Source organism: Lagenorhynchus albirostris, chromosome 15 (assembly GCF_949774975.1).
Source record: "Lagenorhynchus albirostris chromosome 15, mLagAlb1.1, whole genome shotgun sequence".
NCBI lineage: Eukaryota > Metazoa > Chordata > Mammalia > Artiodactyla > Delphinidae > Lagenorhynchus > Lagenorhynchus albirostris.
The window spans coordinates 84,403,001-84,507,617 of record NC_083109.1 but is presented as its reverse complement, the minus strand read 5'-3'; the positions used below and the strand labels follow the sequence as shown (position 1 = coordinate 84,507,617).

General features: G+C 55.2%; 3 protein-coding genes and 1 non-coding gene across 10 annotated transcripts; 1 reads left to right on the top strand and 3 right to left on the bottom strand.

The window, feature by feature from the left end:
* Positions 1 to 1,754: 1,754 nt before the first annotated feature.
* AP5Z1 (adaptor related protein complex 5 subunit zeta 1) lies at positions 1,755 to 21,078 on the top strand. Of its 2 annotated transcripts, XM_060122826.1 has the most exons (17): positions 1,755 to 1,858; positions 13,978 to 14,211; positions 14,300 to 14,486; positions 14,758 to 14,899; positions 15,038 to 15,150; positions 15,537 to 15,705; positions 16,012 to 16,152; positions 16,341 to 16,378; positions 16,457 to 16,619; positions 17,078 to 17,256; positions 18,023 to 18,165; positions 18,535 to 18,675; positions 19,189 to 19,300; positions 19,550 to 19,647; positions 20,067 to 20,190; positions 20,271 to 20,485; positions 20,741 to 21,078. In XM_060122826.1, the coding sequence occupies exons 1-17, from the start codon at positions 1,818 to 1,820 to the stop codon at positions 21,009 to 21,011; spliced, it is 2,511 nt and encodes an 836-aa protein (XP_059978809.1). In that variant the 5' UTR covers positions 1,755 to 1,817; the 3' UTR covers positions 21,012 to 21,078. The 2 variants fall into 2 exon arrangements, with proteins under 2 accessions (XP_059978809.1, XP_059978808.1); XM_060122825.1 differs by having other exon boundaries at positions 19,189 to 19,647.
* On the bottom strand, positions 1,822 to 86,820 carry RADIL (Rap associating with DIL domain). 6 transcript variants are annotated; one of them, XM_060122820.1, is made up of 17 exons: positions 84,628 to 84,727; positions 79,966 to 80,564; positions 48,279 to 48,526; positions 46,640 to 47,272; positions 44,678 to 44,715; positions 38,492 to 38,652; positions 34,901 to 35,013; positions 34,016 to 34,253; positions 33,154 to 33,326; positions 28,284 to 28,434; positions 27,105 to 27,295; positions 26,639 to 26,990; positions 25,519 to 25,658; positions 25,020 to 25,159; positions 23,522 to 24,636; positions 22,673 to 23,012; positions 1,822 to 2,793 (listed from the first exon to the last, which is right to left on the bottom strand). In XM_060122820.1, the coding sequence occupies exons 2-15, from the start codon at positions 80,498 to 80,500 to the stop codon at positions 24,531 to 24,533; spliced, it is 3,219 nt and encodes a 1,072-aa protein (XP_059978803.1). In that variant the 5' UTR covers positions 80,501 to 80,564; positions 84,628 to 84,727; the 3' UTR covers positions 1,822 to 2,793; positions 22,673 to 23,012; positions 23,522 to 24,530. The 6 variants fall into 6 exon arrangements, with proteins under 6 accessions (XP_059978803.1, XP_059978805.1, XP_059978804.1 ...); XM_060122822.1 differs by having other exon boundaries at positions 22,863 to 23,012; XM_060122821.1 differs by lacking the exons at positions 1,822 to 2,793; positions 84,628 to 84,727 and adding exons at positions 12,579 to 16,296; positions 86,711 to 86,820.
* On the bottom strand, positions 52,142 to 52,247 carry LOC132506589 (U6 spliceosomal RNA). The gene has a single exon (XR_009535907.1). It is a non-coding gene; the product is annotated as a U6 spliceosomal RNA (small nuclear RNA).
* Positions 66,841 to 71,061, bottom strand: PAPOLB (poly(A) polymerase beta). The gene is given in 2 exon segments (XM_060122892.1): positions 66,841 to 69,101; positions 69,103 to 71,061. Coding segments are annotated over 2 exon segments (1,905 nt in total). The 5' UTR covers positions 70,969 to 71,061; the 3' UTR covers positions 66,841 to 69,062.
* Positions 86,821 to 104,617: the final 17,797 nt, after the last annotated feature.

The window sequence follows — 104,617 nt, the reverse complement described above, 5'->3', positions numbered from 1 at the left end:
CCCGCCTCGCTCCATGCGCTCTCGGGCGTTCTCACCGCCTCACCCGCCGCCACTGGCTCCTGGCTTTTCACCCTCAGCTCCAGTCACCCGCAACGTCTCCACTTGGGCGCTGTAAGAGCATCTCACCACCCCGCCCCCGCCCCTCCCCTCCCCTCCCCTCCATTCTGGGTCTTCCCCACTGCTCACCCCTCCAAGGCCTCCCTGACCCTCCCTACCCCAAGAACATCCAACTTTCCCTCAACCCTCTTCTCTTACTCGGCTATATGGCCCCTTCAGAGCATTTCACCACTAGGCTCACGTGTGTGATTGTATATTTGATAATGGTCGTTTTTGTTGGCTGTAAACTCCATGAGGGCAGGGACTTGGCCTCTCGCGGTCCCCATTCCCCAGAACCTAAAACACTACGAGCACAGCACAGGGACTCAGTCGTTGCGTGTTCCTTGAATGAATGACTCCACAAACCTCCTCATCCTCCTGCCCCGAGGTCGAGTGAATGGCGCCACCCCATAAGCAGAAACCTGCTATTGCCCTTGGTTTTTCCGTTCTTCCTCTCACCCAAGTCCATGTTACCAGGTGCTACAAATTCCCCCTGAACGGTTACTGAATCAGCCTACGACTCCATTCACGTGGCCCTTACCTAGCTCAGGGAGCCTCCCTCCCTCTCCGGGACCAGCCCCTTCTCTCCACCCACCCACCCCACGGCCCCCCAGTCCATTCTCTACTCTGCTGCCCAGCAGCAGGTTTCCCCTGAGGTGCATGTAAGCCACAGGAAGCAGGCCTTCGTGCTCCCTTCAGGAGCTCCGCCCAGGCCATCCCCTCCCACCCCTTGGTCTGACACCCTCTGGGCTCATCTTAGGCACCTGTCCTTCCCTAAGTATTCCTCCTGTTTTAGGCTGTAACAGCATTTACCACGCTGGATTGTCACTGCCCAGAGGACCGCCCTGTGTCCCCGCGCAGTCTGCAGGGTGGAAATACTGTGGCCAACACACCTCTCAGAATTACTAGAAATTGACCTTCCCTCTCTGAGCATGTTGCCTTATCTGTAAAACGAGATACTGATAGTCTGTGATTATGGTGGGGATTGAATAAGATTTTTTAAAGCAGCAGGTACTGCCTACGTTGGGTGCAAAATGAAATGGGAGCTTTAAAAAAGAACTTCTGACAGCTGCAGCTGTTCCTTGCAAACTGCAGGACACGGACCCAGCCCACGACCGCAGTCTGTGTAGTATATTCAGGCCGCACTGAACACGGGACCTGCAGGCGGCGGAGCGGACTGTGTTCATGGAACAGAACCTAGAACTGGGGCGATGAGCTGAGGCCCAGCGGTGACAGGCCGCTCCTAACAGCTCCCGGACACCCAGCGCCCGGAGCTGCACCGGGGTGCCGGGTGCCATGGTTCCGGGGTGCGGAGGTTCCGGGGTCTCGAGGTCCCGGAATCCCGCGGTCCAAAGTGCCGGAACGCGACCCAAACCCAGCCCCGACCGGCAGCCCTCGCGCTGACGGCCCCGCCCCCGGCTGAGACGCTCCGTCAAAGCCCATTGGTCGACGGCCTGTGCGCCCCTGCTCACGTGATGCACCACGGGACGCTGCACGGGACGCGACCCGGAAGCCGGCGTTGCTGCGGGCTTTTCTCCCGGAGTCGCCAGCGTGCGGAGCGCCAGGGCTGCTCTCCGGGCGGCGGCGGCGGCGGCGGCGGCGGCGGCGGCGGCGGCGGCGGCGGCGGCGGCGGCGGCGGCGGCGGCGGCGGCGGCGGCGGCGGCGGCGGCGGCGGCGGCGGCGGCGGCGGCGGCGGCGGCGGCGGCGGCGGCGGCGGCGGGATGTTCACCACGGGGGCGGAGAGTCTGCTCCGCCAGGCCAGGTGCGTCCGAGCTTTTCCCTTCGGGCACTTGGTGGTGGGTCTCAGAGCCGGGCCTGCGCGCGGCGACTCGAAAGAGTCCCCTTTGAACCCACTTTAGAGACTCAGGTCGGGGAGGCCACGCGGGCCAGGCACGGCGTGAGGAGGTCCGGGGAGGGTCGAGCTGGTCCCCGGAGGAGGTGGCTCCTGAGAGCGCTCTGAAGGATGAGTGGAAATGAAGTGGGGTGGGCCCCCGCTGATGGATTGGCCAAAGGCTTGTCGGCTGCGGACCCCCACGTCTGGCAGGAAGTGGGGTCCAGAGCTGTCAGTTGCTTCAGGGTCAAGAAAGCTAGAAAGACGCTGGAGAGCCTGCTGGATTGAGCCATGGCGAGCCCTGTGCAAAGCCCATGAGTTCGATACCTTGCGAGGGCTTTGGGGAGCCATGGAGGATTCTGTTATATAGAAAGATCCGCTCTCTTGTGGATGCATTGAATGTATTGAGAAATTACCCAGCGTCTTAGGACCCCGAGCTGGCTCTGGACTCTCACTAAGTCGGTAGCCCCTTCCTCACCAACTAGCCACTCATGGGAGAAAGCAGATGTAAGCTCGGACTAAAACCCCATGACTTGATGCTACTTTAAGAGAAGAAAATGTGGCCAGAACCATGGTTTAGGAAAAAAAAAACAAAACTGGATTCGGAGCTGGACCAGTTGCTGGGAAGGATTAGGCTGGTTGAGGCTCCTCTGATCTTAGGGAAGCAAGATCTTGAATGCATATTAGTTTCAAAAGGCTGTAAACAGGGTAGACGTTTGATATGGTCAGAATAACCCCTGAAAGTGTGTTAAGCAAGTGTTTTGAGGATTTGTAGCACCGTCTCCCCACCAAGTCCAAAGAAGTCTGTATTTCTTTCAATCCTGGACAGATATTCCAATATTCAAGTTCACTTGAATTTAGGAGAGCTGTATTAAAGAAAAATAGATACCTTTTTTCAAAAATTGAAGTATAGTTTATTTACAATATTAGTTTCAGGTGTACAACATAGTGATTCAATATTTTTATAGATTATACTCTATTTAAAATTATTCTAAAATATTGGCTATATTCCTTGTGCTATTCAATATATCTATAGCTTGTTTAATACATAGTTTGTACCTTTTAACCCCCTACACCTATCTTGCCCCTCCCCAATTCCCACTCTCCACTGATAACCACTAGTATGTGCTCTATAAGTCTGTTTCTGTTTTGTTGTATTCATTAGTTGCATTTTTTAGATTCTGCATTGTAAATGATAACATACAGTATTTGTCTTTCACTGTCTGACTCATCTCACTATGCATAATATCATCCAGGTTCATCCATGCTGTTGCAAATGGTAGAATTTCACTTTTTTATGGCTGAGTAATATTTCATTGTGTATATATATCTATATATAATCACATCTTCTTTATCCATTCATCTGTTGATGGACACTTAGGTTGCTTCCCTATCTTGGCTGTTGTAAATAATGCTATGAACATTGGGGTGTATGTACCTTTTCAAATTAGTGTTTTTGTTTTCTTAGGATATATACCCAGGAATGGAGTTGCTGGATGGTAGGTAGTTCAGTTTTTAGTTTTTTGAGGAACTTCCACAGTTTTCCATAGTGACTGCACCAATTTACATTCACACCAACAGTGAACTAGGGTTGTCTTTTCTCCACATTCTCACCAACATTTGTTATTGTAGTCTTTTTGATGATGGCCATTCTGACAGGTGTGAGGTGTTATCTCATTGTGGTTTTGATTTGTATTTCTCTGACAGTTAGCTGTGTTGAGCATCTCTTAATGTGCCTATTGGCCATCTGTATGTCTTCTCTGGAAAAATGTCTATTCACGTCTTATGCCCATTTTTTAATTGAGTTTTTATCTATATTGAGTTGTATGAGCTGTTTATATATTTTGGATATTAATCCCTTATCAGTCATATCACTTGAAAAAATTTTCTCCCATTCGGGAGAAAATTCCTTTGCTGTGCAAAAGCTTTTAAGTTTAATTAGGTCCTATTTGTTTATATTTGCTTTTGCTTCCTTTGCCTTAGGAGATAGATCCAAAAAAAATATTGCCATGATTTATGTCAAAGAGTGTTCTGCCTGTGTTTTCTTCTAGGAGTTTTATGGTTTCCGATCTTACATCTAGGTCTTTAATCCATTTTGAGTTTACTTTTGTATATGATGTTAGAGTATGTTCCAATTTCTTTCTTTTACATGTAGCTGTCCAGTTTTACCAGCACCACTCATTGAAGAGACTGTCTTTTCCTCATTGTTTGTGTGTGTGTGTGTGTGTGTGTGTGTGTATTCTTGCCTCCTTTGTCGTAGATTAATTGACTGTAAGTGTGTGGGTTTATTTCTGGGCCCTCTTTTTTCTGTCCCATTGATCTATGTGTGTGTTTTTGTGCCAGTGCCATACTGTTTTGATTAGTTTTGTAGTAGAGTATAGTCTGAAATCAGGGAGCATGATACCTCTCTCCAGCTTTGTCCTTTTTTCTCAAGATTGCTTTGGCTATTCATGGTCTTTTGTAGTTCCATATAAATTTTAGGATTATTTGTTCTAGTTCTGTGAAAAATGTCATGGGTGTTTTGATAGGGATTGCATTAAATCTGTAGATTGCTTTGGGTAGTATGGACATTTTAACAATATTAATTCTTCCAATTCATGGACATAGGATATCTTTCCATTTCTTTGTAGTATCTTCAGTTTCCTCTGTCAGTGTTTTACAGCTTTCAGAGTATAGGTCTTTCACCTCTTTCGTTAAGTTTATTCCTAGGTATTTTATTCTTTTTGACATGATTTTAACAGGATTGTTTTCTTGCTTTTTCTTTCTAATAGTTCTTTACTAACGTATAGAAAAACAACAAATTTCTGAATATTAATCTTTTTTTAATTTATTCATTTATTTATTTTTGGCTGTGTTGGGTCTTCGTTTCTGTGTGAGGGCTTTCTCTAGTTGTGGCAAGCAGGGGCCACTCTTCATCGTGGTGCGCGGGCCTCTCACTGTCGCGGCCTCTCTTGCTGCGGAGCACAGGCTCCAGACGCAGAGAGCTCAGTGTTTGTGGCTCACAGGCCCAGTTGCTCCGTGGCACGTGGGATCTTCCCAGACCAGGGCTCGAACCCATGTCCCCTGCATTGGCAGGCAGACTCTCAACCACTGTGCCACCAGGGAAGCCCTGAATATTAATCTTGTATCCTGCAACTTTACTGAATTTATTTATTCTAATAGTTTTCTGGTGGAAAATTTAGGCTTTTCTATATATGGTATTATGTCATCTGCAAATAGTGACAATTTTACTTCCCTTCCAAGTTTTATGCCTTTATTTTTCTAGTCTGATTGCTGTGGCTGGGACTTCCAATAGTGTGTTAAATAGACGTGATGAGAGTGAGCATCCTTGTCTTGTTCCTGATATTAGAGGAAAAGCTTTTAGCTTTTCACTGTTGAGTATGATGTTAGCTGTGGGTTTGTCATAAATGGCCTTTATTATGTTGAGAGATGGTCCCTCTGAGAAATGTTCCCTCTGAGAGATGTTTTTTTTGTTTTTGTTTTTGTTTTTGTTTTGTGGTACGCGGGCCTCTCACTGTTGTGGCCTCTCTCGTTGCGGAGCACAGGCTCCGGATGCACAGGCTCAGCGGCCATGGCTCATGGGCCCAGCCGCTCCGTGGCATGTGGCATCTTCCCGGACCGGGGCACGAACCTGTGTCCCCTGCATCGGCAGGCGGACTCTCAACCACTGTGCTACCAGGGAAGCCCTCTGAGAGATGTTTGATGAGAGTTTTTATCATGAATGGATGTTGAACTTCGTCAAATGCTTTTTCTGCATATATTGAGATGATCATGTGAATTTTATTCTTTCTTTTGTTAGTGTGGTGTATTACACTGATTGATTCGCAGATATTGAACCATGCTTGTGACCCTGGAATAAATCCCACTTGATCGTGGTGTATGATTTTTTTGTGTGTGTGGCTGTGCTGAACAGCTTGCAGGATCTTAGTTCCCTGACCAGGGATTGAGCCCTCGCCCTCAGCAGTGAAAGTGCAGAGTGCTAACCACTGGACATCCAGGGAATTCCCTATGATCTTTTTTTATTGTTGAATTTGGTTTGCTAATGTTCTGTTGAGAATTTTTGCGTCTATATTCATCAAATATATTGGCCTGTAATTTTCTTTTTTTGTAGTGTCTTTGTCTTGTTTTGGTATCAAGGTAATTGTGGCCTCACAGAATGAATTTGGGAGTGTTCCATCCTCTTCAGTTATTTGGAACAGTTTGAGAAGGATGGGTATTATCTCTTCTTTATATGTCTGGCAGAATTCCCTCATGAAGCTGTCTGGTCCTGGACTTTTGTTCACTGGGAGTTTTGTTTTTTTGTTTTTTTTATAAATGTATTTATTCTATTTATTTGTGGTTGAGTTGGGTCTTCATTGCTGTGCACGGGCTCTTTCTAGCTGCGGTGAGCAGGGGCTACTCTTCGTTGTGGTGTGTGGGCTTCTCATTGTGGTGGCTTCTCTTGCTGCAGGGCACAGGCTCTAGGCACGCGGGCTTCAGTTGTTGTGACTCTCAGGCTCCAGAGTGCAGGCTCAGCAGTTGTGGCACACAGGCTTAGTTGCTCCGCGGCATGTGGTATCTTCCTGGACCAGGGCTTGAACCCATGTCCCCTGCATTGGCAGGCGGATTCTTAACCACTGCGCCACCAGGGAAGCCCAGGGAGTTTTTTAAATTACTAATTCAATTTCACTACTAGTGATAGGTCTGTTCAGATTGTCTATTTCTTCTTGATTCAGTCTTGGACTTGTATGCTTCTAGAAATGTAGCAGTTTCTTCTGGATTGTCAAATTCGTTGGCATATAACTGTTGGTAGTATTTTCTTATGGTTGTTTGTATCTCTGCGATATCATTTTTCATTTCTCCTCTTTCTTATTTTATTTGGATCCTCTCTTTTTTTTTTAATTGATCAGCCTGACTAAAGGCTTACCAATTTTATATTTTTAAAAAACAGCTCTTAGGGCTTCCCTTATGGCGCAGTGGTTGAGAGTCCGCTTGCCGATGCAGGGGACACGGGTTCGTGCCCCGGTCCGGGAAGATCCCACATGCCGCGGAGTGGTTGGGCCTGTGAGCCATGGCCGCTGAGCCTGCACGTCCAGAGCCTGTGCTCCGCAACGGGAGAGGCCACAACAGTGACAGGCCCGCGTACCGCAAAAAAAAAAAAAAACAAAAACAGCTCTTGGTTTTATTGGTCTTTTTTATTGGGTTTTTTTTTTTTTGGTAGTTAGGATGTTTGAGATTTTTCTTGTTTCTTGAGGTACGCCTGTATTGCTATAAACTTCCCTCTTAGAATTTCTTTTGCTGCATCCCATAGATTTGGGAATGTGTTTTTATTTTCATTTGTCTTGAGGTATTTTTTATTTCCTTTTTGATTTCTTTTATGTACCTATTGGTTTTTTAGTACCACGTTGTTGAGTGTCTACATGTTAGTGTTTACCCCATTTTTCTTCCTGTAATTGACTTCTCGTTTTATACAGTTGTGGTCAGAAAAAATGCTGGATATAATTTCTGTCCTCTTAAATTTGTTGAGACTTGTTTTGTGGTCTAGCATGTAATCTATCCTGGAGAACATTCCATGTGCACTTAAAAAGAATGTGTATTCTGCTGTTTTTGGATGAAATGTCCTGTAGATATTGATGCCCAGTTGAATTAAGTCCAACTGGTCTAATGTGTCATTTAAGACTACTGTTTCCTTACTGACTTTATGTCTGGGTGGTCTGTCCATTGATGTAAGTGGGGTGTTAAAGTCCCCTACTATCTTTATCATTACATAATGCCCTTCTTTGGCTTTTGTTACAGACTTTGTTTTAAAGTCTACTTTGTCTAATATGAGTATTGCTGCCCCAGCTTTGTTGTTTCTATTTACATGAAATGTCTTTTTCCATCCCCTTGCTTTCAGTCTGTGTGTGTCTTTAGTTCTGAAGTGAGTCTCTTTCAAGCAGCATATAGATAGGTCTTGTTTCATTATCCAGTCACCTTATGTCTTTTGATTGGAGTGTTTAGTCCATTGATATTTAAGGTTACTATTGATGGGTATGTGCTTATTGCCATGTTGTTGCTTGTTTTCTAGTCGTTTTTTATAGTTCTTCTCCGTTCTTGTCTTTCTTACCTTGAGAGTTTTTTTGTTTTTTGTTTTGTTTTCTTCACATGTTTATTGGAGTATAATTGCTTCACAGTGTTGTGTCTGTGTACAACAAAGTGAATCAGCCATGTGTATACATATATCCCCATATCCCCTCCCTCTTGAGCCTCCCTCCCACCCTCCCTATCCCACCCCTCTAGGTGGTCACAAAGCATCGAGTTGATCTCCCTGTGCTATTCAGCAGCTTCCCACTAGCCATTCATTTTACATTTGGTAGTGTATATATGTCAGTGTTACTCTCTCACTTCATCCCAGTTTCCCCTTCCCCACCATGTCATCAAGTCCATTCCCTACATCTGTGTTTTTATTCCTGCCCTGCCACTAGGTTCATCAGTACTGCTTTTTTAGATTCCATATATATGCGTTAGCATACAGTATTTGTTTTTCTCTTTCTGACTTACTTCTCTGTGTATGACAGACTCTAGGTCCATCCACCTCACTACAAATAACTCAATTTCATTTCTTTTTGTGGCTGAGTAATATTCCATTGTATGTATGTGCCACATCTTCTTTATCCACTCATCTGTCGATGGACACCTAGGTTGCTTCCATGTCCTGGCTATTGTAAATAGTGCTGCAGTGAACATTGTGGTACATGACTCCTTTTGAATTATGGTTTTCTCAGGGCATATGCCCAGTAGTGGGATTGCTGGGTCATATGGTAGTTCTGATTTAGTTTTGGGGTTTTTTTGTTGTTTTTTTTTGCAATACGCTGGCCTCTCACTGTTATGGCCTCTCCCGTTGCAGATCACAGGCTCCAGACGCGCAGACTCAGTGGCCATGGCTCATGGGCCTAGCTCCTCTGCAGCATGTGGGATCTTCCCGGACCGGGGCACGAACCCATGTCCCCTGCATCAGCAGGCGGACTCTCAACCACTGCGCCGCCACCAGGGAAGCCCTGATTTAGTTTATTTAAGGAATCTCCATACTGTTCTCCATAGTGTCTGTATCAATTTACATTCCCACCAACAGTGCAGGAGGGTTCCCTTTTCTCCACACCCTCTCCAGCACTTATTGTTTCTAGATTTTTGATCATGGCCATTCTGACCAGTGTGAGGTGATACCTCATTGTGGTTTTGATTTGCATTTCTCTAATGATTAGTGATGTTGAGCATCCTTTTATGTCTTTGTTGGCCATCTGTATGTCTTCTTCGGAAAAATGTCTATTTAGGTCTTCTGCCCATTTTTGGATTGGGTTGTTTGTTTTTTTTATATTGAGCTGCATGAGCTGCTTGTATATTTTGGAGATTAATCCTTTGTCCTTCATTTGCAAATATTTTCTCCCATTCTGAGGGTTGTCTTTTTGTTTTGTTTATGGTTTCCTTTGCTGTGCAAAAGCTTTTAAGTTTCATTAGGTCCCATTTGTTTATTTTTATTTCCATTTCTCTAGGAGGTGGGTCAAAAGGATCTTGCTGTGATTTATGTCATAGGGTGTTCTGCCTATGTTTTCCTCTGAGAGTTTTATAGTGTCTGGCCTTACGTTTAGGTCTTTAATCCATTTTGAGTTTATTTTTGTGTATGGTGTTAGGGAGTGTTCTAATTTCATTCTTTTACATATAGCTGTCCAGTTTTCCCAGCACCACTTATTGAAGAGGCTGTCTTTTCTCCATTGTATATTCTTGCCTCCCTTGTCAAAGATAAGGTGACCATATGTGCGTGGGTTTATCTCTGGGCTTTCTATCCTGTTCCACTGATCTGTATTTCTGTTTTTGTGCCAGTACCATACTGTCTTGATTACTGTAGCTTTGTAGTGTAGTCTGAAGTCAGCGAGTCTGATTCCTCCAGCTCCGCTTTTCTTTCTCAAGATTGCTTTGGCTATTTGGGGTCTTTTGTGTTTCCATACAAATTGTAAAATTTCTTGTTCTAGTTCTGTGAAAAATCCCATTGGTGACTTGATAGGGATTGCGTTGAACCTGTAGATTGCTTTGGGTAGTATAGTCATTTTCATGATATCGATTTTGATTTGTGGTTACCATGGGGTTCATATATGGTGACCTTTGTACTAGCTTATTTAATTAGTTGACCCACAGCCTTTACTATATATTTGCTTTTACTGGTGGGACTTTTTCCTTTTCTGTAAATTCTTGTTCTAGCCTTTTCCACATAGAGGAGATCCTTTAACTCTTACGGTCAGTGTAGTATTGATGAACTCTTTTAGTTTTTGCTTGTCTGAGAAGTTCTTTATCTCTCCTTTAATTCTGAATGATAACATTGCTGGGTAGAGTATCCTAGATTGTAGGTTTTTCCTTTCAGCACTTTAAATATATCTTATGACACTTGTTTCTCGTCTGAAAAGTTTCTGCAGAAAAATCAACTGATAGCCTTATGGGGGTTCCCTTGTATGTGATTGCTTTGCTGCCTTTAGAATTCTCTTTTTAACTTTTGCCATCTTTTAATTATGGTATGTCTTGGTGTGGGTCTCTTTGGGTTCATCTTGTTTGGGGCTCTCTTTGCTTCCTGTACCTGGATATCTGTTTCCTTCTTTAGGCACAGGAAGTTTTCAGTCATAATTTCATCAGATACATTTTTGACTCTCTTCTTCTCCTGCTGGGACCCTTATATGTGAATGTTAGTACACTTAACAATGTTCCAGAGATGTCTTAAACTGTCCTCATTTTTTTTAATGTGTTTTTCTTTTTTTTTAAATTAATTTTTTATTTATTTATTTTTGGCTGTGTTGGGTCTTCGTTGCTGCGCGCGGGCTTTCTCTAGTTGCAGCGAGCGGGGTCTACTCTTCGTTGTGGTGCGTGGGCTTCTCATTGCGGTGGCTTCTCTTGTTGCAGAGCACCGGCTCTAGGCACGCGGGCTTCAGTGGTTGTGGCACGTGGGCTCAGTAGTTGTGGCACACGGGCTCAGTAGTTGTGGCACGCGGGCTCAGTAGTTGTGGCTCGGGCTCTATAATGCAGGCTCAGTAGTTGTGGCGCATGGGCTTAGTTGCTCTGTGGCATGTGGAATATTCCTGGACCAGGGCTCGAACCCGTGTCCCCTGCACTGGCAGGCGGATTCTTAACCACTGGGCTACCAGGAATGTCCCATGTTTATCTATTCTTTTTCCTAGTTCAAGTAGCGTTCTTATTACTAATGCTTTCAACTCTTTATCTGGTAAATTATTTACCTCTGTTCCATTGGTGGTTGTTTTTTTTTCATTTTTTTTTTCTTGTTCTTTCATTTGAAACAAATTCCCCTGTCTTCTCATTTTGCTTGGCTTTTTCTGTCTCTGTGAAATTAGGTGAAGCAGTTACCTATCCCAGTTTTTAAGGCATGTCCTTGTGTGGGAGCGTCCCTGTACGGTCTGCATGTGCCCGTTGGCTTTGCTGGGAGAGCTGGAGCTGAAGTGAGGAAGAGTCTTCCCCCAGGCTGTGCTGGCAGCTGTCGCCTTGGTAGGGGGTGTGGCTGGAGATGTAAAGGGGCTGGAGCCAGAGCCAGGTGTGAGCTGGAGCTTCTCGTCTGTTCAGTGGCCATGACTGCCCTGTCAGGGCGGGTCCCAGTTTGCTGGAGCAGCTGTCCTGAGGGTCGGGTCCAAGCCGGTTCTGTTCCAAGTGTGCGCTCTCCCCGCTCCCAGCAGCGGCATCTTTGTCCCCAAAGGGGAAGCAGTGCTGGAGCAAGAGGGGCCGGAGCAGGTGCTCAGCTCGGGCGGGGGCGGGGGCTGGGCCGTGTGCTAGCGCGGGGGCTGGGCCGTGTGCTGGGGGGGGGAGGGGGCAGGGGCTGCAGCGTGTGCTGGGGCGGGGCTGGGGCTGGGGCGTGTGCTAGGGCGGGGCTGGGGCGATCCCGGGCAAGCCCCCAGAGCCCCGGGCAGGCTTCATCTGCTTCCTCCGCCTTATTCCAGGAGTAAGCAAGCCGGCGCCCACGCCTCACGAGTGGAGTCTAGGCTTCTTACAGCCCTGCCGTTAGTCCCACTGGTTTTCAAACCAGCCATGGTGACTCGTTCTCTCGGTGTGGATCCTCAAGGCTGGGATGCCCCAATATGTGGTCTGAACCACTCACTCCCCAGGGAGGAACTCCAAGCCCATGCAATCCCCCTCCTCCTCTGTGTCGCCTCCCAGGGGCACGAGCCCCGATGTGATCGCTTTTCTTCCCTTCCTTCCCAAGTCCGTTCGCATCTTTCTCACAGCCTTGGTTGCACAGGAGTCTCTGCCAGTCTCCAGTTTGCTTTCAGCGTGGATGTATTTTTTATGTGTTCGTGGTGGGACGTGAGCTCTGTGTCCTACTCTGCCACCTTGCTCTTCTCTCCCTGAAAACAGATTATCTTTAAGTGCTAGCATCTCACTCAGCATGCGACATGCTTATTAGCCTAGAGGTCTTGCCAGGGGACGAGTAAGAACTGAGACCCACTCAGAACATCCAGCTCATCTTCTGTTCAAGGTCAGAAATGTATAGGCTGAAAGGCAGAAGGAACAGCCCTCACTATTTAATTCTTATTTCTCTGTCTTTCTGTCTCGGGTGGGTGGGAATTCCTCTCTGTTGGGATTTAAGGAAAGTTAATAACTATCAGTTGAGTCTTACTAGTTTTCACTATTTTTCTTTAATTACGCCGGTGATTCTTGGTGGAACTTTACTGAAGTTTGGGAGTTAGGATTCGGAGTAAATTTTAGTTTCTCTCTGTATTTTTCAGAGATGGAAAGCAAGGCTGGGGAAAGTTATCAGAAGCATGACTTGTGAACTGCAGAACAAGTGAGGAGAGTGGGACTTGGGTTGGGGTGGGGGGGAGCAGCAAGGCCAGGGGAGGTTTCCTGAAGGACAAGACAACTAAACAGAAGCTCAGAGTGCGTCAGCCAGCGAGGGAAGCAGTCGGGAGCGTTTCAGGCAGAGGGTCCATGCCAGGGGCGGAAGCAGGAGAAACAGGAGGAGCCGGCCTTGTGAGCTGCGCTAGCACCTGGGGGTTGGGTCTGAAAGCAGTGGAGAGCTACTGACCGGTGAAGGCAGACTGCCTTTTAGAAAGAATCCGGTGACTTGGAGAATACATTGGAAGGGACTAATCTGGGGTACGGGCGAGGGGCACCACCGTTCTGGGAAGGAGCCTCAGTTATGACTGACTGCGGGACGCGTGGCAGCTTCTCCCTCGGCCGTCGCCGCGGCGAGCAGCAGACCTGGACCCGGCCTCTCAACTCAGTCTCCTCCCTCCTCGTCCACACGCGCCTTTGCTTGTGTTTGTAGGTGGCTGAATCCCACTCTGGCCGGATTAAGTGAAAAAATAGAAACGGGGGTGGGAGGCGAGGCGTGGTGGGGAAGCCATTGGGATTTGTCTGCCAGCCTTCAGGTGAGAACGGGAAACCCAAGCCGCCGCCCGGGACCCCCAGCCCACGGGGTTCTCGGACATTCTCCTCAGCCCCACAGCCTGGGGGTGCGCCATCTCAGGTCAGAATCGCAGACCCCGAGCTCGAGCAGAGTGGACTTGGTGGTCTTCGGGGACCCGCGGCGGGGGCCCAGCTGTGTAAGGGCCCTGCCAAGAGCCCCCCAGCAGCTCCCAGCGCGGTGGCTTGGGGCCACGTTGCTTTTTCTTGCCTCTGGGGCTGGAGTAAGCCTGAACCAGGCTTCGTTTTGAGGCTTGCTTCAGCATCTTACCTGTTATAAATGCTCAATAGATAGATTTTTCAATTAAGTATTAGAGTAATGTGTCATAACATTTGACCTTTCATTTTTAATTCTTGTTCCCAGAAGTTAAAGGCTCACTGAAGGAATCTTTTGAAAAGCAACTGGTTTCAGACTAAACCCCCCTTACTTTTGACTCGTAAACCGATCAGTTTGTGCTTCTGGTCCTGGAACAACAATCCGAACGCGTGGTTTGCCGTAGTAACTGCTGGAGCGAGGGTCCCCCGCCTGGTGGGGGGCGAGGGCCCAGGCCGGGTACCCAGCCAGCGGGTTCGTCACGAGAGGCCCGGTGGTGCTGGGACCACCTTCCTCCGCGACACCTGGCTTGTTCTCTGCTCAGCAGGGCCGGTCCCCAGCCCGAGAGCCGTCCTGTCACAGCTCAGGGCGGCGTTTCCGGGTCCCTCGTCGCCGGGTTGCCGACGCCGTCGTCTTTGTTTAGGGAGCTCCGGGACGAGGAGCTGGCGAGGCTCTGTGCCCGGGTCTGTGCGCTACTGCGAGAGGAGGACTGGGGTCCCGACGCCCCGGACGCCCTGCGGAGGCTCTTCCTCATCGTCTCGGCCACGAAATACAACAGGAGGTGAGCGCACGTGTCCCTGGGGCATGGCGGGGGGTGGGGGGCGCCGCCTGGCCCGGCCCCGGGGGGGTGACACGCCCCCTCCCCCCAGGCTGGAGAGGCCTTGCCTGGCACTGCTGCAGACCACCCTCTGCTCGCCTACCTGCCCCGAGCAGCTCCAGCTGCTCTGCGCCGCTGTCCTGAGAGAGATGTCACCCTGCGACAGCCTGAGCCTGTCCTGCGACCACATCCAGAACACGCGGCAGCTGGGCCTCGTGGCCTCTGTGCTCTTGGCCCAGGTAACGTGACTGCCGCCGCCCTGCCCTTGGTGGCCCTGGGGCCTCGGTGAACCAGCAGGCCACGTGCTCCCCGTGGGGCGGGCAGGCTCGGCTGGGCCCTTGTCACCCAGCAGCCCTCCCCCCCTCCGCCCCCGTTCCGGGTCGGGGGATGAGCCAGGGCTGTGAGGCTGATTCAGGCTGCAGGGCTGGGGCTGCCCTCGTGACGTTCCAGACGCCCGAACCAGGTGGCATTCGTGACGCGCAGGAACACGTTCCGCTGTGGGGTTTGCAGGGTGACCAACAGCAGGTCAGGAGCTTGGCCCAGCGCGTCCTCAAGGTCCTGGAGAGCCGGCAGCCCGAGGGGCCCAGCCTGAGGCACCTCCTCCCTGTCGTGTCCAAGGTCACCAGCCTGGCCCCAGACGCCCTCCATGAAGGTCTGCACACACCCCGCCACCGGGGGCGAGGGGCCGCCGGGGCTGCTGCCGGTTCCTAGGAAGACCTGCGGCAGCCCAGGCAGCGCGAGCCTGCGGGACTTAACTCGGTTCCTGCGGTGTCACCCCCGCCCTGCACAGAGCAGACCAGGGCGCTCAGCAAGCGGCTGGGGGACTGGCTCCGCTACGCCAGCGTCCAGCAAGCGGTCGCCCACTCCTCCGGGGGCTTCTTCTCCACGCCTAGAGCCCGGCAGGTGAGGCTGGGGCACTCGGAGCTCCGTGTCCCCAGGCCGCCTCAGCCGGCCTGGCCTGCAGGCCGCCACCCACTCCTCCTTCCTGGTTCCAGAACGAGCACGCTCTCCTCGCTCCACTCGGGCGTGCGGGGGTGCCTTGGTCACAGCCCCCGAGCCTGTGGCGCGCTCTGTGGGTTGAGGCCCGGAACACGCGGGCAGGGACCGTATTTGACCGAGGGCTGCGTTTTCAGCTCAAGTGCCTGCGCTCACGCACCCTGGGTGGGGGCGGGGTGCCCGTGGTCCCGGAGGAGCGTGGACGGCCAGGGCGGTGGCTCGCGCCCCATGCCGCCTGTTCTTGGCCCTTCCTGGGCCCTGCAGCGCCGGCTGACCTTCCTTGCCTCCTGCAGCTGGGCCCTGTCACCGAGGTGGACGGGGCAGTGGCCACGGACTTCTTCACGGTGCTGTCCACGGGCCAGCGCTTCACGGAGGACCAGTGGCTGAACGTGCAGGCCTTCTCCATGCTGCGGGCCTGGCTGCTGGACAGCGGCCCTGGGGGCTCCAGCGCCCCGGACGCAGGTAGGACGCAGGCAGGACGTGCTGGGCCCCTGGGCGACATGGGCCGAGCCTCGTGGTCTCCAGAAGGCCTTTCCCAGACGTGCTGAGAAGCCAGATGTCGACAGGACCGTTCAGACAGCTTCTCCAAACTCTTCCTCCTCTGCGAGCCCACTAGCAGTCATAGACGGTCTGGGCTCATCTACACCACCGTGTCCAGTGGGGTGGCAGCGGGCGGGACAGGGCGCAGGCCTTGGCAGGCGGCGACGGCAGCCCTCCTCGCACCCTGCGGAGTCCTTCTCTGTCCTGAGCCCTCGTTCTCTCTTCCAGACGACAAGTCGGAGCTGGAAGGCTCCACCCTGTCTGTGCTCTCGGCCACCTCCACCGCCGGACACCTGCTGCCGCCCCAGCAATGGCTGCGGGAGAAGGCTTTCGAGTACTGCCAGCGCCTGCTGGAGCAGAGTAACCGGCGTGAGTCCCGGGGCCACCCTTCCCGTCCGCGGCCCGTGGCGCTCGGTCCCCACCTCGCGTCTGCGCCGCGGTCGCTCCCAGCTGTGGGCTCCCCGGCCTCTCCTCCAGCTTCCAGAACACGGGGCACCTTCTTGTTCGGCTGTTCTGATGGGGACACAGAGACCAGGTGGCTTTCTTCCCTCCCCCAGGAGCCCTGAAGAAGGCCGACTCAGACCTGCAGAAAGCAGTGAGTGCCGGGCGGGCGGGCGGGCGGGCGGGCGCTCCCTCCCAGCTCTGTCTGAGCGGCCTCCTCGGGTCCCCGCAGTGTCTGGTGGAGGCTGTGCTGGTGCTGGACGTGCTCTGCCAGCAGGACCCCTCCTTCCTGTACCGCACCCTCTCCTGCCTGAAGCCCCTGCACACGCGCCTGCGCGGGGACCCAGCCTGGGTGCGGGCGCTGCTGCCCGTCGCCCAGTTCTTCCTGCACCACGGTGAGCCTCCGCCCTCCCGTGGGAGCAGACCCGCTCGCGGGGAGGGCGGCTTTCCCCTGCACGCTGCCCCCTTCCTTCGTCTGTAGAGCAGCACTGATCTGATGAGCCGTTAGCACTTCGACGGTGGGAACTTTTAGATGGATTTAAGTAGCAAATTAAAACGTTACTGTGTTGATCTTGAACTCTCTTTGCCACGAGAGTTTCCTGGAAGGTGCTGTGAAACCAGCCCCTTCCAAGGAACGATCCCCGTAGCGTAACCAGAGGGTGGGTCTGTGGCCAGAGACACCTGGGAAGACCCGGATCCGGCTCAGCTGGCTCTTCCCGTGCTTGCGAAGGGCGGACATGTCTGCCTTTGGTGTCCCGCAGACACGTGTGGCCCTGGAGGCTTGGCCCAAGGTTCGGGGGGCCCCCGGCAGCACCCGAGGCCTTCTGCCCTGACGGAGCCCACTGCCTTTCAGGGGAGGCCGCCGCAGTGGATGCGGAAGCCGTCTACCAGCACCTCTTCACCAGGATCCCCGCTGAACATTTCCACAGTTCGATGCTGGCCTTCGAGTTCGTCCAGTTCTGCAGGGACAGCCTGCCTCTGTTCGGCAGAAACCTTGGCATTCTCAGGACAAGCTTCCCCAACCTCTTCAAGGCATGCTTGGTCATCCATGAACCAGAGCAAGGGGCTTGGGGGCCTGGGGTGTGCAGGGCCCCTGGGGCAGTGTCCTGGCATGGGCTGGGGGCGCCCGTGCCCTCAGGAAGGCGAGGTCGGGCCTGGCTTGGTGGCTGGGCTCGCAGAGTTGGTTCAGGTTAGCATCTCTTCGCTGGGGAGCGTTGCCAGGTGTGTTCAGCTGTTTGGCACCTTTGTCTTCGATGGGTTTCTTTGGGGTTTTTTTTCCTGTATTTGGCTGCATTGGGTCTTCGTTGCTGCGCGCGGGCTTTCTCTGGTTGTGGCGAGCAGGGGCTATTCTTTGTTGCGGTGCGCGGGCTTCTCATTGTGGTGGCTTCTCATTGTGGAGCACGGCTCTAGGCGTGTAGGCTCAGTAGTTGTGGCACACGGGCTTAGGTCCTCTGCGGCATGTGGCATCTTCCCGGACCAGGGCTTGAACCCGTGTCCCCTGCACTGGCAGGTGGATTCTCAACCACTGTGCCACCAGGGAAGTCCTGATGTGTCTTTTGTGATTGGCGTGTCACTGCGTGGCCTTTCCAAAATCAGAGACTGAGTTCTATAAACGATGATAAATGGAAAGTGATTTAGATGGTTGGTACAAAAGTGAGTGCAGAAGCAAAAAGAATGAGGGGGAAGAAAGTTGAAGGGCATATTTTCCAACTCCTGGGTCACAGTGAAACATGAGGAGGTGGCAGGGCTGGCCATGCCCTCTGGGCTCCCACTGGAGCTGCGCTGCTTGTCCCCACAGTTCCTGGCCTGGAACAGCCCGCCCCTCACCTCTGACTTTGTGGCGCTGCTCCCATCGCTGGTTGACGCAGGGACGGCCGTGGAGATGCTCCACCTGCTGCTGGACCTGCCCTGTCTGACCGCAGCCTTGGACCTGCAGCTCAGGTGAGCCCCTGCCCGGCCCCGCTGCTCACTGTTCTGACCGTGTCTGCCCTGTCCCTGTCCCTCCTTGCCCCCGGCCGCTCCTGCTGTCTCCCAAGCAGAGTGTCTCTGCACCTCTTCGCCGCCCCGACGGCAGCCCCGGAGCCCAGCCTTTCACTCAGCCGCGCAGCCTCCCAGGGGCCCGGCCCCCAGGCCTTTTTGGGTCATCCTGCAGCTCCTGGCTGGGTCAGGGCACAGTGATGTTACGGTGACGTCCACTCTAGTCTCTCCCTGGCCAGTGGGTACCGCGAGGGCAGGGGCCGAGTCCAGCCTCTTCTGGCCTGGGCCAGAGCCCACATGCGAGCCCGGCCTCAGGAGTCTCTCTGCTCGCAGGTCGCTGCAGGCTGCATCTGAGAGGCCGCCCTGGGACGTCTCCATCAGGGCCCCCGGCTGCCTGGAGGCCCTCCGGGACTCGCAGGTCCAGGGTCTTTTCCAGCACCTGCTGCGTGCCCACGCCAGCGGGACCGTGGAGAGGTAGGGCTCGCTGCCGGGCGTCCCAGGCCCCACGTGGGACACGAGAGCTCCCTGAGGCCTTGAGGCTGGGCCCTGGCATCCGCCCCAGACCTGGTGCCTTCTGACCTGGAGAGACAGCTCTGGTGACCCCCACCCAACGGGCGCCGGCCACGTGGCCAAGCGCTTCCTGGGCACTGGCTTGTGGTCTGCTCGTTCAGTTTCCTGATCCCGTCCTTGCCGTCCTTGTTGCCCTGTGGGGTAGGCACTGTGCTGACTCCTTGCCACAGGTGGGGAAAGGGAGGCTTAGCACATCCTAGGGGTGGGAGGGCCAGGACTGGACCACGGCCTCCTGCCCCAGCCGCATTCCAGCCCTCCCGTGTGCCACGGGAGCAGGGCGGCCGCAGAGGGAGCAGGCCGTGCATTAGGAGATGCGCAGGGTGGCCTCTGATGAGGGCAGAGCAGGCGCTCCCAGAGCCGGGTCCCCAGGCGGACAGGGAACAGGCGTGTGCTCAGGGCTGGGCCATGTGTCCCCAGGTTGACGCCGCTCTACCGGCTGCTGCAGCCCCTGGCCGGCTGCGCCCGGGTGGTCCAGTGCGCTGAGGCCGTGCCCACCCTGCTCCGGGCGTTCTTCTCGGCGGTGACACAGGTGAGCCCGCTTCCCGGGGCCTCTGTCCCTGCAGCAGAGGGCCGGCTAGAGCTAGGACCCACAGGGCCCCAGCTTCCTCAGTGGCCAAGGGGCCAGTCCATCACAGCAGACAGGGCAGCTCACACCAGCCCCAGCCTGGCTCCTGTCCCTCCCAGAACTGGGGCCGAGAGAAGCCCCCAGGGCAGCAGCCAGCCAGGTCCGGAGCAGAGGTGTTCCCTGGGGGTGGGACGCAGTCTCTCTCTCTCCCAGTTTGCTGACGGGGCCCTGGCCAGCCAGCTGGTACTGCTGCTCCTGGAACGAAGCGACTCGCTTTACCAGGTCCCAGGGTACGAAGCCGGTGTGCACAGGTGGGTCCCTCCTGGCGGGCTTCGCCCCTCCTGCGGCTCCGTGGCCCAGCCCTGGACGGGTTCACTGACCCCGCGCTCTCTGCTCCTCACGGCAGCGGTTCCCCAGCTGCCACCGACCCCAGCCCAGCCGCGGCACTTTCTCGGCCACTGTACGCACCCTTCCCTGCCCACCCAAGCCCCTCTTCCACGGAGCCTTCCAGAACGTGTGTCCCCCTTGCTGAAGGCCCAGTTTATGCGGGCTCCTCCCCGCTCCAGTCCAGCCTCCTCCCTGGTGGGGCAAGAGGTTCCTGGCGGGGCCGGGACTATCTTTACCTCCACCTGGTGCTCAGGGGCTTCCCGCCACCGCCCAGCTCTTCTCGGGACGGGCCGCGGGGCTGGGGTCTGTGGGGCAAGCACAGCCCACGGGTCCTCTCTCGCAGGGTGCTGAGCTCCCAGTTCCCGGCCCTGTGCAAGCTGCATCCTCCACTGGTGGTCGAGCAGGCGAAGGAGCTGCTGGAGTTCGTGGGCGGCCCCCGCAGCGGCGGGCACATGCTCACATCTGTGGTAAGGCAGCCGCTGCCCCGCCCCAGCCTGCACCTGACGTGCGGGCCTGTCACAGGGCTGAAGTGCTGTCCCCCACCCAGGTGTGGGCGATCGGCGAGTACCTGTCGGTGTCCTGGGACCGGCGCTGCACCGTGGAGCAGATCAACAACTTCTTCGAAGCCCTGGAGGCCCTGCTCTTTGAGGTCACCCAGTCGCGGCCCTCCACCACCCTCCCCAAGTGTCCTCCGCAGGTCATCACTGTGCTCATGACCACACTGACCAAGCTGGCCTCTCGGAGCCAAGACCTGATTCCCAGGTACCAGTTCCCGGTGGGCAGAGGGAAAGCTACAGGCTTCCCGTTGGGAAAGGGAACGGCTTTGGAGGCTGTCCTGTCCCCCAAAGCCCTTCTGGTTGGACGCAGGTGGCGTGGGCTGTGTCAGCACTGCCGCCTCATCTCTCCCAGCCAAGACCACGCTAGCTGGGTGCTCCTGGCAGCTGGTCCCTCCACGACACCCCTGCCCGCGTGAGGGGTGCGCCTGCAGCTGACGGGCTGGGACTCCCTCGTCCCCAGGGTCTCCCTGCTCCTGTCAAAGATGAGGACCTTGGCCCAGAGCCCAGCCACGGGCTCCACGCCTGGTGAGGAGGGCGTGGGAGCCATCCACACGCGGGCCACCGAGCTGCTGAACCTGCTGAAGATGCCCAGCGTGGCCCAGTTCGTGTTCACGCCCAGTGTGGAGGTGTCCGAGCCCCGCTATCACCGTGACACCAACACGGCCCTGCCCCTGGTCCTGCGTACGGTCAGCCGGCTGGTGGAGAGGGAGGCAGGCCTCCTGCCAGGGTGAAGGGACCAGGTGGATGCCGGGCAGGCCTGCAGGTTGAGAGCCTGGTATTACCAGCCATGGCTTCAGTGGTCAGTCTCAGCCTTTGGCCTCTGTGTGTCTTCTTCTCTCAACCCCCTCTCTCGTGGCCACGCTGGCAGTGTAGTGACACAGCACTGATTCTCGGCTTTAGCTCCTCTTGGGGCTGGGTGGAAGCTGCCTGGCCTGTGCCCTGCGGTCCTTGTTTGTTTGTTTGGGGGCACGAAGAGACACGGCGAAAATAAATCTTTACACAACGGCTGCGTGAACAAGACGGGGTCTGTCCTTTTTCCCTCCACCCAGGAAGCAGGGAGCCCCACGGGCAGCCACGCAGCTGCTGCAGAGTCCAGGGGACGCAGTGCTGCTGGGCTGGGAGAGCTGGCCGTGGGGCTGGGCGGGGCCTTCACCTGGTGCTCTGCCTTCTCACCTAATCCCCATGTGTCAGGGCCGAGCCCCATTCAGCCCATGTCCCACATGGTACAGAAACCACAGGTCACTAACACACACATGCGGTCAGTCAGAAAGGAAGCCGCGTCGACCGCCCCGAGGCGGCAGCTGCCACTGGGGACGTGGGTTTGGTCAGTGACACTTTTTAGACCTTCTCCTGCTCCTAAGTTGAAGACGGTAAGGCTGGGGCTCTGGGGCTCCTGCTGGGTGGGCTGGAGGTGCTGTCACCTTTGCAGACCTGCAGCCTCCTACGAGCAGGGGGAAGGGCAGGGCACCCAGCAAAGTGTTCCCAGTGACCACCATACCTGCCGCCAGAAGCCTTACTGGGAGCAAGTCCGGGTGCGCTTTGCTCTTACACCAAGTGGGGGAGACACCCCCTCCTCTAAAGCGCTTTCTACCACTGTTCCGTTCAAGTCAGGCCCCGCCCCGCTTGCAAACCAACCCCTAAGGCTGCGCCCCAGCTCCCCGGGCGCCTGGCGGGGCTCGGCCACCAGGTGGTGCTGCTGCTTCGAAAGTCCCAGCCCACCCGCTCCGCCGCGCCCAACATCCAGGCCTACTCCTGGCCACGCCCCCAGGCTCCGGCCCTGCGCCTCGCGGGCTCCGCCACGCCCCAACTCCGGCCACGCTCCTGGCCACGCCCCCAGGCTCCGGCCAGCTCCTGCCTCCGCCCCCGGCCGGTTTTGGCCCCCAGACGCCCTAAGAAACACCCGCCGCCGAGGAAGCTGATGGGGGCCGGGCGGATGCCGCAGGGGCGGACGCCTCTGGCTGGCGTCCCGGCCCCAGGATGCTTTCCGAGAAGCAACAGGTGGTGCGCGGAGCAGAGCCGTGGGGCACTGGTGCGGGGCGTGCCAAAGGACACCTGACCCTCCCAGGATGGGACCAACCCAGCCCTGCGAGCCCCGGCGACACCCTTTGCCCGCCCGGGCTGCCCGGCCCGGCCCACCCGGCCCTGCCTGGCCCTCCGGACTTGGGTCCAGGGAGGCCAGGGTTGAGGATGTGACACCTAGAGAAAATGCTTTTTTTCAATTTGCCAAGATGCCAATTAATGCTCAGCTTTCAGTTTTTTCACGTCGTTCGTTCAGATGTTGCAAGTTTGGGTCTCAAACGTGCCTACGAACCAGTTTGAGACAACGGATTTTGAGGGGACTTTTTTCCCTGCTTCACACGGAGCCAAGGCCACTCTAGAAACGTTCCCTTACCATTGTCTTTGCAGGGTAGACTTCTGTGGTGGCTGGGAGTCCAGTCCAACGACGCGAGTGCAAATCCGGCGGGGCTGGGCTGTCCCAGGCGTGTCAGCCGCAGCGGCAGAGCCGCCGGGGGCCTCGGAGGCCGTGAGGACACGGGCTGGGCTGCGGCCCGGAGGATGGCGCGCGAGCAGGGCGCACTCACCTGGGCCGGGCGCCCACTGCAGCCGCGCCGAGGGCGGACCAGGGTGGCTGCTTCCAGAGGTTGGGTTCTGTCGGGTTGTCCTCACAGCACTTACAGCGCTGGCCGACTGATGTAGAAAATGACAGTCCCATCGTGCTCCACTTTCCTCGTCTGCAAATGGGGATAATCACAGTGCTGACCTCAAAGAACATCCCGGGAATGAAGTGTGTCCTTCCCTGCAGAGGGCTCGGAGGGCTCTCAGCACCCGCTCCCTGCCAGCGAGAAGCGGAGCTCGGAGGTCTTCCCCCTTCCCTGGGGCCCCAGCCCTCCCAGGGGCCCCAGCCCTTCCCTGCCCGAACTCTGCAGTATGCAAGGGGTTCCCCCCCCCACTCCATGCAGCTCCACGGGGGGCGGGGTGGGGTGGTGCTCGGCAGGCCTTGGGTCAGCTGCCAGCCTTCCTGAACTTGTGCCCTTGTTCCCGTTTAGGGCTTTCAGAATTTTGGGGGGTTCAATTGCCCATTTTAACTGACTTTTTAAAGTACATTTCATCCAGCGTTTTGGGAACTGCTTCAGGTCAGGTGGAATCCGGACACCTGGTACTGAGCACCCGCAGGCCCGGGCCCCCACCTGCACTCTCTTCTGCGCCCACAGCTGCCCGAGGCCCAGTGCCTGGGACACACCTTCCGGCCGCTGGTCCCTCCACGAGACCCCTTTCCACGTAAGGGGTGTGTCTGCAGCTGCCTGGCCGGGACCCTCTCGTCCCCAGAGTCTCTGTTCCTGTCGAAGAGGAGGACCCCAGCCCAGAGCCCAGGGAGGGGCACGCTGCCGAACCTGCCGAAGACACCCAGCCGGGAGGTGCCCGCGCCCGCTGCCACTGTGACACCAACACGGCCCTGCACGTGGTCAGCGGCCGTGCAGGAGGCGGGCCCCCCCACCGGGGTGAAGCAACGGCCACCAGGTGGACACCAGCTGGGCCGCAGACTGAGAGCCTGGCACCGGCCAGCCTGGTATTAGGGCCCAGCCATGGCTTTAGCGACCAGAGAGGACATCAGGAGGGGTGTGAGTCTGAGGGAGGAAGCCTGGATACCCACAGTGGGTCAAGACTCTCACTTTATAACCTTCTGGGGGGTTCCAGACCCCTTCTTTGGGACCGTGCTGAGTGTGGCATCACCGAGGGTGCAGCCCCCTCTGATGGGGGTGGCTCTGGCCCTTTCCCTTGGCGGCCGGGGGCTGTCTGCACCTCCCCCGCTGCTCCTTGTTCGCAGGCAGGGTGGAGGGCAGGCGAGGAGCGAGTTAGAGCCATCCCGGCACCCCAGCGAGCCCCGTGTCCCCCCGGGGTCTCTCCCGCGCTGGCAGGGAGGGAGCAGTTCCTCGGAGGGCACCGCCCCACCTCCAGCAACCCTTCTAGGGGGCCAGCACGGTGCCCACCCAGACTCCACGCCCTGCCACCCTCTACAATACGAAAGATAGTTTATTGAATCTATACTTTAACACTCAAATCTTCAAACGCGAAGGCTCTGTGACAAGCATCACAACTTAGTGTTACGTGTCATACCAATAAAACAAAATGTACACTAGGGACTGCGGCTAGCGTCCCGTGGGTGATGCAGCCACACCGAACAGCCTGGCAGAAGGGGCCGTAACCTGGGAGCCGCAGGCGTAGGTGCTCAGGCCGCCCCTGCACGGCGCCTAGGGAGGGGGCGTGCGGAAGCGGATCTTCTTGGCCGTTTCCACGTCTGACTTGGCAACCAGAAACCGCACCTTCTTTCCCCCGTGTCGGATCAGATCCACGGCTCTGAAAGCAGAGAAGGGGTGGGGACAGTGTAGAAGAGCCCTCCGGGTGAGGACTCGCTGCCGGTCCGGCGGGCAGAGCCTCCTGGAGGCGCTGGGGGGCGACCCAACCCCCCACCCCCCAGCTGTCACCCCAAGTGGACAGTTACAGTCAGCAACCCTGAGCCCCCCGTGCTGTGACAGAGCTTCGGGATCACGGAGCCCGCCCCACCCCAAGGTGCCTGAGCCCCTGCGGGGACCGCTGTGTCATCGGAGGGCCGGTGCGGGGGAAGGGCGGGGGGTGGCCCTTGGGAGCCGGGCCCGACGGCTGTGCCTCCATTTACTCAGCTCCGACGTCCCAAGAGTGGGCGTGGCCTCCCACAGGCTGGGGGGGGCGAGGCGCGGTACCTCTGGTAGCTGACGCCCACCAGGCTGCTGCCGTTCACCTCCAGGATGCGGTCTCCCAGCGACAGCCGCCCGTCGGACGCTGCGGGGCTCCCCGGGAGCAGGGTCTGGATGTAGAGCCCTGGGGCGCCCAGGGGTGTGTGCTGGGAGAGAAGCGGAAGCCTCAGCGCTCCGTGGGCCCCTCGCACACAGGGGTCTCCAGGCAGGGCCACCTCCGCCCCTCCCCCGGCCTGGCCCAGTGGGGCTCCCTGTATGGTCATCAGTGTGTCTTCAAGGACAGCGCTGGACACCATCAGAGTCCCCGCAGGCCCAGGACAGACGCCATGAGGCCTGAGGGTGCAGGCGGCGGAAGCAGCTTTTGAGGCACCCCCACCAGCCCCTGGTCCCCAGGGCCGTGGGCCTCCGCCCGCCGCCTGCCTGTGACCACCCCAGCTGTGGGCCCGTCTCTGGGAAAGAGGAGGAGACTGGGGGCCTGCAGGAAGTGGCGGGGCCGCTCACTCACCATCCCGTCGACCAGGCCCATGCCCAGCCCGGAGGGGCCTCGCTCTAGCTCCACCACGAACATGTAGCAGAAGTCGTCCGTGCTGGAGCTGTGGCTGGAGGGGGCTGGAGGGGGCTCGGCCGCCGGGGCCGCACAGTCTCCTGGGCGGGCGAGAAAAATGCAGCGGGGTTAGGTAAGGTCAGGGGCCGGCGGCTCAGTCCTCTGTCCAGACTCTGCCCCGGGGGCCTGCGCCTGCCCAGGAGTCCGGACCCAGGGACATCCTGGCTTAGCTGCTCCAAAGAGACACGTGCTCACAGAGGTCCAGAAAGATGCCCGTCTGGCCAGAAAGGAAAAGCCAGACCTGGACCACCATCAGGGTGACGGGGGTCAGGCCACCCTGTGCTGCCCCAGGACACCGGCCCCTCTCAGAGGCCGGGTGCTTCCGGAAGGTTGAGAAGGGGGCTCTGCTTTCCCTCCCCCTGCCCTCTCCCACCGCACTTCTCAGCGGTGACCCCACGTCTGTCCCTCCGGAGCTGGGGCTCTTTTCAGCTGGGCCTTGCTGCTCCCCACGCTGAGGGTCCTGCACCCTCTCTCTCCCCACGAGGTCAGTCGTGGTGCCCTGCCAGGGCACCGCCCAGGTCGCTGAGAGGTGTCCTGCCTCAGGCCCAGCTCAGTCCCAGTGACCCCTGCCCTCAGGGCACCCTCTAAGCTTGGCGCGAGCACTGAGGACTCACCGGGGGCCGGGCGGGGCTGGGGGATGCTTGCCCTTCGTTGCCCTCCAGCCCGGCCAGCCCAGTGTCCACACGCCCAGGGCTCCAGCTCCCCCGCCCCACCCCGCCCCCCCACCGATCCCGCTGGCCTCGCATCGGCTCTAGGGCTCAACACACGTCATGGGGCCATCCTTCCTCTCCCCCGGGCAGAGTGACTCCCCGAGTCCCCAGCTGCCCGGGCCTGAGCCACGCGGTGCCCTCCCCAGCTGCCCCAGGAGCCTGTCCAGGGTCCAGGGCAACAGGCGTTCGTGGGCAACTCTGACAGCCCGGGCCAGACGCGACACCAGGGCCCCGCAGGGGAAGGACCCCGAGGCAGTTGCCCAGGCGCCAGCAGGGCCAGGACTGGGGTGCGGGCCTGGCTCGGGGCTCACCTTGCGGGGCTGCGCACCCCGGGCCGCTCGGCCCGTTCCTCCTCCCTTCCAGAAGCACTTCCCCACAGGCACTGCTGGCTTCTGGCCAGTCGGGGACAGCGGGCTCCAGGCTGAGCGGGGTGCCGGGAGGCGTGAGCAGGCACGAGGGGTCCCCGTGTGGGTCCCCGGCCTGGGCCCCCCCACGGCTCACGCGGCCTGGCGGCCTTCCCAGAGGGCCCTGTGCCTGGGGGTCCCCCACGGAAGGAGGCGTGCGCTCCAAGCCGGCCTCACGGGCTCCCCTGCCGGGGTCCCTGGAAGCCAGGGGGCGGCTCTGGTCCTCAGGGTGGCCTTCGGGGCTGGTGTGTTGCGGGCCCTGGGGAGGGGGAAAGAACTCAGTACCAGGAAGCCCGATGTGCTGGGAGGACAGAGGGGCCCCCCAAGCCTCCGCGGCCTCGGGAGCCCCCCGCTCCTGCGTCCACACCGGTACCTGGGGACACTCTGGCCGCGCGGGCCTGCCACCGGGGCTGGGCTTGCTCCGCAGGCTCCACAGGAAGTGGCGGATGTAGAGGAGGTGCTGGTGGAGGCTGTCGTCCAGGCAGTCGGCCTCCAGATCCACCTGGAAGCCCTCGCTCGGCAAAACGATGGGTGGGGGGTTTTCATAGGACTCCAGGACGTCCTCTGCAGGGGCGAGGGCGGCGTGACCCCCCCGGCCAGGAGGCAGCTGCCCGGCCACCCCTGCCTGACGCCGTGGGACCCCGGGGACACGGGAGGGGCCGCACAAGCCCATACGGCGCTCTTACGCCTCCTGAGTCCCAGCGAGCACCCGGGATGAAGCCCCGGCGCCACCATTTGGCACTTGGGCCCCACGCCACGACCCCTGCCTGCGGCCCCCGGCTCCCCCGGGCCCACCGCACACCCCAGCCTGAAGCCCAGCTCACCCGGCCCAGACACCAGCACCTCAGGCCGCCACCTGCTCCTGCCAGGCCCCCGCGGCCACGCCGCCTGCACCGCGCACGTGTCACCGGGCTGAGCACAGCCTGCCTAAGTGCTGGCCTCCGCACGAGGACACACGCGCCTTCCAGACGGAGGGAAGACGGCAGCCCCCGCCTTGCTCCCGGCGCCCAGCACAGAGCCCCCTCCCTCCCTCCGCGGAAGGCCTTGGACGTGAACCAGTAAACGGGGCGGGGGACGGCGCCCAGGGCCCAAGCCCCAGGTGACCAGGTGTCGGAAGCCCTACTTCTATCTGGATCTTCCCCCGTCCTTTACTTTCCGTTTTTGCTTGTGTTATAATGTACCTACAGCTAATGAGGAGATACAAAACTAACTCATAAAAATATACACACACGTATGTACGTCTGTCTCCACACGTAATACACCCAGGGCAAGACGGCTCAGCACCGTTTCCCGACAGGTTGTGCCGTGGCAGCCGGTGTGGAGACCCTGCTCTCCTCCTGGTGGCCGTGCACCCAGCGAGGCCCCATGAGGGGCAGTGGGGACCTCTGACCTGAGCCGAGAGCCTGGGGGCAAAGGCGAGCCTCCGCCCTGGGCCGTCTTCCTCCTCGGGTGTCCTGCCCTGTCCCCCCACCTGGGGACCCAGGGACCTGGGGGTCAAGGAGCCCCCGGGCCACACCCGGGTTCTGAGCTCCCGCCGGAGGAGAGGCCTCACCTGACTTGAAGGCTGCGGGGCTGTCCTGGGCACCCGGCTCCCAGGCGCTCATGGGGCCCATGGCCGAGGCCAGCTGGTACTGGGTCAGCAGGCGGTGCAGCTGCGCGGGGCTCAGGGCAGGGAACGCGGCCCGCAGGTTCGCCCAGCTCATCTGCTGACGAGAAGGAGCTCCTGGTCAAAGGCCGGGGGCCCAGCCCGCCCCCAGGGAGGGCCTGCCTTCTGGGAGCTCCGGCGGCAGGGGCCCAGGGCTCCCCACGCCAGCACCCGCTCCACCCTGGGGCGTCCGTGCAGGACAGCGAGGTCAGCAAGGCGGAGGTCAAGGCCGGTGCAGAGGGCAGCTCACCCCATGCCTGTGGGCGTCCAGGGCGAGAGCCGGGTCAGGTGGCGGGCGGGGGGGGGCGTTCCCCGGAGAGGCCAGCAGGCACCGCGCCAAGTGCCCTGCCCACCGAACAAGCCCTGTCACACCACCTCGGGGGCTGAGAAACGGGGCAAGACCACTGGGAGGTTAGGGGGCCGTGAAGTAGGACCCCCGCCTCGTACCGTGTGAAGGGAGTCAAGCAGGTCAAAGACCTGCACGAAGGCACGACGGTAGCATTAGGTGCCGCACGAGACTGCGAGGGCAGCCGGGGGCAGGGAAGGCGCCCTGGCAGAAGACAAACGGCAGGTCGCTGAGTTACCGTCTCCGTCCGTCTTGCTTCCTGGAACCCCGTCCTTCTGCTCTCGAGGAGCTTCCCAGGGAGGCCTGTGCTAGGGGGACGCTGGGGGCCTGGCGTGGGAGAGCGTCCTCAGGCCACTGTCCCCGCCATCAGGCATCAGGACTCCAGGCTCGAGTTGGCCTCGGAGGGAATATGGGAGGCAGCTCCTGCATTCGCTCCTGAGAAGTCGGAAACCATCCTGACCGCTGACCCCCAGACCCGAGCTGCTCTCCTTCGCTGGAAGCTCAGCGGCGTCTCTGCAAGCCTGTGAGCGCGTCTTGGTGCAGGTCTGTTTCAGCCACTGTGCTTTTCACCCACCGGCTGCACCTGCAGTCCGGACACTCGGGTCGAGCGGGCTGGGCAACTGTCGGTTTGTCTTCACTCCCTGTCGGCCCTGCCGTCTCTGGCCTCACGCTGCTCGGATGCGGGGCCTCACTTGACCGGTCCCTTAATTTCCTTCTTTCTTCCTTCCTCTCTGTTTCGCCCACGTTTGATTTTACTGCCCACATCAAGAGGCCTGGGCGGTGGTTGCCGAGTATCGACACTGAAGGGACAGACAACATCCTAAGCTACGTGGGGAAGCGGGGAGAGCGGCCTCTTCCTGACACCTCCACCCCAAACACATGACAGCGCAGGACGGCCTCGTCTGCCCGGAGGTGGTTTTGACTTTCATCCTAGAAGCCACGCTTCGCCACGCCTGTGCTTCTCCGAGGCTGGCGTCGGCGGGCGCCCCGACGGCGCTGAGCCGTCCCCCAGCAGGAGCGAGCGCCTCTTCCACCTCGCTGGCTCTGCTTCCGGGCGATCTCCTGGACTTTATCTTGCAGCTCTGCTACTGAACTCTGCACCTCTGCTGTCGTAGTTGTAACTTCCAAGAATTCTTTTTGTTCTCTTATTTATAGCATCCTGTTATGTAATGGTTACTGTATCTTCCCTTATCTTTATGACGATACAAATGGCTTTTTAAGTAAGTTTCTCCTCCCTGAATAGTCCGTTTTGAGGGTGGCAAACTACGGCCTGAGGCCTCTTTGCCTCACTCCCTGCCTCTCTCTCCCTCTCCTGGCTGGCTGGCTGTGGAGGCCCAGGTGTCAGCATCCTCCGTCCTGCCCTGGGCTGTCGCTGACCGCCAGCCCTGCCAAGTTGGCCGCCCCCTGCTTGGAGGGCGCAGGCCCGGGCCTGGTGGGCGAGAGTGCGGCGCTCCAGCAATGGGGGCTCTGCCACCGGGGTGCTCCCTCCTTCAGGGTGAGATCCCGTGTCCCAACCTGGAGACCCTCGGTCTTAAATGCTCTAGAAATAGACCCCAGTCTTCTGCCAGAGGAAGGAGCGGGCAGCTCCCAGCTGTGCAGGGAGAGGCGCAGCTGAGCGGCTAATGCACCGCTGCTCCTTCCTTGCTGTACATTTTGTACTGAAGTACAAACACCACGAAAACCACAGAAAACCACGCGAACCTGAAGCACCCAGCTCGGTAACTCAGCGGTCCCCAACGGGTTTGGCACCAGGGACCGGTTTCGTGGAAGACAATTTTTCCACGGACTGGGCGCCAGTGGGGGATGGTGTGGGGATGATTCAAGCGCATTACATCTATTGTGCACTTTATTTCTATTATTATTACACTGTAATGTGTAATGAAATAATTATACAACTCACCACAATGCAGACTCAGTGGGAGCCCTGAGCTAATTGTCACTTGCCGCTCACTGATAGGGTTTTGATATGAGTCTGCAAGCAACTGATTTATTATGGTCTCTGGGCAGTCAAACCTCTGTGCTAAGGATCTGCATTTGCGGCCCCTCCCCAGCGCCAGCGCCCCCACCTGGGATCACCAGGCATTAGATTCTCGGAAGGAGCGTGCCACCTAGATCCCTCGCACGCGCGGTTCACAGTAGGGTTCGCGCTCCTGTGAGAACCTGACGCCGCCGCTGGTCCGACAGGAGGCGGAGCTCAGGCGGTGACGCGAGCCATGGGGAGCGGCCGTACATACAGCTGGAGCTTCACCCGCTCAGCCACCGCTCACCTCCTGCCGTGCGGCCCGGTTCCTATCAGGCCACGGACTGGTACTGGTCCGTGGCCTGGGGGTTGGGGACCCCTGTGGTAACTGTTCGCCAGGGCACACGCCTGTGTGCCAGGCCCAGGGCAAGAGCAGTGTGCACAGCAGCGCCCCAGGGGGACCCCATCTCGTCTTCCCCTCTGCAGGCGGGTACTCTGCCCAAGTCTGAGCTCCACACAGTGGCTCGCGGCTGCCCGTGGTGGCCGTGGCTGTGGACGCCGTCACTGCCATGTGGGGCTTCCTGGCTACGCTCACGTCAGCTGGGACTTCACGGGGGTGGACGGGGCAGCCGGTCCCCTATGTGGTTCAAACACGGAGCAGCTCCCCAGGGCGTGGGAAGCGGAGTCCATGGGGCCGCCCTGCAAACACGCTGGCCATCCCCTGGGTGGGTTCCATGTCGCTGCCCGGCAGGAAAGGGCCTGGGTGGCTTGGTCTCGCTGATTACCTGTGACGACCATGTCGCACAGCAGGTGAGGAGGCAGGTGAGCTGGTGTCTGTTTCCTGCTGCTATTCTAACAAACGACCACGAAGGTGGCAGTGAGATCACTGTGAGCGCAGTCTTACAGTTCTGGGGGTCGGACGTCCAGCACAGGTCGCACGGGCTAGAATCCAGAGTTGCAGGGCTGTGCTCCTTCTGGCAGCTCCAGGGCAGGATCCGTTTGCCTGTGGTTGTAGGACTGAGGTCCCGTTCCTGTGCTGGCCTCCAGCCGAGGGCCATTCCCAGCTCCTGGAGGCTGCTGTACCCTTGCCCCGTGGCCTCGTCCTCCACCTTCAGAGCCAGCCCTTTCCTGTCTCTCTGACCCACTCTTCTGCTTCCCTCTTTCTTCTTTTGTTCAAGTATAGTTGATTTGCAACGTTCTGTTAGTTACTGGTCTACAGCAAAGTGATGTTATATATATACAATCCTGCTTCGGATTCCTTTCCATTATGGTTTATCATGGGATACTGAATATAGTTCCCTGTGCTGTACAGTAGGACCTTGCTGTTTACCTGTTTTATGTATAGTAGTTTGTATCTGTTAATCCCAAATTCCTAATTTATCTCTCCCCCCGCCCGCTTTCCCCTCTGGTAACCATAGGTTTGTTTTCTATGCCTGTGAGTCTGTTTCTGTTTTGTAAATAAATTCATTTGTATCATATTTTTAGATTTCACACAGAAGTCATAATCATAGGGTATTTGTCTTTCTCCTTCTCTTTCTGACTTACTTCGCTTAGTATGACAATCTCTAGGTCCATCCGTATTGCTGCAAATGGCATCATTTCATTCTTTTTTATGGCTGAGTAGTACTCCATCGCATACGTGTACCACATCTCCTAAGCCAGTTGTCTGTTGATGGACATTTAGGTGGCTTCCGTGTCTTGACTATTGAAAATAGTGCTGCTATGAACACTGCGGCGCATATGTCTTTTCGAATTAGAGTTTTCCCTGGGTATGTGCCCAGGAGTGGGATTGCTGGGTCATATGGTAGCTCTATCTTTAGTTTTCTGAGGAAACTCCATACCGTTCTCCACAGTGGCTGCACAGTTTACATCCCCACCAACAGTGCAAGAGGCTCCCTTCTGTCCACGCCCTCTCCAGCATTTGTTATTTGTAGGCTTTTGAATGATGGCCATTCCAACCGGTGTGAGGTGATACCTCACTGTAGTTTCAACTTGCATTTCTCTGATAACCAGCAATGCTGAGCGTCTTTTCATGTGCCTTTTGGCCATCTGTATATATTCTTTGGAGAAATGTCTGTTTAGGTCTTTTGCCCGTTTTTTTATTGTGTTGTTTTTTGATATCGAGCTGTATGACTTGTTTGTAGATTTTGGAAATTAAGCCCGTGTTGGTCTCATCGTTTGCAAATATTTTCCCAGTTTTAAGGACTCGTGTGCTTAGACAGGGCCACCAGGTGCCCCGGGGTGACCTCCCCACATCAGCAGGGCCCCCTGTGGCCACCTGCGGGTCAGAGACTAGACACAGACATCCTGGGGCCGTTATCCCGCCTGCAGGTGGGAACAGCTGTGGACTAAGCCACTGCAAGCCCATTGAGCCCCTCCTGGTCTGCAAGCTGCTGACCCCAGGGCGACCGTGCAGGGTGCCGCCCCATCCTCGCTGCGCCCGCTGCCCCCACCCTCCGTACCCCTCCCACCTGCACGAGCTGGGCACTGGGCGTGGCCAGCAGGCTGAGTGTGCAGGAAAGCTTCCGGAAGAAGCGCTCTCCAGCCTCGCCAAAGCCGGCATTCCGTGTCCACTCCAGGAGCTGCTGCAGGCGGGCACAGGCCTGGACGCCTCTGGGCCAGTGGAAGCAACTCAGAGAGGGCCCTGGGAACGGAGGGAGGGAACGAGGGTGATGCCGGGCAGCCCTCGCAGGGCAGGCATGCTGCCCGCCACCCGCCACCCCGAGGGAGCCAGGCCCGGCTGGGCCCTAGCCCTGTCCTCCTCCCGCGCCCCCCCCCCCCAACCAGGCCTCTGGACAGTCGGAAGACCTTACGTCAGTTTCTAAGACAACTACCTGCTTCCAGACCCCTCTCTGGGCATGGGTGGGTGGGTATGGAGGTGGGAGGTGAAGGTGGCAGGGCAGGGAGGGGCGGTGACAGCCACGCGACCCCAAGTGCAGAGGGCTGTGGTCCAGGCTTCGCACGTGCTGTGGGCTGGCCCCGCTCTCCCTGCCCCGCACCCCAGCACTGCCTCGGCCCTGAGCGCTGGGCAGGGCGATGGAGGAGATCTGGGTGGCAGTGAGGCAGGGTCAAAGGCCACGTCACTTCCCTGAGCCTGCTGCCTCCTCGCTCACAGGGGCCCCAGGCCACGCGGGGATAAAATAAACCAGGAAAGGCCGGCGGGGCCCTGTGCAGACACGGACGGGCGGCTCCCGCTCCCACGGGGACAGGCTCTGCAGCACGTCCTCCCCCCGCGGCACCCGCCCAGACACCACGGAGCGGGACGGCTCAGCCCGCTGGTCTCCGGAAGGACACGCTCAGTGGCCCTGCGGGCTGTCCGCCCCGGACCCTCACCCTTGTCCAGGAGCTGGTTGAAGAGCAGCGTGCCGGAGAAGAAGAAGAGGTAGGCCAGCACCTGGGCGGCGATCTCGGGGTGCACCTGCAGCGGCCGCAGGAGGTCCAGGGTGGCCTGGTAGATGGACACGACGCGGTGCAGCTCCTCGGGCAGCTGAGGGGCCGAGCACCAGCTCTCGCGGCACTCCAGCTGGAACGGGGGGCACTCCAGCAGGGCCGGGAGGCACACGTACAGGGACTGGGGGCGAGAGGAAAACACCGGCTGCTGTGGACGGGGGCCCCGGGCCCGACCCATCCCGCTCACGCCTCGGCCAGACCACGTGTGTCAGCGACCCACGTGTGAGCGCCGGGCTCAGCCAGTGGGAGCCGCGGCGGGGAGGGGGGTCGGTAAAGCTCCCAGCGAAGGCGCAGATGACACGGGCTGCAGGGGCTCCGGCAAAGGGGCCGGACGGCACCCAGAGGACCCTGAGGGCAGGGGGCTTCACCCTCTTCTTATTTTATCAGAAGGGTTTTACTGGACGGAGTGGGGGCGAGTGAGCCCCACTGACCCAAGGACACGGCAGAGCCCCGGGGTCCCCCGCTCGGCTCTGAGTCCCGAGACATGGCCGCACGGCTGCCCCCACCAGCGTTAGGGACGGCGCGGGCAGGGGAGCCGGGGCCACGGCAGCCGGAACCACCGCACAGCTGACCCGCCGTCCGAGACGCCTCCCCGGAGCAGCTGGCCCCGTCTCTCTCGCTCGCTGGCCCCGCCTGGGGCAGAGGACTCGCTCGACGAGAGCAACAGCAGGTGAGGGGGCCAGGGGCCCGAGGCCGGGGTCCGGGCGGGCAGAGGCGGCCGGGCCGGCATGCAGGTCCCCCGGGAGAACGCGCACGCAGAGGCCGTACCTTGGAGACGTAGTACACGCACTGCTGGAAGGCGTACAGGATGACCTCCTCCAGCACTGCCATGGCCTCCTCACTGGCCGTGAGCGTGCAGGAGAACAGGGACTCCTTCGAGCCTGCGGGGGAATGTGGCGCTGTCACTGCAAGGCCAGGGGAGGGGGGACTCGGGCAGGAACCTTCTGGAACTGCCGCGAGTTCAAACCCCCACCCGACGCCTCCTGAGGCCTCCGCCCAGCACCCTCCTCTTGGGTTTGGAAAATGTGACAAACCAAAGCCACGGGGCCCCTGGGACCCCGGGCCCCGAGCTTCCAAGCCTATGGACACCAACTCGATACCAAGCGCAGCGGACGCTCGCGCGCTAGCAGCTTCCGGATACGGGGTCGGGACCAAGTGCCCAGCGCTGGCAGATCCTGGCCCGCAGGTCACTTCTCACTAGGGATACAGGTCAAAGGACACCTGGCCAGAGGTCCTAAGGAGGCCGTCACGACACTTTCCCGAGAAGCCCAGATGGCCCTCGTGCCCCGTCCCCCCCACTAGCGCCCCCCAGGGAAGACACTGCCGTGTCGCAGGCACAGAGCGGAGACGCTGGGCGCTCAGCACCTCGGGGGACGGGCCTCCCAGGCCGGGCAGCGGCCGGGGGGCTGCAGCTGTGGCTGGGACTGGGGGGTGTGAGCCACGCCAGCTGACTCCCTCCCCCGGGTGGGGCTCCTGTACGGCCAAGAGGCCAGGCTGGCCACGGGGTCCCCAAGACCAGGGGCCCAACAGGGAGGGGCCGTCCCGAGGGGCCGTCCCGAAGTCGGGAGGCATGAGGCGCCTGGTGCCAGTGGCCCCAGTGGCACTTGGGGAGGGACCGGACGGGACGCCCGCCTCCGTCCTCCGCCCGCTCGGCCCCTCGCTTCTCCTGACGAGGACGGAAGGCCGGCGGCAAGGCTTTCCTGCACTGCCCGTCCCGTGCGGCCTCTTGCTTAATGCACAGAGTGGGCCCCACGTCTGGGAACCTCCTTTCAGGGAGGGAGGGAGGCCGGGAATAGCCCTGAGCGCTAAGCTGGGCCTCCCAGGAGCACAGGGACAGGGCCGCCCGGCTACTGGGCCAACGGAAACGGTGTGCGCGTCCGTCAGAGACCCGCCCTGCAGACGCCAGCATGGCCCATCGAGGGCTCGGGGCTCCCTGACCCCCCCAGGGCTCACACCCCAGAACCCTCCCGACCAGGAAGCCGGAGGCCTGCGGGGCCTCCCCAGGGCCCTTCCCGGAGCCCGGCAGGGTCTGGCTGCTCCCTGCAGCCCCCCTGGGCTTTGGGGGAGAAGCCAATTGGGTGACTGTAGGGGCCGCAGGCTCTGACGGCGCCAGCTTGTCTGAGAAGGAGACCTACGCCCCTCATGTGGGCCCGGGGGCTCTGGAGAGAGGGAGGAGGGGACGGACAGAGGGAGGAGGCTGGGGTCCACAGAGCACAACCCCAGGCGGCTCCCAGCAGACGCCGCAGAAACACCCTGAAACCCTCCTAGCGGGCTCTGCTGGGGTTTCCGACTCAGCTGACGCCCGCACGCGCCTGTCAGAGGACCCGGGCCTCGTCCCCCCTCCCTCCCGAGGCCCCGGGGCTGAGGACCGCCCCCTGGGACCCCACAGTCCGCAGGCGCTGAGGCAGAGCCTCAAAGCCTTACAGGAGAACTTTAAATGAATTAAATAAACGTCCCCCCGATGGGCTAATCTTTTATCTTCCCCTGTGAACGGGCTTCCTGGATAAGAGCTTCAGACAGAAAAGGTTGTTTGGGGAAGAAAAAGCTCTTTTTCCAGTTTTCAGGACATGACACATCTCTGTTTTTAGAATTCTTCCCACAGATATTTCCTGCTAAAGGTCAGGAGGCCAAACACGCCAACTCTGACCTTCCCTCCGCCCCCTGGTTGATGGTTTTTTCCTCTGAGCTCTCCGGAGCCTGCACCGCCCCGGACGTTGTTTCCGGGACGCTCAGGCCCTGCTGTGGTTTCCCCAGCCCTTGTGGTCCCCGGGGCGGGCAGAGGTGGGACCCCAGCCGTCCACGTGCTCACTCTCCCAACGTCGACTGGCCTACACGACATCTGGGCCTTGGACCAAGAATATCTTCCTAAGAACAGAGCCCCCAGCAGCTTTTTTCATGAAAATCAGCCTGGCTCAGGGTCCCTGTGAAGGATACGCTAACCCCAGGCCTGCAGCCTCTCAACACAGTGGCTGGAGGCCACCCCCCCAAAAGAGCTCAGCAGGGTCTGGGGAGAGAGGTGACAGGAAGCCTCTGCAGACGCTGGATTCCAGCAGCACCAGGCCCGGGGTGGGCCCGGGCTGCTGCGCAGAGCGAGGCGCGCTGGCGACGGAGACTCGGGAGGTGTGGTCCTCGCGTCACGTTCGGGGCAAAGGTGGGTGACAGTCTGTGTCCAACCCAGGCCCGGTGGACAGACAGCAGCTGCCCCATCCTGGGGGTCTACTGGACGGTGTTCACAATGTCCGTCCAAGGGAGGGAGCGACAGGCCAGCGGGCCTGCAACGAATGACCGACCACTGGGGCACGGAGGAGACACTGCTTCTGCCACATATCCACGGAGGCCCTGGGAGCCCAAGACAGTCCCCACTGCCCCTTCCCTGCGAAGTCGGGGGCAGAAAAGACTCAGAAACCACAACTGACGAGAGGAAGGTAGGCGGACCCCATCTCCCCGGGCCTGGCCGGGACGCCCCAGGGCCTCGGCCCTGCCACCCCGTCTCCGAAGCCGGTGGCCAACTGAGCGCAGAGTGGGACAGCCCGCCCCTGGGCAGACCAGCCCCCTCGCCGGAGGCCGCCACGAGCCCCTCCCCTAGGAACCTAGCCGGTCGGCATCAGGGGAACCAGCAGGGCCCAGGGCCTCAGGCCGACTGTGAGCCTGTGTCCCGGGAGACACGGCCGCGCCCGTCCTGCCGAGTGGCCTCCCCACCGCTCCCCGAGGCAGGCAGGCCCCCGGCTCTGTCCTCGCAGGGCAGAGCGAGGCCGCACGGGACGAAACCGAGCCTCTGGTCCCCGGCTGCCACACCCGGTCCTGCTGCATGCAGCCCCGCTGCTCCGTCCCGGCTCAGTGCCAGGACACGCTGCAGCCCCATCAGACACACGCCAGCTGACATCTCACACCCCCTCAGGGCCTGGCCGAACGCCACCTTCTCCACGAAGCCCTCCTAGACCGCCCCAGTCAGAGTCACTCTCTCACTGAGCGTTTTCAGCGCTTTACGCTGCGTTGCATCAGCTCTAGGAGGCACGTTTTCCTACGTTTTAGCCTCTGAAGTCAACACGTGTCGCACAGTCTCGTAACTCTCACGAGCAACGCGCCTCCTTTCTGAGACTGCGGTGCGTTCTGGAGGGGCTGGTGACCAAGGGCTGACAGAATGCAGTGAGTGACCTGTGTCTCCCGGGCCTCCCCCAGTGGGGCTGCGTGAAATGACGGGGACAGAGAACGCCGACGCGTCACAGACGAGAGGCACCGGGTTATAGCCCGACCGGCAGGTCACCTCCCTCTTTGGGGACGCCCCCGACACACACCCGTCTCTGCTCTGGGGGCCACCTCTCCCCTGCTCACCACCTGGGAGCAGCAGCACGGCCATACCTGTGACATCCAGGTCCTCCTCCAGGCTCTGCATGTAGAGTGGGCACTTCTGCTGGATAAAGTACAAAAGCTCAACCGAGTTGGACATCCAGAAGAGGATGTGCTGCAGGTCCGGAACCAGGCCCGCCATGGTGAAGCTGGCCGTGGAGAGGGGCTCCTGGCTGCCAAGACAGAGACCAAGAGTCACGCCGAACCCGCCGCTCTCTGTGCGTGAGAACAGCGGACGCTCAAAACACCCACCGCGATCTGTCAGCCTGCCAGCGTCAGGCCGGGAACTGGATTCAGATCCATAACCTGTGAGAGGCACATCGCCTACAAACCCTCACAGGAAGGACCGCCCGAGGCCACGCTGGAAAAGGACTCTGGTAAACGGCTTCTTTTCACATCTTGTCTTTGAGAATCAGAGAACAGAGCGGCTGTGACCGTTCGGACGAGCAACAGGAATTGCCCCTCGTACTCGAGAGCAAGAGAGACGAGGGCGGGTGTCTTAAGTGAAGAACGTAACTAACAGAGGAAGCAAGCAGAGGCGCATCTCTTGGGGCGGTGATCGGACAAGCGCAGCTAAGTGCCGCCGCGTCCCGGCAGGAGGCGGAAGAGCGCAGCTAAGTGCCGCCGCGTCCCGGCAGGAGGCGGAAGACGACGGCTAAGGCAGCGCCAGGAGGCAGGGATCGCGAGCGCTACTGGAAGACTCAGAGATACCGTTAGGAAACCCACAAACGACCCCACTCACGGGGGCTGCCTGGCCGTGTCTGGGGCCGGGCGGCGGGCAGAGGAGAGGGGCGGGAGGGGCTCCCAGGCGGCGGCATGGAGCTAGGCCCTTCCCGGCCCTCCAACCCCATCCCACCCTGGGGGACGGCCGCCTGGGGTAGAGGGCCCGTGGCACTCCCTTTCCAGGGGACACTGGGCACGTGAGGGCCGCCTGCCTCCCTCGATGGGAGCCTGCGAGGTCAGCTCCGCCCATCTCAAGCCCCTCCTCCCGCGTCTCCCGGGCCCCAGCCACCAGCATGCAGGACCTGGTGTCCCAGTCGCCTGCAATGTGACAGAAGCACCGCGCTGTCCTCACCAGCCTCCTGGGGAGGCCGAGGGGCGGGTGCGGCGAGCAGAGCTCCGGGCGATTCCTCCCTCTAAATGCCAGTCGGTGTCTCGCCGGCACGGTTCCTCATCCCGACAGCAAGCCCGTCGGTGGGCCGTGCATTCTGAGAGCATCCTCACACCGGAGGGTCCCTGACCACACCTGCCAGGTGCTCTGACAGGTGAGCAGAGATCCATTGACAAGCAAATCAAACCACTCAGAGGTAACTGGGTCTGTCTGGGGGTGACGCTGGGCTGTGCCTCTTACTGGCGGATTCCGGGGGGCAAGGCGGGCGTCTGCGGGCATCGCGCGAGGACGGCGCTGTCCCTAGGCTCTTCATCCTGCCTGGAGGGCTTGCCGGCGCCCGGAGCAGCTCAGGGACTCCGGCTGTTGCAGTGACCGTCGTGCCGGGGGTCCTGGAGATCAGGCCCACGGGAAAAGCCGACGGGCCATATCAGCGGCAGGGTTGGTGCGGAAGTGTCGGGCGGGCTGCAGCCTCGGCCTCCTCCGCGCCCCACGGGCCTCGGGCTCCCTTCCCCACGTTCTCCTTGTGCCTGCACTTTGCTGCTCTCTCTGACGTAACTTCACTTTTGTCCACAGACAGCATGACCCCCCTCTGTCCTGCTCCTGGGGAGGGACAGGCTTCAGACGCGTCTCCTTGTTTCCACTGCTTATCTTGCTCCTCTCGTCCGTTCTCCTCGCTGGTTGAATTACACACACACGTGCATGCACGAAGAGCTTTATGTCGTCAAAAAAGGATGAATCTGCTCGTCAGAGCCTAGCTCCATTTTGTTTTCAACATTTATTGCCCTTCTCCATTCCGCCCAGAACTCAACGGGACAGACAGGCAGGCCTGCACGGAAAAACAGTCCACCAGCTACTGCCAAGCGGAGGTCAGCGCTGAGGACGCGCCACCGGCCAGCCCTGCCGTACCGTGGGGCACAAACAAGGCACAGCGGCCTGGCCCACCCGTCCGGGCAAGCACCGAGTAGGCACGACGATTTCAGGGACATGACACCAAAGGCGCAGGCAATAAAAACACAAATAGACAAGCGGCGTTACGTCAAACGAAAAGGCTTCTGTGCAGCAAAGGAAACCATTAACAGAATAAGAAGGCAACCCACGGAATGGGAGAAAACATTTGCAAACCACATATCAGATAAGGGGTGAATTTCCCAATACACATAAGGAATTCCTACAACTCAAAAGCAAACAAAACAAAACAAAACAAACCACTAATAACCCTACTAAAAATGCGCTGAAGACTTGAATAGATATGTCTCCAAAGTAGACAGCCAGCAGAGGAGCATGAAAAGGTTCTCAACATGCATAATCATCAGGGAAATGCAAGTCAAAACTCAGGCAGCTGCCACCCCACGCCTGCCATGGTTTCATGAAAAAGACCAGAGTCAACAAGTATTGGTGACGATGTGGGAAAATCAGAACCCTTGTGCACTGCTGGCAGGAATGCAAACTGGTGCAGCCACTGTGTAAAACAGTACGGAGGTTCCTCAAAAAACTATAAGTAGAACTACCTTATGATCCAGCAATTCCACTTCTTGGTGTTTATCCAAAAGAATTGAAATCAGGATCTCCAAGAAATATTAGCACCCTGGTGTTCACTGCAGCACTACTCATAGTATCCGAGACGTGGAATCAAACGCAAGGTCTACTGACGAATGAATGAATAAAGAAAATCTGGTTTATAACACAATGGAACATTATCCATTAAATAAAGAAGGAGGGCTTCCCTGGTGGCGCAGTGGTTGACAGTCCGCCTGCCAATGCAGGGCACACGGGTTTGTGCCCCAGTCCAGGAGGATCCCACATGCCGCGGAGCGGCTGGGCCCATGAGCCATGGCCGCTCAGCCTGCGTGTCCGGAGCCTGTGCTCCGCAACGGGAGAGGCCACAACAGTGAGAGGCCCACGTACCGCAAAACAAAATTAAAAATGAAGGAAATCCTGCAATATGCAACAACACAGATGAACCCTGAAGACATGATGCTCAGTGAAATAAGCCAATCACAGCAGGACACGTACTATGTGACTCCACTTACATGAGGGACCCAAAACAGTCAAACTCACAGAATCAGCGAGCAGAGGGGCGGTTACCAGGGGTGGGGGCAGGAGGGCAGACAAGAGAAACTGCTCATCAATGAGCATAAAGTCTCAATTACGCAGGATGAGCGAGTTCTAGAGACCTGCTGTACGACAGTGCACCTACAGTTAACGATACTGTACTGCACGCTTAAAAGTTTAAGAGCATAGCTTTCATGTTAAATGTTCTCACCACAGTAAAATAAATAAAAATAAACCAAATCAAATCAATGACGTTCTGATATAAATTTAAAAAGAAATCATCTGGGGGACTTCCCTGGTGGTCCAGCGGTTAAGACTGCGCTTCCACGGCAGGGGGCGCGGATTCGATCCCTGGTCGGGGAACTGATCCCTCATGACGCATGATGCGGCCATAACATTTTTTAAAATAAAAATAAAGATCATCTGGGACACCTGTACAAGAGAAATTATTGCTCTTCTATATTAATTATTATTAATAATATATTATTGATTACTGAAAATAAAATTTAAAACATTTTTGTTAGTAAATAAAAAAATGAAAAAATTTCAAAAAACTTTCTAAACAATTCATGAGTCAAAGAAGAAATTAAAACAGAAATTATGCAAGGATAAGGAAATAATAAAGAGGTAAATGGAATAGAAATCAATGAAAAGGTAAACAGAAACAACAAAATTGGTTCTTTTAAACATGATAACAGACAAATGCCTGGGAAGATAAATCAAAGGGGGTGGGGAGAGAAAAAATAGGAACACAACAGGAATTAAATAAGGCGATATCACTACAAACATATTAGAGATGAAAGAAGTCCTACAAGAATATAATGAACAATTTTATTCCAATAACTTTGAAAACACAGGCAATAGATAATTTCCTAGGAAAGCAAAACTTACCAAAATCAACACAAGAAGAAACAGAAAACTAAACAAACCATAAACATTAAAGAAATGGAATCAGCAAACACAGGCGCCGCCCAGACGCTTTTCTGGGCCGCTTCCAGGAAACCTCCGCGGCCCAGAGTCCTCACCCTCCGACAAATCGACTCAGAGAACTGAAAGCAGAGAAGGCTGCCCAATTCATTTCTGAGAACCTTGCCATTAAAATCAGACAAGGACAATACAAAACAATAAATGAATTCACAGGCCGATTCTACTTATGAATTCAGATGGGAAAATCCTGAAGTATCAACAAACCGCATCTCGCCTTGCTAACGACAAAATCAATAGTTATGAGAGGTGCGATCCCGGGAATCCAATCACGGTTCAGAAAACCTCCTGATGTAGGACCCACACTCAGATTCAAGGGGAAAATGTGTGACGATCACAGACGCGGAAAAAGCATTCAGAAAGAGTTAACGGCCACTTACAATTTTAAAAGAAGCACACAAGAAAGACCTGAAGCTAATGGGGCAAAACGTGAATCATGTGAAATTCAGGTGTGGGTTCAGGGGTAACTGATACGCTCTGTACTCTCCTGTATTTTGAAAGTGATTCATAATTTTTTAAAAAAAAGCACTTGCTGGGATGGAGCCAGGGCTGTTTTTAGGCCCTAATGACACAAGGAGCTGCTGAAGGAGGGGCTGTTTCCTCCTGTCTAAGGGCCAAGGCCCCAGCGGACAGGCACCAGTGGGAGGATGCGCTGGAGGGAGAGGGCAGGGTTCTCCCGAGGACTCCTCCCTCCAGGCTCGCCTCACCCTGGGGACAGGACAGAGCCGCAGGTGAGGCTAGCTCCCTCGCGGACTTCCCCTCCCGTTCGGAACCTGAAGGATGCAGGGCTTCTCCGAGCTGCCTGGGCCTCAGCTGGTCCCTCCATGCCGGGCAAGCTGTAGGCTGTCTTCCGTGGGGCCCCCCGCCCGGGGCCTGGCCTGTAACAGCACCCCGCTACCCGCTACCCACTACCCTCGAGCAGGGCGGCAGCCAACAGAGCACATTCGTGAGCGACAGGGATTCTGCTCCACTCAGCCCGGCGGGAGCTTCGCTGCTCAGACCCCGGCTTCCCGTCTCTGAGCCTCTAGTTCCCGGCTTCGGAAGGAGGGGATAATGATGCTTCCTCCCGACTCCCTTGCAGCAGAGGTCCCCCCCACCCCGCAGCCCCGGGCCGCACAGCAGGAGGTGAGCGGCGGGCGAGTGAGCGAAGCTTCATCTGCCGCTCCCCGTCGCTCTCATCACCACCTGAACCATCTCCCACTCCCCGCCCCGTCCGTGGAGAAACTGTCTGCCATGAAACCAGTCCCTGGTGCCAAAAAGATTGGGGACCGCTGGCTTACAGGACCACGGGCGGACGGTACCCCACAAGCACGGACAGCAACCATGTGCTTTATAAACGGAGTATCTTCTTCACGTGTCATCCTCACATAAACAGAAATGAGGCAAACCCCGTGGACCGCAGCATGACTTAAGGCCCCGCGAGCCCTTCGTCCACGACGGGCAGTGACCACAGGCAACCTCTGCTCGGGCTGTCACCACATGTGCGTGTTCCTTCAAGGGGACGGACAGCTGTGGCCTTCAAGCCTTCACCGTGGCTAGGGGTCCACAGCACAAACACAGGTGCCGCCGCCACCTTCTGCGAAGGCGGTTCTCAGTGGTGTCCGCTCAAGGGCAGGCGGGGGGGTGTCCCAGGATACGCACGTCTTTACCGTTAATGCCAAATGGTTTCCTCAAGTCCCCCCAGCGGCGCGTAAAAGTAGAACCCGTACTTTCTATGAAAACCGACGTTGGACAGCGGAGACCCCCTGCCCCACCTCTACACCGGGAGGCGTCCACTTCCCCAAAGCAGCAGGTTCGCATTAACACAGCAACTACGGGAGGGCGAGGAGAAGGCTTCCCGGAGGGTCGTGCCCACTCGTCTCACAGATGCTCTGGAGAGACCTCCCCGACACAGAGCTGCCCAGGGTGGTGACTACAGACATGGAAACAGCCACCCTGAGACAGAAAGACACAGAGCTGACCCCAGAGGTTGCAGGGTGAGGGCTGCTGGGACTTGGCTCCTGGGGAACCAGTGGCCTGCTGGGCGGGTACGAAGACGGGGCCGTACTTACAGGTGCGCCTGCTTCTCGGCGAGTTCTTTGGTTTTCTCCTACAATTATAAAGGGAAAAAAAGCAAAGATGAGACAAGCAGGACACCACTGACACAGCCTCCCATCTACATGAAACACGGCATCACTGCTCCGGGCATCGCTCCAAGCTACACTGGGAAGAGTGTTTTCCATTTGATCTGACCTCCTGGCATTCCGTTACTGCGTACGAACCACGCGTTTCCTACAAGGGCACCGTTTCACAGCCATCTCTCTTACGTAACAGCCGGCCACTTAGGGAGCAGTAAAGATGGGTCAAACGTATGACAAATGTCAGAACGAACGTTCTAGCAACACTCTTACGGTCAAGCTTCACAGATGCACTTTTAAAAGTCAGCCCCAGTCACGCGGAGCAGATGCACGTGCGCCTGAGTACACACAAGTATGTTTAAACGTCCCCAAAGGGACTCAGGTCTAGCCAACATTTTCTGTCCCCTTTAATCAAGGACTCATTCTTGCTTTAGTGCCGTTATCCGGCTTAGCGTGGTCCTAACCGCGCCTCCCTCACACGTTCTCTCAGAGGCTCACATCGGCCTGAGTTGACGAGACACGTGAGCACTGGGGGACGCAGGGGAGCTGCCGATGCCCAAGAAACAGACACACAAATGAAACTCAAGGCTCTGGACAGACTTCTCACACCCCAGAGGGGAAGCCGTACGGGGGACACCCGGGCCCGGGACCTGGGGTGGGGGGTCCCACCTCCACGAGCCCGTTTCCAAGCCTGCACGGGGGCAGGGGAGGGGGTTCGCAGGGCTGATCCCACGTGCATGGCGGGGGAGCCAGGGACGACGCTCGGGCTCGGGGGCATCCAGTTCTCTGCCCGGAGTCACCAGCACCCTCCTTTGCCCCGGCGTTCTCAGCTGTGACGTGGGACACAGCACCTACGCCGTCAGGGTGGTTGTGGGAATTAAGTCCAACAGCGTCTGATTACTAGTAAGTGTCTGGCACCAAGCAGACTCGGAAAAGGACGGTGATTCGTGTGAAATTCAGAGCTTCTAAGCGTCAGGCCCCTCGGTCCACACTCTGCACGGACTTCAGATGCACAGAGGGGAAGCGACCACACACCCCAAATGCCACTCGGGACTCTGGGGGACGCGGCTCAGATACGCACGAGGCACAGATCGCTTGCACAAACCTTTGGATGTGGCAGGCCAGCATGGCTTTTGCTTTTAAAAAGTTTCAAACGTTTTAAATGCAGATTTTAATCTGAGGAATCTATCCAGTGTCTACACGGCCAACTGGTTTCCTTTTCCCACGTCTGCCTCAGGGTGAGCACGGCTGAGACTAAGGGGGTCTCTCTGAAGGACTGCGTGTAACTACCAGCCATCCTTCGGCTCCCCAGGGAGTCCAGCCCCTGGAGGGGCAGGAGATGCCCGCCGGGTGCTCTGGTCCCAGGGGACGTCTGGCAGTGCCTGAAGCCGCTTCCGTGAGGGGGGAGGGGAGGCGTGCTGCCAGCCGCGGGGGGGAGGGGGGAGGCCTGCGGTGCAGGGGTCAGCCCCCCAGCAAGGAATTCTACCCGGACGTGCGTGGTGCCGCGGTCCAGAGACCATCCTGGGTGAAGTTTCAATGGACAGCATCGACCGGTCCTGTGCCCCCCCTCCCCCCTACCCGACAAGGGCTCTGCAGTGGGGTGTCGGCAGGGTCTCGACCTGCTCCCGGCAGAAAGCGCGGGGCTCCCAGGCCGCCTGGGCGCCGGCAGGGCTGGGCCGTGAGGAGGGACACAGGACCGGAGCTCACGAAGCCGAACCCTCGGCGGCTACCCCAGCTCCCCCGGCATCCCTGCCTATCCTGCTCGCCCGACAGCGACGAGGGCTGGTCTCGGGCAAGGGGGAGCTCGCGCCCTCCACCCAGGCGGCCGCGGCTCCCACCCGCTCCTCTCCCGGCCGAGGCCGCCGGCAGCGAACCGCCCCCCGCCCCGCCACTGACCCAGACCGTCTCTCGGATCATCTTGGCCATCTTGAGCAGGAGCTGCCCGAAGGAGCCCGGCTCGAGGCGGGTGGCCGAGTGCTGAATGCAGAGGCAGAGGAGGAAGGCGGGGGTCAGCTTGTGGTCGTTGCCGCCCGGCTCGACCAGCGTCATGATCCGCTGCAGCAGCGCGTCCTCCATGTCGGGCTCGAACTCCAGGTGCAGCGGCCGCGCCCGGGGGGGTCCGGGCCTCGCGGAGACCGAGGCGCCCCGGGCCCGGAGCGGGGCGCCGCACATCCTACAGCTCTCCGGCACGGCCCGGAGGCGGGCCAGGGCCTGGGCGGGCAGGGGCTGGGCCTGCGCTGGGTCCTTCAGCAGCAGCAGGTAGTACAGGCCCAGGGAGAGCAGGTCCCCGTGGCGCAGCGCCACGGCGCGGCCCCCCACCTCCGAGAAGTTGACCGAGACGGACGCCCCGGGGATGGGCTCCAGGACCAGCTGTGACCCCGCCTGAGCTCGGCCCAACGGCCGGCGCCTGCGGATGGTGCAGTGCAGGGGCAGGATGTCGGGGGCCGAGAGGCTGATGCTGGGCTTGCTGGAGGGGGTCCTCTGGCCCACCGTGTGCCGCTCCCGGTTGAGCACGTAGACCAGGCTGTCCTGAAACGCAGACACCAGACCTCAGGGGCAGGACGCCACTCGGGCAGTTCCACCCCTGGTACCTAAGCCGCCCTGGGCGGCACCCCCCCCCGCCCCCCGGAGCCCTTCCTGCCCCGCTGCCTGCCCACACTGGGCGCCCACCCCATCTCCCAGAGCAGCCTCGGTGGTACACCAGACGCCCGGGGTGCGGTGGGGGGGAGGCCCCAGCTTCGAGACGTGAGAGGCCAGCCAAGGGCAGACCTGAACGTGGACACTGGTCTACAGACACGCCAGGCCCGCCCGCTCCGCCAGGTGACAAGCTGGGGAGGCGCCCCTCCTTTGTGCGCCGGCTCCGGGAGGGAAGATGCCTCCCAGGACCTGAGCTGCAGAGCCCTGACAAGGTCACACAGCGTGCGGGCAAGGTGGAGCAGGAAAGGGAGCGGGGGACACGCGGGTGAGCGAGAGGCCGGGAGAACAGCAGACCTCCCCGGGGTGGCAGCACGGGCAGGGTCGGCGGGGTCGCCAAGGGCGAGCCCCTTCAGGCCAAGAGGCCTCCGACAAAAGTGGTATGAAATGCGGGCGCGGGGCGGGGGCCTGCGGGACTCCTCAGGGGAAGCCGCCCCGCACACGCTCGAGGCCGCGGGAGGCCTGCGCCCCAGCCCACGGGGGCCATTCCCCAGGGGCCCGCCAGGCCGGGCAGGAAGGGGGCCCAGTACCAGGTAAGACCCACGCTGGGATCAGTGAGTGAGGAGCTGGGGGGACCCCCTCCCAAGGCCCTGCTGCCGCCCACTGCAGCCTGGACGAAAGAATGTTCTGGAAGCAGAGAACGGGGACGCCGCCACCCTCCTCCAGCGTCTAGGGCGGACCCAATGGGGTGCTCCCCCGCAGCCCATTTCTCCGGCCCCCGAGCCCCCCGCTGACGTGGTCAGTAAGGAGCAGAGGGGCGGGGGCGCCAAGCCGAGAGCCTCCCACGCCCTGCTCGCCGCCGCCCCTCCCACCGCCTCGGGCCCAGGAGAGGGGCGCTCACGTGCTGCTGGCTGTAGCCCTGCAGGAGCAGCAGGTGGGGCGACTCGTAGAGGGAGCAGCGCATGGCGTCCTGGCCGGGCTCCTCGGGGCCCCGGGCAGTGGACGGCGGGGCAATGGCCGAGCCCAGGCTGGTCTCGCTGACCGTGCGGCGCAGGCGGGGTGGAGGGGGGCTCCAGGTGCCCCCCGCGGCCGGGGCTGTGGTTCCCTTGGCGCGGCTCCGCTGCAGTCTCCGGGCCTGGGCGTTTATCCCTGCGGCAGAAGCAGCGCGGGGTGAACAGATGGCTCGAGGCCGCTCCTAACACGGGTCGCGGCTCCGTCAAGCAGGCCTGCAGGCGGCCGCGGGACTCTGCCCACAGACCGCATCCTCGGAAGGCCGTGGCTCCTCCGGGGCTCGCCCCGAGAGCCAGGCAGCCCGGCCGTCGGAGGCCCCAGACGCCCCACAGGAGCCCGTGGCGCATCCCAGCCCCGAGACCAGCCAGCACCACGGCCTCCCCGCGGGATGCCAAGCCCACCACAGCCTCGACCCCCGCAGAGTCAGCGTGCTGGGGGCTTCGTGGGTACCACGCCGACCCCAAAACCTGCCCATCCCCTGTCCCGTCCTGGCAGCCCGTGTGTGCGTGCGTGAGCTCATTAGGTGACGACTGTTCATCATCCCCCCCCCCCCCCCCCCCCCCCCCGTTTACAAGGAGGAAGCAGTCAACTCGCCACGTCACTCCAGCCCACAGGGCCGGCTGGTCTCCATCCAGAACACGGCTGCTCCGTCCCGGGGCACCTCCAACACGGCCAGGCACACACATGCACACGCGCACACCCGTGCACACCCCACAAAAGCCTTACCCTTCTACACGTAGGAAGCGCTCTTTTAAACTAATGTCGCGTGAAAGCTGAGAAGCCACACGGAACTCGAGGGCCAGTCTCCTGTCACCGTCGCCTTCCCCGGCTGACCCAGGCCTTCCTCTCTGAGCCCCCTGCCGAGGGCCCTCCACACAGCCTCTGTCTGCAGCATCCCTTCCTATAACCGTTCCAAACAAAACCAGACAAAGCCAGGGCAAGTGAGGTGGGCAAGCGGGGGCCGAGGGCGCCCGGGAACACCGACCTGCCTTCCAGAAGGAGAAGGGAGCCCGGTCCCCGGCAGCCCACAGGGAGCCGGGGCTGCAGGAGGGAGGCCGCTCAGCCGCAGTGCGAGCCGTTTGCCGGGCGCCCGCTGCTCCCCGCCTGCTGCAGAGCCGGGCCAGCGACCGTCAGGCAGGGCAGCGGGCGGGGGGAGGGGTGGGGGGAAGAGGGGCGGGTCAGGGGAAGGAGGAGGCCGAGGGCAGGAGGCAGGGATGGAGGAACAGAGGTGGGGGCAGGCGGGGAGGCAGCCCCCAGCCTCACCAGTCCCACCCCCCGCTCTCACGGCTGGGGCATCACGGCACAAGCGGGGGCCCTGCCTGGAAGAAGACATTTAAAAACCAGTCCAAAACGACGCTCTAGCCCAGGCTTTTCCTCCCCCTAGGACGGGGCTGCAGGAGAGGATGCACCTCAGAACCACCTTGCACAAGTGCTGGGGCTCCCGGGCAGCAGCAGAGCCCATAAGGTCACCCTTTCCTCTTCGATTCCTGGGGGCCCGCAGAGGCCCTGGACGAGGCCCGAGCGACCAGGGCCAGCGTCCCTGGGACTGCAGCAGACGGGCATGGGCGCACACTCTCGGCCGACTGGACACCACTCCTCCAGCTGGGGTCCCGCGTCCCCTCGCAGCTGACCCCCTCCCAGGCTAAAGCAGGGGCTCTCACCCCGCACGCGCTCAGGGCCGCCTGGGGAGTTTGGAACAGCGTCCAGGGCTCATCCACGGGCCCTCAGGGTTGAAGGGCCAGGGCTGTCGGGAGGGAGGTAGCGGCAGCTCAAGGCCGGGGCCGCTGGGCCGCCAACGCCAGCACGGCCAACGTGTAGAGCAACCCACAAGGTCCAGCCGACAGATCCGTGCACACCCTGCGGGCAGCACAGCCACGAGGACCCTCACACGTGTGGACACCTGAGCAAGGAAGGCCCCTGAACCCCACGCAACCCTCCACGGGGACTATCCTCGCACAGGGCAGAGATGCTGCAGGGAAAGCTGGGCCCAGCCTGTACCCAGTGGCGGGTGGAAAGGCAGATGGGGAGCAATGGGTAGGGTGTGGGACCTCTGTTTACATGCTGAAAAGAGCACACGAAACCCCGCGGCATGCTGCTCACGGTGTGCGTACATGTGCACGTAAAGCTGTTTTCAAAAACGGACAGAAAAGGCACAGAGCAAGTTCAAGAAATGGCCGCCTGACAGGTGGGGGTCTGAGCCCGGGGAGGTACGTTACATACCGTATTGGAGCTGCTAGATAGAACACGTGTGATATCACATACTGCACGTGATAGGACATACTTTATGGATAACTCTGTGTGATGTTTTACTCGTTTTATTTTTTAAAACTCTAAATAAATGTGATTAAAAATGTTTATGTCAACTCTGGAAGGCAAGTACTCAGGTGTAAAGTAAAAATCATAAACACTCTGAGGTCCTCGCACGTGTGTAGGACTCTGCGGCTGCCCCGAGGTGGGCTGGGGGCCTGGCGGCGGGGGCGCCTGATGAGGCCGCTGGAGACCGACCGTTCGGCCAGGCGTCCTGAGGAGGGTCGTGGCTTCGGGTGCCGATGAGGGTGCCGCGCCGCGTCTGATCCCACTTCAGCTTCGCCACCACAATCCACGCATCCCAACGGCGCGCAAACCCAGGGCGTGTCTGCCTGGCTCTGAGCAGAGCCTCCTCCCTAAGCCTGGGATGGAGGCTGGGCGGCGACAGGAGGGACGTGTGGGCAGCGTCACCCACAAGCCAGCGGCCTGCGGGGCGCGGCCTGGGGTTCTCAGCCTGGTCCAGGCAGACCCGCAGCCTCGTGGTCCAGGCTCTGCGCACTGGATCTGGGGCGTCACGGTGGAGCCCGCGTCCCGAGCAAGGTCGTCCCCGTGGCCCCTCCACCGCCACCGTGATGGGGATTCGGCAACAGACACACCACGGAGAAGCCCTGGCCCACAGGGGAGCGGCGCTGGCGGGATAACGTGACGAGAGCGGCCAGGCCTTGTACGGCGGTGATCTCACGTGCCAAGTCACTCATCTTAGAGGAAAACGCCAACCTTGCCACTGGGTGAAGAAGACGTGCTCCATTTCTGGATCACGCCTCCCCGTGAGCTGGGCTGGACGGCCCAGCCCTGCACATTTCTCGCTACGCTAGGGGTGACCGAGTTAGCGAGGTCAGAGGTTTATCTGGTCCTGCAGGTCTGAGGAACACCCGGGAATCTGCATTCTTGTAAAAGCTCCCCAGAAGGTTCTGGAACTCAGCTAGGATAGGAACCGCTGCCAGGGCACTCCCCTCCCCCAGTGCCCTGTCTACAGAAAGCCCACAGGGGGAGCAAGGGAAACCCATGGGGCGCTCGGAAAACATACTCGAGCACCTACCGTTTTCATTGGCGTTTTGGATTTCTAACTCTTTTCTCTAGATTAAAACGTTTGTCAGTTCCCAGGAAGGTGGCAGATACGAGGCTCTGCTCTTCCCTCTTATATGAGGCACACCTCGTCTTACCGCGCTTCACGGACACGGTGGGCTACAAACTGAGGGTCTGCGGCAACCCCGGCTGAGCAAGTCTATTGGCACATTTCTTCCAACAGCGTTTGCTCACTTTGTGTCTCTGCGCCACACTGTGGTAATTCTCGCAATATTTCAGACCTTGTCGTTACTGTTATATTTGTTATGGTGACCTGTGATCAATGATCTTTGATGTTACTCTTGTAATTGTTTTGACATTTTTTTTAGTAATAAAGTATTTTATTTTTTTATTTATTTATTTTTTAAACGCCTTTATTGGAAAAATATGGAACGCTCACGAATTTGCGAGTCATCCTTGCACAGGGGCCACGCTAATCTTCTCCGCATCGTTCCAATTCTAGTATACGTGCTGCTGAAGCGGGCACAGTTACAAAGTATTTTGAAAGTAAGGTATGTACGTTGTTTTTCTAGACATAATGCTATCGCACCCTTAACAGACCTCAGGAGAGCGTAAACATCACTTTTCTAGGCACTGGGAAGCCAAAAAGTTCCTGTGACTCTCCTTACCGACGTGCCGCCTTCACTGCAGTGGTCTGGGCCTGAACCCGCCACATCTCAGAGCTGGGCCTGTATCTGTTCCCTGGTGAACAGGCAGAAACACACCCAGCAGAGGAATAAAAGGAGGTAAACAGAACCTGGAGAGGCCTCTGTGTCCCCCGCACCCAGGACACACATGGGACCACCTTACCGCCCAACACTGGGCCCCAGACCCAGAAGCACAATGACCACCTTCCCACGTCTTAGGCGGATAACACAGCCAGGAGAGATTCTGAAACAACCCTTGCTGCCCCTGGACAGGCTCACAGTTAGGCCACAGGCCCCGACTTGGATGTTCAGGGCCGATCCTGCCCGCTCCTGGACTGTGCGTCTCTCCCACGGGAACTGGGGAAGGGGCCCTAACCTGCAGGAGGTGTAACCGTGACACAGACGATGGCGGCGGCCTGCACAACGGACGCGGTTAAAGAAAGGAGCTCGGAGCTTCCCTCTCCCGGCAGCTGCTCCAGCTCCCACCACCGGAATCAAGGCTGCGAGCGGCTGACTCTGCAGGGCAGGGATCTGCGGTCCCTCATCCCCTCCATCAGACGCTCCTGGGCCAGGCAGCCGTCGGGCAGGGGGGAAGAGGTGGAGGGATGACACCCAGGCCACACGGTGTTTTACGTGTCGGTGCCGGCACCCCCTCTGCGGGGAGAGAGGAAAGGACCCTGGATACCGGGGCGGGGGGTGGTGGTGGTTGGACATTAATTCTGGAAGCAGCTGGCAGCTGTCATCAGAGCTCCCGTCATGGGCTCCAGCATAGCACTGGAAAGAACAACACAGCTCTCTTCCTGAACGTCAGTAAGTTCAGGACAATAAATTCAAGCTGTAGGTTTTACCCCCGGGCCCTGTTTGCTCTTCTCTCCCAGGATCGGAGGGTTTGAAACAGTGTCTCCAACTCGGAGACGTCCCTGTTGCTCACAGCCACTACCAGGGCTGCAGGAGAACTCAGGGATGTGGTTTTCATCGGGGACGGATGAGGCAAATGTTCCTGCATTCGGGAATTTTGCTGAAATTGGGGGAGTTGAGACTATTTCGGTGATCCCTAATAACAGCTGGAGAGGCGCTGCTGACACAAACTCTGCAGTAGCCGCTGCAAAACTCGGAGGTCAGACCTGCCTTAAACAAGCCCTTTTAAACTAGAATGCCCTTTTCTGGGTCAGCAAAAGATGCAGAACGCAGCCCTAAGTTAATCAAGCAATCCTTGACGTTAATTTGAAGTTTTTTGCATTTGAAATGTACAACAACGACGACAAACTACCTAAGGACCATCTGGGGACGCAGCATCTATCTGCTACATGGCCAGCTTTATTCTGAGTGTTTTGCATTCAATTCCATTGCATTCTCACAATAAACCCTTCAAAGGGACTGCAGTGACGTGGGAATATGTTACCTAGCTTTTTAGGATCGATCCTACCATTGGCAAATAAAATTCTAAAAAAAGATGTATATCGTACCCCCCCCCCCCCAGTTAGGGACACAACACGGATGCCTGCTGACCACTTCTGGTCAACATCGTCCTGGAGGTCCTGGAGGTCCCAGCCAGTACGATAAGGTAAGAAAAACGAATGGAAAGGTAGGATTGAAAAGAAAGAAAGAAATTTATGATGATTTTCAAGACGATGTGATTGTGTATACAGAAAATGCAAAAGAATCTACGGACACATTATGAGAATTAACAAATGAGTTTAGCAAGGGGACTAGATATGGTGAGTACGCAAATTCAATACTATTTTAAAATACTAGAAACAAAGAGAAAAGGGTATGTTTAAAAAGAAAGATACCATTTATAATAATGTCAAGAAACATGAAACTAAGGAGTAAATCTTCCAAAAGATGTGCAAGACCGTGTCACTGAAAACTACAAAGCACCACTGACGGAAGTCAAGGACGCTTAAGAGAAAAAGACGGACAGGCCGAGTGTGAGAGAGGAAGTGGGACAGTTAGAGCCCTTGCACACTGCTGGGGGAGGGGGGTGTCAGCTGGCATGAGCGGCCTGGAAGGCACCGTGTGCTGGTGTCTCCTACCACTGAACCGTCAAGTCCACTCCTCAGTGTACACACGATAGGAACACACGTGGGACCACGGGACGTGCACAGGAACACGGCCACGGTGGCATCACTCCTAATGGGCCCAAACTGGAAACACCACGTGTCTACCAACAACAGGATGACCAGATCAACTGTGGCCCATTCACATAATGGAATCCTGCACAGCAGTAGTAATGAATGGACTCTTCTAAAAGCAAGAATAAGCCCAAAAAAACCCAAAAAACAAAAAGCCAGACACAAAAAGGTGCCCATAATACGATTCCATTTATAGGAAATTTACTTAGAGCCAAAACTGAACTATGGTTTTAGAAGTCAGAGAGGTTGGCTCAATGGCCAAGGACCAGAAGGGGGTGTGAGGGAGGCTGCAGGTGTCCTGATAATGTTCTAGTTCTTGCCACACAGGTGCACTCGTCTTCTGAAAACTCGTTGAGCTGTACCCTCACAATGTGGGCACGCTTCTGTCTGTACACTATTTTTCAATGAAAATTTTCCTTTTAAAGAAGAGGACATCAGATGTTAAGATTACCATACACAAACTATAAGATCATGCTTACACTGTTTAAAGAGATAAAACATGCCTTGAAATATATGTAGAGAACAGGAAATCATAAACAATAACATCAGCTTTGAAAAATAACCAATTAGAACTTCTAGAAACGAAACAATACAGTAACGGAAACTACGCAGCATATCAGACACAACGGAAAAGAGAATCAGTGAACTAAAAGGCAAGTCTAAAATGTCTAGGATGTGGTATAAAGTGACCAAAAAAGGAAGAACAAAGGAGACACGAAAGACATTAGGAGACAGGGAAGAGAGGGCGAGAGGCCTCACACACGTTGAAGACAGCTCTGGGGGGCTCCCTGGCAGGCCAGCGGTCAGGTCTCAGGGCTTTTACTGCTGAGGGCCCGGGTTCAAGCCCCGGTTGGGGACTTAAGATCCCACAAGCCATGCAGCACGGCCAGGAAAAAAAAAAAAAGACGGCTCTGGGAGGAAAGAGGGCAAAGGCAATATCTGAAAAGAAAATACGTGAGCATTTTTCAGAACTGACTGAAAAAACCAATTGGCAGCCTCATGAAGTCCAATAAAAGAAAGAAGAGAGACATCACAAGAAAACTACTGACCAATATCCCTTATGTATAGAGACGTAAAAGTCTCCAAGATAGTAGCAAACCATGTTCAAGTGGGATTTATCCCAGGAATGCAAGAGTGATCTAACATACAACAGTCAATCACTGTAACATACTGTATTGATACAATAAAAGACCAACATGACATGGCCAGGTACTAAATGCTACTGGATTATACACTTTAAAATTGTTAATTTTATGTGAATTTTATTTCCATTTTAAAAGTCAGGCTTTAGGGCTTCCCTGGTGGCGCAGTGGTTGGGAGTCCGCCTGCCGATGCAGGGGACGCGGGTTCGTGCCCCGGTCCGGGAGGATCCCACGTGCCGCGGAGCGGCTGGGCCCGTGAGCCATAGCCGCTGAGCCTGCGCGTCCAGAGCCTGTGCTCCGTGATGGGAGAGGCCACAGCAGTGAGAGGCCCGTGTACCGCAAAAAAAAAAAAAAAAAAAAAAAAAAAGTCAGGCTTTAAAGACCCTAATGTGAAAGGCAAAACTATCAAGCTTTCATAAGAGAACGCAGGGACTATCTCTACAACCTCAGAGGCAGGGACGGATCTCTTATACGAGACAAAACCAAAACAGAATCAAAAGCATTGACCATAAAGAAGAGAATCGACGTCAACTATATGAACAATTTTATTCATCAAAAGACACGATAAGTAGAGTTTAGAAAATCAACTCACAGACTGGGAGGAAATCATTATCATTACAACACGTATTACTGATAAAAGACTAGAATCTAGGGACTTCCCTGGTGGTCCAGTGGGTAAGACTCCACGCTCCCAATGCAAGGGGCCCAGGTTCGATCCCTGGTAGGGGAACAAGATCCCGCATGCGTGCCGCAACTAAGAGTTTGCATGCCACAACTAAGAAGTCCGAATGCCGCGACTAAGAAGCCCGAATGCCGCAACTAAGACCGGCACAGCCTAAATAAATAAATATTTTAAAAAATATATTTTTAAAAAAGACTAGAATCTAGAATAAAGAATGCCCACAAATCATTAAGAAAAAGACCAAACAATAGAAAATGCAACAGAGCAGACCAGGCACTTGACGCTTCCAGTGGAATGGTAAACTAGGAAACTCTTTGACCCCATCAGGTGAAGTAGAAATATGCACACTCAGTGTCCAGCAATATCCCTACCAGGTGTGCGCCCCTGAGGGACTTGTTCGCTTAGGGACCAGGATGCTCTGAGCTGCACGATTCCCAGACCCGTTTGCAGAGCTGCTCAGCATCACTGCACCCACGTGGCAGCACACGGCTCCAAGCAGCACGGGCGTGAGCCCCACGAGCACGACACAAAGGAGACGTAAATCCACCCGCGTAACTCAAAACAGGCAAAGGGAAACTCGTAGGCAAAAATGCACAGGTGATAACACTAAAAGGAAACTGAGAAAACAGTCATTACGAAGTCAGGATGGTGGTTCCTTCCGAGGGGGAGGGGGAGGGAGAGGGTGGAGCTCAGGGTGACCCCGCGGGGACAGCGAGGCTGTGGTCGGCGGCTTGCTCGGTAATGACCTACCGACCCAAGCAGGCGGGTCTTCTGCCCTTTCCTGCACACGGTCCCTTCTACAGTTACATACCCGTCCACAGCCTCACGACCCGCCGCCACACCTGTCCAGGGGGAGGGCGCCCTGAGGACACGCCGGGTGGGGACCGGAGCCCCCTGCCCATCCCGCCGAGGGCTCTGCCGCCTGGAAGTGGCCACAGGCTGTTGTGGCCCCTGAGTTCCGACCAGCAATAAGGACACTGCCTACACCAGCCGCTCCGAAAGTTGGATGCTGCCGGGAGGAGGCGCCCCGAGTGGCCGCTGCCCGCTGCCAGCTCTGCAGCTCCATTTCCACCCGGCCCTGTCCCCCCAGCACAAATCCTTGTCCGCCACCCACGGAGCTGCCCGACGTCCGCCTTCCCGCCAGCGGCCCAGGGGTTCAAGTCCCGGGCAAAATGCAGATGTCCTAGGCTTCCCAAGCCTCCTCTGCACGGGCCTGGAAGAGAGCCACGAACACCTCCAAGGGGACCGCGTCCCCTCCGCACCCTCCGTACTCCGCCCGTGACATCTTATTTCTGAAGCTGGGTCACGGGTGCGCAAACAGTTCATTACACTACGCTGCGTCTATTTCTTGTGTGCCCTGCGGTATTTCAAAATAAAGATCAGGGAAGCAATGAGAGGCAGGCAGATGACCAACAGATGTCGTGAGCATTCCAAAATCTGCTCCACCTCACAAGTGCTACAGGAAACGCAAGCTAAGTAACGAGGTACGCTCTCCCTTCAAATCAGCAAAGATTCTTTGGTGACGGAATCACACGACGGCGAGGATAAGGAGAGACGGCGCACTCAGAAACTGCCATGGGAATGTGAACTGGCGCTGGGCCACCCCAGTTCAGAAACAGCCAGCGGGGGGCTTCCCTGGGGGCGCAGTGGTCGAGAGTCCGCCTGCCGATGCAGGGGACGCGGGGTCGTGCCCCGGTCCGGGAAGATCCCACATGCCGCGGAGCGGCTGGGCCCGTGAGCCATGGCCGCTGAGCCTGCGCGTCCGGAGCCTGTGCTCCGCAACGGGAGAGGCCACAGCGGTGAGAGGCCCGCGTACCGCTCCCCCCCAAAAAAAAAAGAATATATAACTATGTACACAGGTTGATTTAAATTATGTAAGAAAAGTAATGCAACAGTAAGAAAAGAATGAAAGGCACCAAAATGTTGAAAGCAATTCTCTCTAGGCGGTGACTTTACAGGTGATTTTTACTCTCTACCTAATACTTACCCTTATTTTCCAAATTTCCAATAATGAATATGTCTTATTTTCTTAAGTGGGGGGAAGTCACATTTTCAAGTACCGAGGAGCATTATTTCCGTGGTAAAACTTGGACCTTCCCCTGCCAAGTAGGGCCCTAATCAGGGAAGAGCAGCCGTCTCTAGAAGGAACTAATAAGCTAATTAAGATAATGGGTAACTGAGGAGATCAAACGCTCAGACCATTTGTTAGCCAGTCACAGATGGAAACAGAGCCTTCCAGAACCATGCCAACGAGAGAGCAGTGTGGCAGAAGCAGGAATTTTCTTTAGCTGAAACCAAAGGCCCCGTGTGACTCCCCAGAGAAGCCTCGAGCCCTCCCTGGGAGAGGATCCTGGTAAACTGAGCGACACCAGCCCACCCGGCGCCCCTGCTCACAGACCCACACGGGAGGGGCCGCCGACGCCCCTTCCCGAGTCCACCTGGAGGACCAGCTTTGTCGCGAAGGTCAGCACCCCGTCTCTCGCCCAGAGTGAGGAGCCTCCCTGCCCAGGAGGCTGCATCCCGAGGATGCCCGACGCCCCACTGCCCTGCAGCGAAATCCCTACGCTCGTGCAGGCTGGAAGAGACAGCCATGGAAACCGCTTTGAAAATTGGGCAAGAAGACAAGAGAAACTAGGAGAGAAAAGACCCGGAAAACACGTCAGTCCAGGAGACGCAGAACCTGGATAACAGACGAACCAGAAGGAACGATCCAAGGAGGGATGTGATTTTTCAGAACTGAAGAACATGCGTTTTTAGCTGAAAAGTCTGACACACAGTAGAGGTTAAAAAGGCATAAGGGGGGACTTCCCTGGTGGCACAGTGGTTAAGAATCCGCCTGCCAATGCAGGAGACACGGGTTCGAGCCCTGGTCCGGGAAGATCCCACATGCCGCGGAGCAACTAAGCCCGCGCACCACAACTACTGAGCCCGCGTGCCACAACTACTGAAGCCTGCGTGCCTAGAGCCCACGCTCCACAACGAGAAGCCAAACCGCAATGAGAAGCCCCGCGCACTGCAACAAAGACCGAACATGGCCAAAAATTTAAAAACGCATAAGGGGTCAAAATACGCAAACAGCAAATTTTAATAACCTTAATACGTTAAGAGAATATGGTCGTTATAAACAAATACGGTAACAGACACAACCATCACTTTTTACATAAAAAAACAAAAGTCTAGCAGAAAGGGTGCAAACACACCCCAAGCAGGACACACACTGTGAGTCTGCAGAATGAGGCAGCGTGAAGAAATTACCTGCGTCTCCAGAGGGAAGAGAGAGAGATTAAGTCCAAAGGAGTGAGAGTCCCAACACGCCCCAGCCTCTCCCGGAGGCACTGGGAGCTGAAAGGAATGGACTGAGGCCTCCAAAATTCTAGGAGAGAAAAGTATTTTCATCTAAAGCTCTACGCCCAGCTAAGCTATTAATCGAGCATTAAGGTGGAGCAAAGGTTTTTCAAGCAACTTCACCTCTCGTGGACACTTTCCCAGGAGGCCACGGGAGGAGCTGGTCCACGTAAACCAGGTGTAAAGCGAGAACCAGGGAAAAGGGAGCAGAGACGGGGGGTCTCCTCTGCAGAGACACCAGGGTGAGGACGGCTGAGAGTGGGCTCGAGAGCAACCGGCCCGACCTGAGCAGGCAGAAGGCGCCCAAACTGGATAAAACCAGCCACACACCTGAGCATCTTGAAAAGAGATACTGGCAGAGGATGGAGGAATGCTGAATTCGTGAAAAGTACCAAGAAAAAGGGCAAATAATACCAATAATTAATTCCAAAGAGACTGGAAGCTGGACTAGAAGGAAAGGTAATCTTTGTGTACACCAGGCCTCAGCTGTAAAAAGCTGTCTCTGGTCCTAAAAATGTAAACACTGATTACTAATCTAAACAAATTTACAACTGTCCTGAGAGGACAGGGCGAGGGAAGCTGATGTTTTCAAAGAGGGATGGTGAACAGAGCTGAATTCTCATCTTCATGGAAGGAGTCACTAGATCAGGCTCAAAATGTAAAAGCCAAGCAGTAGTGGGATAAATGTGTTACTTTAAGCTGTGGAATTAAATGCCAAATAAGGAACAGTTCACAACTGAAACTGGCTCCCTCTGGGCAGGGCAAATCGGGAAGAGGGAAGGCTAGTGCAGGGACCGGCTGCTTCAGCATTTTTGCTTCGTTTTGTTATTTCTAATCAGCAATGAGAAAGTATCGCTTGTAACTGCGCACGTATATATAACTGGTGAAAGTAAGTTTTTAAACGTACATACTTTTCAACCTCCTAAACGAATGAATGAATGCACGCACTTATGGTATGTATTTCATCAATTCCTAGACACACTTTTTTGCACATTTTAACATCTCTGAACGCATCCTGCGTTCTTGTGGAGTGTCCCAGGCAGCAGCTGTCATGTGAGAACTTGGCTATTGTTCCTGGGGGGCGAGATTCTTCAATATTTCAGCCATTTAAGGGCCATTTGAAGAATGAATGAGCTCTGGTTGTCATGTGCAAACTTGCAGAATTTGGGGCCAACAGCTTGAGAGAAAATCCCAGGGATAACAGTGGAGCACTTTCAAGAAATGCGGCATCAGCAATATTCTTGAGGGCGCAAAGAAGGGCACCGTGTGGAAATGTGCACAGTGACAGCTCGAGTCGAAAAGAAGACTTTGAATTTATTTCACTCCTAGTTATCTTTTTGTGTGTGCATGTGCACAGAACCACTACAGATTAAAGTCCGTGTTTAAATAAATCTTCAGGTTTATTAGAGCTCTTTACGTAAGTACAAAACTAGGAACCCCAAGTAATAATAGTAAGACATTGTGTCCTCGTTTAACTTGTACGATTTTTTATGTTAGTGGTAAGTAGGTATGGTGATCTTACAATCAATAACATCTTTATGTGGTGAAATACGGTATATACAGGAATATGTATTGCAAAATTGTTCTTAATGACCCCCAAATATACACAGTGCTCTGACCACACCATGGAATATTCCATAAGCCCTAGAATGAATGAATCAGAATGATAACAGATGATGTGCGGAGATTTTCAAAAGGAGTTTGTTAAGAAAAGATACAGAAAACTAAGTATGTGATCCCACTTTAAAATAATAATAACTGGGACTTCCCTGGTCACGCTGGGGTTAAGAATCCGCCTGCCGATGCAGGGGACGCAGGTTCGATCCCTGGTCCGGGAAGATCCCACATGTCACGAGGCAACTAAGCCCGTGGGCCACAACTACTGAGCCTGCACTCTAGAGCCTCCCCACTGCAACTACTGAGCCCATACACCACAACTACTGAAGCCCCTGCGCCTAGAGCCCGTGCCCCACAGCAAGAGAAGCCACCACAATGAGAAGCATGTGCACCACAACAAAGAGTAGCCCCCGCTCACCGCAACTAGAGAAAGCCCGCGCGCAGCAACGAAGACCCAACACAGCCAAAGATAAAATGAAATTTAAAAAAAAATAATTAAAACAAAACTGACTAAAAGTTTGCATGTGTACATGTTTACACAGATCTGTACAGGAGCATCTGAGCACAGAAAAACTATGGAAGGTCACGGTGGGAGCAGAATTCTAAGGTGACCCCATGATCTCTGCCCCTACGGTTACTCCCATGATTAAGTACATGGGCAAGAGAGATTCTGCCAGTATAATTAAGGTAACTGAGCAGTTGATCTTAAGATACAGAGATTATCCAGTGGGCCCAACCTAATCATGTGAGTGACTTCAAAGCAGAGAGTGTTCTCCAGCTGGTCACAGAAGAAAAGGGTCTGAACAAGGGGCTCCCCCTGCTCCGATGGGCGGGGCTACAGGAAAAGGAGCTGAGAGTGGGCTCTGGTCCACAGCTGGCAAGAAAAAGAAAGGAAACAAAACATGGAGATTTCGTTCCTACAGCCCCAAAGAACTGAATTCTGCCTTGTCAGCCAAACTTTGTGGGAAAGTTGTCTACACACAGGCTTCCTCTCTTTTCTCCTATTCACCCTTCTGTATAAGTAGGAAACATTTCAGGCACCCAGAAGGGTATGAAGAACAAAATAATGCACCCGCTGCAGCCTGAAGAAATGAAGCACATCCTAGATATGGCTGAGCCTTCTCTCTCCTACCCAGAAATAACAGCTACGCCGATTTGGGGTCATAACTCCCATGTGCAGATTTATTTTTTTTCCATGTATTAAGTATGGCCAAGATATTATATACATACATAGTAAATATCTCTGAAAAATATATTTAATTTGCAATTTTTTAAAAAACTGATGAAATGGTATCATACAATATGAACACACCCACTTGCTATGTGTGTCCCCAGCTCATTCGTTTTCAGTGCTGTATGGTATTCCATTGCAATATATTAAAATGGACCCATTTTTCCTGTTGGTCAATGAGCAAGTCAGTCTCCAAGATGGCCCCTAGTGACCTCCTGCTTTTCGAGCCCTTTTGTAGTCTCCTGCCACCGTGAATAGGGCCTGTTTAATCACAAAGACATGGCGGAAGTGGCAGTGTGACTTCCATGGTCAGGTCATGTAAGACACTGCGGCTTGTGCCTGGCTCTCTCAGATCACGTGCTGGGGTTAAGTCGGCCGCCATGCTGTGAGGACACTCGGTCAGCCCTATGGAGAGCTGAGGCCTCCTGCCAACAACCAGCATCGACATGCCAGCCGACATCTCACATGTTAAATCATCTCGGCATTCCAGAGATTCATCAAACTTGGTCATGATGGTTTTCATATACATTTCTGGTTTGGTTTTAGTTTTCAAAATCAATATTCATAAGTGAATTTGGCTCATAACTTTTCTTTATCATGTTTCCTTTCTCTGGTTTATGTGAAGGTGAGATTTGTTATAAAAAATGTTTCTTCTTTTTCCGTTTTCTGGAATAGTCTGATGTAAAATATTGGAATAATCTTGTCACTGAATATCAGTAAGAATTGGCCTGTACAACCTTCTAGGTTTTATGTTTTTGTGAATTTACTTTGGTTTTGGTGGGGACATTTTCAAACTACTCATGCCATTTCTTTCAAGGTTATAAGTCCATTCAGGTTTTCTATCCTTCAGTGAGTCTGGGTAGGTTAACTTTTTCTACGAGATTGTCCATTTCGTCTAAGTTTTCAAATTTACTGCCATAAAGCTATCTATAAGATCCTTTAAATGAAAATAAAAAAAAAAAACCTACCGTATTTGTAGCTATATCCCCTTTTAAATTCCTAAGATCGCTTGTGTACCATCTTTAGTCTTCCTCGACAATCTTCCTGGTTTTGACTATTTTATTAGTCTTTTCAAAGAACCTACTCTTCACTTTGTTGGTCCTCCGCACCGCACGTTTATTTTGTCTTTATTTTCTGCTCTGTATTATTTCCTTTCTTCTCTCACTGAATGTATATCCTTTCTAACCTAGCTCTGTAGGCACACAGCTCATCAACTGCCAGCCTTTACTCTTTTCTAGGGTAAGCATTTAAAGCCATAACCCTCCCCTTCTAAATACCACATTAGCTGCATCCCACAAGTTGCATTTTCATTACTGTTCAGTTCTAATTCACATTAAAGTGTCTTTTTTGATCCTGACTTATTGGGGAGCATTTGAATGTGTAAACGCATGAGTTCTGTGTAATTCGCTCTACCACTGCCTTCCAACACCCATCCTCTCCTTCTCCCATCGCATAATGGTGGGGAACGGTGGTCGTGTAACCAGCTGATACAAACTACAACTTCCGGTCTCCCTCACAGGTAGGCAGGGCCTTGTGACTAAGTTCCAGTCAGTGAAAGACGAGGCAATGTCATCTTCTAGGGACTTCCAGGAAAGCTCCATAGGAGGAGGACACAGTCTGCAGGGACACCTTTGGCCTTGCCCCCTTCCTTCTTTCTTCCTGCCTTAAATGAAGATATGATGGCTATGATGGCAGCAGTCCCGCCACCATCCTGCACCTTGAGGTGACCTTGAGGATGGAAGGCATGGACTACAATGGTGGGGCTGAAAGTGCAGAAGCCTGGGTCCCTGGGGACCAGGAAAGCTCCCCCATCAGCCCTGAACTTACTCCCTCTGTAATGTGAGAGAAAAGCACCCTGTATGGAGTTCAGTAATTGTTATCTGGACAAATGCAATTCCTAACCCATAAAGAGGTCTTTAAGATATCACTTTGATGTTGGTTTCTTGATTACAAAATACTTCACACACACACACACACACACACACACACGAAAGCAAGCATTTACAACTGAGACTAATAATAAAATGAACACCATTTCCTCCACCACCCAACCTGCAAAAAGTAGAACATTTCCAGTCTGCTTTCTTGCAGCTGCACCTCCCCTGCTTCTCCCCACCTCTCGCCCTTGCTATTCTGAATTTTATTTCACATTCCCTTGTTTTTCCTTTATAGTTATACCTCACATTTTTGTCACCCTAAATTATACTGCCCTATTTTGCTTTTCTGTAAACCTTCTGTAGATTGTGCCGCACTGTGTAGTTTTCTGTGATTGTCTCTTTCCCCTCAACACTATGAGACACACCTACCCCGATGCATGAAGCTTTGGTCCATCTAATCTCACAGCTTTACGCTGTCTGCTGCGTGAATACACTCTCTCCACTCCCCGTTTAGGGGTATGTGGGTCATCTCGAGCTTCAGGCTATTACAAAATGCTGCCGCAAACACTCCCTACTCGTCTCCTGGTGACCCGTGAGACGGTCTTTCTAGGAAAGTGCTTCCTGACTTTTCTGATACCATGGCATGTGAGGGAAACGATGACATCCCCATGGCACGCTGGAGGTAAACTAGAGGGTTGTAGGGTTCTGGACACGGCTGCAGCGGTGGCCCACAAACTCTGGCCACCTCAAGGGATAAAGAGACTGGTAAGGTTAAACTCACCAGTGCCCCACAGTGTGGGAGTGGAGCCCCCAGGGCAGAAGGAATGGAGCACAGGGTGCGGGCACGTCGGCCACACTAGACAACAGCCACCTTCTCCTGAAGGGACCAGACAGCGTGTAATCCCCCTGCCTCCTCGCCAAACCTGAATATTGTTAGGCTTCATTTTTGTAAAAGAAAAATAGCTCTGTGGTCTTAAATCCTATTTTCCTCACTAACAAGATCGAGCACCTTTCCATGTCTATTGTCCATTCTTAGTTCCTCTTCTGTGAAATACCTACGCATCTCTTTTGCCAGTTTATTGGGTTGTTTCATCTTTTCAAATAGACTTTTTGCTTCATCCTTAATATGGCCTGGATAGTAATCATTTGTTTTACGTATTATGAAATCTCCCTGCTTACAGCCTGTTTTTCAATTTTCACTGTTCATTACTCAATACGATTAAGAGATTCTGTTCATCAGTCTCCACGGTGTGAGCTTTCTCGTGTCTTCTTTAGGAAATTCTTCTCTATGCTGTGTGTCATTGTTCCTAACTTACTGTTCTGCAGTCAGAGAACACGTTCTATGAATCAGGTAACTTGAACTATGTTGAGTCTTACTTTCTGGATCTAGCATGAGGTTATTTTTTTTTTTTACATGTCCAAGTGCTTGAGAATAACATGCATTTTCTAATTGTTGAGTGGAAGTTTCTATAACAAATGCCCAATAGATCAGGGACGACAAATGCCAGCGGGGGGGAATGGGTGACAAATCCAGCCCTGGCCATCTGTTCACATATTGTCCAGGGCTGCTTTCACTCTACAAAGGCAGAGTTTGTATAGCCTCACAAAGCTGAAAATATTTCCTATCTGGCCCTTTACAGGAAAAGTCTGCCAAGCACTGTTGTTGTGTTCAAAACTGTTTCCCTTCTACTTGTCGTCTGCTTAGTATCAATTAATGAAAAGAGTCGTTTAACAATCTTCTGTGACAATGACGCTTTTGGCAATTTCCGTTAATCTTTGCTTTATGTTGAGGTTATTTTACTAGGTGCAAAAGAAATTAAATTGGTCCCCTTTCCTGCTGCACTATTTCTTCTCTCATTAATTCAGTGGTCCCTTTTGTCCCTAGTAATTATTTCTGCTTTGAAATGTTTGGATAACACTGTTACTGTAACAGCTTTCCATTGGCCTTTTTTCCATTCTTTATGTCTTACGTTTTGGGTGTGTCTCTCATAAATAAAGAGCATACAGCTGGGCTTAGTTTTTCCATGGACTCTTGACAATCTCCAAATTTTACTCAGGAAGCTCAGTCCATTTATTATGTATATAGTGACAGATATATTTCGTTTCATTTCCACCACCTTAGATTGTATTTTCTTTCTACACCATTTTCTCTATGCTTCCCACCTCCCCCCCCACCTCTTTCCTGCCTTCTTTTGGATTAAGATTTTTTAACTCCATTTTTTTTGTACCACTAGTGATATGAAGTTTTAACCTTTTCATGTTTTTTCCCTATTATAACATGAATTCTAGACTTCAAGTAAGTCGAAACGTTCATTGGTGACTTTACCCACCAGAACAACAGTATGAACATCTGAACTGTTATCATCAGATTTAAACCCCTCTGCTCGCTTCTTTCTTGCTTACTTTTATTGTGTTTTTTAATGGAGAAATACATCATCTGTTTTCAAAATAGTGCTTGAAAAATACAAGGAGTACAGATACTATAAAACAAAGCAAACTCCAGTCATGAGATACTATGCACACCATATGAAAAAAATAGTCTGATATTCAGGTAACGAAAACTAGAATTAAAAAGCTCCAACTTTCCAGCTCGGTTAAACAAGTACAGTTACACGAAACATTTAATAAACTAATTTTTCGCCAATGTGTGAACAAAATGACAAGACTAAATCTGTGCGTGGCAATTTCAAGGACACAATAGCTATTCAAAATACACAGGTACTGTACACACTTCACCTGATTTTATTGTGGTGGAAGGGGACTGCACAGGTAGTGGGAACACTGTGTATTAGGCGTCAGAAAGTCATGGTGAACAGAAAGTCTCAATTACTGCACAGCCCACAACAGAAATGACTATATTCCAACTTTGGGGGAAATTATTTAAAAGGATAGGGAAAGGGTTTAAGAAGCTGCAGTTTAACATGAAAAACGCACACGTGGTAGAAAGGAACACTGTTGGGGGATAGGAAGAATCAGCATCAGGCTATTTGGAAAACCTGTTAGGTTTGCTGTGTCCAGATTAAGAAAGACTGTTTTCATTCACCTACAACTGTTGAGAAACATGAATGTTCTGCTGCTAATTATGAGCTGTCTTTTTTGTTTTTTTTTAAAGAAAGGTTATTATTTCGAATCTTTTGCAGGATAAAACAAAAGAGTAGAAAGCTGACTAGATGTCAAGTGCTTGCTAGAAATTTCTGATGTTTCTACATGTAAGTTTTACTGATGAATTTTAGGAAGTCATTTACAAATAAAAATTGGTTTAAAATTCTGGAGAAAATACTTTTTTGCTTACACGTTTAAATTAGAAATTAACTTTACTATAAGCAGGGATTCTGTGGAGTATACAAATCTTCTCTTATGTGGAGACCAAATGACCATCCAAGATGGATAACATGCTTCACGGGAATTACTTTCAGTAAAGCTTTACTAAAATATTAGCCATGTGGCCACAGGACTGTTGGTTTCACATCATGGTTAAGAAAATACTAGCATACTGAGTTTTCTGTGAAACGATATACAAGCATACCTTGTGCACACAAGCAAAGAGAAGGCGGTGGGGGCAGGGGACACAAAAAGCTCTTTTTCTTTTAGGGCAAATGATTAAGGACAAGAGAATATGGAGCTCTGTTAGCTCAGGACAGTATCTGCTGTTTGACGGCTGACTGTATGCACTCTGAAACAGTTCTTCAGATAAAACCAATCATTTCTTGATCCCGTCCCATCAAAACCAAACACTTACTAATTACTGTTTCAATGCCAAATATATACCCTAAGAGTTGACATTTCATTTTAAAGGGTTACAGCTCTCACAGGGACAGAGCTAGATGTACTTTATGCTTTTTCTGAAGTACAGTACACCACTGCACAATGGGAACCAATCTGAAGATTAATAATGAAGAACATCATTCAGGAAAAATCTGAAATTCATCAAGCTGAAAAATCTAAAATTTGTTCTACTGTCTAATAAAAATATAAAGTGCATCACCAGCATGGAATTCTGATACTAGTTTGTACTGCAAACTTTCCCCAACAATGCATCCAACATCAATCCAGTCCCAATGTCAGTCATGGGTACAGACATAGCTGGAGGGTTTTTTTCTCTCTTTTTCCTCTTTAAGGGCAAGAGTCCTTCGAAATAGTTAGCGTTTAACTGTGGCTGACACATAAATAATCTGACACGTTAATTAACAGTACTTCTGGCTTCACATACTAACCTGGACTTCTGATTAAGATAAGCCCAATAAAGGAAGTCATCAAATAAGCCTAACAAAGCTATTCTGAACCATGTCTAGTTTGGTACCCTTCGTCCTCCTCCTTTAGCATTTGAAGACAGCAGGCTGAGTTGGTAGATGCTGTTTACAGACCCTTGAGATTGTTTTTCTCAGTTCAATCTGTTTTACTGAATTCTTGATAATAGGAATAAGATTTGCAGGGAGAGCAGGGATACTGAGAAGGTCTGCACTGGATGTTCCCCCCATGAGGCCAACAGAGAAGCTGCTGTCTGAATAGTTTCCAATTGAGTCGCACCTGTCTCTTTATGAGACCGTTCCTCTTCTGTTTTGGTTTCCTTGGTCCCTTCTTCTTTGTGACGTGACAATGTCCTCTAGACTCCTATGATAGGGTTAGCTATGTTTGCTGCTGCGCTCCCTGAAGGCCTGGGTGGATGGTTGACCAGAGGTGTTGAGGAAACAACTCTGGTGACCATGGGCTTCGGCGGTGGAGAAATAGTTGGTTGTGGGGCAGTCTGAGGGACGCTTCCGCTGGACGTGCCCCCCAGGCTGTCGCTGGGATTTGCTTGTTGTAAGGAAACTTCAGGAACCTGTACGCTGGTCACAGATGCTGCCATCACAGCTGGGGCAGGAATGCTTCTGCCCTGAGCGCTGCCAGTCACTGGGCCAGTCTTCATAGAGCCAGGAAGTGAAGACACAGATGTGCTGTCTTCACTGTCTACAGACAAGTCGAGGCTGCCGTCATCCAAAGCTGTCCATCTGACACCTTCCATCGAGTGTGTTTTCTTTTTCTGAAGCACGTGACCAGGTAGTAGTTGATGAAGTTCCTTTCTTCTCAAATGCATTGCAGCAATTTTCATATCCATCTCAAACATCTTACTATTTATCGCTTGCCTATAAACTGTATCTGTGAAAGACTGGATATCATAGGTGAGGTCAATACTGAGAATGTCAGAGTTTTCTGGCTTTTTTAACACTAACCCAATCACCCACATTGTACGAAATTCTTCCCTGTCAGGATTCTCCTTGGGTGCTGGAAACGACTGAGGATTCACATGCGCCAGTGTAATGAATTCATTCTTCTCCAAGCTTCCAACCAGGATTCGGATTTTTGATTCCACCAAGCCCACCCATTCTAGATGTTGTTTTTCTGTTGGAGCACTTGCTAGAAGTACAATATAATGCTTGTACTTTTGAAAGAAGCTGGGAGCTTCAAAAAGTTTGGACCACTCTGCCTTACTCAGCAAAATCTCATGTGTAATAGCAAGCCCTTGCTTAAACTCCTCAACCATGACCATCCTTGTTGAAACAGACACGTTGTACGTGGAGTTCTGCTGTGGGTACGCTGGTGTAATTATAGGCATGAGATGGTACCTATCGCTGGGATTTACTCTTGGGTCCCAGACAGGCAAATTAAGATTCCGTTCTTCAGGCTCTTTCAGTAGCACTGGATTTGGCCATTCCCATTCAGAAAACACCAAGAAAAATTTACGTACAAGAGTTGATGCTATCGCATTTGGATAAAGCTGGCAAGTTCTTGCTACTAGCATCGCCCAGGAAACACCTCCTAGGAAACCTAATATATTGGAATAGATATTGTGGCATTTGGCCCACAACTTGATGGCTCTTAGAGTTAATCTGAAGTTGTCAATGTTTGGTACCAGATGTAAAATCTCATCAGTTACCCGGCAACCATTAAGGCTTCTTATGCACCTAATATCTAAATTTTTAAGCAGACTGTCATCTCTTAGGTCCAAATCTTCCGGAATAGTCTGCAGTGCTAATCTTGCAAACAAAATATCAATCTCTATCCCATCAAAACACAGTTTGATAACTGGTACAAATGCCTCTTCAACAGCCCTTAAATCCTTTACTTCTTCATGTAGTTTCAATTTACCATAGAAGGAGGTGAAAAAGTCGCTTCGATCAACATGTCTTGGTGCCACGCACAACGCGTCGATATCGGCACCTTTCGTATGCACCCCTAATCTATAAGAACCGAATGTAAAGATTTTCCCTCCAACGTTTTCTATTACAGCTTGTGGAAGACTCTTGCTTTCACTGATTTCTCGTATCCATTCCTTTACCAGGTTATTTAATTTCTCCAAAATTAAAATCCTGCGCTGTAGTTCCTCTTCCTCTTCAAAAACCCCAAAGGGCTTCAGGGTTTCAATTAATTTCTGGGTAAGTATGCAGTCTGTCTCCCTGGGGGGTGCTAAACTGATGGGGGAGGAGACGCCATAGTGCTTGGGCGGCGGCGGGGTCTGTTGTGATCCCGGGATGGTCACCGGAAACGGCATCATCTCTAGCGCTGGCCCCGCCACGCCGCGTCTCCCGCCACCGCGACCTCCGCGGCCGCCCGAGTCATGATCCGCAGAGGCGGGAGGGGCGGGGCTCCTACCAGCCCAGGTCCGACCCGCTCCCGCTCCGCTCCCGCCGCTTCAAGCGCCTCTCCGCCTTCCCCTCGGCCCCAACATGGCGCCGGGGCCCTAGCTGCTGCGTTCTAGAACGCCCACGCACGCCACGCCGCGCGCCACGCACGCCGCGCGCCACGCGTGCCACGCGTGCCACGGCGCATGTGCGCGCGCAGAGCCTCACGGGGGCTGTAGTTTCCAGGTCTCCGCCGCGGCTTCTGGCCGGTGGGGGCCGGCACGGCTGCGCCCCGGGGTTCGGCCCTGTTATAACTGTTCTAGACGTTTGCCCAGACCTACCGTCCAACTCCTTGCTCGCCATTCTCTACACCCCGGGTCTCCTTCCTCTCCAGTGGCATCTTCAGGTGGCCTTTGCCCTCTGGCCCATCCTTTGGAATCCCTCTATGGCAGGGTCCGTTGGTGGGAAGCAGCTCCGTGGCATCCTCCGTGGCCCGGCGCCTGGGTGGTGGGGCAGCCAGGACCGCAACTCTGGGTTCTCAGTCCTGTTCTCTCCAGCTTTGAAGGCCCCATCGGCTGACCTCTGGTTTCTGCGGTTCCGGGTGGGGAGCCTGCTGCTCGCCTGTCTTTTCTTCTCGGCGACTGTAAAAATCTCTGAAGTGTCCTGCAGTATCACCACTAGGCAGCAAGGGGTAAACTTTTCGTTTATCTTACAGAGGAAGCACTATGATTCCTGAATCGGAAGACTGCTGCTTTTCATCCCATGCTCGCGGATGACTCTCAGGTATGTCCGTGGAGCATGTCCTCACCCCATTCTCTTGATCCTCTTCACGTGGACATGTGATAGACCTTCTCATCCCGTTCCCCGTGTCTCTCAACCCACGTTTCTGTCTGCGTGATGCCAGGTCTACCTCGTCCTCTAATTCTCTTCAGTTATATTTAGTCTGCTGTTTAAGCCATCGTTGAAGTAACCATTTACAAACTTGCATTTTTATTACTAAAAGCATTATCTTGTTCTTTTCCAAATCTTCCTTGCCTTTTGGGATGACATTCTGTTCTTTCCTGTTTTCTTTCTACCTTTTATTTCATTAAACATTTTTAAAATACTTACTCAAGATTTTATATCTAATGGTTCCAATTCCTAAGTTCTTGAGAACCTGATTCTACAGTTTGTTTTCTACTGACTCTTTTCAAGAAGCATCACTTCAAGTGTCTCGTCATTTTGGACTGTTAGCTCGTCTCTGGCCAGGCTTGGGATGCCTGTGTAGATGTCCTTCCAAAGAGGGTTTACTTTGTTTCTGTCCGATGTCCTTGTACACTATCAAATAACGTACACAGTAATTTAATTTCTTATCCAGTGATTATCCAGATCACTTAAGTAGTGCAATTTTGAACCCCAAACACCTGAGAGGAAAGGTGATTTTCAACTCTAGGAATGAGTAGTTTTTCCCACCCAGAGCCCAGGTCAAGAGAGATAATAACTCTCTGTCATCTCCTTTCACCAGGTAGCAGATTCTTCCTATTCTGTCTTTTCATTCAGTGTGTCACCTTTACAGTTTCCCAATATATGTGAGGGTCTCAGTCCCAACTTTCTACTTCCTGAGGTCTCAAGGCTCTGTGTCTCTTTCTCGGACAGCTATTAAACTTAAATTTCTTGGTTATAAAGACTGGCAAGAGCCTGTGGGGCAATTGTAGCTTCATAATCAGCTAAGATTCTAACGTTTCAAGGTCCTCGTTTTGTTTTGCTTTGTTTTTTCACCCTTAGAGATTACCTTACTTTGGGGGGATATTCAGCTGTGCATCTAAAAGGAGAATTGTTATAGTTCAGCCAGCACTTCCAGGTACTTTATATAGAAAGATCTTCTAGAATAATTAATCCCACATATTGCCAGTACCAATTTCTCAACCTATTTCAACATAGTTTTGCATGCTTAACATTCCAGCAGCACAGCTATCAGTAAGGTATTTGGTGACCTCCATGTTGCTCAATCCAATGATCTGCACCTTTTTGACCTACAGTAGCCTCACGTTGGCCTCCACGGCACCACACTCTTTTGTTGTCTTGTACATCTCTGGCCTCCCCTTGGTCTCATTTGTTCCTCCATTACTTTGCCTCTACAGTTGGAGTTCTTCCAGTTTCCATATTAAGCCCTCAACTCTTCTCATTGTATATACATTTACTACCGGGTCATCTATCAGTTTTCACAGCTTAAATATCACCTATTAACAGCTTAATGTAAGTTTACTCTTCCGAGCTCCAGATCCATACCATCTGACATCCCACGTGCCACCTCCGTTTGGATGTCTCAAACTCAACAGTCTAAAGAGAACTCTTACTCTTCCCTCCATAACTTCTTTCTCTCTCGGTGGTCACCACTTTGGTAAAGGGCGTCTCCGTCTACCCAACTGCTCATGTCAGAAGCCTGGGAGTCATTCTGGACACACCCCCCCACTCTTTCTCATCTTCAACATCTAGTTCATTTACAAATATCGATGATTCTACCTCCAGAATACGTTTGGGATTCATCAACTTCTCTCTACCTGCTTCCCCATAACTCTAGTCCAAGCTACCATCAATTTCCACCTAGACTCCTACAATAAATTCATCTATTACTGACTTTTCAAAGTACTTTTTACCCAGTAGCCACAGTGGTCTTTTAACCCCTTCAGTGGCCTCTCATTAGTCTAAAGCCCAAAATACCTAACAACCCCCGACCGTCTCTCCAGCTTCACCTCCCACAATCTCCCCCGCCCTCCAGCCACATCGCCTTTCGGTGCCTTGCATTTATTTCATTCTCTCTCATCTCTGGGTCTTTGCACAATGCTGTTCCCTCTGCCCAGAAAGCTCTTCCTGCGCCACTTACTGTCTACTACTCTTCACCTGCTTAGTTTTGTCAACTTTGAGACTGGCTTAAATTTCATCTCCTCACAGAGAATTTCCCTAACCTCCCTGCTAAATTAGCACCTGTACTTTCCTTTCATAGAACATATCACAATTTGTAAGTCTCCGTTTTTCGAGTGCTTGTTTCTTTGTCTTTATTTGCCACTGTAGACCCTCAGCGCCATGAGAACAGGATCTATTTGTTCTGTCAGCTGCTACATACGTGATCAGTACCCGGTCAAGGACCTACCGTAGCAGCACTCAACAAGTATCTGCTGACAAATAAATAAATGAATAAGCACAACGAAGAAAATTCTTTCACCTTCAAATCACTGGCTAATCAATACCCAAAAGACCCATCTCTTGAGTTTTAGTTTAGGCAGAGGGACAGTTTCAAAGCCACACACCGTGACTCTGGGGAAATCACTTCACGACTCGGTTCTCGCTGCTCGCGTCCGTCGGCTGCAGGGAGTTTCTCCGGCTGCGTGACTCCAGCACCTCACTCTCCTGCAGCTCCTTTTGATTTTAACATATTCTCAGGGGAGATTTTCGAGGGTTGGGGGCTCATACCCAATGCTTAAGGACGTGGAAGGGCCACACAAGAAAGCACGCCAGTGTCGTGGCAGCCTTTCTGGAGAAGCTGCCGTCCCGCAGTGCTTACTAAGAAATGAAACAGACATATCTACAATCAAGAAACTCCATTCCCTGGAGATGACCCCCCAGAGAACTCTGCACAGGCCCTCGAGAGGGTCATCATGCCATTGTCTGTAGTACGACGGAGCTGGATGCAACCTGAGAGCCCATGATTAGGAGAATGGATCATGGGATATATGCAAGTGACGGGAAACTGTGTCTCAAGAAAAAGCAAGGAGCTGGATTCACATGCAGCACCGTGGGTAGAGCTAAACCTTAGCTGTAGAATGTTCTTAGTTAAAAACAAAGCTTCAACTTTGATCCAGTCAAATGCATCTACCTTTCCCCTGTGTTTTGCATCTCTGAAGCCTTATTTATGAAATCCTTCTTCTGGCTGTAACTTCACCTCTGACTTGCAGGTTTTCAATGCATTTGGAATAAGGATCCAACCTGACTTTTCCTTCCCTGCAGTGTCCACCCTGGCCATACTTTGGCCAATTCCTACTATGTTTTGTGTCTTTCAAACACTTTACGCCAGTTCTGATCTCCCCGTGTTTAGCACTGAGCCTCTGGAGGTTCCTTGGCCAGAAGTCTCCCGAGGGAGGATGGGGTGCTGCCAGCCAGGCCCCAGGTGGGCAACACCAGGCTCGGGAGAGCAGGGCTGCTAGGCCTCCTTCTGACGCCGCGCTTCTACATGAAACTGAAAACTATGAATTTTTTTTTTTTTATGAAACTGGCTATTAGCAGCTAACCGTTCAACTTTATGTTCTCTTTAAATTGAAAGTCCTCAAAGATGTCTTTTAAGTGCAAATAGTTTTCTAGTTTTAGACTGATGGAAAAAGTTGGGCATTGTCGTTTCCCCCAAACTACATAAAATAAACATTTCCCTCAATGACTGCATCGCTGAGAATATGCCCAGAGGAAGCCTCACTCAACAGGCAGCTGCTCTTCAATAAAAGGAGAAGAGAATCCAGGCCGCCTTGTTCATCCTGAGATAAGTGTTATTAAAAATCAGATTCGAGGCAGGAGGAGAAAAACATCCAAAGAAAACAGCACAGAGAGGTCGGGGGACTCAAGGGGACAGAATCCGCGGCGCACAACCAGCAGATGGAGAGAGCAGAGGCTTCGTGAGGCGCCTGAACATCCTCGTTTAGTCGGGGCTCAGGCCCATCTGCCCGTCTGTGGATGACGGCAAACACACCCAAAGTCAGGCACTCAGACGACACGCCTGCCACCACTCCAGCCGGCCTTGGAAGAGAAGGGAGGCTGGCAGGTCACACTGTCGGCGCCAGAGCAGCGCACTCCTCACTCAAGCCCCCACCTGCACTAGTGGGCAGCCATGCCGTCTGCACGCCACTCCCACCTGCCCTCCCCCCACCCCACCCCCAACCCCCACCCCCGCAAAGAAAACCAGTTCCAACCCTGGAGTCTTGGCTGCACCCGGAAGCCGAGACTCACAGAGGAGCTTGCTCTTCTAATTTGCATCCACCCTTACACAGGCGTTTAATGAGCACCTACTGTATGCCAGACCACACAGACATTGAAGGGCAATTTGTGACGAGCCCAGTGCTGATGCAGAGATGTCCCTGCAGAGAGAACCTCAAGCCTCGGTGGCTTTTAGAAACCCTCTAGCCTTGTCTCCTCGGAAGAGGGCACCGAGAGCCAAGGAGGCCCTCCCTTCCGGCATCGGGAGAAGGTCAGCCTCTGCGGGCCGGCGTAGGCCACCCAGGAAGGCGTCCACTGGCACAGAAAGAAGCTCGCACTTCCCCTCCTCCAGGCACCCAAGTCCCTCAGACGGCGCCCCCATGACAGCCAGCCTGGGCTGACGGTCCAGGTCCTGGGGCACAAGGCCACCGGCCCCTATGGGAGGCGCAGGGCGTGGCCAACAGACTGAGTTCCTCCAAAGGGTCCAGGCCACCGGGTCCAAATCGGTGGTTCCCAGCCGAGGGCGAGCTTGCCCCCAGGACACTCAGCAAGGCCCAGAGGCGGCCAGGCCTGGGACGCGGCTAACGTCCTGCAAGGCACAGGGCGGTCCCCTACAGCGAGGAACTGCTGGCCCAAAGTGTGACGGGACTGAGGCTGAGAATCCAGTTTACAAGCTCTGTCCATCCTGGGAACACAAATAAACCCGGCCCTCTCGCCCTTCCCCAGCCGCTGACAAAAACCACATGGCCCGCCCTCCCTCCCAGAGGGAGAAGTGATTACTGTCTTTATCTCGGGCACCAGGGCCCGCCCTGCGGGGCACGGGCCCCACAAGCCAGCCCTCTGGGAACACGCTGGCGGGCTCCGCAGCCCCGCCCCCGCCCGCCGCCGGCCCGGGGCTCACTCGGGATATTCTGATCCTCTGGAGACCACGGAGAAGCTGGCAGCTGGGAAAGGCGATATTTATGGAAAACAAACGCCGAAAGTGCCTGAGCGCATTACCACGGGCGCAAAACCACGGTCCAAACGGTCCAGGGGAACCGGGTGGATTCTTCCTTCAGTGCCCTCGGGAAGTGCCTGGTACAGCCGCTTCTGCCACCTGCCCTGCTGGGGCCTATCCCAGTTCACCCAAGGGCGCCTGCGGTGGGCTCCCAGCCCCGAGGGCCTAGCGGACGCTCGCAGTAGGCTTTTAACGTGAAATCAGCGAGCCCCAGCTCACCGACACGGGGTGGGTCTTCTGCCGTGGGAACGATCCGGGAACGATGAAGATCACTGTGACCGTTCAGTAACCTGAAGCCTGGGGCGGCCGGCATTCGTTCACGTGCACGCACACGCACGCGTGCCCGCACAGGCGGTCCCTTCCTTTTGCACACTTTGCCAGGGGAACGGGGACAACGTCACCCGTTCTCGGGGAAGGAAGAAGGGAATCAGGGTGCCTGGAGCCTGCTCCACGCTGGGTCCCCATCTTCCTCCACAGTAAAGCCCCCACCCCGTGGACACCGCCGAGCTCACCGCAGCCGATGCCACCTCACAGCGACGCTCAGGCCGCTCGGGGCGCCAGCAGCATCTGGGGCTCATCGCAGGCAGGCCGCCCAGGAGGTAGGGAGCCCCCTTCCCTGGAGACAAGACCACAGGTGTCAGGAACGTGGGCGGGAGCCGCCGGGGCGGGGCGGGGCGGGCGGGGGGGGGGAGCGGCCAGAGGGGCTGGAGATCCCTTCTCATCATCAACGTAAGGCGGCTGGCACCCACCCGACACCAACACCCTTCACTCCTCCTTCAAGTCTCTCTGGTTCCCACCGGCATGAGGAGGCAGGGAGTCTGGGACCTTGGGGGTGCGCTGGGAGGTGAGGGGCATCTGCAGATCGGGAGGGGCCGCATCGGATTCTTTACACAGGGGAACAATGCAGAGCGTGAGTGTGTGTTCACGTGCGGGAGTGGGAGAGCATGCGTGTGCATCCTTGTATCATCAGGATCCTCAGACAGACCCTAATGCAAAGGTCCCGGGCTCTGGTGATGCTCCGCCAGCAATCTGTGGAGCAGGGCTGGAGGGGGCGGGCCCGGCTGCAGGGTCCCCAGTGCGGCTCTGCATCTCGGTAGCTGGCGAAGGGGACAGCACGGCCAGGAGGCACAGAGCACCCAGGCCACACCCAAGTCAGAGGCCGGCCAGGAAGGCCAACTCCCTGGGGCCCGGGAAGCCTGCCCCAGGCAGGTAACACAACCCACTTCCAGCCCAGAGAAGTGTGTCAGTGAGACCCGCCCGCTTCAATAGACTCTTTCTCTGAAAGGTTTCGCAAAGCCACCACCAAGTTGAATATGTCGTGGGCCTTCTCCTGCCTGGACGAACGTAAAAGGAACAGGTCTAAAAGGGGTCTGTGAACAGGAGAACAAAGCCCTGCTCCCCGCAGATAGCGTCTAGCCTCGTGGTCACCCTGCTCCCCCCACCCCCCGGCCAGAGCGATCACCCACGTGACACAGAGCAGGCCTTCCAGGGCCCACCCGGGACCGAGGCACAGCGACCCGCAGGACAGGCAGGGCTGGCCCGGCCACGTGCTCTTTGCTCTCCATTCAGCAGAGAAAAGACTGGGCAGGACAGTGACCATGAGCTGAACACCCGCCCTCTCCACCCACGTGACGCAGCCCCTCACAGGCCTCCGAGAGTGCGGAGGGGAAGGGACCAGGCCTCCGGAGAACAGCGAGGCGGCGTCAGGACGAAATCCAAACCCCTGCCACCCCGGGCCTGTGGGGCGGGGCATTCAGGCGCTCGTCCAAGGAGAGTTAAAAACAATAACACAACATTGTAAATCAACTATCTTCGATAAGGTTAATTTTTTTCAAATAGTTAAAAAAAAACCCAAACAAAAAACAACCCAGTAACATCAGCTACTCATTGGTCAGTTTTTCCTTATCCCCCATGCCTGCAACTCTGCACAACGTTGGTGATAAAACACTCCACTCCCCCATCAGAGGGACCCCAAATCCGCCCTTGGTCCACCCCTGCCTGTGAGCGCACAGGAAAACCGCGTGCAGGAGGCGGTCAGGACGCACGGCCGAGCAGAGAGCTCTGCACACACCACTGCACCGGCCCGCGGGTCACTGGATCCTCCAGATCACGAGACTGGGGCCAGAAGGGCCGCCGAGAGCCCACCGCCAAGCAGTGGCCCCGTCAGGCCTGCCACACCCTCGTCTTCACACCCTAAAGGCACAAGGTGGGTTTCGCGCCAGAGGAGAACCGGAGAACATGAGCATTCGCGACACCTGGGGACACACAAAACGTCAGAGCTCAAGCCCCTCGACCCCGCAGCACCACGAAACCGAGTGACGAGTCTCCTGAGGCCACTGAACGCCCTCTGCTCTGAGCCACACGTAAGACCAGTGCACTTGCTCGTGTGAAGCCACCAAAGCCAAACGTGACCTGAGATGCGCTGAAGAGTCTGTGGGCGTCTGAAAAACACCCATGTTTTATGGCGCTTCCCTATTAAGACAATGAGCTTCTTTCCGCCGAGTGAGCAGAGCAGCGTCCCGCAGGGCCTGGAGCGCCCCGGCCCCGGGCAGGGACTCAGTGCTGCTCCCAGCACGACCTCCACTGCCCCGGCGCGCCCCCCAACGCACCGCACCTCCGGAGACCCGCTTCCTCCACCGCCTTCGCGTGCGCTTGCCCCTGAGATTGCCCCGGCGCCTCGGGCACTGAGGGGCTTTCTGAACCGCGTGTGCCGCCTGCACGGGACAAGGTCCTCTCTGCGGCCAATGACACGCATGCCAGACCCCTGGACGGCCATCTTCAACCGAAAGCAGAAATCGCCCCACGGCACTGCAAGACGCCGTGAGGAGCGCGGAATGACCACCAGCAGGCGCCCTGCAGACAGCCCCGCAGAGCAGGGAGAAGAGTCCGTCCTGAGCGCCACCGCGGCAGAGGCCCACGGGCCTCCTCAACAACACGCCTGCCCGGTGCTTCCCGGAGCGGCGGCCGCCCCGCGCCTCCTCGCGCCCCTCCTCACCTGCCGTCACGGTGTCCACGTCCCTGGCTGCCAGCTCCTCCATCTCCGACCTCTTTCTCAGCTCAAACCTCCGGGACAAGCCTTCTCGGGGTTTCCATAACTCCTGGATCAGGAGGGGCTTCTCGTTGTCGCCGAACACCCGGAAGCCCTCGGCCTGCCACTGCCGCCCGGAGTCGCCGGCCTGGCCCACCACGTCGCACAGCACGTACTGGCCGGCACGCTCGGGGCTCAGGGCGTAGCGCTCCAGGGCCTCCCTCACCAGCTCCCGGGCGCTGGACGTGCCGGTGGCCAGGACGCTCTTGTAGTGGGTGCCCGTGCACACGCTGTCCCCGAACACCTTCAGGACCCCAGGGGCCGAGAGCTGGGTGGAGAGCTCGGCCGGGTCGTCGCTGCTGCCCAGGCTGGAGCAGGTGGTGTCCAGGTCACGGTACTTGTAGCTCAGCGTCCGGGACAGCACGCTGGACAGCAGCTGGCCCTGCCGCTTCAGCTTGCTCTTGGCAGGTGGGGACATGATGAAGTGGGTCCCATAGAACATGGTGGGCCCGTCTTCACGGACGAGCACTGAGGGCTCTGGCCAACGGCAGGGAAAAGGCCGCGTCCTGGGAGAAAACGAAAGGCAGGTTACCATCGACCAGCAGAGCGACAGGAGCCCACGAGGCTCGGGGGAACATCAACAGACTGGACCGGCCATCTAGGGCCCGGCGCCCCAGCAGAAGCCGCGGACACGGCACCTCGGCCGGGTCCAACAGTGAGGATACAGACGAAGCCGGCGGGACCGCAGGGGACAAAGCAGGTTGGAAGGGGCTGAAATGCCCTTCAAGGCAAGCCATTACTGGCAAGCACGGTGAGGTCACCCAAAGCCAAGACACGAGAAGCCTGGGCACCACGCGCTCCGCACAGCAAGCTACCAAGAAACAGGGCCGGCCAGGGTGGGGCTGGGTGGTGCTCGCAGGGTGGAGTCCCGGCGGGGTTGCCCGGCCTCATCTGAGTCAGCCCCCATCTATCCCATCGCACCCAAAGTCATAAACAACTCTGAGCGCACAAGGCCGTGTCTTCCTAAACTCCACCTCCCCCGCACCACAGCCTATGCTACCGAAAATTCATCACAAACAGCAGTGGAACTAGGCAATCAGGCCAGGTGGCAGCCACACGAGCAGGGCAGTAAGCGACCGGGCATTCAAAACACGCCCCCAGGATGCTGCTCCCGGATGACTGGTCCTGGCTCTGAGGAGCCACTTCCCTGGGACGGCGGCACTAGAACGGACACATGACCACAATGCACACAAAAGGGCCCTTCCAGAAGCAGTGGAGGCACGGCTGGAATGCATGTGTCCACCCACGGCGTCCAGCCTGGCTTTCGGGCACTGGCCAGGCCGGAGAGGCAGTCTTGCCGGGTAAATTAGAAAACAGCTCTGGGGCAACAAGGTGTGTCATAAAGTCATGACTCTCGTGTGCTTAATGCCCCAAAGGCGTAGGGTTCCAGACAGAGAGTTCATCAGACCCCCACACACACCCAAAGCTCCGGGGGAGCAGGCGGGCAGAGTCCAAGGAAGATGTCCTGCTTCTCAACGAGTTGGTGGAGGCTGAACACCGCCCATCTCCTGACTCTGTGCCCCACTTCCAGGCAGACAGACCGAAGAAGAAAGGGCCATTTTCTAGAAGCTCTGCAAACAGTGGCCCAGGACCTGGTGAGAGCAGCTCTGGGCACCTGCCATGGATGAATGTCAGCACTGAACTCCGCTACGGTCCTCTTTTCAGCTCTGACTCACTCGTGGTCACAGGCGTTGGGAGAGGCTTTCGGGAAGGGGAGGGGACTGCCCAGGGCGGGAAAAATGCCTAGGGAGCCCCCCAAAGAAAAGGAGCGACCCGACCCCGAGGGACCAACAGGGCAAGTGGCCCAGCCTCGACACTGACACTGAACTGGGCTCTTCCCGGCTGGCCCCTGGGCCTCGGTCACATCTGCGACGTCATCACTCCCACCAGGGCTGTCGTGAACGAAGGCTGAGCAGCAGACCCGCCCTTCAGTTCCTCTAGAACCAGCCACCTGACATCCTCGGCGAACCCTGCACGCTTCAAGATGCTCTGACGACTTCACGCACCAAAGGCTGGGTTCCGAACACGAAGGTCTGCCCCATGGTGGGGTGGGGGGCGGCACTCCTCCTGTGCCAACAGCGTGCTTCTCACCGTTTACCACGCAGAGCCTTTTACTGCGGACCAGCCTTCCGAAGCCTGAGCCTGCTGAGAACAGCCAAGTGTCCCAAGCAGAGGAGCACACGAGGGCCTCCGGGCTGGGGAGTAGAGCTACGAAGCAGTATCTCGCCGGAGGCTGCTTCCCCTCCCCCGAGGAAAGTGCCCACGCCTCCCTGTCAGCCGCTGCGGAGCCCAGAGCAGGTTGCGGCTCCCCCCTCGGCCCCATCCAAGGCCCCGGCCAAACTTACAACAGAAGCGTTTCCAGTAGCCCTCACGTGACAAGCACACGGCTTTGGTTCGCACATCACATCAGCGGCTTCAAACCACGGCGCCTTCTGAACGTCACACAACCCGCCTCAGAAATTCCCAGCACGTGCCTCTGGCCACCACACGTTCTCGGCGGACCTGACCCCTCCACAGACACCTGGCTCACGTCAGGCACGGCCCCGGTGGTCCCGACCCAAACCCCCAGGGGCCCCCAGGGCAGCCCCTGCCACCAGGCAGCGTCTGGCTGGGAAACCTCTGCCTTTGGAGGTAATGCCGAGGGTAAATTTAAATACAATGTGGAAAACGGCGGAAACAGTAGAAAACCAGGTCTCAGCAGAAGCCCAACTCCCAGAAAAGTCACAAAGTAAACACGGGGATTCAAAAGGCCCTCAGATACAACGGAGAAGTAAAATGCTGTTTTGCACCCAGGGGTGAAACTTACAGGCTCTGTAAGGTCTGAAGCTTATACAATTCTGCTTTAATTAAAAAAGAAATAGAAAATTACAAATACGCAGCTGCTAGGTCCCCTCCCAGGGCCTTGGAAGAGAGCCCACTCCCTCCTTTTCTAGGGCAAAGTTAGCATCACGAAAATGGGGTAGAAAATATAGGACAGATGGTGACTCTCTCCCTTCCAGCAACTGCTTCATAAGCCCAAAGAAGTCCCAGTAAACACAGACCCTGATCTACTCGATCCGTTTTATCAGGAGGCTCTCTTCTCCTCACGGTCACTCCCTCTGTGGCCATCTTCAGAGAGGAACCACAGAGTGTGGCCATTGCTCATGTGTGCCCTTCCTCCACAATCACAAAACGCAGAGCACGGCCTCTCCGTCAAAATGGGCCAGATGCGTTTGTGCAAAGGGCAAGAGGAGTGCAGGAGTTTCCTACGGAGCCGAGCACACCCGGGGTCACCAGATCTGTTTTTTCGGAAGCATGACCTGCCTTTTCCTTTTCTGCTCAGTTCTCTCCTCTTTCACACAAATACTCGGAGAAACAGGGGCCCAAGGCTGTAGGTCGCTTGCTGTTGCTTCTCCTGGAGAATGTTTTTCTCTTGTTCTCAAGGAAGAGTCCGATTTCTGATGAAAACAAGCCCATGTCACAGCAGCGAGTGAGGTCACTGTGGGGCTGACCAAATGGGTGGAGGGACACGGCCATTCCAACACTGCAATGTGGGATCCATTAGAATTTCCACCAGGGCAGGAAGGGAAGAGGGTAGCTTCTCAGGCTCTGCTTTATCCCCACCGGCCATAAATCCTATCTTGACAACTCAAGTCAGAGTAACGCTTTTAAATACAAAAATAATTTAACCAGATTTAAATCTGACATGCTAGCCCCTTGAGAGGAGGCGGAATTTTTCTGCCAGCGGGATTAATGGCTGGCTCCTCTCTGGAATGAAGGAGAGGTGGCCTGTGCTAACGGGAGACACCTGTAACTAACCAGAGACACCTGTAATCACTGGTGGGCGGGGACTCAGAAAATTCTTTTCAGCAATTCAAATTAATCAAACACTTGACCAGGTGCTGGGAGCCCGAGTGTCTGGGTCTGCAGCCCCTCCCCAGCCCCAGCGACTGGCTCCCTAATGGGAAACAATCCAGTTTCTTCTGAAGGGTTCCCCAGGAGCCCCAGCTCTGCATGTTTCCTTAGATGCACTACTTGTCGAGCGGCTGGAAGTGGTACAGAAATAGCTGGGAGACAATGCTTTCAGCGGGCACACGAGTGGGGAACGCGCTGCTGTGTGAACAGGAAAACCGGGGCAGGCTGTGGGCCGGGGGATGTCCCCCCAACCCTGGAGGGAAGGTACAGACTCCGGCGTCTTGTGCCCACCTGCAGACCTCTCTCCAAGGGGGCCAGAGAGACTGAGGCCCGGGGGACCCCGCCGTTGAGGTGCCAGGCTCCAGGGGTTGCAGGGGTGGTGGCCGCAGCTGACCCCCTGGAACCCGCAGGCTGGGCCGCCCTCGCCCATGTAGCCAGCCTGTGGGACCCGCCCCCCGAGGCCGCGCCCGGGTCCCCCCCACCAGGAGAGCCGCCTGTTTCCATGGCAACCGGACAAGCGGAGCCTGGGTGGCCGGAGAAATGCCCCGTGCGGGCCCAGAGGCCCCAGCGCGCGCCCGCGGCCTCCCCGCCCGGCCAGCCTCTGCGCCCCGGAGCCCCGTACGCCACGGAGCGACCCCCGCCTCCGCCGCCGCTCCTCTCGCACCCCGCACTCACCTCCAACACAGCCCGCCGCCGCCGCCGCGTTCCCGCGCGGCTCCCACACCCGCCGTCAGCTGGAGCCCTTGCTCCGGACCCGCGCATGGCGCGGCGCCTCCTGCCGGCAGCCCAACAGACCAGGCGGGCCCTCGGGGGGCGGGGCCTATGTGGGCGGTGCCTCGTGCTGGGCGGAGCCGGCGGCTGGAAGAGGAGAGCTCGGGCTCCTCCTGCGGCCACCCAATAAATGGAGCGGGGCCTTGGGGAGGGGCGGGGCCTCCGAGGGACTAGCTACAGGCCCAATGGACTTGGATGAGACCTCGAGGGGGCGGACCCTCCGGGGATGGGCCCTGGCTCCCCCTGCGGCCACCCAACGGTCGTACACAAGGCTTGGGAGGGGCGGGGCCTAGAGGGGGCGGAGCTGATGAGGGGTAGGGCTGAGCGCCTGCACCACCAGCAGACCAATTAATGGGTGTGAGCGTGGCCTTGAAGGCAGGGAAGGGCGGGGTTGGCTGCGGAGAGGCGGGGCTGTGCGGCGCACCCCTAAGCTTCAGCTCAAGGGGCGGGGCCTATGCAGGGGCGGGGCCAGTGCTAAGCCCCGGGGCCACGTGCCAGCCTCAGGCTGGGGGCGGGGACTGGCAAATTGTTTTGTCCCCACCTTCTAGTCCCTAGGCGGACAAGGCCAAGGAAAAGAGGAAGCAGGGTAAGGCAAGCGCTGATGAGAAGGGGGCGGTACAGAGCTCTGACATATATGAACATCCAAAACACAGAAAGAGGACAAGGGTGGCAGGCTCCATCTCCCTTACAATCTGTCCCCCACCCAGCAGCCAGAGTCTTAAATGACAAATCAGATCATGGCACTCTTCTGCTTAAAACGATGCAAAACGGGGCCAGGTCAGCTCCGGGGCTCTGGCCCAACGGCCCTCCTCGGGTAACTTGTTTTAAAAGAAGTTCGTGTCCTTAGAGCTCACTTTGGCACCGGTCGTCGGGCTGGGGTTTCGCCTTGGAGAAAGGCTTCTCACAGACAGCTCCCTTTGTCTGCTCATGGTCTAGACCTGGGGGATTCACGTGGCCTCGGATAAAAAGATGAATTCTTGAATTCTGACCCTGAGAGGAAATCTTTTTGTTGACAGTGGTTGGGGTATAAAGTTATATGGTAATGACCCCAAATTTGCGAAGGGGAAAGTGGGGAGGAGGGAACAGACATTTATTGACCGCCTACTGTATGCCAGACTCTATGCCAGGGGCTTCACGTTGGTCATCTCATCTAAAGCTCCCATCAACTCTTGTGAGGCAGACGTTGTTACACCCAGAGAGGTCAAACAGCTAGAGGTAAAGCCAAGAATCGAGCCTTGGACTGTGTGATTAAAAAACATCCTTTCAGGGCTTCCCTGGTGGCACAGTGGTTGAGAGTCCACCTGCCGATGCAGGGGACACGGGTTCGTGCCCCGGTCCGGGAAGATCCCACATGCCGCGGAGCGGCTGGGCCCGTGAGCCATGGCCGCTGAGCCTGTGCGTCCGGAGCCTGTGCTCCGCAGCGGGAGAGGCCACAACAGTGAGAGCCCCGCGTACCGAAATAAAAAAAAAAAACTTTCAGGACTCCCCATAAACATGTACAACCTACCCCACTCTGAACCCAAAGAGGCAAATATCAGAGCTGGAAGGAGAGCCTGGGTTTAAACCTGTGTTTTCCTCCTAAGGCATTCCTCACCATGATCCTGTCGCAAAGCCCACCCCTCCCAGCAACCCTCTTCAGCAGGGGTTGGCAAACTCCCACCTGTGGGCCAAATCTGAGCTGCTGTTTTTGTAAATAAAGTTTTATTGGAACACAGCCACACCCCTTTGTTTGTGTATTGTCTAAAACTGCTTTCATGCAACAGAGACTTTACAGCCCCCAAAGCCTAAAATATTTAGTATCTGGCCCTTTACAGAAAAATTCATGGGCCCCCGCTCTTCAGGATCTAATGATGCCAACTATTTGCTATTACTACGCCATTTCACACATCTCTGTCTTTGCTCAGGCCACACCCTCTGCCTTTTCCAAGGCTGCCATAACAAAATAGCACAGACTGGGGGCTTAAACGGTGGAAATTTATTTTCTCACGGTTCTGGAGGCTAGAAGTCCGAGATCAAGATGCCGGCAGGGTTGATTTCTTCTGAGGCCTCTCTCCTTGGCTTGTAGACGGTCAGCTTCTCCCTGCGTCCTCACACAGCCTTTCCTATGTGTGTGTCTGTGTCCTAATCTCCTCTTATAAGGACACCAGTCAGACTGGATTAGGGCCCACCCTAATGACCTCATTTTAACTTAATCACTTCTTTGAAGGCCCCATCTCCAAATACAGTCACATTCGGAGGTGCTGGGGGTTAGAGCGTCAATGTACGGATTTTAAGGAAACACAATTCAGCCCCTAACGCCAATCTTCATCACCTGGCTAATTTCTACTCATCCTTTAAGACTCAGATTAGGTGTTACTTATGTAGTTGCTCCCCTCCAAAGTGGCCCACAGTGATTCACACCCTCTAGTTTTCACACCTGGGTGTAGTCCCCTCCCAGGTTGAACAGGGCTAACCTGTGTAAACAGTAAGACGTTGCCAAAATGACAGTGTCATTATAAAAGACCTGGCTGGGCTTCCCTGGTGGTGCAATGGTTAAGAATCCACCTGCCAAGGCAGGGGACACGGGTTCGAGGCGTGGTCCGGGAAGATCCCACATGCCCTGGAGCCAATAAGCCTGTGCACCAAAACTACTGAGCCTGCGCTCTAGAGCCCACGAGCCACAACTACTGAGCCCGCGTGCCAAAACTACTGAAGCCCGTGCACCTAGAGCCCATGCTCCGCCACAAGAGAAGCCACCGCAATGAGAAGCCTACGCACCGCAACAAAGAGTAGCCCCCGCTCGCTGTGACTAGAGAAAGCCCGCATGCAGCAACGAAGACCTAATGCAGCCAAAAATAAAAATTAATTAATTTTTTAAAAAAGACTTGGCTTCTGCCCTTCTTGGACCATCCCCTCTGGAGGGAGCTAGCCGCCATGTTGGGAGGACACTCAAGCAGCCCTAGAGAAGTCCACGTGGTGAAAAAACCAACGCCTCCCGCAAACAGATATCACCAACTTGCCGTCGGCGTGAGCCATCCTGGATGCAGGTCCCCCAGCCCCAGCAAAACCTTCAGAGGGCTGCAACCCTGACCAACATCCTGACTGCATCTAATGAGGGACCCTCAGCCAGGACCACCCAGCAAAGCTGCTCCCACATTCCCAACCCTCAGAAACTATGTGAGATGATAAATGTTTATTACGGATTTGCACCACTAAGTTTTGGGGCAAGTTGTTATGCAGCGATAGATAAACGAACACCCCTTATCCAGAAAGGCCTCCCTGACCCCCAGACTTGGCTACATGCCCCTCCTCTGTGCTCCCACAGACTTTTATTTTTTACCTTTTTATTAACCAAGTCCACACTTTATCAAACCATGTTCCTTAAATGCAAATCAGATGTTGTTCCTGCTTGGCCTGGAGTCCTCTAATCGCTACCCTTCCTCCAGCTGGCCCCTGCGGACCACTCCACCTGCTCTCTCCCTCCACCACGAAGCCCCAGCACGACAAACTTCTGTTTTCGAACACATTAAGCTCGTTCCCTCCTCTGAAACCTTTCCCCTTGCTGTGTCCTCTTCCCCAAATGCTTGTCCCGTTGTGTTGGCGTGGTGCTATTTTCCTCTCATTAAAACCCATCTCCACTATCATCTCCTGACCATTCTCACGGTGGCCACCCCTGTGGTCATTCTCTGTCTCATAACCTGTCTCGTTTAATGCACAGGCCTTTATCACTATTTTTGTGTGTGATATTTGTGTGTGATTTTTGTGTGTATTTAACACACACTAGGATTTCAGTTCTGTAAAGGCAGGCGCCTCATCTCTCTACTGCTACGCTTGGCACCAAATAGGGGCTCCATAAATATTTGTTATAAGAATAAACAAAGGAATGAATAGATTTCCACCTATCTCAACCTCTTACTCCCTCCCTCAACTGGAAGCTTCTCGAGGGCAAGTACTGAATTTTATTCATCTTCGTATTCCTGCACCTGCCCCACTGGCATGTGAGCAAAACAAGTTTTTGAACTGTGAGGTTAAATATCTTTGGAAATCCATGGGACAAAAATGGAGTGTTGAGCTGCCCTCTGTGGCCACCAGAGGGCGGCAGAGTCCTGGGACTCAATCTAGGAAAAAACCAAATGAGCCCCAAGGAAAACCATCTGGTTAAGGTCAAAGGGCAGGTTCCCACGGGATGGCCGGTCCCGGGGCGGAGAGACTGGGCTTTCGGAGGCCAGGAGAGAGGAAGGGAAGGAGGCAGCGGGCACAGGGAGGACGTTAGATCCCAGCCTTTCTTTCAGAGACTGTTACATCCGCATCCCTAGAAGGGGCTGGAAACAAGTGGTTTAACGCTCAGGTTTCATGCTCAGTGATGTCGGCACCACTACCCAGAATGCCAGTGCTTCGGGCCTGGTCATTCCCCGTAGGCTCATCTGGCAAAAGCTCTGCAAGTGTTATTTTTCGTCCCACATCCTCTGCTGAACAACTTCCAGTTGACAGTGAGTACCTCCCGGCACTGGTAACGTGTGGGATGCCAGGACTTCAGAGTCGTATCGTTACCCACCCGGGTCCTTGGGCTCTTTAAGCAACAGAAATTGACAAGAGGCCCGACGAGGAGTTCAGGCCAGGCTGCCGCACAAGGGAGTGAAAGCAAGTAACGGTTGGGGGAGGGGCAAGGGGCGGCTGCCTCCTGAAATGGGGTGAGGGTGGGGGAGGATCGGTGGGTCTGCCGGGGAGGCGGCGGCTTAGGTGGGCTGCCCACCCCCTGGTGGTGCAGGGGACATGCCCTGTTTTTGCTCCAGGCGCCTCAGAAGTGGCAGTTGGTTTGCGGCCTGTTTGTATCTCCTTGTTCCTAATTTGCCCCGTTTGCGCATGCCTGCAGTTATTTTTAGTCCCTTTCAGTTTCTTTGTATTCTGTTGCTTGAGGAGACGCTTGTCCAGGTACCAGCCCTGCAGCAGAGGGTCCCAGCCTAGCTCAGTAGGGGGTGCCAGGCCCACCCCATTAAAATAGATCACGATGTCAAGTTACTTTACCTTTTTTTTTTTGCGATACGCGGGCCTCTCACTGTTGTGGCCTCTCCCGTTGCAGAGCACAGGTTCCGGACGCGCAGGCTCTGCAGCCATGGCTCACGGGCCCAGCCGCTCCGCGGCACGTGGGATCCTCCCGGACCGGGGCACGAACCCGTGTCCGCTGCATCGGCAGGCGGACTCGCAACCACTGCGCCACCAGGGAAGCCCAAGTTACTTTACCTTTGAATGCCAGGTCTGTTGTAAAGAACTTTGAATCACGTTTAATTAACTGTTAAAAATTTTAGGCTGGGTGGGATTTAAGAAATCATCTACCACAGTGATTAGGAAACTTTTCAGTTCTAGTTTCTAGTGCTCTTGGGACTGGGAGTATGTTGAAAAGTTATATTTCAAGCCATGTAGGTATCAGGATTAATTGCATTAGCCAAAAACATGACCATGTGATAAACACAAACTCACAGATATGGGCAAATATGGCCTCAAGAAAACATACTGTGGAAGAATCAAGTGTCAGACCCTTGGTTGGGTCTGACATTTCCATGAAAATTAATTTTTTTATTGTTTACTTGATTTGTTACCTGGAAGCATTTTTTAGAAGGTACCATTTGGCTTATGATGTATGTTTGCAAAAAATAATTAAGATGGAGAAAATACTACATATTAACTTCTATTTTTAACTGAGACTTGAGAACACGTGGCCATTTTTCAAATTGGGGGTGAAAAAGCTTGGTCCAGCTGGACATATTTTTCTAGTACCCAAGGAAAGAAATGTGTGAGAGCCCCTGATGTAATCCACCGTCTGCACCGATGTGGAACAGAAGCCAGGAGAGGCTAAGGGACTTGTCCAAGATCACCAAGTTTCATTACCAACAGATTATTCCTCCCTTGTAATATAGCACATTCAAAAACGTGGGCAAGCAGGAGAGTAGGGAGTTTTCACAGTGATTACTTCTGGGCCATGGAGCTTGTGGCAGATTGCAATTTCCAAAGATAGCCACGTCAGCACACCCACAGCAGTACCTACCCCATCCCACACAGTCTTCTTACTCAGGACCCTCCTGAACCAGGTGGTGGGCAGGAGGTCTGCCTTCCCTCCCCTCGGTCTTGGCAGGATCTTTTTGGCTGTGTCCAACAACAGAACATGGCAGCATGGACGATGCAAACTTCCAAAGCTAGGTCATAAAAGACATTATGTCTCCTGCCTGCCTCGTTCTCGGGACCCAGCCACAATGTTGTAAGGAAGCCCAGGCCACGTGAGGAAGACGCTTGTGGGTGTGTATTAAGTATGTCTTTTCTTCCGATGTTTTGACATATGGGGCCTTTGGGACCATGGGGAGACTGCCCCTTGCAGAGTGGAGATAGTAAACCATCCCTAGAGCCAGTAAACAGTTCACCTGTGAGCACACCTTGCATATGCAAATCAACCCACCTGGAGACCACACCTCCCCACCTTCTCTATTGGACTTTTATACTCTAGGCTAGTATTCCCTGTCCTCGTCACCCCAGTAAAAGTACCACACCAATAGGGACAAGCGCCTACACCCCAGAGCCCACTGAAATGATTCAAACTAGCCAATACCAAGACTGCTTATACTGCCTCTCCCATTGCTTCCCAGGAAAACCACAATAAAGGCTCTGGCCCACATTTCCCCCCACTCCCTCTGCCTCCTGACCCACCCTGTTGCTTCCCTGTGTGGCCCTGCCTGGTATCACAGGCCCCCTTCTCTTGGGAATCTGTGAGTAACAAACTGTCTTTTCAGTGGCAGTCATCTCCTGATCTTTTGGCCTCACTATACCTGAATAATAATAAAATCTACGTTTTAAAGCAGGGTGTTTGGCCAAGCTCCCCAGTGAGGGCTCTAGTTGGCTCCCAGCATCAACCACCATGTGAGCGGATACACCTTCGGATGAGTCTCCTCTCCAGCTGAAGCCCAGATTCTGAATTCCTGACTGACAGAAGCCATGAGAGGCATTGATGATTATTTGTTGTTTTAAGACCGTATTTTAGGATAATTTATTAGACAGCAATAGACAGCTAATACAGGGTGTTTACTTTATACTTTTCTAAATATTCCAAGTTTTCTACAACGAACAGTGGCTGCTTTTATAAAAAGATTCGACCCATGTTATTTTTAAGAAGACAACTGGGCAAGCGTGAGGCATCTTGAATTTTTATTTATTTAAGTTCTTTCTACTCCACTGGAGACAATCACATTCACCAGCAGGGTTATTTTCTTAATACAAATGTTTATCAAATATCTTGTTAATACAAAAATGGCAAAATCTCACAAGCACAGAAAGGATCCAATACCAGCAGGACAGTTTTTAAAAGTCATGCCACAAATGCCAATCTCAACACTGTAGACACGATAGGTGTATAAAAGTCAGTAGGAAAGACAATCAGAGCTCCTGTTCCCCCCTCAAGAAAGGCCTTAACAAGCAGCAGGATCTACACCTGCACAGAAGGAGGCAGATTCCTCTTGAAACCTGGTGGCAACGAGGCCCCAGAAGGACATTAAGACGATGCCTTCACCTGCTGCCCCAGAGCTCAGCCCTCGGGAGCAAGACAGCCCAGCACCATGGGAGGAGGAAGATGCAACACCCAAGGACCACGACCTGGATCCCAGGCCCTGCCCTGCTGGACCACCCTGGGCAAATCACTTAGCCTCTCTGAGCAGTCTCAGTCTCCCCATGTAATATGCAAACAGTAATTTCATCTTGCCAGGTTTTGCAGGGAGGAATATATGAGAACACGGATGAGAATGAGCACGTTTGTGATTGTGTGTATCTGACCTGTTAATTATGAAGAGGGGACGGAACACAGAAAAGTGTACATAGGGTGAAGGCTGCAGCTCACTGGTAAACCAGCTTCCAAAAACGTTAAGCTCTGGTGTGCAGCCTTTGCCAATTTCCACGGTGTAAATATTCCCACCCTGACCAGTCTCACACGAGCCACGGTTTAAGGACTTTCCAAGTTCCTGAATACCTAGCATTCGGTCTCCAGGGCGCCACACGCATGTAAAGCACACCGGTGCCCTCTGTGACTTCTCACCTCCCACCGGCGGTTGACAGTGTCAAACAGGGTGGCGTCTGCAGCACCCCCTCCACCACCCGCACGCATCTCCCTCCTGTGCCACCAACCAGACCACCTGTAGGACAGACACACGCCCCCTCCCTCCTCCACAGCTCACACCTTACGCCAGGGTTGACTTTTCCTAACCTCCCAGATAATCCAGCTCTCTGGCAGCACCCAGGCAGGAGGTTCCTGGATGCCCAGACTCCCTCGGGGACAGGGACAGTGGCCAATTGTAGGAAATCATCAGCCCAATGACAGCAGGAAGGTGGCGGCCAGGACTGGGGGGCCCGAGAGCAGGAAACAAATTTCACCTATCGTCTTCGTGTGGCCTAAAGAAAACGCGCTCAATATGAGGGAAAACTTTATGTCGAAAGATCCTCATCACAGAGCTATGTTTATCACCTGAATTAAAAGCATGATTAGAGAAATTGTGGTGGGCTTCCCTGGTGGCGCAGTGGTTGAGAGTCCGCCTGCCGATGCAGGGGACACAGGTTCGTGCCCCCGTCTGGGAGGATCCCACATGCTGCGAGCGGCTGGGCCCGTGAGCCATGGCCGCTGAGCCTGCGCGTCCGGAGCCTGTGCTCCGCAACGGGAGAGGCCACAACGGTGAGAGGCCCGCGTACCGCAAAAAAAAAAAAAAGAAAAGAAATTGTGGTACACCTGCTCAATGTAGACTTTTAAAATAATGTTTATAAAGGGCTTGAAATAATAAGAAAAAATACTCAGAAAGTTAAGAAAAAAGGTAGGGTGTAAAGGTGTCTATAGCAAGAGAAGAAAACACCGAAGTTTAAAAGTACACATTGAGTGGAGAGAACAGAAAGAAACAGGTGAGTGGTTGGTTACCTGAGGCAGACACTGCCAACTATTTTCTACCTGTCTAGCGTTTTCTGAAATTTTTATAGTAAGTGTATTTTTTCCCAAAGCTTTTATTGATACTTTATTTTAAATGTATTTATTTTTGGCTGCGTTGGGTCTTTGTTGCTGCGTGCGGGCTTTCTCTAGTTGCAGCGAGCAGGGGCTACTCCATCGCAGCGCGCAGGCTTCTCATTTCAGTGGCTTCTCTTTGTTGCGGAGCATGGGCTCTAGGTGCATGGGCTTCAGTAGTTGTGGTGCGTGGGCTCAGTAGTTGTGGTTCACGGGCTCTAGAGTGCAGGCTCAGTAGTTGTGGCGCATGGGCTTAGCTGCTCCACGGCATGTGGGATCTTCCCGGACCAGGGCTCAAACCTGTGTGCCCTGCACTGGCAGGCGGATTCTTAACCACTGCACCACCAGGGAAGTGCAGTAAGCATATATTTTTATAATGAAAACATCTTTAAGGAAACAACCCCCTTCCAAGTCACTTGGATATGTACTCCCGCAAATGAGTCTCAGGGTCCCTCCTCAAGGCCACCCTGACATGTGAAGACCTTGTCTGTTTCACCGGGGTCCTGTCTCCTTCACCCTGGGGGCTGCAGACCCACTCAGGGCAGAGGCAAAGCTCGCTACAAACTTGAGTTGGAAAAACGAGCCCGAGAGCCTCCCGGGAGCGCTCCGAGGTATCTTCCGATGTGCGAGACACCGAGAGTAAAGGCCAGGGCGGTCAGTGTCCCCGCGGACCCTGGTAGTGAACTTGCCTCTTCTGGCCCCGGATGTAAAGGGACCTAGACTACAGGAGGCTCCCTCGCCCAGCCTTCCCAGCCTCAGGGAGGAGGAGGTGGGCCCCAAGCCCGACCAAGCTCAAAGTCGCCCGTTCCTCCCAAGCACGTGTCTGCGCACCTACTAAGCGCTGGGTGCTCTGCTGGGCACTGGGCATTGCCAACAGTCGACGGCCACAGGGCCTGCCCTCAACATCGAGAGGGCACCCCAGACCACCGCTCACACCCCTCCTGCCTCTCTGTCCTGCCCACGTCTCTAGGTTCAGCTAAAATGGGCTAAAATTAGATAGCATTGGTCTATGATAAGGACCGCTGACAGAGCGTCTCCAGATGTAAAGCAAAGGGGACAACTCCGGATCCAGCCCTGGTTCTTTTTTTTTTTTTTTTTTTTTGTGGTACGCGGGCCTCTCACTGCCGTGGCTTCTCCCGTTGCGGAGCACAGGCTCTGGACGCGCAGGCTCAGCGGCCATGGCTCACGGGCCCAGCCACTCCGCGGCATGTGGGATCTTCCCGGACCGGGGCACGACCCCGTGTCCCCTGCCTCGGCAGGCGGACTCTCAACCACTGCGCCACCACGGAAGCCCTTAGCCCTGGTTCCTAACCACGTTTAGTCTGGGCCCACGGGCCCCCCAAGACCCTTCCAGGGGGTTCCCAAAGTCAACCTGTTTTCATCACGATCCTACGACATTATTTGCCTCTTTCCCACCCATGCTTTCACGCAAAGCTCTCCAGAGGCTACGGGATGGGTGATGTCAGAAGCCACAGAGCCAAACGCAAAAGCAGACGGGAGACTCGGGGGCCCTCCGTTAAGCCAGACGTTCAAGAGATTTGCAAAAACACAAATGATGCCACTCTTCCCCCTAAATCTTCTTGTGTTTGGAAACAATACCGTTATCTTTAATAGAAAAATGTTACTTATGTTAACGTGCAATGAGTTTATGAATTAATAGGCATTTTAATTTCTCATCCTGTATGATGAATGTTCATAGATAGAGCCCATAAACAGAAGTTCTTTGGTGTCCTCAGTGGTTTTTAAGAGTTCAAAGGGGTTCCAAGCCCAAACAGTTTGAGAACCACTGATCTACCAGCATTATCCAATAGAACTTTCAGCCACGATGGAAATGATCTATGGCTAGGCTGTCCAAAAAGGTAGCCACTGGCCCCGTGGGGCTACTGAGTACTTATGATGCGGGTAGTTAATTGACTTAAAGAGCCACCTGCATTTAACAGCTACCATCCCAGACAGCATTGCTGTTGACGATGTCTCTTATTTCTCTGTCCATTCGGGATTCTTTATTTCTACTTTCCCTTCACAAGTTACTTAACCTCTCCGAGCCACAGTCTCCAAATCAGTAAAATGGGCTCATACCTGCCTCCCAGAGTGACGGTAAAGACCATGGAAATCACACAGGACTTGGGACTGAGCTAGGAAAAATCAGTGACAGGGCCCAGTTTAAGGAATGGCCTTGTGTATAAACGCAGGCTGCTGGGAGGGTTAACGTGAAACCACATGAAAAAGAGACAGTGAAAAGCAAGAGCACTGGTTAGGTCCCCAGCCCCTGGACACGAGTTCTGTCCCCTGGGAACCTCACCACTAACAAGCAGGGCCGGGCCTCTGAGAAGATGAGCTCCAGAGCAGGGCTTCTGGAACCAGTGTCCAAACCACCCGGGAGTTTGCTGGAAGTTCAGACTCCAGAGTTCCAACTGCCCTTCCACCATGACCCGCTGGCTCAGCATTCCGGGGAGTGGGTGGGGATCTGGGGTCTGCAGTTTAGCATCTCCCTGGGTGGTTTTCTGCAGTTCAGCATCTCCCTGGGTGGTTTTCTGGCCAAACCCTAGGGCTGAGAACAGCTGCTCTGACTTCTTCCAGCGAAGCCGTGGCCTTGGCCCCGCAGTTAACAGGACAGGGCGGTTCCATATACCAATCGCAAGCTCCATTTTACAGATGAGGAAACTGAGGCACAGAGAATGAGGACCGGCCGGGGGCCTTGCACGCAGGCCAGTGTAGGGCTGGACTGGCTCCAGATTCCTGAGACAAAACTTCTGTGTGTCTCGGTGACAGGCCTGACCCCAGGTTCCTTCCGAGCTGCATCCCTGGCCAGCCTCCAAGAGGAACACCACCGGGAAGCAGGGGGTACTGGTGTGCTGGGCCTGGCTTGTACGCATCTTCAGGAACATCACTCCGGTAGGGTGAAACGGGCCATTGTGGGGGAAGGGGGGTTGGTATTTACACCATGGAAATTGGCTGCAGGCCAGGGTGTGGGGTTTTTTTTGTTTGTTTTTAATTATTGTTAAAAATTTTGAGCGTGGCTTTCCTCCCTGGAGGAAAGACTTGGGGGTAGTGGGTTTCCTTGGAAGCAGGAGATCTGCTCAAGGGACGTGACGGTTGGGGGTTAGAGAGTCCTGGCTTCAAAGCTTCGCTCTGCCGGTTCGAAGCTGGGTGCCCTTGGGAAAGTCGCCAAACCTCCCTGTGCTTTGGTTTCCTGCTTTGTAAGACCAGCCAGTAATCGTCGCCTCACGGGGTGGGAGTGAGGGTGCATGTCCGTCAGTGGAGAGAGCATCGTCAGTGGAGAGAGCATCGTCAGTGGAGAGAGCATCGTCAGTGGAGAGAGCATCGTCGTCAGTGGAGAGAGCATCGTCAGTGGAGAGAGCATCGTCAGTGGAGAGAGCATCGTCGTCAGTGGAGAGAGCATCGTCAGTGGAGAGAGCATCGTCAGTGGAGAGAGCATCGTCAGTGGAGAGAGCATCGTCGTCAGTGGAGAGAGCATCGTCAGTGGAGAGAGCATCGTCAGTGGAGAGAGCATCGTCAGTGGAGAGGAGAGCATCGTCAGTGGAGAGAGCATCGTCAGTGGAGAGAGCATCGTCAGTGGAGAGAGCATCGTCAGTGGAGAGGAGAGCATCGTCAGTGGAGAGGAGAGCATCGTCAGTGGAGAGAGCATCGTCAGTGGAGAGAGCATCGTCAGTGGAGAGAGCATCGTCAGTGGAGAGGAGAGCATCGTCAGTGGAGAGAGCATCGTCAGTGGAGAGAGCATCGTCAGTGGAGAGAGCATCGTCAGTGGAGAGGAGAGCATCGTCAGTGGAGAGAGCATCGTCAGTGGAGAGGAGAGCATCGTCAGTGGAGAGAGCATCGTCAGTGGAGAGAGCATCGTCAGTGGAGAGGAGAGCATCGTCAGTGGAGAGAGCATCGTCGTCAGTGGAGAGGAGAGCATCGTCAGTGGAGAGGAGAGCATCGTCAGTGGAGAGGAGAGCATCGTCAGTGGAGAGGAGAGCATCGTCAGTGGAGAGAGCATCGTCAGTGGAGAGGAGAGCATCGTCAGTGGAAAGAGCATCGTCAGTGGAGAGAGCATCGTCAGTGGAGAGGAGAGCATCGTCAGTGGAAAGAGCATCGTCAGTGGAGAGAGCATCGTCAGTGGAGAGAGCATCGTCAGTGGAGAGAGCATCGTCAGTGGAGAGGAGAGCATCGTCAGTGGAGAGAGCATCGTCAGTGGAGAGAGCATCGTCAGTGGAGAGAGCATCGTCGTCAGTGGAGAGAGCATCGTCAGTGGAGAGAGCATCGTCAGTGGAGAGAGCATCGTCGTCAGTGGAGAGAGCATCGTCAGTGGAGAGAGCATCGTCAGTGGAGAGAGCATCGTCAGTGGAGAGGAGAGCATCGTCAGTGGAGAGAGCATCGTCAGTGGAGAGAGCATCGTCAGTGGAGAGGAGAGCATCGTCAGTGGAGAGGAGAGCATCGTCAGTGGAGAGAGCATCGTCAGTGGAGAGAGCATCGTCAGTGGAGAGAGCATCGTCAGTGGAGAGGAGAGCATCGTCAGTGGAAAGAGCATCGTCAGTGGAGAGAGCATCGTCAGTGGAGAGAGCATCGTCAGTGGAGAGGAGAGCATCGTCAGTGGAGAGGAGAGCATCGTCAGTGGAGAGAGCATCGTCGTCAGTGGAGAGGAGAGCATCGTCAGTGGAGAGGAGAGCATCGTCAGTGGAGAGAGCATCGTCAGTGGAGAGAGCATCGTCAGTGGAGAGAGCATCGTCAGTGGAGAGGAGAGCATCGTCAGTGGAGAGAGCATCGTCAGTGGAGAGAGCATCGTCAGTGGAGAGGAGAGCATCGTCAGTGGAGAGGAGAGCATCGTCAGTGGAGAGGAGAGCATCGTCAGTGGAGAGGAGAGCATCGTCAGTGGAGAGGAGAGCATCGTCAGTGGAGAGAGCATCGTCAGTGGAGAGGAGAGCATCGTCAGTGGAGAGAGCATCGTCAGTGGAGAGAGCATCGTCAGTGGAGAGGAGAGCATCGTCAGTGGAGAGAGCATCGTCGTCAGTGGAGAGGAGAGCATCGTCAGTGGAGAGGAGAGCATCGTCAGTGGAGAGAGCATCGTCAGTGGAGAGAGCATCGTCAGTGGAGAGAGCATCGTCAGTGGAGAGAGCATCGTCGTCAGTGGAGAGAGCATCGTCAGTGGAGAGAGCATCGTCAGTGGAGAGAGCATCGTCAGTGGAGAGGAGAGCATCGTCAGTGGAGAGAGCATCGTCAGTGGAGAGAGCATCGTCAGTGGAGAGGAGAGCATCGTCAGTGGAGAGGAGAGCATCGTCAGTGGAGAGAGCATCGTCAGTGGAGAGAGCATCGTCAGTGGAGAGAGCATCGTCAGTGGAGAGGAGAGCATCGTCAGTGGAAAGAGCATCGTCAGTGGAGAGAGCATCGTCAGTGGAGAGAGCATCGTCAGTGGAGAGGAGAGCATCGTCAGTGGAGAGGAGAGCATCGTCAGTGGAGAGAGCATCGTCGTCAGTGGAGAGGAGAGCATCGTCAGTGGAGAGGAGAGCATCGTCAGTGGAGAGAGCATCGTCAGTGGAGAGAGCATCGTCAGTGGAGAGAGCATCGTCAGTGGAGAGGAGAGCATCGTCAGTGGAGAGAGCATCGTCAGTGGAGAGAGCATCGTCAGTGGAGAGAGCATCGTCAGTGGAGAGGAGAGCATCGTCAGTGGAGAGGAGAGCATCGTCAGTGGAGAGGAGAGCATCGTCAGTGGAGAGGAGAGCATCGTCAGTGGAGAGGAGAGCATCGTCAGTGGAGAGAGCATCGTCAGTGGAGAGGAGAGCATCGTCAGTGGAGAGAGCATCGTCAGTGGAGAGAGCATCGTCAGTGGAGAGGAGAGCATCGTCAGTGGAGAGAGCATCGTCGTCAGTGGAGAGGAGAGCATCGTCAGTGGAGAGGAGAGCATCGTCAGTGGAGAGAGCATCGTCAGTGGAGAGAGCATCGTCAGTGGAGAGAGCATCGTCAGTGGAGAGGAGAGCATCGTCAGTGGAGAGAGCATCGTCAGTGGAGAGGAGAGCATCGTCAGTGGAGAGGAGAGCATCGTCAGTGGAGAGAGCATCGTCAGTGGAGAGGAGAGCATCGTCAGTGGAGAGAGCATCGTCAGTGGAGAGAGCATCGTCAGTGGAGAGAGCATCGTCGTCAGTGGAGAGAGCATCGTCAGTGGAGAGAGCATCGTCAGTGGAGAGAGCATCGTCGTCAGTGGAGAGAGCATCGTCAGTGGAGAGAGCATCGTCAGTGGAGAGAGCATCGTCAGTGGAGAGGAGAGCATCGTCAGTGGAGAGAGCATCGTCAGTGGAGAGAGCATCGTCAGTGGAGAGGAGAGCATCGTCAGTGGAGAGGAGAGCATCGTCAGTGGAGAGAGCATCGTCAGTGGAGAGAGCATCGTCAGTGGAGAGAGCATCGTCAGTGGAGAGGAGAGCATCGTCAGTGGAAAGAGCATCGTCAGTGGAGAGAGCATCGTCAGTGGAGAGAGCATCGTCAGTGGAGAGGAGAGCATCGTCAGTGGAGAGGAGAGCATCGTCAGTGGAGAGAGCATCGTCGTCAGTGGAGAGGAGAGCATCGTCAGTGGAGAGGAGAGCATCGTCAGTGGAGAGAGCATCGTCAGTGGAGAGAGCATCGTCAGTGGAGAGAGCATCGTCAGTGGAGAGGAGAGCATCGTCAGTGGAGAGAGCATCGTCAGTGGAGAGAGCATCGTCAGTGGAGAGGAGAGCATCGTCAGTGGAGAGGAGAGCATCGTCAGTGGAGAGGAGAGCATCGTCAGTGGAGAGGAGAGCATCGTCAGTGGAGAGAGCATCGTCAGTGGAGAGGAGAGCATCGTCAGTGGAGAGAGCATCGTCAGTGGAGAGAGCATCGTCAGTGGAGAGGAGAGCATCGTCAGTGGAGAGAGCATCGTCGTCAGTGGAGAGGAGAGCATCGTCAGTGGAGAGGAGAGCATCGTCAGTGGAGAGAGCATCGTCAGTGGAGAGAGCATCGTCAGTGGAGAGGAGAGCATCGTCAGTGGAGAGAGCATCGTCAGTGGAGAGGAGAGCATCGTCAGTGGAGAGGAGAGCATCGTCAGTGGAGAGAGCATCGTCAGTGGAGAGGAGAGCATCGTCAGTGGAGAGAGCATCGTCAGTGGAGAGAGCATCGTCAGTGGAGAGGAGAGCATCGTCAGTGGAGAGGAGAGCATCGTCAGTGGAGAGGAGAGCATCGTCAGTGGAGAGGAGAGCATCGTCAGTGGAGAGGAGAGCATCGTCAGTGGAGAGGAGAGCATCGTCAGTGGAGAGAGCATCGTCAGTGGAGAGAGCATCGTCAGTGGAGAGGAGAGCATCGTCAGTGGAGAGGAGAGCATCGTCAGTGGAAAGAGCATCTCTAAAGCCACTGGCACAGAGACCGGCCCCGGGAGGAGCGCCCTGCAGGTAAGCCCCCGCCCCCCTCAGCTTCCTGCTCCTCCCGTGAGTACACCTGAGCAGGTGTGCACATGTGGAAGTGGCTGCTGGCGCTTCCACGGGCACCTTCCGGACCCCACAGACCCCGCGATGCTATTCCCAGAGCCTACATCTCAGCATCTGGTTACACAGTACGTGGCAGCAAATTTGACAGGTGCCTTTCTGACCAGGTCTCTAGACCCATCTCCCAGCCTCTGAGCTCCACCTGCCCCTCTGAGCACCCGTGGTGCCTGAAGTCAGCGTGGGTCTGTGGGCTGCCTGAGCAGCCCCTCCGCTGTTCCCCATGGAGGCCCGGGCCCCAATGCCGGCGCTCAGGCAGAGCTGCAGGAAAACATTCAGAACACTCTGGCTTTGGCAGACAGGTCTGGAAAAGAGCTGGCTAAGCTGAAGCCCAGGACTGCCACCTCCTAAGTCACCCCACTGTGCGGGGTACCGCAGAGCTCCAGATCCAGGCCCACCTGCAAGTCCCATCTCTGTCCCCCTCCCCGCCAGGGCTTTCCTAGGGTTCTTCCCCAGCCTGAGCCCGAGGCTGATGGAAAGGAGGATGCTCAGCCCTGTTCCCAGCATACGTTCAATTTCCAATCAAGACAGAAAGGCAGCTCTGGTCTATGATATTGATTTCAATCCCTCCCTGGCCTGAGGGGCTGGTGGCCCTAGGGACAGCCCGGAGCAAGTCCTGCTCTGGGCCTTTCAGGGAAACCCTGCCGGCTGGGGACCAGGCCTCCACCAGCAAGCGCGCCTGCTCTGGTTTGTCCCGACCATGGCCAACGGATTAACTAAGCAGGTGGTCAACTGCAGGCCTGGCCGCCAGCACGGGGTGCCACGGACGTGTGCTGTTGAAATGGGAGCCTCTCCCCACCCACTTCACCTCCAGCCTCCGCATCAGCTCCCACCCCTCATTGCGCCCCGGCAGTGCCCAGCTCAGGAGCGCTTGCCAGAGTGCCCGGAATGTCAAACAGGCCAGTCCGCTGCCAACTGCTCCCCTGGCTCCTTGGGGCAAAACAGCCGCCACATGACAGCTTCAAGGAAGAGGGAGCTGGCGGGCATCTGAACTTCCAGTGTCGTGACCTCTCCACTCCACATGCCCAGGGCACAGCCTAGAATGCTCCTGGGACAGGGCCTTACCTAAGAAGAGCCCGGCCTAAGGAACGTCTTTTCCTTTCCTGCAATGTTCGTGATATATCTGGAGGAGGTCCAGGGTCTAGGCTTGGATTAAATGGAATCCTGGGAAATTCACTCTCAGAATGATGCTGGGGAAGAGAGACAGTTCATGGGAAGCAGGTCCTGAATTGGAATGGGGGTGGGGGAGTGTGGTCAAGGCCGCACAGAATACCCAGAATACTCTCCAGTGTCCTCACCAGCCTGTCCACAGTCAGAAATTCCACCATTAGTGATTCATTCCTTTGGGTAGCACAGGCTCTGTCCCCTCATTATCATTAGCAGGGGTTGCCTTCCAACCAAGGGAGCTAATTAGGACACCAGGCCTGATGTTTTACAGTCATTATCTTGCTGAATCTTCAAGCAACCCTGCAAGGTGTAGCCTTATCACACCCATCTTACAGCAGAGGACACTGAGGCCCAGAGAGGTTAAGGAATTGGCCCAAGCCCTCAGCAAGGGGGCGATGCCGCAATTGGTCCCAAGTCTAGCAAGACGCAGTCCCTCCCTCCAGGAGCTCCTGGGTTGGGTGGCAGGTGCAAGTACCAGGGTGACAAAGGACAGGGCTCCGAGTGTGGGCAGGTGAGCCCAGGGGCTTTGGGGAAGCAGAGGAGGGAGCCCCTAAGTCAGAGGAAGGTCGGAAGTTCTTCAGTGCTGATGCCCGAGTAGGGTTTTGAAGGATGTGTAGGAGTGAGTTGGGTGAATGACGGGTGAACAGAGTTCCCATCAGAGGAACCGGCACCCCAAAAGGTGTGGGAGATAACAGGGCAGGCTGTCTGGGGAAAATGTAAGACCCAACACCCAGGAGGAGGAACAATGAGACGCAGGTATCAGAGGAGTTCAGCGGGGGTTGGGGGGCCAGTAAAGAGATCCCGGGTCAGTGTCCCAAGCACCCAGCATTGGCCCTGTCACAGGGCTTTGGTCCCCATCAACCCCTTGATGACGGGACTGTCATCTCGGCTTGCCATGGTGCCACGCTTTGGGAGCTTTCCTAAACAGCATCCCAGGACCCACGTGACCCCTCCCCACCTCAGGCTCAGGCAGAGGTCAGGTCACAGTGTCCCTGCCCCCAACCAGGGGCAAGACTTGCCCTCCAGCCTGCCCTTCCCCCGCAAAGCTTCCCCTCCCCCCCCAACTCCAACCCTGACCCCAAATGATAAGTACTTGGTGGACTCCACAGGGCAGGTGTGCAGAACAGAGGCAGCTTCCAGGGTCTGGGAGTGTCAGTGTAGAGACACACACACACACACACACACACACACACACACACACACACACACACACACACACACACACACACACACACACACACACACACACACACACACACACACACACACACACACACACACACACACACACACACACACACACACACGCGGGCAAGAGGACAGAACATCCCCAAGGCATCTCCCAGCTCAGAACCTGCCTGCCTGAGGAATGTGTCGGATGATTTAATACCGGCTTGGATGTGGGATTCCAGCTGCCGGAGTCCTGAAATACCCTGGAATGTACGAGAACTAAGCATAAGGCATCTTGTCTTTGCCCACTTGACTCTGGTTGGGAGTCGTAGAATGAAGCCTGTAGAATGAGACCGATCTTGACCCAGAGAGTCTGAGATTCCAGGTCAGACCCCGGATCTAGGCCTGGATCCCTCCCAGTAAACGTCCCTGTGCCGGGTACAGATCGCTGGCCCAGCCCTGGGAGGGGGCCGAGGATAGGCCCCTGGAAGCCTTTTCTTTGGGCGACTGGGGGATTCAGAGGCTGGGGTGACCCAGTCACTCTGCCCAGATCCCTATCAAATTAGCCGAGGCCTTCTCTCTAGGGCTCATCGGAGGAGACTCCAAGGGCCGCTGATGGGCACCCGGTAAGAATCCGAACCACAAACCCTAAACCGGGAGCAAGTACACAAGTTCTTGGGGTCTGCCTGCCCCTCCCCATTCCCACCCCACCCCCAGTGAATGGCTCTCATAATTTCTCTGGACTTTTCGGCATGAGAACAAATGGCCAAGCGACAGCTTTCCCATCCCCAACCACCCATTCCTCTGCACTGAGAACCAGCTACGGTGCAGTAGAGCGACAGGGGCTGCTCTGGGTACACTCGGTCTCCCCCCACGGGCCCAAACCGGCCCCTCTAGGGGATAAGCCTGCTCCCTGACATGGAGACACTGAACTGGTCTGGCCATGACCCCAGTGCAGAGCACACGGGGCAAGCAAGGCCAAGAGGTGCCATCATGAGTGCCAAGTCGATTGGTAGTGGCTTCCCAGAGCAGTCTTGGGAAGGATCCTGATACCACGCCACGCTGCAGTTGATTG

Excerpts from the sequence above, each read along its gene's own strand:
- AP5Z1 (XM_060122825.1), top strand. The coding sequence starts at position 1,818 with ATGTTCACCACGGGGGCGGAGAGTCTGCTCCGCCAGGCCAG. Across the intron at positions 17,257-18,022 it reads GCTTCCCCAACCTCTTCAAG|TTCCTGGCCTGGAACAGCCC; the intron begins GCATGCTTGGTC and ends TTGTCCCCACAG. Across the intron at positions 18,166-18,534 it reads GCCTTGGACCTGCAGCTCAG|GTCGCTGCAGGCTGCATCTG; the intron begins GTGAGCCCCTGC and ends CTCTGCTCGCAG.
- RADIL (XM_060122821.1), bottom strand. The coding sequence starts at position 80,500 with ATGTTCTATGGGACCCACTTCATCATGTCCCCACCTGCCAAGAGCAAG. Across the intron at positions 27,296-28,283 it reads CCCCGCAGCCTTCAAGTCAG|AGGACGTCCTGGAGTCCTAT; the intron begins GTGAGGCCTCTC and ends TCGCCCCTGCAG. Across the intron at positions 25,160-25,518 it reads TGGGCCTGGTCGACGGGATG|CACACACCCCTGGGCGCCCC; the intron begins GTGAGTGAGCGG and ends CTTCTCTCCCAG.